This window comes from Oncorhynchus gorbuscha, linkage group LG02 (genome assembly GCF_021184085.1).
Source record: "Oncorhynchus gorbuscha isolate QuinsamMale2020 ecotype Even-year linkage group LG02, OgorEven_v1.0, whole genome shotgun sequence".
Taxonomy (NCBI): domain Eukaryota; kingdom Metazoa; phylum Chordata; class Actinopteri; order Salmoniformes; family Salmonidae; genus Oncorhynchus; species Oncorhynchus gorbuscha.
This window is the reverse complement of record NC_060174.1, coordinates 16626020-16740920: the sequence shown is the minus strand read 5'-3', so window position 1 is coordinate 16740920 and position 114901 is coordinate 16626020. Positions and strand designations below refer to the sequence as shown.

Here is a 114901-nt window from a genome sequence, read left to right as displayed (position 1 = left end):
TCTGCTAACCATGTGTATGTGACAAATAAAATTTGATTTGATTTGATTTCTTACAATCATATAATGTAAGGAGAGAATTATTCTCCATCTATATAGAATTCTTTATTGAATTTTCATTTCGAATATTGCGGACTTTTTGTATTTGTATTACTGTAATTAGGGATCACCATTGGCTGCTACCAAAACAACAGCTATTCTTCCTGGGGTGCAAACACATTAAGGCACTTACATCACACATAAAACAAAAGATAAAACAGTACATCATATAAAATTATTACACCACTACATATTTACAATATAAAATGTACAATATCACCATACAACAATATTGCAATGTAAGTGTATGTAGAGTGTGTGTGTTAGCGCTTGTGTGTGTATGAGTGTGTATCTGCCTTTTGTGTGTCTCTTCACTGTCCCAGCTGTTCCATAAGGTGTATTTTTACCTGTTTTTTAAAATCTGATTCTACTGCTTGCATCAGTTACCTGATGTGAAATAGAGTTCCATGTAGTCATGGCTCTATGTAGTACTGGGTGCCTCCCATAGTCTGTTCTGATTGTGAAGAGACCTCTGGTGGCATGTCTTGTGGGTTATGCATGGGTGACTGAGCTGTGTGTCAGTAGTTCAAACAGACAGCTCAGTACATTCAGCTTGTCAACACTTTTGACAAAAACAAGTAGTGATGAAGTCAATCTCTCTTCCACTTTGAGCCAGGAGAGATTGACATGCATACCATTTATATTAGCTCCCCGTGTACTTTTAAAGGCCAGCTGTGCTGCCCTGTTCTGTGCCAATTGTAATTTTCATAAGTCCCTCTTTGTGGCACCTGACCACATGACCGGACAGTAGTCCAGGTGAAACAAAGCTAGGGCCTGTAGGACCTGCCTTGTTGATAGTGTCGTTAAGAAGGCAGAGCAGTGCTTATTGTGGACAGACTTCTCCCCCATCTTAGCTACTGTTGACAGTTTACAATCCAGGGTTACTCCAAGCAGTTAAGTCACGTCAACATGCTCAATTTCCACATTATTCATTACGAGATTCAGTTGAGGTTTAGAGTTCAGTGAATGATTTTTCCCAAATACAATGCTCTTAGTTTTGGAAATATTAAGGACAAATGTATTCTTTGCCATCCATTCTGAAACGAACTGCAGCTCTTTGTTAAGTGTTGCAGTCATTTCAGTCGCTGTAGTAGCTGACATGTATTGTGTTGAGTCATCCATATACATAGACACACTGGCTTTACTCAAAGCCTGTGGTATGTCGTTAGTAAAGATTGAAATAAGTAAGGGGCCTAAGCAGCTGCCCTGGGGTATTCCTTATTCTACCTGGATTATGTTGGACTCTTCCATTTAAGAAAACCCTCTGTGTGTTAGACACGTAACTCTTTATCCACAATATAGCAGGGGCAGTAAAGCCAAAACACATATGTTCTTCCAGCAGAAGACTATGATTGATAATGTCAAAAGCTGCACTGAAGTCTGACAAAACAGCCCCCCACAATCTTTTTATCATCAATTTCTCTCAGCCAATCATCAGTCAAATGCTTGTTAAATGTCCTTCCCTATAAGCGTTGTGAGGTGTGTTCAGTGAAAGTTTGCAGTAATCGTGGCTGAAAAATATTAGCCTGCAATACAGGTTTGGGTGAAGAAACATACCAAGTGTACAAAGATATTGAAACCTTTCAATATGTAAGAAGGTCTTTAGAAATACATTTAATTTGATTTGATTTCAAGCGTGTACATTTTTGAATTGCCAAATGAAGAAATAATAAAATATTAAAGACAATAAATAACCAAAATAGGTAACCATCAGTTTCACCAAAATGTTTGTTTAATCAAGAATGTTTTATAGTTAAAACAAAAAAAGAAGGCCCTCAATCTCATCAAATGTAATGTTCTGTCTCCTCTCTCTCTCTTCTTAGAGGGCCTGAGTTGAACTTGATTGCCCCCTGCACCTAGCCTTGGATCCTGTTACATAGAGCGCTGCCGAACACATTTACCAACATGCTTTGACATACACTCTGCAGTATTATTATTTAACTCTTTGCAAACTGGAAAACATTTATCCGGAGGCTGCATTCATTGTAGCTGGGGATTTTAACAAAGCCAATCTGAAAACAAGACTCCCTAAATTTTATCAGCATATCGATTGCGCAACCAGGGGTGGTAAAGCCTTGGATCATTGTTACTCTAACTTCCGCGACGCATATAAGGCCCTGCCCCGCCCCCCTTTCGGAAAAGCTGACCACGACTCCATTTTGCTGATCCCTGCCTACAGGCAGAAATTAAAACAAGAGGCTCCCACGCTGAGGTCTGTCCAACGCTGGTCAGACCAAGCTGACTCTACACTCCAAGACTGCTTCCAGCACGTGGACTGGGACATGTTTCGTATTGCGTCAGATGGGAATATTGACGAATACGCTGATTCGGTGTGCGAGTTCATTAGAACGTGCGTCGAAGATGTCGTTCCCATAGCAAGATAAAAACATTCCCTAACCAGAAACCGTGGATTGATGGCAGCATTCGCGTGAAACTGAAAGCGCGAACCACTGCTTTTAATCAGGGCAAGGTGTCTGGCAACATGACTGAATACAAACAGTGCAGCTATTCCCTCCGTAAGGCTATCAAACAAGCTAAGCATCAGTACAGAGACAAAGTGGAATCTCAATTCAATGGCTCAGACACAAGAGGCATGTGGCAGGGTCTACAGTCAATCACGGACTACAAGATGAAATCCAGCCCAGTCACGGACCAGGATGTCTTGCTCCCAGGCAGACTAAATAACTTTTTTGCCCGCTTTGAGGACAATACAGTGCCACTGACACGGCCTGCAACGGAAACATGCGGTCTCTCCTTCACTGCAGCCGAGGTGAGTAAGACATTTAAACGTGTTAACCCTCGCAAGGCTGCAGGCCCAGACGGCATCCCCAGCCGCGCCCTCCGAGCATGCGCAGACCAGCTGGCCGGTGTGTTTACGGACATATTCAATCAATCCCTATACCAGTCTGCTGTTCCCACGCTTCAAGAGGGCCACCATTGTTCTTGTTCCCAAGAAAGCTAAGGTAACTGAGCTAAACGACTACCGCCCCGTAGCACTCACTTCCGTCATCATGAAGTGCTTTGAGAGACTAGTCAAGGACCATATCACCTCCACCCTACCTGACACCCTAGACCCACTCCAATTTGCTTACCGCCCAAATAGGTCCACAGACGATGCAATCTCAACCACACTGCACACTGCCCTAACCCACCTGGACAAGAGGAATACCTATGTGAGAATGCTGTTCATCGACTACAGCTCGGCATTCAACACCATAGTACCCTCCAAGCTCGTCATCAAGCTCGAGACCCTGGGTCTCGACCCCGCCCTGTGCAACTGTGTACTGGACTTCCTGACGGGCCGCCCCCAGGTGGTGAGGGTAGGCAACAACATCTCCTCCCCGCTGATCCTCAACACGGGGGCCCCACAAGGGTGCGTTCTGAGCCCTCTCCTGTACTCCCTGTTCACCCACGACTGCGTGGCCACGCACGCCTCCAACTCAATCATCAAGTTTGCGGACGACACAACAGTGGTAGGCTTGATTACCAACAACGACGAGACGGCCTACAGGGAGGAGGTGAGGGCCCTTGGAGTGTGGTGTCAGGAAAATAACCTCACACTCAACGTCAACAAAACTAAGGAGATGATTGTGGACTTCAGGAAACAGCAGAGGGAACACCCCTATCCACATCGATGGAACAGTAGTGGAGAGGGTAGCTAGTTTTAAGTTCCTCGGCATACACATCACAGACAAACTGAATTGGTCCACTCACACTGACAGCGTCGTGAAGAAGGCGCAGCAGCGCCTATTCAACCTCAGGAGGCTGAAGAAATTCGGCTTGTCACCAAAAGCACTCACAAACTTCTACAGATGCACAATCGAGAGCATCCTGGCGGGCTGTATCACCGCCTGGTACGGCAACTGCTCCGCCCTCAACCGTAAGGCTCTCCAGAGGGTAGTGAGGACTGCACAACGCATCACCGGGGCAAACTACCTGCCCTCCAGGACACCTACACCACCCGTTGTTACAGGAAGGCCATAAAGATCATCAAGGACATCAACCACCGAACCACTGCCTGTTCACCCCGCTATCATCCAGAAGGCGAGGTCAGTACAGGTGCATCAAAGCTGGGACCGAGAGACTGAAAAACAGCTTCTATCTCAAGGCCATCAGACTGTTAAATAGCCACCACTAACATTGAGTGGCTGCTGCCAACACACTGTCATTGACACTGACCCAACTCCAGCCATTTTAATAATGGGAATTGATGGGAAATGATGTAAATATATCACTAGCCACTTTAAACAATGCTACCTTATATAATGTTACTTACCCTACATTATTCATCTCATATGCATATGTATATACTGTACTCTACAACATCGACTGCATCCTTATGTAACACATGTATCACTAGCCACTTTAACTATGCCACTTTGTTTACTTTGTCTACACACTCATCTCATATGTATATACTGTACTCGATACCATCTACTGTATGCTGCTCTGTACCATCACTCATTCATATATCCTTATGTACATGTTCCTTATCCCCTTACACTGTGTATAAGACAGTAGTTTTGGAATTGTTAGTTAGATTACTTGTTGGTTATCACTGCATTGTCGCAACTAGAAGCACAAGCATTTCGCTACACTCACATTAACATCTGCTAACCATGTGTATGTGACAAATAAAATTTGATTTGATTTTGATTTGATTTGATTTTCAAGTACACCCCTCCTTGGCAGGTGCTGTGTAGCAGCATGGAGCATGAGACCAAGGTAAGACAACCCTTACCACAAACACAAAAGACAAAATGACCGTTGTGGTTGAAACAAAAGAAAATCCTGATTGTAGGCTACCAATTTGTTTTGCCTTGACATCATTCTAGATGTTGCCTCTTTTACCAACAAGTAAACAGTTTTAGATCTTCATTGTTTGAGTTTTTTGCACCACCACCATTACAGCCTAGAATATTCTCATGTTGTCCATGCTTTTGTGCAAAAACTACGCCGATCATCATTGACTTAAAAGCAATTTTGGACAAATACATCTCAATAGTGCCCACTTTAATATCTGTCACATGTTACATCTGTCACGCATTTGATTCCCAGAAGTTCAGTCATAGGAATATAAAGTAGATATGCCTCTACAATCACAAACATTTATTTTCATTAGTAAGCTAAAATGAGATCCATATTATATTATATTAAAGGTCTTCATTCAGAGTGATAAAGTTGATTGAAATACTGTAATGATTAGTGTACATTCACATGCCAGCCACTAGAGAGCAGTAAACATATTCTCAGTCTGAACTTCTCCAAACTGCTCTGAATCTGATTCTAAATGGAAAGTCCTCTACTACCTACTTTGGCTTGGGCCCAAAAATGTTATCTTATTTTGGCCGTGTCTTAAAACTTTGAAGTAGTTTAATTTCCTCAATAAACACTGATTTATCAATGATTTATCTGAACTGGTCAGGTGAATTCCTTATTTAGGGGATGCCTCCCACCTCTCTGGTTGTTCATATCAATGGCTGAATGAAGGTGGTTATAAGAAACAATTGATCAGCATCTATTGTACTACCTGGGTTTAATCACATAAACAATAAAATACATGTTCTTTAAGTGGCGAAAAAAGTATAGCAATCAGAAGTGGCATGGAGGTATAGAAAGTACATTTGAAAAGGTGTATGGTTTTTTTGTCTTACAAGTCAATCACAAGTTTCTTTCCCTGAAGCTTTCTGAACTACTGCAGACCTGGCCCTGCCTGATGTCATGTCCAGCCCCTGTTGAAGTGTTAGTGTCTCTTGACAAGATTTCGTGGCAAGACTGATAATGGGTTAGGGTTGCTTCTCCTAAAGAGGTTGTCTGAGGTGGGAGGAAGGACTCTGAGACCTTACCAGAATATTCTGTTTTCTCTCACAACAAAACCACTCTAGGGGCTCTATTCCATCCTTATGCGTTAGTGGAGACTGCAGTTATGGTAAATGCTGCAGATGCCTGATCAATAGGAAATGACCTTTACATATCTAGCGTGTTATCTGTAACACTTCAGCGATAGAGATTGAATGGAGCCTCTACTTTACTTTATTTCAGGACACAAGTGTTTATAATAAGAGGGATCTCGGTTATCTTGATTGATGATTGGCCTTGGAGAGGTTTAAAGGTTTCTCTCCTACCTCCAGTTATTGATGTAGCGGTCTGTCAGTCTCATGTAATTTTCCCTCTTCTGTGAGAGGGTGGGACTCCAGTAGTTTACATGACATTGGCTGAACTTTGCCTGTGCTGTAAGGTGCTCAAGAGACCGTAATATATATATATAGAGTGAGAGCAATAGATAGAAAGTGGGAGACATCAGACAGAGAAGAAAAACTGTTTGTCTTGGTCGCTGTATACCGCTTAAGGTAGGATTCATTACTTATTTTTTCTAAAATGATGTACTGTACAGTTTTCAGGTCAAATTCAATGTATTTCAACAGCATTATCGCTACTTACAATACAGATGTAGAATGTTAATTTGATCACCCTGTTGCATAACTTGCCTTCAATACAGGACATTTTACATTTAGTGTATCTGAGGTTTTCAAAGGTTTCTGAAGTTTTCAGACTTGATTTTCCCTTATGAAAAATGTATCAACCCCTAGTAAAAATGTCCATTAATTATAATCCACATGATTATTTACATTTCCTGTTGTTGCAGGATTCTTTTCCTGCTGTAGCAAACTGGCTCAAATGAAGATCCTATATTTGTATTTTTCTATACACTTTTATTGTGGTGGCACCTTGTATGCCCCTGTCTCTGTAGCGACACAACCTATACACACTCCAGTACATTGTTCCTTTACTAAATGTGTTTTGAATACTAGAGCTTTAATGAGAAGTTAGCATGGATGTCCTTCCAAGACATATTCACTGGTTTGACATCTGCATGGTCAATAGACATAAGCTGCAGTAGCAGTAAGTGGGTAAAATGACCTATGCGCTGTGATAATTGTGTTGTTTGCTCTGTGACCTGAAAATTCATATGCCTTCCGACCGTGATATATAGGCCTAAAGGCCGAGACAACAAGAAGACACAGTGGCAGAATAAATTCAACTACACCTTCCTTTTATCACAAAACCTGTCCAGAAAGCATATTGTATGTACAGTAACAGACAGTTACATTAGCCTTCTACATCTAGCTACATTTTTAACTTCCATCCTCTCAGGCCAGGGGAACAAAAATGTATAAATTAATGGTTGGATCAGAGAATTAAGTAAAAGCACAAGTGCAAATCGCTATCTCCATCCACAAGTAATTTAGGAAAGGGCCTATTTTAGCTAACTGGCTAGCCAGCCAGCGGAGGCCAACAACACAACGAGATGCAAAAATTCAAGTTTTTCTGTCAATGATGTATGCTCCCAATGGAATTTGATAGGAGTGATGCCAAATCTAAGTTGGCTTCCCTTCAATGGTGTAAAGTACTTAAGTATTTGTTTTTTGGTATATGTACTTTACTATTTATATTTTTGACAACTTTCACTTTGACTTCACTACATTTCTAAAAAGAATAATGTACTTTTTACTCCATACAGTTTCCCAGTTTAGTTTCACGCACTTATCAAGAAAACATCCCTACAGTACTACCTGATCTGGCGGATTCACTAAACAAAAACGCTTAGTTCATAAATTATGTCTGAATGTTGGTGTGTCCCTGGCTATCTGTAAATTTAAAAAACAAGAAAATGGTGCCATCTGGTTTGCTTAATATAAGTAATGTGAAATGATTTATACTTTTACTTTTGATACTTAAGTATATTTTAGAAATTACATTTACTTTTGATACTTAAGTATATTTAAAACCAGATACCTTTAGACTTTTACTCAAATAGCATTTTACTGGGTGACTTTCACTTTTACTTTTCATCAATGGCAGCGTAGCCTAGTGGTTAGAGCGTTGGACTAGAAACCGAAATCTGTCGTTCTGCCCCTGAACAGGCAGTTAACCCAGGCCGTCATTGAAAATAAGAATATGTTCTTAACTGACTTGCCTGGTTAAATAAAGGTAAAATTACAAATTTTGTATTAAGGTATCTTTACATTTATTCAAGTATGACAATTGAATACTTTTTCCATCACTGCGTTCCCTTGACAATTTTTTTTTTTGGTGAGCCAGGACCATTCACAGTTGAGCTTGCTCAGTTTAGCTCAACGCTGGTTGGCACATTTGTATACTTTTTTGTTTAAGGGAGACCAGATGCTTGCGTGCTTCCCTTGCCTGTCATACTCGTTTGGACCAGACAGCATCAGATAGATGGCCAACACATAGAGAGACAGAGGGGCGCTGTTTCGCTCGCTCTGATGCTTTCTCCTGTGAGATACATTCAGCCTCTTGCGAATTGAAGGAAAATGATAAAACATATATACATTTTTTTGTCCGTTTTTTGGGGAAGCCTGACTTCCCTTGGCATCCATGAATACACACCACTGCTGCAGGATATGACAACATTTCTTTTAGTATTTCTTTTGGACAGTCATTGAGTAAATGTATCAGAATTGAATAAGTCTAAAGGTTATAATAGGGACGAATCTGTGGCGAAATCGTCATTGCCCTTTTATACTTTTATACTTGTATTATCTTGAGTCTTTACAACTTTACAACTTGACTTTGGCCTTCGCTAATCCATGTCACAATGGGGTAATTTGTTGACAGGGTAATGGGGTAATTTGTTGACAGGTACTAATGTAAGTTACACACGCGCACACACACACGGACTCACACAATTTGCTGTGCCTTCAGAAAGTATTCATACCCCTTGACTTATTCCACATTTTGTTGTGTTACAGTCTGAATTCAAAATTGATTAAATATATTTTCTGACCCATCTACAAACAATACCCCATAATGACTAAATGAAAACATGTAAACAATTTATTGAAAATGAAATACAGAAATATCTAATTGACATAAGTATTCACACCCCTGAGTCAATACATTAGAATCACCTTTGGCAGCGATTACAGCTGTAAGTCTTTCTGTGTAAGTCTCTAAGAGTTTTGCACACCTGGATTGTACAATATTTTCACATTATTCTATTAACAATTCTTCAAGCTCTGTCAGATTGGTTAATGCAAGACAACTATTTTCATGTCTTGCCATAGATTTTCAAGCCGATTTAAGAGAACACTGTAACTAGACCACTTGGGTCATTTTGGTAGCAACTTCCGTGCATATTTGGCCTTGTGATTTAGGTTATTGTCCTGCTGAAAGGTGAATTAATCTCCCAGTATTTGGTGGAAAGCAGCCTAAACCAGGTCTTCATGTAGGGTTTTGCCTGTGCTTAGCTCCATTCGGTTTATTTTTTATCCAAAAAAACTCCTCTGTCCTTAACGATTACAAGAATACCCATAACCAATGTTCACTCTAAGCTGCGAACATGCCCTGGCCTGCAGCTCCCCTCAGACTGCTGTGCAGAAGAAATATCAGCCCGCGCAGAGAAGCAAGAGATTGAACTTCACTCAACTTTCTAGAGTTTCCCCCTTTAATTAACACTATCAATGTTTTGCTCTACTGTGCTCGAATCAACGCAATATTAGCCAATGTGACATACCGAACAAAATTATCTATGCAAGAGACTTAGTATGCAAAACTAACTGTGCAAGAGTTGCATTGGAGTAGGATTCTAATTGCATTGACAGGCATGACTCAATTCCATACTCTACACAGACCGATGAAAAATAACCAATCAGAGATGCAGTAGGCCTATATGCAAATAGCCATGGCCATATTTGGATCTGTTCCATTCACTTTGAAATGTTTTGTGTTAATAGCATGAGTGGTCACATGTAGATGTACTTGTTTTGGTGTCAAAATTAGAAATGCATGTAGCCACCTTTGATCATATTCTTTGCTAGTTAGTGAGTTATTAGCCATGTTTTAGCTAATTTCTAGTCAACAATGAGGGTGGTTGCTTCCTCCAAGGGCACAAGTGTTGTATTTTGACATGTATTGAATAAGCTAAGTAGCCAATAGGCAGAGGGTAACATACAGTGGGGCAAAAAAGTATTTAGTCAGCCACCAATTGTGCAAGTTCTCCCAATTAAAAAGATGAGAGAGGCCTGTAATTTTCATCATAGGTACACTTCAACTATGACAGACAAAATGAGGAAAAACATATCCAGAAAATCACATTGTAGGATTTGTAGCCGCACCCTCATTCTACTCCTCCTCTGTTCCGCGGGTGATGTGGAGGTAAACCCTGCATGTCCCCAGGTACCCACATTTGTTGACTTCTGTGATCGAAAAAGCCTTGGTTTCATGCATGTCTACATCAGAAGCCTCCTCCCTAAGTTTGTTTTACTCACTGTTGTAGCACACTCTGCTAACTCTGCTAACTCTGCTGATGTCCTTGCCGTGTCTGAATCCTGGCTCAGGAAGGCCACCAAAAATTCTGAGATTTCCATACCCAACTATAACATTTTCCGTCAAGATAGAACTGCCAAAGGGGGAGGAGTTGCAGTAGTCTACTGCAGAGATAGCCTGCAAAGTAATGTCATACATTCCAGGTCTTTACCCAAACAGTTCGAACTACTAATTTTGAAAAGTACTCTCTCCAGAAATAAGTCTCTCACTGTTGCCGCCTGCTACTGACCCCCTCAGCTCCCAGCTGTGCCCTGGACACCATTTGTGAATTGATTGCCCCCATCTAGCTTCGGAGTTTGTTCTGTTAGGTGACCTAAACTGGGATATGCTTAACACCCCAGCAGTCCTACAATCTAAGCTAGATGCCCTCAATCTCACACAAATCATCAAGGAACCCACCAGGTACAACCCTAAATCTGTAAACAAGGGCACCCTCATAGACGTCATCCTGACCAACTGGCCCTCCAAATACACCTCCGCTGTCTTTAACCAGGATCTCAGCGATCACTGCCTCATTGCCTGTATCCGCTACGGAGCCGCAGTCAAACGACCACCCCTCATCACTGTCAAACGCTCCCTAAAACACTTCTGTGAGCAGGCCTTTCTAATCAACCTGGCCCGGGTATCCTGGAAGGACATTGACCTCATCCCGTCAGTTGAGGATGCCTGGTCATTCTTTAAAAGTAACTTCCTCACCATTTTAGATAAGCATGCTCCGTTCAGAAAATGCAGAACAAAGGACAGATATAGCCCTTGGTTCACTCCAGACCTGACTGCCCTCAACCAGCATAAAAACATCCTGTGGCGGACTGCAATAGCATCGAATAGTCCCCGCGATATGCAACTGTTCAGGGAAGTCAGGAACCAATACACGAAGTCAGTCAGGAAAGCTAAGGCCAGCTCCTTCAGGCAGGAATTTGCATCCTGTAGCTCCAACTCCAAAAGGTTCTGGGACACTGTGAAGTCCATGGAGAACAAGAGCACCTCCTCCCAGCTGCCCACTGCACTGAGGCTAGGTAACACGGTCACCACCGATAAATCCATGATTATCGAAAACTTCAACAAGCATTTCTCAACGTCTGGCCATGCCTTCCGCCTGGCTACTCCAACCTCGGCCCAAGCCTCTCCAGGTTCTCCTTTACCCAAATCCAGATAGCAGATGTTCTGAAAGAGCTGCAAAACCTGGACCCGTACAAATCAGCTGGGCTTGACAATCTGGACCCTCTACTTCTGAAAATATCCGCCGCCATTGTCGCAACCCCTATTACCAGCCTGTTCAACCTCTCTTTCATATCATCTGAGATCCCCAAGGATTGGAAAGCTGCCACAGTCATCTCCCTCTTCAAAGGGGGAGACACCCTGGACCCAAACTGTTACAGACCTATATCCATCCTGCCCTGCCTATCTAAGGTCTTCGAAAGCCAAGTCAACAAACAGGTCACTGACCATCTCGAATCCCACTGTACTTTCTCCGCTGTGCAATCTGGTTTCCGAGCTGGTCACGGGTGCACCTCAGCCACGCTCAAGGTACTAAACGATATCGTAACCGCCATCGATAAAAGACAGTACTGTGCAGCCGTCTTCATCGACCTTGCCAAGGCTTTCGACTCTGTCAATCACCATATTCTTATCGGCAGACTCAGTAGCCTCGGTTTTTCGGATGACTGCCTTGCCTGGTTCACCAACTACTTTGCAGACAGAGTTCAGTGTGTCAAATCGGAGGGCATGCTGTCCGGTCCTCTGGCAGTCTCTATGGGGGTGCCACAGGGTTCAATCCTCGGGCCGACTCTTTTCTCTGTATATATCAATAATGTTTGTCATGTTTTGTCTTATATTGTCTTGTCATTATGCTTTCCCTTCTGTTCGTTTCTCCCTGCTGGTCTTATTAGGTTCGTTCCCTTTTTCTATCCCTCTCTCTCCCCCTCCCTCTCTCTCCTCTCTCTATCGTTCCGTTCCTGCTCCCAGCTGTTCCTCATTCTCCTAACTCACTCATTTAGTCTTTTCACAACTGTCCCCTATTTTGTCGTCTGATTAGAGTCCCTATTTCTCCCCTTGTTTTCCGCTTCTGTCCTTGTCGGATCCTTATATGATGTTCGCTGTGCTGTGTCATTGTCTCGCCCTGTCGTGTCTTGTCTCCTTCAGATGCTGCGTGTGAGCAGGTGTCTAAGTCTGCTACGGTCGGTGCCTTCCCGAGGCAACCTGCAGTCAATGGTCGAGTCTCCAGTCTGTCCTCGTCACTACGAGTGGATTTTAGTTTTTTCATGTTTTGTTTTCTTCTTATATTGTCCAGGAGTATACTTTTGCCAGTTACTGGAATAAAGACTCTGTTTTCGCTAAGTCGCTTTTGGGTCCTCATTCACCTGCATAACAGAAGGATCCGACCAAGAATGGACCCAGCGACTACGGATTCTCGTAACACTGCCGTCGAGATCCAGGGAGCTATGCTCGGCAGACACGAGCAGGAATTGTCTGCTGCTCGTCATGCCGTTGAGACCCTGGCCGCTCAGGTTTCCGACCTCTCTGGACAGTTCCAGAGTCTTCGTCTCGTGCCACCAGCTACTTCCTGGTCTGCCGAGTCTCCGGAACCTAGGGTTAATAACCCACCTTGTTACTCCGGGCAGCCCACTGAGTGCCGCTCCTTTCTCACCCAGTGTGATATTGTGTTCTCTCTCCAACCCAACACATACTCAAGAGAGAGCTCGGGTTGCTTACGTCATATCACTCCTTACTGGCCGGGCTCGAGAGTGGGGCACAGCTATCTGGGAGGCAAGGGCTGATTGTTCTAACAATTACCTGAACTTTAAAGAGGAGATGATACGGGTTTTTGATCGTTCAGTTTTTGGTAGGGAGGCTTCTAGGGCCCTGGCTTCCCTATGTCAAGGTGATCGATCCATAACGGATTACTCTATAGAGTTTCGCACTCTTGCTGCCTCTAGTGACTGGAACGAGCCGGCGCTGCTCGCTCGTTTTCTGGAGGGACTCCACGCAGAGGTTAAGGATGAGATTCTCTCCCGGGAGGTTCCTTCCAGTGTGGACTCTTTGATTTGATTGCACTCGCCATCCGCATAGAACGACGGGTAGATCTTCGTCACCGAGCTCGTGGAAGAGAGCTCGCGTTAACGGTGTTTCCCCTCTCCGCATCGCACCCATCTCCTTCCTCCGGCTCAGAGACTGAGCCCATGCAGCTGGGAGGTATTCGCATCTCGACTAAGGAGAGGGAACGGAGGATCACCAACCGCCTGTGCCTCTATTGCGGTATTGCTGGACATTTTGTCAATTCATGTCCAGTAAAAGAGAGCTCATCAGTAAGCGGAGGGCTACTGGTGAGCGCTACTACTCAGGTCTCTCCATCAAGATCCTGTACTACTATGTCGGTCCATCTACGCTGGACCGGTTCGGCTGCTTCATGCAGTGCCTTGATAGACTCTAGGGCTGAGGGTTGTTTTATGGACGAAGCATGGGCTCGGAAACATGACATTCCTCTCAGACAGTTAGGGAAGCCCACGCCCATGTTCGCCTTAGATGGTAGTCTTCTCCCCAGTATCAGATATGAGACACTACCTTTAACCCTCACAGTATCTGGTAACCACAGTGAGACCATTTCCTTTTTGATTTTTCGTTCACCTTTTACACCTGTTGTTTTGGGTCATCCCTGGCTAGTATGTCATAATCCTTCTATTAATTGGTCTAGTAATTCTATCCTATCCTGGAACGTTTCTTGTCATGTGAAGTGTTTAATGTCTGCTATCCCTCCTGTTTCTTCTGTCCCCTCTTCTCAGGAGGAACCTGGTGATTTGACAGGAGTGCCGGAGGAATATCATGATCTGCGCACGGTCTTCAGTCGGTCCAGAGCCAACTCCCTTCCTCCTCACCGGTCGTATGATTGTAGTATTGATCTCCTTCCGGGGACCACTCCCCCTCGGGGTAGACTATACTCTCTGTCGGCTCCCGAACGTAAGGCTCTCGAGGATTATTTGTCTGTTTCTCTTGACGCCGGCACCGTAGTGCCTTCTTCCTCTCCTGCCGGGGCGGGGTTTTTTTTTGTTAAGAAGAAAGACGGTACTCTGCGCCCCTGCGTGGATTATCGAGGGCTGAATGACATAACGGTTAAGAATCGTTATCCGCTTCCCCTTATGTCATCAGCCTTTGAGATTCTGCAGGGAGCCAGGTTCTTTACTAAGTTGGACCTTCGTAATGCTTACCATCTCGTGCGCATCAGAGAGGGGGACGAGTGGAAAACGGCGTTTAACACTCCGTTAGGGCATTTTGAGTACCGGGTTCTGCCGTTTGGTCTCGCTAATGCTCCAACTGTTTTTCAGGCATTAGTTAATGATGTACTGAGAGACATGCTGAACATCTTTGTTTTTGTCTACCTTGACGATATCCTGATTTTTTCACCGTCACTCGAGATTCATGTTCAGCACGTTCGACGTGTACTCCAGCGCCTTTTAGAGAATTGTCTCTACGTGAAGGCTGAGAAGTGCGCCTTTCATGTCTCCTCCGTCACTTTTCTCGGTTCTGTTATTTCCGCTGAAGGCATTCAGATGGATCCCGCTAAGGTCCAGGCTGTCAGTGATTGGCCCGTTCCAAGGTCACGTGTCGAGTTGCAGCGCTTTCTAGGTTTCGCTAATTTCTATCGGCGTTTCATTCGTAATTTCGGTCAAGTTGCTGCCCCTCTCACAGCTCTTACTTCTGTCAAGACGTGCTTTAAGTGGTCCAGTTCCGCCCAGGGAGCTTTTGATCTCCTCAAGAAGCGTTTTACGTCCGCTCCTATCCTCGTTACTCCTGACGTCACTAAACAATTCATTGTCGAGGTTGACGCTTCAGAGGTGGGCGTGGGAGCCATTCTATCCCAGCGCTTCCAGTCTGACGATAAGGTTCATCCTTGCGCTTATTTTTCTCATCGCCTGTCGCCATCGGAACGCAACTATGATGTGGGTAACCGCGAACTGCTCGCCATCCGCTTAGCCCTAGGCGAATGGCGACAATGGTTGAAGGGGGCGACCGTTCCTTTTGTCGTTTGGACTGACCATAAGAACCTTGAGTACATCCGTTCTGCCAAACGACTTAATGCACGTCAAGCTCGTTGGGCGTTGTTTTTCGCTCGTTTCGAGTTTGTGATTTCTTATCGCCCGGGTAATAAGAACACCAAGCCTGATGCCTTATCCCGTCTCTTTAGTTCTTCTGTGGCTTCTACTGATCCCGAGGGGATTCTTCCTTATGGGCGTGTTGTCGGGTTGACAGTCTGGGGAATTGAGAGACAGGTTAAGCAAGCATTCACTCACACTGCGTCGCCGCGCGCTTGTCCTAGTAACCTTCTTTTCGTTCCTGTTTCTACTCGTCTGGCTGTTCTTCAGTGGGCTCACTCTGCCAAGTTAGCTGGCCATCCCGGCGTTCGAGGTACTCTTGCTTCTATTCGCCAGCGCTTTTGGTGGCCTACTCAGGAGCGTGACACGCGCCGTTTCGTGGCTGCTTGTTCGGACTGCGCGCAGACTAAGTCAGGTAACTCTCCTCCTGCCGGTCGTCTCAGACCGCTTCCCATTCCTTCTCGACCATGGTCTCACATCGCCTTAGACTTCATTACCGGTCTGCCTTCGTCTGCGGGGAAGACTGTGATTCTTACGGTTGTCGATAGGTTCTCTAAGGCGGCACATTTCATTCCCCTCGCTAAGCTTCCTTCCGCTAAGGAGACGGCACAAATCATCATCGAGAATGTGTTCAGAATTCATGGCCTCCCGTTAGACGCCGTTTCAGACAGAGGTCCGCAATTCACGTCACAGTTTTGGAGGGAGTTCTGTCGTTTGATTGGTGCTTCCGTCAGTCTCTCTTCCGGTTTTCATCCCCAGTCTAACGGTCAAGCAGAAAGGGCCAATCAGACGATTGGTCGCATACTACGCAGCCTTTCTTTTAGAAACCCTGCGTCTTGGGCAAAACAGCTCCCCTGGGCAGAATACGCTCACAACTCGCTTCCTTCGTCTGCTACCGGGCTATCTCCGTTTCAGAGTAGTCTGGGTTACCAGCCTCCTCTGTTCTCGTCCCAGCTCGCCGAGTCCAGCGTTCCCTCCGCTCAGGCGTTTGTCCAACGTTGTGAGCGCACCTGGAGGAGGGTGAGGTCTGCACTTTGCCGTTACAGGGCGCAGACTGTGAGAGCCGCCAATAAACGTAGGATTAAGAGTCCTAGGTATTGTCGCGGCCAGAGAGTGTGGCTTTCCACTCGTAACCTTCCCCTTACGACAGCTTCTCGTAAGTTGACTCCGCGGTTCATTGGTCCGTTCCGTGTCTCCCAGGTCGTCAATCCTGTCGCTGTGCGACTGCTTCTTCCGCGACATCTTCGTCGTGTCCATCCTGTCTTCCATGTCTCCTGTGTCAAGCCCTTTCTTCGCACCCCCGTTCGTCTTCCCTCCCCCCCCCCCGTCCTTGTCGAGGGCGCACCTATTTACAAGGTACGTAGGATCATGGACATGCGTTCTCGGGGACGTGGTCACCAGTACTTAGTGGATTGGGAGGGTTACGGTCCTGAGGAGAGGAGTTGGGTTCCATCTCGGGACGTGCTGGACCGTTCGCTGATTGATGATTTCCTCCGTTGCCGCCAGGATTCCTCCTCGAATGCGCCAGGAGGCGCTTGGTGAGTGGGGGGGTACTGTCATGTTTTGTCTTATATTGTCTTGTCATTATGCTTTCCCTTCTGTTCGTTTCTCCCTGCTGGTCTTATTAGGTTCGTTCCCTTTTTCTATCCCTCTCTCTCCCCCTCCCTCTCTCTCCTCTCTCTATCGTTCCGTTCCTGCTCCCAGCTGTTCCTCATTCTCCTAACTCACTCATTTAGTCTTTTCACACCTGTCCCCTATTTTGTCGTCTGATTAGAGTCCCTATTTCTCCCCTTGTTTTCCGCTTCTGTCCTTGTCGGATCCTTATATGATGTTCGCTGTGCTGTGTCATTGTCTCGCCCTGTCGTGTCTTGTCTCCTTCAGATGCTGCGTGTGAGCAGGTGTCTAAGTCTGCTACGGTCGGTGCCTTCCCGAGGCAACCTGCAGTCAATGGTCGAGTCTCCAGTCTGTCCTCGTCACTACGAGTGGATTTTAGTTTTTTCATGTTTTGTTTTCTTCTTATATTGTCCAGGAGTATACTTTTGCCAGTTACTGGAATAAAGACTCTGTTTTCGCTAAGTCGCTTTTGGGTCCTCATTCACCTGCATAACAATGTTGCTCTTGCTGCGGGCGATTCCCTGATCCACCTCTACGCAGACGAAACCATTCTATATACTTCCGGCCTGTCCTTGGACACTGTGCTATCTAACCTCCAAACGAGCTTCAATGCCATACAACACTCCTTCCGTGGCCTCCAACTGCTCTTAAACGCTAGTAAAACCAAATGCATGCTTTTCAACCGTTCGCTGCCTGCACCCGCACGCCTGACCAGCATCACCACCCTGGATGGTTCCGACCTTGAATATGTGGACATCTATAAGTACCTAGGTGTCTGGCTAGACTGTAAACTCTCCTTCCAGACTCATATCAAACATCTCCAATCTAAAATCAAATCTAGAGTCGGCTTTCTATTCCGCAACAAAGCCTCCTTCACTCACGCCGCCAAACTTACCCTAGTAAAACTGACTATCCTACCGATCCTCGACTTTGGCGATGTCATCTAGAAAATTGCTTCCTACACACTACTCAGCAAACTGGATGCAATTTATCACAGTGCCATCCGTTTTGTCACTAAAGCACCTTATACCACCCACCACTGCAACCTGTATGCTCTAGTCGGCTGGCCCTCGCTACATATTCGTTGCCAGCCCCACTGGCTCCAGGTCATATACAAGTCCATGCTAGGTAAAGCTCCGCCTTATCTCAGTTCACTGGTCACGATGGCAACACCCATCTGTAGCACGGGCTCCAGCAGGTGTATCTCACTGATCATCCCTAAAGCCAACACCTCATTTGGCCGCCTTTCGTTCCAGTTCTCTGCTGCCTGTGACTGTAACGAATTGCAAAAATCGCTGAAGTTGGAGACTTTTATCTCCCTCACCAACTTCAAACATCTGCTATCTGAGCAGCTAACCGATCGCTGCAGCTGTACATAGTCTATCGGTAAATAGCCCACCCATTTTTACCTACCTCATCCCTATACTGTTTTTATTTATTTACTTTTCTGCTCTTTTGCACACCAATATCTCTACCTGTACATGACCATCTGATCATTTATCACTCCAGTGTTAATCTGCAAAATTGTAATTATTCGCCTACCTCCTCATGCCTTTTGCACACAATGTATATAGACTCCCCTTTTTTTCTACTGTGTTATTGACTTGTTAATTGTTTACTCCATGTGTAACTCTGTGTTGTCTGTTCACACTGCTATGCTTAAATACTGAAGGCTGCCTTAGAGCTCTTGGGACAGTACATAATGCACTGACAAGCAGTTACATATTTAGGTTATCTTAGTAGTTACCATCACTCACAAAACTTTATCGCTCTACTTTTCAGACGGTCTAATGTACCCATAAAGTTATGTTAAAATTCAAAATGGCCGTATATTTGCTGAAGAGCATATTCTGGATTGAGCCAAAAGTCTTGGAATCTCAGTGAAGGTTTGGACTTGGTTTACTCCTGAAAGGCCAATTTGTCTAGTATTGTGCACCTGACATGATTGGTTACAGTAAATGCTTATGTGTGCATATCGGTGTCAGCAGGGTTGCAATGATGAGAATCAGGGGTGGACTGGGACCAAAAATCGTCCCTGGGATTTCTAATGCATCAGCCCATTTTTTCCTTGACTCCCCCACACTGGCCTATTTTTTACCTCGAGGACCCCACACCGGACCATATTTTCCCTTGAGGCCCCAATTATTAGCCGGATAATTATCATTTTGCAAAGAAAAAAATAAGACAGATAGGCCACTAGGTTACAATTGGACCAGCCCATCAGGCATTTTAACATAAGTCATGATCACATAATCACATAATAAGTATTTGCTAGGTAAAGCTCCACCTTCTCAGCTCACTGGTCACCATAGCAACACCCAACCGTAGCATGCGCTCCAGCAGGTATATTTCACTAGTCATCCCCAAAGCCAACAGCTCCTTTGGCCGCCTTTCCTTCTAGTTCTCTGCTGCCTATGACTGGAACGAATTGCAAAAATCACTGAAGTTGGAAACTTATCTCCCTCACTAACTTTAAGTGTCAGCTGTCAGAGCAGCTTACCAATCACAGCCCATCTGTAAATAGCCCATCCAACCAACTACCTATCTCATCCCCATATTTGTTTTTCTTCTCTTCTGCACACCAGTATTTCTACTTGCACATCCTCATCTGCACATATCACTCCAGTGTAAATTGCAATTACTTCGCCACTATTGGCCTATTTATTGCCTTACCTACAGATTTTTCTATTGTGTTAATGACTGTACGTTTGTTTATGTGTAACTCTGTTGTTGTTTTTGTCACACTGCTTTGCTTTATCTTGGCCAGGTCTCAGTTGTAAATGAAAACTTGTTCTCAACTGGCCTACCTGGTTAGATAAAGGTGAAATGTAAAAAAAAATAATAATAATAATGCCAGAAGACCAGTCTGCCCCTGATGAGAATGGTGAAATGTCTATTTAAATGACAGAATTTTGAACGGAGTGGAAGTTTCCAGGGGTTATAGAGTTGACTCATTAGCCAACATGCTTGAATAGCAGTCAGCATGGTATGCTATCCCATTGTGCCAAAAGTGTGTGACATTAAAATGATTGACAATTCAACCCGCCATTGCGTCCAGCAAGTATATTGAGTATTTTTATACAGCTGTTAAATGAAGACGGTATCTGTTTTCATTCCCAGGGAGTATCTAATATCCTGCTCTAGTACCAGTACTCCCACCTCCAGATGAGTTGTGTGAGAAATGGGTGAACACATCCCTCATCATGTTTCTACACATATCCTCTGACTAACTAGGCAATTTGAAAGAGAATTGGAGCCTCACAGTCTAGGTACATCGTATAGATGGCTGTAAATTCAGATTAAACCATTGCTTGAGGAAATTAAAAACTGCTTTTTGAGAAAGCCTTTTTTAGTTGAACTTTAACCACAATGTGCATCACCATTGACTTGACTGTGGTTTCCTGAAACTCTCCATAAGTAAAAGGTCATATAAAATCTCAACTGTAACATCAAAAGTATAAATATCTGATTAAGTTTAGGCACAGACTGTAGCAGAATGGTTTTATAGATCTTCACAGCAATGGACCTGGTAATCTTCCATACAGAAACTGGATGACGTCACATGTTTTGCAGGTATGCTGTAAAATGCATGGGAAATTGAGACATTGACTTCTCGATTCACGCTGAAAACCCCTGAGGTTAATACAGATTCATTACCTGACTCTGGTTTCATTGATGAATTAAATCTGACCTGGCTGCAGTCTTTTGTTACCAACTTAATATTTCTTACCTTCTTGACAAATACAAAAATCTGTATATTTGCAACCATCTCACACATTGGATTGCTCTACATTGTACCAGTTTGAACATAAGGAGTTCTCATTTCATGACCTCTCTCCTTATCAGCTAGGTTTACTGTAAGGGTGGTGTCTCACTATCATGAGGTAGTAGGCATTGCATTTAAGCTATAAATGTTGACAATGATAGTGGCATTCCACAGCAAATCTCACACCATCCTCTCTTACACAAGTTTTTATTTCCCCTTTAAACAAATTCCTGTGAACCATAAAATGTTGAAAAGTGCTATGCAAGTCATTTCATTTTGGTGCACAATCTGTATTCTGTAGATATCTGGGAAGTGGGAATGACAGCCTTTGTCGTTGTATGCAAAAACGTAACAATTCAGAAAATGTCTATGTTTAATTGTTAGAACTATCAGGACAGAGGTAGCCTTATTTAATTGGTTAATACTGACAGGATACAGTTTCCTGTTGACTATTCAACTGTTTTGATCCATTTCCTTATTTCTTCTTTTGGTTTCAGAGACTCTCAGTTGCTGCATCTGATGAATAACAGGATGTGTTGACCCAGAATGAGGGAGACCTGATAGGGTGCCACTCTCTCCTGCTTAGTGCCTCAGAAATCTCACTGTCTACACAGGAAGACACGACAACCCAAGGAACCACGGACAGCATACCCAGAAAGTGGCTGCTGCAGCCCATGTCACCTAAATTGGAGCAGGCAACAGATCTTCGCACCATGCTCAGCCCCACCACGGACGAGCCCTTCAGCCTGGACCGGAGCTGGACCTACAACAGGAATGGCAACTCTTCTGCTTTCAGTTTCGACAGCATCTCCGTAAACCACACCCGGTCCACAGTTGTCGTATCTTCCCAGCAAAAAGAGGTGCAGGCCAGGCAGGTGGTGGTGTCGGAGGAAAACTGCGGCATCACCAGCGAAGACTGGCAAGCCAGCAGCTCTAACAGTCCCAGCAGCACGGGCTCCTACTGCGGGTTCTACCCGTTCGTGGACAATCCTGCAAGCCCCGAGGCAGAGCTGAATGAAGCCTGGACGGTGTCCCCGGAAAGGCAAGCCACCCTGAAAGAGGAGCGCAGCTTCAAACTGCAGACATATGTTGGTGGGAAGAAGCCAGGGAGTCTGTTCAAGGAGGACAAGGACTGCCGCTACCAGTTGGAAACAGACAACGGTGCCCAATTGAAGGCAGAGGAGGAGGAGAAGAAACTTAGGAAGGAGATCATGCATGGTCATGCTCCCCCCAAAACTGCCACCTACAGGGAACAGTGGAGTGCACTGAGCTTGTCACCCAACAAGCTGCTGGAAGGGTTCAGCTTGTGCTATGGTCCAACCAGTAGTACATCTGAGCCCACACCAGCAGCCGAGGCTGGTACCATCGACAATGAGCAGATAAACTTCAGCGCAGCACGTGGGCAGTTCATAAAGATGGAACAGTCCAGGCTAAACCCCTTTCTGCAGAGTCCCAGCTCTCTAAAACCACAAGGAAGACGGTGGCAGTCAGAAGACAGCTTGTTATCACCAAAGAGTGCAAAAAAACAAGACCACTCTACAGTATGGTTGAACCAAAGTCCGACCCCAGTGAAACAGCAGGATGAAGGGGAAGTCGTCACTGCCGGAAAGGTGACAGTGTACCGCACAGAGGAGAAGGTAACCAAGAGCCAGGGTAGTCTGCTTTATGACCTTGACTCTGGACTGGAGGATCTATCGGGGGACCCCAGTGTTGGCTACACAAGCGATGTAAGCATATCCAATGACAACTCTCAACCAGAAAGCAAGGCCACCCAATCGGTAAGTGGTCACAGAGAGACGCCCATTGAGAGGGAGATTCGTATCACTCAGGAGAGAGAGGAGAGCCTTCGAAAATTGCGGGGAATTAAGCACACCGATGTCCAGGAAATGGTAGAGATCAAGACCAAGTATCTGCTCTCCCAGCCTGCACCACCACGGACACCTGTCAGGTCCAAAGAGAATAATCGGGTGAGCTTCTTCATCCAGCGCGAGATTGAAAAGGACAGCCAGAGGGAAGTGGACCTGATGCACCAGGGGAGAGTCCCAAGTCTGTATGACAGGGGAACTCTGCAGGAACTGGAGGATAGGAAGAAGATCTTTGAGCTGCCAGACCAACCTGGAGCCAAGGAGAAGAGGAAAAGTGCTTGGTCTTCACCCAGGGTCAATGTGAGGAGTAGCAGCTCAGATAGGGAAGGCTTCCCTTCCACTTGCTTCCCTAACCGGCACTCAGAAGAGACAGAGTTGTACATCAGCCACATGAACACCGCTCCAAGAGTCAATACCACCAGCAAAGGCTGGGGTTCAGATTCCCAAGACATCACCAGAATACTGCCAAGTAGCCTCCCAGAGGAGAGTGTTACATTGAAAGGCCATGAGACCACAAAGGCGGCAAGCTCTAAAGTCACAATAGTGGTGAAGATGACAAGTACTAGCGAAATAGTAAATGACCCATCGTGGTTAGAGCGAAGAAAGGAGCCAGTTCCAGCCAAAAGCTCCTCAGCTAAAGAAGCCTCCTTTTCGTACTCTCCGTCCTCCCCTACACCCACTGCTTCTGCAGTTCAGGGGTCTGAGCCGAATGATAAGCTTTCTCAAACCTGGAGGGCGCACCTGAATTCTGGTATCCCAAAACCTCAAAGACCAAATGCTCCAGATGTTATCCAGAAGGAGATTGAGCAGGCTCTAAAACGCGAGCAGGAGCACCGGGAACTCCGGGAATCCTGTGGCCTGTCCACCTCTATGGAAGGAAACCTGGACTGTGTAGGACGAGACGCTAAAGACACACATCAATCGCAAAGCCTGCAAAGGGTCATCGTGGAACAGGAAGACTCTGTCTTCTATGAGAGCCCTTCACTTCTTGTAGAGCAGACAAGCTTGACCAGACGGCCCTCTTCCTTTATCACTCCAGTATCAATGCTAGGTAGGTTGGTACATTAATCCATAGACAAATCTATACAATTACATAAAGTTACAAGACAATATAACACAGGAACAATTCATGATGGCAATATCTTATACATGTTTTTGGCTTGATTTAAGTAACTCTCTGCATGCATCATCTGTGACGTTGATGCATGCAGAGTGGATGTTGCATTAAAGTCTTGTTTACTGATGGTTTTCTTAGACTGGAGGAAATGACAAGCTTAATTAGAACCTGAACTTCGGTCATATATGGGGAGAGGAAGCAAAGGTGTGTTACCAGCCCGGATTAACCATTAACACGGAGCAAAACAGATCGCTGTGAGGGTGTTGAATAGTTTCTCCAGTTGGGTTTTTGGTGCTTTTCTTTAGAGTTAATGCACTGACATTTAGTGGTTAAGATCACTGTACAGTCACTCACATTATGGCAAGATAATATAAAATGTTTAGCCTACCAGTGTCCATTTTCATAGGGAGTCAGACAGGTGTACAATGTTAAAAATACAATTATCATTATGTAGTTTCATCAGGGGAGCAACTTTCTATGGGGACCAAAGTTGCACCCCTGAGTTTCATGTTACATTCAATTTACATTTCAAATGTAGTCTACTACTAAAATGCAATTACAAACGTGTTAACTCTGTTTCTTTCATTATCCCCTCCTTTCCAGATAAAACAGACAGCGCAGCTCCCTTTTCCCCTTCCATTCGTCCCACTGCCCGACTTCCCTCCTTTTCCATAGTGACCGCCCAGCCATGGGGCTGTCCAAGGCCCACCTCCCCCATGGATAGCAGGGTTTCCCCCATGCTGCCTGCCAGCCCATGGGCAGAGACAGGTGGCTCCCCTGGGACACCCACACAAAAGGGCCTGGCCGAGACATTGCTAGAGGATTTTGAGGAGAGGAGAGTCAAACTGAAGCTGGAAGAGAACGCTGTAAGTGAGAAAAGACTAGTTGGACACAGAGGGTGTTGTTGATATCTTTGGACACATTGAACATTCATTATAGACACACATAAGACAAAACCATTTAGGCACGCAGTTTAGAAAAAATACAGCAATGCAATACGCCTACAAAAAAAAGCATACAGATAGTGATGGAGAAACCGAGTACATCTTATGAGTTGAGTCATCTCACAGGTTTTATATACCACAATGATAGCTGGTTGCTAATTTGGAAAATGCCTTTTGTGTTTCCTGCAGTATGCAGGAATTCAGTGCATTGATGATGTGAATAATGAGGTAAGTGGTTGATCCTCTCTCTGTTGATGTGCGTTTAATCATTGGTCATTTGTCTCAGAGAAGGACCTTTAGCACAGGTCCACTATGACATTGCTGCTATTTCCTCAATTTCAGGTCTTGGAGGCCACCCGGATCACCAGGCACAAAAACAAACGGGCACTGCGCTGGGAGGCTGGTGACTACACCAACGAGTACCAGTCCTCTCCCCTGGAGGGCATGGTGAGAGAGGGCAGAAAGGAGAAGAGATGAAAAACAGTCATCTTAGGGTTGTCCCATCTCAGCACATATGAATATACTCTCTGACTACACACTACCAAACCTGCTGGACATATTGATTGGTCCCCTTTGTGATAAACTCCTCATCCATCAACATCAGCCACCTACTAGAACAGGTGACCTTCCACGATTTAAAAGAAAAAAGACAAGTGAACTGAAAAAAACAATTCAATAAAGACAGGACAAGTTTTAAATGTCATCGGAGGTGGATTGCAAAGGAAGGGAATTTAAGAGGATTTCTGTGCCTGCTAAGAATGCACATCAGCGTATGAGTTCTTTTTAAGTCTGGCAGTCACTGGCTGCTAGGTAACTTTGATTAGGCCTATCCGCCTTCAAATGACTGCATAGAAAATAAATGACAGAGCTATTTTTGTCTTGTCAGCTGTGCTTTGCAAAGCAAAAACAAGCAAGAAACCATCATCAGATATCCATGATGTATGGTTATATGGTTCAAATTTCCAAACCAATATCCAATCCAATGAAGCACTTGCAGTACCGTCTTCTAGAAATGTTGACATTTGTCTGATTATTATATTAATTAAGAGCTACAGCAGATAGCAGTATGTTTGTGTTCTTAATTTGACTTGAATGTGCTTTGACAGCAGAAATGAGTATAAAACTTCTGACCTAAACCGGTCAGGTCATTATTGCCTTTCTTCGGGCTCGATTCAATCCGTATCACATAAAATCTGCAGTGTAGCGTGATTGAAATTGAAAAGGCAATGTTAACGCAGTCAACTGCATTCACAGTAAATGCTGCACATGTCGGCTCAATCGGAAATGACGGTACCTTTACATTTTAATTGTGCCATCTTCTGTGACAGATTGAATCGAGCCCTTGTGAGATATGTACAGTTAGAAAGATTTCTTGCTTACCAGTTGGCTACTGTAAATGACAAACAAGTTTGATCACACTCTAATCCTGACTGTTTGCAACATGACAAGACATGCTTTTTATATAGACTATTGTAAGAGATACTGCTGAAAATAGGCCAGGTAATGTAGATCTTATAAGAGATTCAACTCTGCTACATTTGGTGGCAATGGTGGGATCCACTACTTATACAAGCGGTGACGTCAAATCGGATGCAATGTGGAAGTTGATGAAATGATAGTGAATCTCAAACTATCAAATGGGGTAAAACGTCGCCATCTGCTGGGTAGACAATTGAACTGCTTGTAGGGGATTTGAGAGTGTCGCTGTAAAGTTAAAACATATTTAATCCCCATTTACACCTTGCATTAACATGATAGTCCAATTGTAGGAATACATCTCGTCTGAAAAAAGTAGAGATGAGTTGTACTTCATGGGATTGAAGGACAATGAAGTATCCCAATTTCATCCGCATTCATACATCAGTGTGCCAGTACCCTTAAACTGTTGCAGTATAGGGAACTGCTAGGCCCCACACAAACCAAATCCCCCCCCATGACCTTCCCCTCTAATTTTTTTGAGAAAGAGAGATGACACAAGGAATTGAGGAGAGATTGCAGTCAATTTTATAAGCGAGTCAAGTCTAACGGATCTACAAGTCACCTTGCATCATAAATAACTTAATTGTTAACTAAATAACTAAATTGTTTTTTCAGTAGGTCATAATTTAGCTATGAAAAATCACAGTTTTGATATTCTTGAACACAGCCAATAATTTAGTTTCTCATTCCAGCCGGGATTCAATCCGACCGTATATGGTCGATCGACAATGCAGCTTTAAAAGGTAGATGCCGATTGAGTCATTGCATAATAATATAATATATGCCATTTAGCAGACGCTTTTATCCAAAGCGACTTACAGTCATGTGTGCATACATTCTACGTATGGGTGGTCCCGGGGATTGAACCCACTACCCTGGCGTTACAAGCACCATGCTCTACCAACTGAGCTACAGGCTCATTGATCTCCCGCCTCTGCACGTTAAACTCCGCCTTCAGACGCTCGATGTCATCCACCCGCAACGAACGAGCTAGCAGCTGCTCCTTCAACTCTGGAGAGAGAGGAGAGGGAAAAACAGAGGTGGAAAAAGACAAGGTATCTGAAATTATGTTGGTTGACCAATCAAACCAATTTGCTACAGGACCACAGCTTTGCCTGTGAATATTATCTCCACTAATGCAGGAACATTGCCTTTAAAAGCTGCAATGCCTCGAACCCACGATTGGATAGAATCCCAACCTCAAATGTTTGACAGCACTGGCAGAACGAATGCGATTGGTTGGATGAAAGCTCAGTGCGCAGAGCTAAGAGTGACAGGTTAGTAGATGGTTTAAAGGTAAGAGTCAAATAAAGAAAAGGCTCTCGGGGAGGTTGGAGGGCGCAAGGTCGCCAGTTTAAATACCATTGTGGCTTTTGTTTCCCAACCTTAAAAATACTTAACTAATCACATTTCTAATCTACTGACATTCTAAATGACTTGACAGCTTCATATGTGAAAAGAAAGAGGCACCCATCCTCATGCTGGCGCAGTGGACTAGGCACTGGGAAAGGGACCAGAAGGTCACAGGTCCTAATCTTGCCTCACTTTCATAGATCAAATAAATTTGTTCTAAACTATTGTCTCTCTCTTTGTCAACAACTTGCCACATTTCATTCACTGCAGTGCTAGCTAGCTGTAGCTTATGCTTTCAGTCCTAGATTCATTCTCGGATACTTTGATTGGGTGGACACCATGTCAGTTCATGTTGCAAGAGTCCTGATAGGTTGGAGGATGTCCCCTGGAAGTTGTCATAATTACTGTGCAAGTCTATGGAAGGGGGTGAGAACCATGAGCCTCCTAGGTTAGGAATTGAAATCAATTTACCCAGAGGAGGATGGAAGCTAGCGGTCCTCTGGCTACACCATGACACTACCCTAGTAAGTGCTGTTGAGGCTACTGTAGACCTTCATTGCAAGTGTTTTAATCAATAATTTGGTGACAAGACTATATTTAGTACAGTTATCTAAAAAGGTTAACTTTTTACATGTTTCCCAATTTGTATGAAATTCACTGAGGATGGTACTCCCCTTCCTCCTCTGAGGAGGCCCCACTGGTTGAAAGTCAGGGAAATAACACCAGTTACAAAGAGCACAGATTTATAAAAAGGGGTATATTTATTGAAAAAGCAAAAACTAAAATTAGTGTTTCTATACTGAATTATATATCCACTGTCATTATGCAACTAACCACCCCACCCACTTGACACTGGGGAAACCAGCAGTCTTTGGAAAATTTGACCAACATTCATAGCATTTACTGGGTGAAGTCCAGAAACTTGCAAGTGTGATGTGTGAACCACCAACAGGGTATGGACATAGACAAACATACATTTATGAGTGCAGGGGAAAAGAGGTGTATATAACTATGAAAGATATAGCACAAAAAAAAATAGCATTAAAGAAATGTACCAACTCAAAATGTCCAAAGAGAAAGAGCATATTAACTTAAAATGTGTTTATTTATTTTGGGGCCTGATTTAGATTGAACATTCGTTATGTGCTACTGTCACTTGTATTATGACAGAGGTATCTCAATCAAATACTTTTATTATAATGGCGCAGGGATGGAAACAGAGGCACAGAAATACAGGGCCAATGTTTAGAACTATTCCAATGAGCCAAACATACCACTGAACATTGCTTTCAAAATACACACATCTACAGAGATGGAGTACTCATCTTTGTATCTGTGCCATTATAGAGTCTGACAATTTTCTTCTTCAAAATTGGCAGATCCCTCCTGATGACCCAATTGGACAGAACTTCAACAGGGTCACCAAGAGCCAATGAAGATGGAAATCCCATCCAGTTGACTACATTAAAATGGTGGAATCCCTCAATGGCCCTGCCCATGCTATCCTTTTGGCCACAACTGTAATTATCGATGAATACAGCTTTCAGAACAGCCAAGAAATGTTATGGCCAGCAGAGGGCGTAAGAGCCACACAATATCCAATGCATTGAGTCCAAAACCTGTGACAAAGGGCACACGTTAAATGGACATATCTTTACATGGACATGATGGGACATTACATTTAAGTCATTTAGCAGACGCTCTTATCCAGAGCGACTTACAAATTGGGACTGATTTGTTATAGTCAAAGTTGAGTTAACGATGAGATAATTCTTAACTCCATTAGTGTGAAATATCTATCCAAATAAGTGACCAATGAAATGCAATCCATTTTCAATCATTTTTGCTCAGACTTATTATGGCTAGTACCAAAAAACATGCTTTTCTTTCAGAACAACAATGAGATCGGTTCTGCTTGCTCTGTCCTGCCATTGGCTTATGATATCATGTGAGCAGCCGGTTGCTAACCAAAGGTTTGCAAATGAAAGTAGCTATGCCACATTATTGATATATAAAGAGAACTCAATAATTTAGGAAAAATGAATAAAATATCATTGTTAATGAATTGATAAAGGATGTGACATTCTTCTGTATGAAATAATTGGAAATCCATGATCTGCCTAAATGTGGCTGGCTGCATACACCCTTTCACATGAAGACGTGATGCTCTGGATGAGCCATGGCATTAGTTTGCTTTAATACCAGATCTGATATTACATTAAACTGATATTCATTTCAAACTTACAAACTAACAAAAGAAAACGTGAGGTCTGCATGCTTGTATAACTCTGCATGCAACAAAAACGATCACTTCAACTGTAGTAAAATGGAAAATAATTGTTCTAAGAGTAAGAGTTATGTAACTTGAGTAATAATAAATGTTAAAATCCTTTCATAATCCTTCTTCTTGAATAAAATGAAAATATCCTTCGCAATAAAGAGCATTATAACCCAGTGAGGGCTTGGTCCACATGTAATATGGTGGGCATGGTTGTGCAAGCCTTGGTGGCATGCATTTGGACCCAATCTGTTTTGATATAGGCTAAGTGTCCTTTATTCACAGATAAAGCCGTCTACTGTACATTCTACTGCTATTAACTGAATACACAAACGATTGCTGATATAACAGATTTGTCTTTCTAGTTAAACATCTGTTTTAGCATATATTCACTTCTGCACAATAATAAACCACTGAGATAAATGTAATGTATTTCTCATGACTTCCCTATTAGCATATCTAAGAATCCCTCTTCAGTGAAGCTTACCCTCTATTGCACATGTGACATACATTTACAATTACAAGAACATCTGGTCTTGGAGAGGGACTCAAATATGGGTTTGGATACAGTTGATATCCTGGGCACCAATGCAAAATATCATCGAATACAAACAAGATTGAGGGTCTTCTTGACCTGACTTTTGACATAATCAGAAATGCTAGACCTGCCGGCAGTAGACATCGTGTTTCACAAAAAACTGATTTATTAGTGTGGAAATATACTGTAGCGTTTACACTTAATTCAGTGTCCTTCCTAATGAAATAACTACCAAGTAGTAAAACTGTAATTCAGTCATGAGTTTGTACATAAAATACTGCATTTCTTATTGCCTTCCATCAACCAATATGTATTAGTATTTCATTTTCGTACAAATCATTACCTAGAATGTACTGAGTTATTTAATTTAAAAAGACAATGTCAAAATTGTATCCCCATAGTGTGTACTCTACATGAAGGGTTAAAGTGACTGATATAAATGTTCTACAAAAAATGTTTTATTGAAACTTGGACACTTTTGTCAATGTTGGGGTAATTCTTCTATTCACATGCATATCATTACCTGCAAAGACACTGTCCATCTCCTCAATGTTCATAGACAGTCTATGAAACTAAAATGAGATGTAGAAACATGTCCTTCAGTAAGTGCTGAGGTCTCATGTTTTACCAGCGCACCAGGAGACATCTGTCCCATATTCACCTCCTCACACACAACCTCTGCCTTTTAACATCATATTATATTGTGACACTCCTTCACTCACTGTGGTTCCCTTGTCTTTGGAAATTGATAACTGTGCAAATGGGTGTAAATATACCTATGAAATGTTTTACGGATGAAATAATCGTTGAAGGAAGAACTCATGAGTCCCATTGAGGCAGAGGGTTTCCCACAGCTGTCAACTAGTCTCCTTTGAGCTGTCATGGATTTGGATCACAACTACCTGGCTAAATGGTAAGAAATAGGAGGACCTTCGGTTACTATAGACAGTCTTTAAGCTCCACCTTACCTAGCATTCATAATGAACAACCTTTCTTCATGTTGGTAGACCAAAGACTCTTGGACATATTCATGTTCTGCCTTCATTTCCATGGCATAGACATACCCAAGACAAAGATGGGTCAGAGTGTTTGCTGGGGTCTTATGTATATTGATAAGATTGAAAGGATGAGTAAGGCCTGCTAATCCACCAGGCTATACTTGAAGCATGCTGGGGTGGGAAATCATCAGTTGTAGATGGGGGAAATTAGTCCATCCCAATTTAAGAGTGGGTGAGAGGGCAGGGATTTGTAGCTTCATCTCGTTTCACCACTCTCAGAATTCCACTTTGCAGGCAGGGAAGGTCTCCTCCTGCATGGCCACAGTGCTGTTGCTGCCCAACACGGTAACACCCAGCTCTCTCTGCCTCTCATGGGTTTCCTGGTACCACTCGTGCATCGTCAGTGAGTCAAAGGTGGGGATCAGGGTCACCTGAGAGTGGAAAGGTAGAAGGGCAAATTCAAATGAGAACATAGTAGACAGACTTAAAGGTAGACTCCGCGATATGACGTAGATGCAGAAAGTAAACAGCATAGTAGGTCAATTTCCACAACAACTAAGAGCATTGAAGTGTGAAGCTCAACTTATCCACTGTTTTGGTACCCTGGCTAACACACCGTAAACAGCAGGAAGCAAACCTGTACACATGCGCAAATACTGCATCTCTCTCATCTCAATATCTCTGGTGCTGCTCATGGCAACGTCATTTCACGGAGTCTACGTTGGTTGACATTCTACAAATGTACATAGAAAAGGAGAAATGAGAAGATTGGGGGCTGACCTGCACATCGGGCCAGGCAGTCTTTCCCTCCAGTAGAGCGTCGAGAATGGGTCTCATGACTGACTCCTTCAGGGGCTCGTCGCCACTGACGATGTAGCAGGAGGAGCGCAGGCGTCGGAAGAAGTCCACGTCAATGGTGGCAGAGGCACAACCAGAGGGGAGATAAGCCATGTCCAAATAAACTGGTGCACTTCCAGCTGCACTGACCTTACTGCCCAGAGAACCTGCAGGACAGATAGCAAAGTTAGATAGAAGAAGACTAAATGAATTGCAGTAACTTGCAAGTACAAACAATTATTTTAGAAAGCAAGTAATGAACCATGCTAATATGCCATCATTCAAAGTGTAAAACCCTGTCTGTGCCTACCTGAAGAAACTGACTTTGAAGTTCCAGGTCTGGAGCCACTAGTGGTAGTGCGGGATGAAGGCCTTGTGTCAAGGCTTGAGGTGGTCTTCAATGTACCAGTTGTGCTGCCAGCCTTGGTCTTACTGTTCAGAGCTGTACTGGTGGCTGACGTTGACCTCTGTGTGACCCCAGCTGGTTTCTTGGTTTTTATGGCGGCACTCTTTGAGGTCTTGCTTGGTGCATCAGCCTCAGGGTCAGTCATGCAGGTACCGGACTGGGGCGGCAAGGGGGGCAGATCCTTCATTGGTGCTGGGGGAGGGTCCTGAGAGGAATATTGTGCTCCCCTGTTAGAGGAGTAAGAGCTGGGATGGTCATGTGGATGGTGGGGCGGGAAACTTCCAGAGTCCTCGTCTGAGTCCATGTCTGCAGTGATGGAAGGGCAGTCCTCAGTCCCTGGGGGTATGTCTGAATCTGTGGCTGTGTTGAGGGATTCACTAGCAGACGTGGGAGGGGTCTCCTGACCTTGAGGTGAATGTCGATCACTATTAATTCCGCTTTGTGGCTTAGCTAGCTCCTGGGAGTGGTTGCTGTCTTCAGAGAGTTCTCGCGGGCTACCCGTGGCTAGCCCTAGAGACCGATGCTGCTGTTGGTTCTCTGGGGACTTTGAGTGCTTGAATTCACAGGGTGAGACCAGGCAGAGGTCGACATCATGGGGAATGTCAGGGAGAAGACCATGTAGTCCAGGAAGGCGTTCCTCTGAGCCATCCCCTGGAGGACGCGTGTTATGAGATGTACTCATGGGTAAGGGCATCCCCATTTTGGAGTCAGAATCTGCTAAATGCCCATTTGAGTAGGACCTGTCCATATAGTCTCCCTTGGGTGACTCATCAATAGATGGGAGCACCTGTTCAAAAGACACAGAAAGAGACTCGTCAACTTCTGTCGAGTGTGGGGAACCGATTTCAGCAGGCATGGAGGTAATATTGGGTGAGACAGAGTCAGGCAGCATGAAGGGACTCAGTGTCAAAAGACTTGATTGTTTGTCCTGGGACGACATGGAGTTTCCTAGGTTCCCCCTCAAGGAGCCTACCTCGGAGTTCCTGCAAGAACCCATGATGTGGCAGTCTTCAAACCCAATGCTAGGCACCCTTCCCCCGAGACTACTGTCCTCACCAGAGCCCTGAGCATCCTCTTCGGGTGATTGGTGGAAAGGGGTATGCCCAGCGCTATTAGGGGCTGAGTCAGCAGGGGAGACCAACTCTAAAGTCTTCTCATCTGAGCTAGTGCAAACATCTTCTTGCCCATTTCTCAGGGCCCCATCAAGTAGCCTGTATTCAGTTGGTGTGAGATCAAAGTTCACGCTGTGGTCACTTTTCGGAGTTTTGTCAAGAGGCGAAGTGGTTCCCAGGGCTCTCTCTGGATTTGGCAGTTTCTCCATGCAGGTGAACTTTTGTGGACTTTCCAAGATGTCCCCCATCTCTGCATTTGCTCTTGATCCATTCTCTGCCGCAGGTTGCTCTATTCCTTCAATGTCCGCTATAGTGTCCACTACAACAGCAGTCCTTTCCTCTGACTTTGCATTTTCTGCTCTGAGGTTCTCGAATTCCGCTGTCATGTCTTCAGGCGTTGACATTTTGGAACGATCAGCATCCCCCTCAGAGGCAGAAACTTTATGATTCTCCGGCTCCTTTTTATCAGTCTTTAGCTTTGCCGCCTTGTTCAATGAGTCTTTCTTGGGGATTGCATCCTTCTTCAATGTTCCATTCTTGACTAAAGGCTTTTTTGCCTCTGCGTTTCCTAATGAAGGTCCAGTGGTCGCTTTTTTGACATCCTTGTTGAGGGGTTTTGTTGGTTTCTTCTCCTCTGGCTTTACCTCCTTCTTGATATCTTTCTTTTGATCATGTTTGAGGTCTTTCTTTGGTCTTGGACCAAGAGTTTCTTTCTTAACTGGTTCTTTCTTTTTCTCCAAATTCTCTTCCTTTTTGACAACACCTATGGAGGCTTTCTCATCCTTTTTTACTTCTTTTTTCTCATCCTTTAAAGGTTCTTTCTTTGGCATAAGCTTTTCAGCCTTTGGAGGCCTTTGTTTAGCATCCCCATCCTTCAATTTGGACTTATCTTCCCCTTCCTTCCATTCTTTATTAGCAATGTCACTTGGAGCCTTGGGTTTGGACTTCATGTCTTGCTTTTTAACATCCCCACGTCCAACTTTGTCCTTCAGCAAGGCACTGCTAGGTCTTGAATCCTTGGGCAGGGACTTAAGGCTCTCCCGACTCTCTGCACGTTTTGGTTGTTTATCTGATTTGGATGCTTCAAGGTCCCTGAGGCTCACGGCTGGATGTTTCAGGAATTCTAGATGCTTTACTTTCTCAAGTCCTTCAAGAATCTTGGCCTGCGGAGTACACCCAGGGAAGAGAACTCGAATGATCTTCTCATGAGGACTGGCAGGATGCCACACCAGTAGAGCACAGATGGAGACAAGGCAAGACAGGGGCATCTCTGAGCCTTTTATGTTAGATCCATTGCCGGGCCAGGTCTTCATGAAAGCCTCAAGGTCTTTACTGCCTTTGACTGGGTTAAGAATATACAGCTCTAGTCTACCGACTCCCATCTTCTGGAAAAGAATAAGAGGATCAATGCTGGGTCCATTTGAGCGACTAAGAGGTTCTGGATTGATCGTTAGCCTTTCAAGGTGTTGCAAAGTGAGTGCCGCTTGGTCACAGCTCCGCAGTTCTTTGGGATCACTCCGGAATGACTTCAATCTCTCTGGAGCATTAAGGAAAATGACCCCAATCTCAGGGGAAATAAGATTTTTCATCCAGTCCTCATTGATCTGAGAGTCAGTAGAATGTTCCTCCTCCAGTTCTAATGCTTTCCTTTGGAGAAGACTGTTCACCCCTGGCAGATTGTCAGCCCCAATGTGAGTGAGGAGCAGGGAGTCAACTCTGTCCAAATGTCTAACCAGTTTCCAGAAACAGGAGCGAGGATCTGACCCACCATTGACCAGAACGTTGAAACCATTAACAGCAAAGAAGGCCGAGTCTCCTCTCCCACCTGGAAATACATAGCAGCAGGGGCGGGAGAGTTTGAGGAAGCCCACAGTACTGGGGGGCTCTAGCAGCTCAAACGGAGACTGTGGCTCCAAGGACTCTGAGAGGTATTCTGTGAACTCTTGCAGACCTTCCATTTCAGGTAGCACTGATGGTGGGTTTGTTTTGATGTTGATGAAGTCTTGTAGGTTGTGTTTCTCCAACACAGAGTTCTTCCACACCCCAGAGTTGGGACAACTCAGCGTGAGGTTAGCTTTTTGTGTGGGATCTGCAGAGCTCAACAACTCTCCAATCTGTTCAAGGAGATAGAATGGTTTGATGTAAATCTCTTCACCAGCTTAGATTTAGTTTAGATTGATCTGTAACTTGAATGAATATTACAGTAAAATATGAATTCACCTCCTCATCAGCAAATATGTGAATGAAGTCACTCAGAGAGAAACATCCTGTTTGTAAGACAAGATCTCCTGCATCTTCAACACATTGTCCAGCAAGAACCAACAACTTGTGGCGAGACACATCAGATATAAGCCGGAGCACCTAGTGAAATGGAAAGAAAGTCATGAAAATTAAACTCCATTTAGTAGCCTTTACTACTCCAAATAGGTCAATAGTATAGACCGTGTTGGTGTTACAGAACACACAGATAAACAAGGCCTCTCATTGAAGCCTACAGTCTACAATATGATAAAAAGGCTAAATGGCATTATGTTATGGCCAGATAAGACCTTCATTTTGATCCAAATTAAATGCATACCAAAGGCCACAAACAACCCACATTTAAAAGGTATACAATGTAATCAAGATATCAAAACACAAGGACACACTCATAGATGTTTCCACAAATAATCTCAAGCTGTGAAAAGCAGCACTTCAATGTGGAAAAATCCTCACCTCACCCATCCTTTCCCCAAGAAAATATTTAGAGAATTCCTGTTTACATATCCAGTACTAAGCCTACTGCAAACTTTGTTCAAGCTTAACATTGAAAAACAAATACCTGAAACTACCAGCAGATACGCTTGCAGAGAACAAAGATAAAGCCAGAGACCAACTTTATATTTCTCTATTTAATGCATTCTAAAATATCACAAGTGCATTAAGCATCAGGCACCGGCTAAAGGAGATTATGTTGGTGTGAGGAGGGTTTTGTGAATCATTACAGCAGCATAACAATTTGATTTCCAGTATGAAATGAGAGCCAGATGGCAGGGAAAAGAAGCATGTTATGCAATGGCAGTGTGTAGTGCAGATGGCATATGAGAAATTGGATTCTTTCCATCTCAGAACAAAGCAATAGCTATGCAAAGCAGAGCAAACCTTAGTAAAATTGCTATTGACATATCAGTGTGGATGACGGATCACCACCTCAAGCTGAACCTCGTCAAGACGGAGCTGCTCTTCCTCTCGGGAAAGGACTGCCCGTTCCATGATCTCGCCATCACGGTTGACAACTCCATTGTGTCCTCCTCCCAGAGCGCTAAGAACCTTGGCGTGATCCTGGACAACACCCTGTCGTTCTCAACTAACATCAAGGCGGTGGCCCGTTCCTGTAGGTTCATGCTCTACAACATCCGCAGAGTACGACCCTGCCTCACACAGGAAGCGGCACAGGTCCTAATCCAGGCACTTGTCATCTCCCGTCTGGATTACTGCAACTCGCTGTTGGCTGGGCTCCCTGCCTGTGCCATTAAACCCCTACAACTCATCCAGAACGCCGCAGCCCGTCTAGTGTTCAACCTTCCCAAGTTCTCTCACGTCACCCCGCTCCTCCGCTCTCTCCACTGGCTTCCAGTTGAAGCTCGCATCCGCTACAAGACCATGGTGCTTGCCTACGGAGCTGTGAGGGGAACGGCACCTCAGTACCTCCAGGCTCTGATCAGGCCCTACACCCAAATAAGGGCACTGCGTTCATCCACCTCTGGCCTGCTCGCTTCCCTACCACTGAGGAAGTACAGTTCCCGCTCAGCCCAGTCAAAACTGTTCACTGCTCTGGCTCCCCAATGGTGGAACAAACTCCCTCACGACGCCAGGACAGCGGAGTCAATCACCACCTTCCGGAGACACCTGAAACCCCACCTCTTTAAGGAATACCTAGGATAGGATAAAGTAATCCTTCTCACCCCCCTTAAAATATTTAGATGCACTATTGTAAAGTGGCTGTTCCACTGGATGTCATAAGGTAAATGCACCAATTTGTAAGTCGCTCTGGATAAGAGCGTCTGCTAAATGACTTAAATGTAAATGTAAATTGAACAATAATCAAAGATTACTTCAAGGCGAGGTTAAAAAAATGTTGATATTTTGTTTAATTACAGAGAAAATTTGTAGACATTTTGCTCTGAGTCATCACTTGCCATCGACTACAATGAAAATGTCAACCAATTCTCTCATTAACTTCTTATGGCTGCAGGGGCAGTATTGAGTAGCTTGGATGAAAGGTGCCCAGAGGTGTCCAGAGTCAACAGCCTGCTCCTCAGTCCCAGAAGCTAATATATGCATATTATTAGTACATTTGGATAGAAACCCCTCTGAAGTTTCTAAAACTGTTTGAATGATGTCTGTGAGTATAACAGAACTCATATGGCAGGCAAAAACCTGAGAAGAAATCCAAACAGGGAGTGGGAAATCTGAGGTTGGTCGATATTCAACCCAGCCCCTATTGAATACACAGTGGGATATGGATAAAGTTGCACTTCCTAGGGCTTCCACTAGATGTCAACCGTCTTTAGAAACTTGAATGAGGCTTCTGTGTTGTGGAGCCAGATGGGAGCTCTTTGAGTCAGTGGTCTGGCAGAGAGCCAGGTTCTGGTCACGCGCATTTCACATGATTGCGACCTGCGTTCCATGGCTTTTCTACAGACATAGGAATTCTCCAGTTGGAACTTTAATGAAGATTTATGATTACAACATCCTAAAGATATATTACAGGTCGAAACTTGTCAAACTAACTTTTTGAAGTTTTCGTCCGACGTTCGGATGGACCTGCACGAGCGTTTGGATTTGTGTACTAAAACGCACTAACAAAAGTAGCTACTTGGACATAAATAATGTACATTATATCAAACAAATCAAGGATTTATTGTGGAACTAGGATTCCTGGGAGTGCATTCTGATGAAGATCGTCAAAGGTAAAGGAATATTTATAATGTGATTTCTGATTTCTGTTGACTCCAACATGGCGGATAATTTGATTTATTTTCTGAGCGCAGTCTCAGATTATTGCATGGTTTGCTTTTTACGTAAAGTTTTTTTTGAAATCTGACACAGCGGTTGCATTAACCACTTGCTCCTACCTGGCACGCAGGCGTCCCATCTAGAGCTCTAGAAATGCAAGCTAATAGTATTAGTTAAAACTCAAACGTTCATTAAAATACACATGCAGGGTATTGAATTAAAGCTACACTCGTTGTGAATCCAGGCAACAGGTCAGATTTTTTTTAATGCTTTTCGGCGAAAGCATGAGAAGCTATTATCTGATAGCATGTAACACCACAAAAGACCCGCAGGGGACGTAAACAAAATAATTACCATATTCGGCGCTACACAAACCGCACAATAAAATATAAAACATTCATTACCTTTGACCATCTTCTTTGTTGGCACTCCTAGATGTCCCATAATCACTATTGGGTCTTTTTTTCCGATTAAATCGGTCCATATATAGCCTAGATATCGTTCTATGTAGACTGTGTGATAAATGAAAAAAAAGAGCGTTTCATAACGTAACGTCATTTTTTTAAATTCAAAAAGTCGACGATAAACTTTCACAAAACATTTCGAAATCCTTTTGTAATGCAACTTTAGGTATTAGTACACGTTAATAAGCGATACAATTCATCAGGAGGCGATGTAACTTCTATAGGTGTCGTTTGGAAAAAAAACATGGCCGAGAGAGCTCGACCAAAACATCCGGTCGGAGAACGTAGGGAAGGAGTTCCCTTGAACCGGTTAGACCAAGAATCAATTGCGAATCAAATGACAAGACTCTAGACAGCGTGTGGTAGCTGTAGGCACTGAAACCTCGGTCTCATGTAATTCGGTTCACTTTGAACAATTCCTGGAAGTAAGCGCAAGGATATTTATTTCCACTTTCAGTGATCAGGTTTTCCTACGCTATTCGATGAAACTCACGCTCTGTTAAAGTCACAGCCGTGATTTAACCAGTTTTAGAAACATCAGAGTGTTTGCTATCCACACATACTAATAATATGCATATACTATATTCCTGGCATGAGTAGCAGGGCGCTGAAATGTTGCGCGATTTTTAACAGAATGTTCGAAAAAGTAGAGGGTCGACTTAACAGGTTAAGGAGAGGTATATCTGTATTTCCATGGCTAACAATTGTATTTATCGACATTTATAATGAGTATTTCTGTAAAATGATGTGCTCTCTGTAATATCACCGGATGTTTTTGGAACTGGTGAACATAACGCGCCAATGTATACTGAGATTTTTATATATAAATATGAACTTTATCAAACAGAACATACATGTATTGTGTAACATGAAGTCCTATGAGTGTCATCTGATGAAGATCAAAGGTTAGTGATTAATTTGATCTCTATTTGTGCTTTTTGTGACTCCTCTCTTTGGCTGGAAAAAAGGCTGAATTTTTCTGTGAGTAGGTGGTCACCTAACATAATCGTTTGTGGTGCTTTCGCTGTAAAGCCTATTTGAAATCGGACACTGTGGTGGGATTAACAACAAGATTACCTTTAAAACGGTATAAAATACATGTATGTTTGAGGAATTTTATCTATGAGATTTCTGTTGTTTTGAATTTGGTGCCCTGCACTGTTGTCATATCATCCCGTTAACGGGATTGCAGCCCTAAAAACAAAATATAAATATGTTATTTTTTGGGGGGGGTCAACTACACAGAAGGAGTGTAAATAAAAGTGTAAAAATACTTTAATACTATGTAATACTGACTTTCATAAAGATGTGATTTTATCATTCTGAACATATTCATTTTAAAATACTGGGAAATTAACTATAGACTACCCACAGCATACCTTTAAACTGAATAAAGACTTCAACAACAAGGTCTGATGCTAACAGTGAGAGATTTAGACTAATTAGGACTCACCTCTGAGCAGACCAACTCATGGGATGGGTTAACCATCACCTGGGTATCCAGAACATCTCCACCATGCTGCAGTGTCCTCTGACCTAGAAGGAAGGAGGGAAATGGTCAGAAATCTGAGAGTAAGGAGAAGCGAAAAGGCGGCCTCCAGGAGATGAGGGGTTAAAAAAGGAACATAGCCTGTTCCTTTAGACCGGCAGGCAATTAGTCTCATTTACAGACTACACTAAAAGAGACAGATGGTCTGAATGAAACTGCCCATGCAGGCTAATGACAGTAGGCTATATGTGAAGAGTTTGTGAATAACAGACTATGCATCCACTAAAATGGTTGAACAGGTTGTGCAAATCAGAAGTCAAAATCCAATCTGAAAGATCTTACAGTAAACCGTTTAGCAAATGTAGAGGCCTTCAGTGTACACTTAAGTCTTGAGCATAGCCAGAATCAACCAGTCTATAGACACTTCCCTGGGTGGAATGACTCTAAAGAGAAGGCAACAACGGCGATTACATTAAGGCACAGAGCTTTGCATAGCCTAAAGATAAACCCTGGGCCAGCAGTCTGACTGTAGCTTTCAGTGCAGGTCTGAAGAGAGAATAGGACAAACACCAGGCAAGGTACTGAAATGAGACAAGAACAAAATACCCCAAATGACGGTCTCAACAAAACATGACTTACCAGTAGTTCGAATGGTATTGATTCAACGGTCTTGAATAAGACAAAACAAAAACAAATTGGTTACCAAAAAAAGCCAACATCTACACAATAATGCTATACAACTCAAAAGAAACGAAGGCAAAGCTTTTGAAATATCATATGTTTTTGTTTTAGGCTATATTTGTTAATAATTCTAGTTATTCCCATGCTCCAACAGCTGCAATGACATACTGAGGCTATTCAGGCTGAAAAAACAACCTGTGATCCACACTCCTACTGCATCACATGCCAGAATACAAGGGACATTCACTCATGCACTGCACCAAACATCTCCATTTAGCCAACAATTTGCCACAACAACTCACAAGACGAAATGGGAGGGGTGGTGAAACGGTTTCACAACTGGGGCTACATGCTCTAAAAGGTCAAATAATCATGGAAGTCCTGGCAGAAAGCAGGGACAATGTTTTTTATGGGTTATATAGACACATTATAAGGCTGTGGGAGGGGAAGAAAGGACTTCCAGCGAGATAGAGGAATAACTCAAAAAGTAACTGCACAAGCAATTTATGACTAGCCAAGCCTATAGTTGAAGAGAAGCCGACAAAAGACCAAAGTCTCTGGAGTGTATCCATTATCACTATTGAAGCTGTCACTTAACGCACCATGTCTTAACCGCTTGAACCTCTGGGGGCAGTATTTCATTTTTGGATGAAAAACGTTCCCGTTTTAAACAAGGTATTTTGTCACAAAAAGATGCTCGACTATGCATATAAATTACAGCTTTGGAAAGAAAACACTGACGTTTCCAAAACTGCAAAGATATTGTCTGTGAGTGCTACGGAACTAATGCTACAGGCGAAACCAAGATGAAATTTCATACAGGAAGTGAGCCAGATTTGAGGCGCTGTGTTCCAATGGCTCTGTATATGGCTGTGAATGCGCAAGGAGAGAGCCTACACTTTCTGTCGTTTCCCCAAGGTGGTTGCAGCATTGTGACGTATTTGTAGGCATATCATTGGAAAATTGACCATAAGAGACTACATTTACCAGGCGTCCGCTCGGTGTCCTCCGTCGAAACTATTGCGTAATCTCCAGGTGCGTGCATTTTTCCATTTTGAACAGAGGAGAAACCAAACTGCCACGAGTGACTTATCGAATAGATATGTGAAAAACACCTTGAGGATTGATTCTAAACAACGTTTGCCATGTTTCTGTCGATATTATGGAGTTAATTTTGAAAAAAGTTTGCGTTGTAATGACTGAATTTTCTTTTTTTAGCCAAACGTGATGAACAAAACGGAGTGATTTCTCCTACACAAATATTATTTTTGGAAAAACTGAACATTTGCTATCTAACTGAGAGTCTCCTCATTGAAAACATCCGAAGTTCTTCAAAGGTAAATGATTTTATTTGAATGCTTTTGTTTGTGAAAATGTTGCCTGCTGAATGCTAGGCTTAATGCTATGCTAGCTATCAATACTCTTACACAAATGCTTGTGTAGCTATGGCTGAAAAGCATTTTTTTTTTAAATCTGAGATGACAGTGTTGTTAACAAAAGGCTAAGCGTGTGAGCCAATATATTTATTTCATTTCATTTGCGATTTTCATGAATAGTTAACGTTGCGTTATGGTAATGAGCTTGAGGCTATAATTACGCTCCCGGATACGGGATTGCTCGTCGTAACAGGTTAACATATGAACAACAGCGCAAATGCACATTAACCAAAAGCTCAGTAGATCCAAAACAGAGTGGACAGTTACCCAAAGGCCCAGTCAAAGTCAGGTGGTTGGTGTAGATGGTCCAGCCAGTCAAGAAGAATGTGATTGTTGCTTGCGGTAGTCATATGTGCTAACAGGTATTGAGCATTGAAATTGATTACCACCCCATTAGGAAAGTAACTAAAGCGTTACCACCCCCATTAGGGTAGTAGCTAAGGCGTTTACCACCCCCATTAGGGTAGTAGCTAAGGTGTTACCATCCCCATTAGGGAAAACATCGAAGCAACATGGAAGCATGCACGAGAGCACCGGCTGTTCTGGATGACTGTGATAACGCTCTTGGTAGTCCATGTGAGCAAGACCTTTAAACATGTCAACATTCAAAGCAGAGGGGCAGACGGATTACCATGACGTGTACTGCAAGCATGCGCTGACGAAATGGCAAGTGTCTTCACTGACATTTTCAACCTCTCCCTGACCGAGTCTGTAATAACTACATGTTTCAGACCACCCTAGTCAAAGGAAGCGAAGTTAACCTGCCTAAATGATTACCACCCCATAGCACTCACATTGGTTGCCATGAAGTGCTTTGAAAGGCTGTTTCAAGCAGACCACCATAGTCCCTGTGCCCATGAACACAATGGCAACCTGACGAAAATGACTACAGACCCGTAGCACTCACGTCCATGGCCATGAAGTGCTCTGAAAGGCTGGTAAATGGCTCATATCAACACACTTATCCCAGAAACCCTAGACCCACTCCAATTTCCATAAGGCCCAAACAGATCCACAGGTGATGCAATGTCTATTGCACTCCACACTGCCCTTTCCCACCTGGACAAAGGGAACACCTATGTGAGAATGCTATTCATTCACTCCGCGACGCATATAAGGCCCTGCCCCGCCCTCCTTTCGGAAAAGCTGACCACGACTCCATTTTGTTGATCCCTGCCTACAGACAGTTCTGTTCAACGCTGGTCCGACCAATCTGATTCCACACTCCAAGACTGCTTCCATCACGTGGACTGGGATATGTTCCGTATTGCGTCAGACGACAACATTGGCAAATACGCTGATTCTGTGTGCGAGTTCATTAGAACGTGCGTTGAAGAATGTCGTTCCCATAGCAACGATTAAAACATTCTCAAACCAGAAACCGTGGATTGGTGGCAGCATTTGCGTGAAACTGAAAGCGCGAACCACTGCTTTTAATCAGGGCAAGGTGACTGGAAACATGACGGAATACAAACAGTGTAACTATTCCCTCCGCAAGGCAATCAAACAAGCTAAGCGTCAGTATAGAGACAAAGTAGAATCTCAATTCAACAGCTCAGACACAAGAGGTATGTGGCAGGATCTACAGTCAATCACTGATTACAAAAAGAAAACCAGCACTGTCACGGACCGGGATGTCTTGCTCCCAGGCAGACTAAATAACTTTTTTGCCCGCTTTGAGGACAATACAGTGCCACTGACACTGCCCGCAACTAAAACATGCGGACTCTCCTTCACTGCAGCCAACGTGAGGAAAACATTTAAACGTGTCAACCCTCGCAAGGCTGCAGGCCCAGACGGCATCCCCAGCCGCACCCTCAGAGCATGCGCAGACCAGCTGGCTGGTGTGTTTACGAACATATTCAATCAATCGCTATCCCAGTCTGTTGTTCCCACATGCTTCAAGAGGGCCCAAGAAAACTAAGGTAACTGAGCTAAACGACTACCGCCGCATAGCACTCACACTTCAGTCATCATGAAGTGCTTTGAGAGACTAGTCAAGGACCATATCACCTCCACCCTACCTGACACCCTACCCCCACTCCAATTTGCTTACCGCCCAAATAGGTCCACAGACGATGCAATCTCAACCACACTGCCCTAAACCATCTGGACAAGAGGAATACCGATGTGAGAATGCTGTTCATCGACTAGAGCTCGGCATTTAACACCATAGTGCCCTCCAAGCTCATCATCAAGCTCGAGACCCTGGGTCGCGACCCCGCCCTGTGCAACTGGGTACTGGACTTCCCGACGGGCCGCCCCCAGGTGGTGAGGGTAGGCAACAACATCTCCACCCCGCTGATCCTCAACACTGGTGCCCCACAAGGGTGCGTTCTGAGCCCTCTCCGGTACTCCCTGTTCACCCACGACTGCGTGGCCACGCACGCCTCCAACTCAATCATCAAGCTTGCGGACGACACAACAGTGGTAGGCTTGATTACCAACAACGACGAGACGGCCTACAGGGAGGAGGTGAGGGCCCTCGGAGTGTGGTGTAAGGAAAATAACCTCACACTCAACGTCAACAAAACTAAGGAGATGATTGTGGACTTCAGGAAACAGCAGAGGGAACACCCCCCTATCCATATCGATGGAACAGTAGTGGAGAGGGTAGTAAGTTTTAAGTTCCTCGGCGTACACATCACAGACAAACTGAATAGGTCCACCCACATAGACAGCATCGTGAAGAAGGCGCAGCAGCGCCTCTTCAACTTCAGAAGGCTGAAGAAATTCGGCTTGTCACCAAAAGCACTTACAAACTTCTACAGATGCACAATCGAGAGCATCCTGTCGGGCTGTATCACCGCCTGGTACGGCAACTGCTCCGCCCACAACCGTAAGGCTCTCCAGAGGGTAGTGAGGTCTGCACAACGCATCACCGGGGGCAAACTTCCTGCCCTCCAGGACACCTACACCACCCGATGTCACAGGAAGGCCATAAAGATAATCAAGGACAGTAACCACCCGAGCCACTGCCTGTTCACCCCGCTATCATCCAGAAGGCGAGGTCAGTACAGGTGCATCAAAGCTGGGACCGAGAGACTGAAAAACAGCTATCTCAAGGCCATCAGACTGTTAAACAGCCACCACTAACATTGAGTGGCTGCTGCCAACACACTGACTCAACTCCAGCCTCTTTAATAATGGGAAATGATGTAAAATATATCACTAGCCACTTTAAACAATGCTACCTAATATAATGTTTACATACCCTACATTATTAATCTCATATGTATACGTATATACTGTACTCTATATCATCTACTGCATCCTTATGTAATACATGTATCACTAGCCACTTAAACTATGCCACTTTGTTTACATACTCATCTCATATGTATATACTGCACTCAATACCATCTACTGTATCTTGCCTATGCCGCTCTGTACCATCACTCATTCATATGTCTTTATGTACATATTCTTTATCCCCTTACACTTTGTGTCTATAAGGTAGTAGTTTTGGAATTGTTAACTAGATTACTTGGTTATTATAGCATTGTCGGAACTAGAAGTACAAGCATTTCGCTACACTCGCACTAACATCTGCTAACCATGTGTATGTGACAAATACAATTTGATTTGATTTGAATTGACTACAGCTCAGCGTTCAACACCATAGTACCCTCAAAGCTCATCACACGACTCCAACACCATCAACAAGTTTGCAGACGACACGACAGTGGTAGGCCTGATCACTGACAATGATGAGAAAGCCTATAGGGAGGTCAGAGAACTGGCAGTGTGGTGCCAGGACCACAACCTCTCCCCTCAACGTGATCAAGACAAAGGAGCTGATCGTGGACAACAGGAAAAGGCGAACAGGTACCCATTAACATCGGCGGGGCTGTAGGAGAAGGTTGAGAGCTTCAAGTTCATTGGTGTCCACATAACCAACAAACTAGAATTGTCCCAACACACCAAGACAGTCGTGAGGAGGACACAACAAAACCTTCTCACATGAGGAGACTGCAAAGATTAATCATGGGTCCACAGACGCTCAAAAAGTTCTACAGCCACACCATCGAGAACATTCTGATAGGTTGCATCACCGCCTGGTATGGCAACTGCTCGGTAAGGCGCTACAGAGGGTAGTGCGTACTGCCCAGGAAATCACTGGGGCCAAGATTCCTACCATCCAGGACCTATAACAGGCGGTGTCAAGAGTAAAGCCCATAAAATTGTCAGACTCACCATTCACCCAAGTCAGATTGTTCTCTGCTTTCGAATGGCAAGCGATTCTGGAGCACCAAGTCTAGGACAAAAAGGCTCCTAAACAGCTTCTATCCCCAAGCCATAAGACTGCTGAACAATTAATCAAATGGCCACTGTACTATTTACATTTGACCCCCCCCCCCAATGTCATTAGCGTACCAACCTCCAACCCCTCCTCTCATTACAACAGCCCACCCTATTTCCTGTGCTGCGAGAAGAGGAACCATTTTTTTACAGTCACCAGCATGTGTAAAAGAGACATGATCAAAGAGAGGGCCCCACCTCCAACCTTGACCCTTGTGTAGAGACGAAACCGAAAACATGAGGAAGCACTTTCTTCCTTCCTGTCAAGCTAGTTGTGCTAGCATGGTGCCATTGTAACAGCTGCATGGCCTAGGCTTTTCCCCAGAGAACACAATAGCACAAGGAAGCAAATAATTATCTTAATTCTATTTTGAACAATTTATCAAGGCCCCTGACCAGATATTGTATTTATTGGTTTATTAGTGTGAATCCAACTCAGAATGAATTTATTTACCAAAAGTGTTGAGACTACCTGGCTACCAAGGCTCTCAAGACCACCTCCGCCTTTTCCACATGCTGTGTGTCTGGTTGAGCCCTGTCCTATCAGGGATCTGTGCCCCCTGCAGGGACAAAGTTGAGGGGCACCCAGGGCAACATCCGACTCACCACCACGTTGGACGGAGGCAAATTAAAACCACCACAGCATGACTTTTAAGCAAAGGATTACCCTACAACAAAATCCACGCTTTCTTCCCCAGATGACCCTGCCTTCATGATATGTGCAATTCCACAATAATGGAGTGATGCACAAGGAACATTTTAAAATTATGCACAAGGATGACTTAATTTTCTACAGTTTGTTTTACAAAAACACATTTCCTTGAAGAACAGTGCAGATGCAAAGTTTGGTAACAGAATGACAGATTGTGCTGTTGGCGCCTTCATTCTGTTACCAAACTTTGCATCTGCATTGCTCTTCAAGTAAATGTGTTTTTATAAAACTTTGTGGAAATTGTTCAAAGTAGTCTTTGCGCATGGAGCTGTATGGTTTATTTAACTTTGTAATTAGTGTTTTTACTTGACATACATTTTAAAGTGAAAAATCGCAATCTCAGCATCACTCTGTTACTGTGGAATTGCCCATCTCTCATCTTTGATGGCTCTCTGGGCTTTGGCACCATTCGTCCCTTGGAGCAGATCCTTTCTTCCACGGTCAGGTTCTCATTGTACATATACACACTGCAATGTATAATTCTACTCTGCTTGAAAACAAGGCTGAAAGTGGCCCGAAATATTCACAGCAATATGGCTGAAAGGAAAAAGCTGCACAGTTCCATTTTCTGCCTTTACTCTTCAACTCTGGATGAGTCACAATATGTAGCAATTGTGTAAAATAATTGAATTAGGGTTTTGGTAAAGGAATATGCTTAAGATGCTGCCATATTTCAGATGTGATGAGTCTCCTCTGTAACCATTACTTCTGAGGTGAATTGTAATTCCTTAAGGTTTGCCATTTGCAGGTGTATCCAAACACTCTACCCCCCCCCCCCCCTCCCCAGCCACCAAATCCAACCCTGCAAAAGCACTGCTTCAATATTTCACAGGAATGCATAATTACACACAGGGACACTGACAGCCACCCCCCCCCCCCACCATCCCATGTGTCTGCAGTGCACTATGCTGGGATAGAGGCAGGTTTTTAAAAATCTACGCTGTAAATCACATGAGGAGCTACATGACATGTTGCTGGGAGTGGACCAGCTGCTCACGTAACCAAGGCAGCCAGTAAACCACCCCAGTCCCCCTACATTTTTGTCACACAACACCACAGATGTCTCAAGTTGAGGGAGGGAGCATGCAATTGGCATGCTGACTGCATTACTGTCCACTAGAGCTGTTGCTGGAGAAGTTAAATGTTTTTCGATCATATGGAGTGAAAAGCAGAAAGGATGCTTTCAAAATGCAGTGTCAAAGTCCTTTTAGTGCTGCTGAGAATGGTCACTGAACGAAAGGTACCGCAAACAAGATTGAAAATGGGGAGAATGCCACATGTGTGCGCACACACACACACCACTCCAGAACTGATGAAGAGTCAAATGGGACCAAGGGGTAGTCTTCGTCAAAGGGTTCTGCAATCCACTTGGAATGTTATGCAAACGTTAGTTTCATATTCTTCTTGAATGCTCTCATTTTCCAACAGAAGAGTATTTGTTTGGTTGTGTTTTGCATTAACAGAAATACACAAGCAGTATTCAGTCAGCTGAGTTAAGTTTCTCAGTGTTACGAGAACAACAGCCGGTGGCGAAAACGTTGATGAATGGTAATGCAGTGTCCACAACATAATAAGAGGGCACACGCTTTCTGCCATAACCTCCAACCAAGGCTGGCGACTAAGGAGAAGTAAAGGCAATCAAAGCTTTTTCTCAACATCATTTGTATAATTTTCCCAGATTGTATTGTCGATTACCTGGATGATAGATAAATGTACATGCTACATGTAAAGTGTTGGTCCCATGAACTGGAATAAAAGAGCACAGAAATGTTCCATATGCACAGAAATCTTATTTCTCAAAATGTTGTGCACAAATGTGTTTACATTCCAGTTAAAAGGATTTCTCCTTTGCCAAGAATCTATCCACCTGGCAGGTGTGGCATATCAAGAAGCTAAATAAACAGGTGCACCTTGTGCTGGGCATTTTTGTCACACAACACCACAGATGTCTCAAGTTGAGGGAGGGAGCATGCAATTGGCATGCTGACTGCATTACTGTCCACTAGAGCTGTTGCTGGAGAAGTTAAATGTTTATTTCTCTACCATAAGCCTCTTCCAATGTTATTTTAGAGAATTTGGCAGCACGTCCAACTGGCCTCACAACGGCAGACCATGTGTGACCACGCCAGCCCATGACCTCCATATTTGGCTTATATAACTGCGAGATTGTCTGAGACCAGTCACCCGGACAGGTGATGAAACTGCGCAAAACCAAATAATGTCTGCACAAACTGTCAGAAAACATCTCAGGGAAGCTCGTCGTCCTCACCGGGGTCTTGATCTGACTGCAGTTCTGCGTCTTAACGGACTTCAGTGGGCAAAGTCTCACCTTCAAAGGCCACTGGCATGCTGGAGAAGTGTACTCTTCATGGATGAATCCCGGTTGCAACTGTACCGGGCAGATGACAGACAGCGTATATAGCATTGTGTGGACGTGCAGTTTGCTGATGTCAACATTGAACAGAGTGCCCCATGGTGGCGATTGGGGTTACGGTATGGGCAGGTATAAGCTATGGACAACAAACACAATTGCATTTTATCGATGGCAATTTGGCAATTGCATTTTATCGATGGCAATGCACAGAGATACCGTAACGAGATCTGTGCCATTCATCTGCAGTCATCACCTTGTGTTTCAGCATGAGAGTCCAAGGACCCATGTTGCAAGGTTCTGTACAATTCCTGGAGACTGAAAATGTCCCAGTTCGTCCATGGACTGCATACTCACCAGGCGTCACCCATAGAGCAAGTTTGGTATGCTCCAGATCAACATGTACGACAGCGTGTTCCAGTTCCCCCAATAACCAGCAACTTCGCACAACCATTGAAGAGGAGTGGTAAAACGTTCCACAGGCCACAATCAACAGCCTGACCAACTTGCAGTAAATAGTGTTCGCCCCTACCTTTTTGTTTAGGGTATCTGTATTCCTAGTCATTTTAAATCCATAGATTAGGTCCTAATTTATTTATTTTAATTGACTAACTTCCTTATATGAAATATAACTCACTAAAATATTTGACATTATTGGATGTTGCATTTATATTTTTGTTCAGTGTAGATATCAGATGAATATGCTAAGTTCAATGAGTCTTTACAGCAATTAGATGGAGTTATCATGAGATAGAAACCTCTGGTGGGGAAGGAAGCAGGCTCCATCTCCACTGGAGTGTGAAGACGCTGAGCGAATGTAATATCTGGTGTTTGCCAGGCTGAGCAGCACCTGACCTGCCGAGCAAGACAGACTTTCTAATCCGCCAACGGTCAGTCCATCTAAGTGCTGCTACTGCTGATCTGCTAGATATAGCCTCTCCACACGCAAACGTCTAGTCCCAGGGCACCACCGTGTTGCTAACCACTGTGGCCTAGCATGCCAACAGCAGGGAGGAAGCCCAGGGACGGACACACACCTAACAGTGAATAACATGAGAATGGGAACTGGAAGTTATAGGTGGTTCCAATGGCTCAGTTGGTTGGAGCATGGTATGTGTGGGTTTGTGTGGATGAATGACCATATAATTATATTAATGAATTGCAAAGCATAGAATTCTTTGGAATGGATATTCTCATTTAAAGCAACCTACTCCTACCATTTAGAATGTTTTACTAATTTATGCTTATTATGGCTTCTCTGAGAATTGTGATCGTCATGGGATGTAACAGTGTGTTGCACAGAAAATGTGTAATGTTTTTTTTTCTTTTCCATATTGTGTTCTCAATTTCACAGCTGTCAAGTTTGAAAAGTGGGTCATGAACAGCATTCACACAGATATTCAATGGGACTCATTTAATAGACTGACAGAAGAAACATTCAAAAAGGAGTTGGAGAACATTACTAAAAGAACAGCAGGCATTCACGTGTGAGTCATAAGTTTGAAAGAAACAGAATGGCATGGTAGTTTAGGGGTGATGAGGATTTCAGCTGTTCACTCAGCTGCCTAACACACCCAATTCCATCTTGGAAAAGCACCCCATAAAGTTGCTGGTACCAGTCTGTTCAACCAAGGCAGACTGACTTGAGATTATGGATCCAAGCAATGATGCAAGAGCAGTTGACAATAAAAACGAACAGTGTATGAAGCATCTAATCTTCAATAGGCTTGAATTTTTATTTAACAAGGCAAGTCAGTAAGAACAAATTCTTATTTACAATGACTGCCAACCAAAAGGTAAAAGACCTCCTGCAGGGGCAGGGATTTAAAAAAAACATCACAAGAGACAAAACTACATAAAGAGAGACAACCATTAACATCATCCCTTCAACCACTTTTACATGCTTTGTTAACATACAGTGCAGTCAGAAAGTATTCACACACTGACTTTTTCCACATTTTGTTGTGTCACAAAGTGGGATTACATTGATTTAATTGTCATCGATCTACACAAAATACTAAAGTCAAAGTGTAAAAACATTTGTAAAAAAAAAATATATATATATATATATTAGATAAGTAGTCTATACATGTAACACCTGGATTTTGCAACATTATTATTTTCAAAATTCTTCAAGCTCTGTCAAATTGGTCATTGATCATTGCTAGACAAATTTCAGGTCTTGCCATAGATTTTCAAGTAGACTGAAGTCGAAACTAAGTCGGCCATTCAGGAATATTCTCTGTCTTCTTGATAAGCAGCGTAGATTTCGCTTTGTGTTTTAAATGGTCCTGCTGAAATGTGAACTCATCTCCCAGTGTCTGATGGAAAGCAGACAACCAGGTTTTCCTCTAGGATTTTGACTGTGCTTAGCTCCATTGTGTATTTTAATACTGAAAAACTCTCCAGTCCTTAACAATTACAAGCATACCCATAACATGATGCAGCCACCCCTACGTTGTATGGGATTTGCCTAAAAACATAAACTTTATTTAACTAGCATGTCAGTTAAGAACAAATTCTTACTTACAATGTCGGCGTACCGGGGAATAGTGGGTTAAATGCCTTATTCAGGGGGAGAAGGACAGATTTTTACCTTGTCAGCTCAGGGATTCGATCCAGCAACCTTTCGGTTACTGGTCCAACGCTCTAACCACTAGTGGTTACATTTTTATAACACTTTCTATCATTAAGGACAAAAAGTTAAGTGCTCTGCCACATTTGCAGTATTACTTCAGTGCCTTGGTTCAAACAGGATGAATGTTTTGGAATATTTCTATTCTGTACATGCTTCTTTGTTCCAACGTTGTCTCCTATCAAAGCCATTAAACTAACTCTTTTAAAGTCACCATTGGCCTCATGGTAAAATCCCTGAGCAGTTTCTTTCCTTTCCGGCAAAAATTAGGAAGGACGCCTGTACGTTTGTAGTGACTGGGTGTACTGACACACTATCAAAATTATAATTGATAACTTCAACAAGCTCAAAGGGATATTCGATGTCTGCTTTTTATGTTTTTTATAAAAATATTGATACATATATTTTTGCACATCTACCAGAGTGGCCCTTCTTGCGAAACATTGGAAAACATCCCTGGTCTTTGTGGTTGAATCTGTGTTTGAAATCCACTGCTCGACTTAGGGAGCTTACAGAATTGTATTTGTGGGGTACAGAGATGAGATAATGTTTAATATGATTTTTTGAATGACTATCATTGCACACAGAGCGAGTCCATGCAACTTATTATCAGACTTGTTCTAAAAACATAATTCCACTAAGATTATGGGGTATTGTGTGTAGGCCAGTGACAAAACATCTCAATTTAACCATTTTAAATTCAGGCTGTAACAACAAAATGTGAATCAGTCAAGGGGTGTGAATACTTTCTGAAGGCTCTGTACATGGGCCAAAGCAATGTGGTCTTAACCTGCAGAGACTACAGGCACTTTTAATACATCATACATAAATTGGTAAAATATGACCACACAGAGAGAGGTTAAATAAAAGGTTAAAAAAATATGACAGATGAATGTACATGTTTCATTTCAGAGGTCAGTGGTGGGGAAAGTCCCCAAATTCTCCTTACCTTTTATTTCCTCTGAGAAGAAGGCAGAGTGTCGCGACACAAATAGCTTGAGTTGCTCATCCAGGTTACAGGCTGTCAGGTCCACATCCCATGAGCGGATGCCTGTTGAAACACACACACACACGATTAGGAGCACACTCGATACTCAACAGCATTTTCAATTAATCAAACCAAATATTCACTTCTTAATATGGATCACTGTCCCATCAACGGGACAGTTGTTGCTCAATATGAATAATGTGATGTTGTTTTATACAAACAAAAACACACAATTGGCCCAGCATTGTCCGGTTTTGTCATCAATGTAAATAAGATTTTTATTTTTTATTTTTTTATTTCACCTTTATTTAACCAGGTAGGCAAGTTGAGAACAAGTTCTCATTTACAATTGCGACCAGGCCAAGATAAAGCAAAGCAGTTCGACAGATACAACGACACAGAGTTACACATGGGGTAAAACAAACATACAGTCAATAATACAGTATTATCAAGTCTATATACAATGTGAGCAAATGAGGTGAGAAGGGAGGTAAAGGCAAAAAAGGCCATGGTGGCAAATTAAATACAATATAGCAAGTAACACTGGAATGGTAGTTTTGCAATGGAAGAATGTGCAAAGTAGAAATAACAATAATGGGGTACAAAGGAGCAAAATAAATAAATAAATTAAATAGAGTTGGGAAAGAGGTAGTTGTTTGGGCTAAATTATAGGTGGGCTATGTACAGGTGCAGTAATCTGTGAGCTGCTCTGACAGTTGGTGCTTAAAGCTAGTGAGGGAGATAAGTGTTTCCAGTTTCAGAGATTTTTGTAGTTCGTTCCAGTCATTGGCAGCAGAGAACTGGAAGGAGAGGCGGCTAAAGAAATAATTGTTTTGGGGGTGACTAGAGAGATATACCTGCTGGAGTGTGTGCTACAGGTGGGTGATGCTATGGTGACCAGCGAGCTGAGATAAGGGGGGACTTTACCTAGCAGGGTCTTGTAGATGAAATGGAGCCAGTGGGTTTGGCGACGAGTATGAAGCGAGGGCAAGCCAACGAGAGCGTACAGGTCGCAATGATGGGTAGTATATGGGGCTTTGGTGACAAAACGGATTGCACTGTGATAGACTGCATCCAATTTGTTGAGTAGGGTATTGGAGGCTATTTTGTAATTGACATCGCCAAAGTCGAGGATTGGTAGGATGGTCAGTTTTACAAGGGTATGTTTGGCAGCATGAGTGAAGGATGCTTTGTTTCGAAATAGGAAGCCAATTCTAGATTTAACTTTGGATTGGAGATGTTTGATATGGGTCTGGAAGGAGAGTTTACAGTCTAACCAGACACCTAAGTATTTGTAGTTGTCCACGTATTCTAAGTCAGAGCCGTCCAGAGTAGTGATGTTGGACAGGCAGGTAGGTGCAGGTAGCGATCGGTTGAAGAGCATGCATTTAGTTTTACTTGTATTTAAGAGCAATTGGAGGCCACGGAAGGAGAGTTGTATGGCATTGAAGCTTGCCTGGAGGGTTGTTAACACAGTGTCCAAAGAAGGGCCGGAAGTATACAGAATGGTGTCGTCTGCGTAGAGGTGGATCAGGGACTCACCAGCAGCAAGAGCGACCTCATTGATGTATACAGAGAAGAGAGTCGGTCCAAGAATTGAACCCTGTGGCACCCCCATAGAGACTGCCAGAGGTCCGGACAGCAGACCCTCCAATTTGACACACTGAACTCTATCAGAGAAGTAGTTGGTGAACCAGGCGAGGCAATCATTTGAGAAACCAAGGCTGTCGAGTCTGCCGATGAGGATGTGGTGATTGACAGAGTCGAAAGCCTTGGCCAGATCAATGAATACGGCTGCACAGTAATGTTTCTTATCGATGGCGGTTAAGATATCGTTTAGGACCTTGAGCGTGGCTGAGGTGCACCCATGACCAGCTCTGAAACTAGATTGCATGTCAGAGAAGGTATGGTGAGATTCGAAATGGTCGGTAATCTGTTTGATGACTTGGCTTTCGAAGACCTTAGAAAGGCATGGTAGGATAGATATAGGTCTGTAGCAGTTTGGGTCAAGAGTGTCCCCCCCTTTGAAGAGGGGGATGACCGCAGCTGCTTTTCAATCTTTGGGAATCTCAAACGACACGAAAGAGAGGTTGAACAGGCTAGTAATAGGGGTGGCAACAATTTAGGCAGATAATTTTAGAAAGGGTCCAGATTTTCTAGCCCGGCTGATTTGTAGGGGTCCAGATTTTGCAACTCTTTCAGAACATCAGCTGAACAGATTTGGGAGAAGGAGAAATGGGGAAGGCTTGGGCGAGTTGCTGTTGGGCGTGCAGTGCTGTTAACCGGGGTAGGAGTAGCCAGGTGGAAAGCATGGCCAGCCGTAGAAAAATGCTTATTGAAATTCTCAATTATGGTGGATTTATCAGTGGTGACAGTGTTTCCTATTTTCAGTGCAGTGGGCAGCTGGGAGGAGGTGTTCTTATTCTCCATGGACTTTACAGTGTCCCAGAACTGTTTTGAGTTAGTGTTGCAGGAAGCAAATTTCTGCTTGAAAAAGCTAGCCTTGGCTTTTCTAACTGCCTGTGTATAATGGTTTCTAGCTTCCCTGAACAGCTGCATATCACGGGGGCTGTTCGATGCTAATGCAGAACACCATAGGATGTTTTTGTGTTGGTTAAGGGCAGTCAGGTCTGGGGAGAACCAAGGGCTATATCTGTTCCTGGTTCTAAATTTATTGAATGGGCATGTTTACTTAAGATGGTTAGGAAGGCATTTAAAAAAAAATCCAGGCATCCTCTACTGACGGGATGAGATCAACATCCTTCCAGGATACCCCGGCCAGGTCGATTAGAAAGGCCTGCTCGCTGAAGTGTTTCAGGGAGCGTTTTACAGTGATGAGTGGAGGTCGTTTGACCGCTGACCCATTACGGATGCAGGCAATGAGGCAGTGATCGCTGAGATCTTGGTTAAAGTCAGCAGAGGTGTATTTAGAGGGGAAGTTGGTTAGGATGATATCTATGAGGGTGCCCGTGTTTAAGGCTTTGGGGAGGTACCTGGTAGGTTCATTGATCATTTGTGTGAGATTGAGGGCATCAAGTTTAGATTGTAGGATGGCTGGGGTGTTAAGCATGTTCCAGTTTAGGTCGCCTAGCAGCACGAGCCCTGAAGATAGATGGGGGGCAATCAGTTCACATATGGTGTCCAGAGCACAGCTGGGGGCAGAGGGTGGTCCTATAGCAGGCGGCAACGGTGAGAGACTTGTTTTTAGAGAGGTGGATTTTTAAAAGTAGAAGTTCAAATTGTTTGGGTACAGACCTGGACAGTAGGACAGAACTCTGCAGGCTATCTTTGCAGTGGATTGCAACACCGCCCCCTTTGGCAGTTCTATCGTGTCTGAAAATGTTATAGTTTGGAATTAAAATTTCTGAATTTTTGGTGGTCTTCCTAAGCCAGGATTCAGACACTGCTAGAACATCCGGGTTGGCAGAGTGTGCTAAAGCAGTGAATAGAACAAACTTAGGGAGGAGGCTTCTAATGTTAACATGCTTGAAACCAAGGCTATTACGGTTACAGAAGTCGTCAAAAGAGAGTGCCTGGGGAATAGGAGTGGAGCTAGGCACTGCAGGGCCTGGATTCACCTCTACGTCGCCAGAGGAACATAGGAGGAGTAGAATAAGGGTGCGGCTAAAAGCAATAAGAATTGGTCGTCTAGAACGTTTGGAACAGAGAGTAGAAGGAGGTTTCTGGGGGCGATAAAATAGCGTCAAGGTATAATGTACAGACAAAGGTATGGTAGGATGTGAATACAGTGGAGGTAAACCTAGGTATTGAGTGATGAAGAGAGAGATATTGTCTCTAGAAACATCATTGAAACCAGGAGATGTTATTGCATGTGTGGGTGGTGGAACTAATAGGTTGGATAAGGTATAGTGAGCAGGACTAGAGGCTCTACAGTGAAATAAGCCAATAAACACTAACCAGAACAGCAATGGACAAGACATATTGACATTAAGGAGAGGCATGCTTAGTCGAGTGATCAAAAGGGTCCAGTGAGTGGAGAGGTTGGTTGGGGGCCACGGCGATTTAGACAGCTAGCCAGGCCATTGGTAGCAAGCTAGCATAGGATGGAGGTCTGTTGTTAGCCACCTCTTGCGTTCCGTCAGTAGATTAGTGGAGTTCCGTGTGGTAGAGGGGATTAATCCAAATCACACAACAAAAATAAAAAACAATAGATATAGTTAGAGGCCCAAGAAGAAAACATAATAATAAAAATAAATAAATTGTCCGATTGTCTATTCAGATAGCAGCCCGTAAGACAGCTAACGGTTAGCAGGCCGCAGGTGGGCGTTCAGGTAATATCGCGATGGAGAAGCCAGCCGGATCGCGGGTAGATAACGTTGGCAGTCCAGTTGTGAAGGCCCGGTGGAGCTCCGCGTAGGCAGTAAAACGGGTCCGGATAGGTGACTGCAGCCCAGGGGTGATTGACGGAGCTGGCCAGCTCCGGAATAATTGATGTTTGCTCCGGAATCGACGAAAGCCGATAGTCACATGGATAGCAGCTAGCTAGCTGTGAGATCTGGGTATGAATGTCCAGAGAGCAGTTGAGAAAACTTGGTCCGGTATGTTCCGTTCCGAGCCGCGCTGCGCCGTACAAAACTGCCAATAGATTTTCAAGCTAAAGGATAGCTGATGACCACAAACCGTGGTTAGCTGAATACTAACGATTTGCCAGTAAAGAAGCTAACTAGCTTCTGAACTAGCTTCTGATTAGCTTCTGGATTAGCTTCTGGGCTAGCTCCTGGCTAGCTTCTTGGAGTTTCTGGCTAGCTTCTTGGAGGATTACAGATTTGAGGTAAATAATACTTTTTTATAAATATAAATTGGTGAGGCAGGTTGCAGGAGAGTGTTTTGAAGATGAGTTGATGAAAAATAAAAAATATGTGAAAAAATTTGTAAATATATATATACACATGACACGACGAGGACAAAAGACATCTGAACTGCTATGCCATCTTGGTTAAAATTTGTACTGACTTGCCTAGTTAAATAAAGGTTAAATAAGTTATTTTTTAAGTTCTTACTGATTTTTATTTATTTGTGGTAGACTGACTTCAAAGAGACCACATTCAAGTCCTCCATTTTATTATTATTTTCTTTTAAACCTTTATTTTACTAGGCAAGTCAGTTAAGAACAAATTCTTATTTTCAATGACTGCCTAGGAACAGTGGGTTAACTGCCTGTTCAGGGACAGAACGACAGATTCCCTTGTCAGCTCAGGGATTTGAACTTGCAACCTTTTGGTTACTAGTCCAACGCTCTAACCACTAGGCTACCCTGCCGCTCCATCCCCCACTTAGTCTGACTGCTGCTCTATGGCTCCACAACAAATCCCCTCCCAGCCATCTAGAGGTGTGAATACCCAGCCAGCCTACAAGTAGAGGATGCTATGTGCTTTACAGCAAAAAGACTTGGGACCAGCAGCACAATATTGTGTAGAGGGTGTTCCAAAAACTGTAATTGTAAATAGTGTGTACATTTTAAATATATATTTTTTACTGTGTGTGTGGTTGGTTCACTTATAACATTAGTTCAGTGTTGGCTGCTAACTTGGTCCTTAAATATTTCACTTTGTGTTTGGAGGCATTGGATAAGCATTCTTGTCGTGTCTCCTGTTAGTACATTTTATGTATGGAAGCTAATAATCCATAATGTATGACAATCCTGGGAGTGTGTAAACTTGTATTTTTTATTAGCATAGCATTTTTGTATGTTTTCTATAGTTAGGTTCTAGAAAATGTACCAGAAAATGTACCAATTCGGCCACTTGGGGAAATCGTGAAGGACACCTGGGTGACTTCACACTAAATGTCATGTAGCTTGCTCATTCTTGAAGTTATAAGTCTGAAACTTTGCAGACACTGTTGCCTTATTGTGGACACCATCTAAATGACAGCTTCCCAACTGAATGTGTGGATTGTCTCTTGCATTTCAAAAAAATATATATATTTTCTTTAACCAGATCTAGTGTGTTATATTCTCCTACATTCATTTCACATTTCCACAAACTTCAAAGTGTTTCCTTTCAAATGATATCAAGAATATGCACATACTTGCTTCATTGCCTGAGCTACAGGCAGTTAGATTTGGGTATGTCAATTTAGGCAAAAATTAAACATTTTCCATAGGAAGTTAAGCCCTGGAATTTGGGGAATTTTGATGAAATCCATCAAAAAAAATGTTCGCCTATAACAGTGCACCTTTTTTTGTGGGATACACAAGGCATATTTTGGTTAAACCATCCCCAATTCAATGGAATTACAACCCTCATGCATGCACAGTGCATTCTTCCATCACATGCACAGCTGATTCTCAAGATTTTGCACACTAATGAGATGCTATTGAGCCCACACTACTGTCTGAGCCAAGGACATGTTTTCTGGTAAATTTTGATTACAATACTGGGTGGAGTTTATATATTTTATATATGACATACATTATTTTTGTTAACAAGTAAATAGTAGCCTACAGCAAAGTGTGTTTAAATCATTTCTAAACTTGTTAACAATTTCTACTAGTTTTTAGCTTGCTTGATCCTGCTGAGTGTTCTCATCTGTTTCCATACATGTTTCATTTTAAAACATTTCTTACAAAAGGAGTTGTTTAATCTAACTGCTTAACTATTTATCTGTACATGGAAATGTATTCATTTTATTTCCCCCTCTCATTCATTTTTTTTCTAATTTTAACAGGAACATGCTACGGACACCATCTGATGTGTGGACATTTCACTGCAGCTAATGTAGAAGGAAAAACAGTGTACATTTGCAAATACTGTGCCAGATCATATATGAAGAATGCGATAAAGATTGTTACGGATACAGTTATCCTGTGTGTGTGTATCCTGTGTGTGTGTTTCTTTTCTCTCCTTCTCCCCTCACAGGTGAAAATCATCACTCCCCAATCAGTCAACAATCAATCATCAATCAGAAGACACACCTCCTCCTATTTCCTGACCTATCACAGTTCCTTCCCCATGATTTAAAAACTCCATCATTTGTTTGTTCTAGAGCTCAGCTCAATCTCTAGCTCAATCTCTAGCTCAATCTCTAGCTCAATCTCTAGCTCAATCTCTAGCTCAATCTCTAGCTCAATCTCTAGCTCAATCTCTAGCTCAATCTCTAGCTCAATCTCTAGCTCAATCTCTAGCTCAATCTCTAGCTCAATCTCTAGCTCAATCTCTCTGTAAATGCCATGTCTGTAGGTCTCTGTGTTTCACTCTCGCTTTGTGTCTTAACCTCTCTTTTGTTTAAAGCACCTCCATAGCACTTTGTCATCACCTGTGAGTATTGTTTTTGGTTATGGTGTTTGTTTGTTTGCTGGTGGGAAAAGGGGGAAACCAAGACAAATCGCCCATGGGCATACACTACCCGTAGGTGAACTTTGTTAAATACACTAGTTAGAACTGGGCGGACCACCCACTGTATTTTTGGTTAGTTAGTTAGCTGTTGTTAAAGTAGGCTAGTCTAGCTTAGGGGTGTGTTATTGTATATTTATTGTTTCTTTCCTTGGGTCCAGCTCAGCCCCTTTTCCTGCTCCCCCCATTACCGTGTGTTTATAAATAAACCTAGAGTTTGACGGTAGATTTCTGTTGTCGTGGTTATTTCGTGCACACTTTTACTTTGTCACAATAATAATTTGCATGAGTTATGTTACGGGTCTCATTACCATCCCCCCTAGACTGTCGGGCCAAAAGGGATTCGTAACGAAGATGCAGAATCATCTGTCCAAGTGCATAAAGTTCCCTCAGCAATCACAACAACCAACTTCTGACAAAAGTCCCTCTACTTCTATTCGTGGTGATAATTATGAATCAGACACCTTATCGATAGCAAAAGCTCATGCTCTTCCTGGAATCAGAAGTGTTTTTGACTCAATGGAGGAACGTAGTCAGAGAAATGCTGATGAATGTCTTGCTCGAGCTGTGTATGCAACTGGTTCACCTCTGATGCGCACAGGCAATGTGTATTGGAAGAGATTTCTGAATGTTCTTCGCCCAGCATAAACCCCCCCAACCAGACATGTTTCATCTACTAATTTGCTGGATGCAGAGTTCAACAGAGTTCAGGTGAAGGTCAAGCAAATCATAGAGAACGCAGACAACTGCAATCATCTCTGATGGGTGGTCGAATGCTATTGGGCAAGGAATAATTAACTACATCATCTCCACCCCTCAACCAGTATTCTACAAGAGCACAGACAAGGGACTCATGTGCAACACACCTGTCTCTACACTGCAGATGATCTGAATACAGTCATCAATGACCTTGGACCACAGAAGGTATTTGCACTGGTGACAGACAATGCTGCGAACATGAAGGCTGCTTGGTCTAAAGTGGAGGAGTCCTACCCTCACATCACACCCATTGGCTGTGCTAATCATGCATTGAATCTGCTCCTCATGGACATCATGGCGCTGAAAACAATGGATACACTACAAGAGAGCCAAGGAAATGATTATGTATGTGAAGGGTCATCAAGTTACAGCAGCAATCTACCTCACCAAGCAAAGTGAGAAGAATAAGAGCACCACATTGAAGCTGCCCAAAAACACAGGTGGTGGTGTCATGTTTAACAGTCTCCTGGAGGGGAAGGAGTCTCCATGAAATGGCCATATCACAGTGTGCCGATATGGACAGCCCCATCAACAGGATCCTCCTGGATGATGTATTTTGGGAGAGAGTGGTAAGCAGCCTGAAACTCCTGAAACCTATAGCAGTAGCCATTGCACAGATTGAGGTTGACGATGCCATCCTGTCTAATCTTCAGACTCTGGTTGCAGATGTAAGAGAAGAAATCCGTACTGCCCTACCCACTTCACTATTGCTCCAAGCAGAGGAAACTGCAGTTCTAAAATACATCAAAAAGCGTGAAGACTTTTGCCTGAAGCACATTTTACGCCGCAGCTCACATGTTGGACCCCAAGTATGCTGGTAAGAGCATCCTGTTTGGTGCAGAGATTAACAAGGCCTATGGTGTCATCACTACCGTGTCTCGCCACCTTGGCCTGGGTGAGGGCAAGGTTCTTGGCAGTCATGCGAAGTACACTTCCAAGTACACTTAGTTTCTAGACAATCAATTTACAGATGTTAAACATGTTTTTGGGAGATGCGATTTGATCTTCGAGGATCAATCAATATTCCCTTTTGATGTTCAGTGAAATCATACCATGTGAAGAGTCAACTCATTTAATTAAAGTTCAATTCATAACTAAATTGTTTTTTAAAATTTATATTGGAAGGATTTAATCATTTGCAATTAAGTCCACTTATGATAAGGTAAATGTTCTGTTTCTGTCTCCATATGATATGGTAAATATATCCAAAACAAAAAACAGCTAAATTTACAATGGTATTAATAATAATAATAATAATAATAATAATTAGCATTTATTCACATATTCCCACTGAAAGTTTCCACCTCTGAATATTCCCCAAATGTGCAAACTAGCCTGACAGAAGCCTGTACAGGGACCAAAATCAGCGGAAATTTCAGAGCGCCAACTGTAGTACTGGATAAAACTCAAAACTTTCATTAACACACACGTGCAAGGTACTCAATTAAAGCTACACTCGTTGTGAGTGTAGCCAACATAGCCAACATGTCAGATTTGTAAAATGCTTTTCGGCGAAAGCATGAGAAGCTATTATCTGATAGCATGCACCCCCCGAAATACCTGAACGAGACCTAAACAAAATAATTAGCGGTAGCCGGCTCTACACAAAACGCAGAAATAAAATATGAAACATTCATTACCTTTGACGAGCTTCTTTGTTGGCACTCATATATGTCCCATAAACATCACAATTGGGTCTTTTTCCCGATTAAATCAGTCATTGTATACCCAAAATGTCCATTTATGAAGGCCGCCTGATCCAGGAAAATTCACCTTTACAAGACGCAACGTCACTTTTTAAAATAAAAAAATTGCCTATAAACTTTTACAAATCACTTCAAACTACTTTTGTAAACCAACTTCAGGTATTAATAAACGTTAATAACCGATAAAATTGATCACGGGGCGATCTGTATTCAATAGCAGCAAGTCTTGAAATCATCGTCCATTTTTTCACTTTCATAACTTCCTCGGTGGACACCAAGACAGGAAGTGCCTAGACATCATCCCACCAAGGATAAACAAGCAATGAAATGCCAGTACTGGCGACATCGTGTGGAAGCTGTAGGCATTGTAAACGGGACCTCATCTATTTTCTATCGCCATAGACAATACATTGACTGGCGGATGAATATTTTTTTTGTGTTTTTGGTGAACAGTTTTCCTTGGGATTTTTACTCCTAAACACGTTCTGTTATAGCCAGACATGATTTAACCAGTTTTAGAGACTTCCGAGTGTTTTCTATACACACATACTTATCATATGCATATACTATATTCCTGGCATGAGTAGCAGGACGTTGAAATGTTGCGTGATTTTTTACAAAAAGCTGCGAAAATTCGCATCATCCCTAACAGGTTTCAATTTACGCTCAAATAAATAATGAAACATGTTCAATTTGGTTTACATAATGCAAAAACACCATGTTGGAGAAGAAAGTATAAGTGCAATATGTGCCATGTAAACGTTTTTTAAAGTCTGCTCGGAAGATATGAAAGCTGGTCCAATATTCCCAGTTAAGTTTTATATTGTAGTTATTATAGGCATTATGACGCTTCGACTATTTCTCTCTATACCATTTGTACTTCATATACATTTGACTATTTGATGTTCTTATAGGCACTTTGAATTGCCAGCCTAATCTCGGGAGTCGGTAGGCTTGAAGCCATAAACAGCTGTGCATCAGGCATTGCTAAGAGCTGCTTATGACTTCAAGCCTATCAACTCCCGAGATGAGGCTGGTGTAACTGAAGTGAAATGGCTAGCTAGTTAGCGCACGCTAATAGCGTTTCAAACGTCACTCGCTCTGAGCCTTCTAGTAGTTGTTCCCCTTGCTCTGCATGGGTAACGCTGCTTCGATGGTGGCTGTTGTCGTTGTGTTGCTGGTTCGAGCCCAGGGAGGAGCGAGGAGAAGGACGGAAGCTATACTGTTACACTGGCAATACTAAAGTGCCTATAAGAACATCCAATAGTCAAAAGGTTGATGAAATACAAATGGTATAGAGGGAAATAGTCCTATAATAACTACAACCTAAAACTTCTTACCTGGGAATATTGAAGACTCATGTTAAAAGGAACCACCAGCTTTCATATGTTCTCATGTTCTGAGCAAGGAACTGAAACGTTAGCACATATTGCACTTTTACTTTCTTCTCCAACACTGTTTTTGCATTACCAAATTGAACATCTTTCATTATTTACTTAAGGCTAAATTGATTTTATTGATGTATATTAAATTAAAATAAGTGTTCATTCAGTATTGTTGTAATTGTCATTTTTACAAATAAAAAATAATTACAAAAACCGTCCGATTAATCGGTATCGGCTTTTTTGGTCCTCCAATAATCGGTATCGGCGTTGAAAAATCATAATCGGTCGACCTCTAATTAAAACAGCACTTTATTCACTTTTCGCACCAAAGTACGTTCATCTCTAGGAGACAGAACTCGTCTCCTTCCTGAGTGGTATGAAGGCTGCGTGGTCCCATGGTGTTTATACCTGCGTACTATTGTTTGTACAGATGAACGTGGACCTTCAGGCGTTTGGAAATTGATCCCAAGGATGAACCAGACTTGTGGAGTTGTACAATTATTTTTCTGACGTCTTGGCTGATATCTTTTGATTTTCCCATGATGTCAAGCAGAGAGGCACTGGGTTTGAAGGTAGACTTTGAAATACATCCATAGGTACACCTCCAATTGACTGAAATGATGTCAATTAGCCTATCAGAAGCTTCTAAAGCCATGCCATCATTTTCAGTAATTTTCCAAGCTGTTTAAAGGCACAGTCAACTGAGTGTACAGTGCCTTGCGAAAGTATTCGGCCCCCTTGAACTTTGCGACCTTTTGCCACATTTCAGGCTTCAAACAAAGATATAAAACTGTATTGTTTTGTGAAGAATCAACAACAAGTCGGACACAATCATGAAGTGGAACGACATTTATTGGATATTTCAAACTTTTTTAACAAATCAAAAACTGAAAAATTGGGCGTGCAAAATTATTCAGCCCCTTTACTTTCAGTGCAGCAAACTCTCTCCAGAAGTTCAGTGAGGATCTCTGAATGATCCAATGTTGACCTAAATGACTAATGATGATAAATACAATCCACCTGTGTGTAATCAAGTCTCCGTATAAATGCACCTGCACTGTGATAGTCTCAGAGGTCCGTTAAAAGCGCAGAGAGCATCATGAAGAACAAGGAACACACCAGGCAGGTCCGAGATACTGTTGTGAAGAAGTTTAAAGCCGGATTTGGATACAAAAAGATTTCCCAAGCTTTAAACATCCCAAGGAGCACTGTGCAAGCGATAATATTGAAATGGAAGGAGTATCAGACCACTGCAAATCTACCACCTGGCCGTCCCTCTAAACTTTCAGCTCATACAAGGAGAAGACTGATCAGAGATGCAGCCAAGAGGCCCATGATCACCCTGGATGAACTGCAGAGATCTACAGCTGAGGTGGGAGACTCTGTCCATAGGACAACAATCTGTCGTATATTGCACAAATCTGGCCTTTATGGAAGAGTGGCAAGAAGAAAGCCATTTCTTAAAGATATCCATAAAAAGTGCTGTTTAAAGTTTGCCACAAGCCACCTAAGAGACACCAAACATATGGAAGAAGGTGCTCTGGTCAGATGAAACCAAAATTGAACTTTTCGGCAACAATGCAAAACGTTATGTTTGGCGTAAAAGCTACACGAGCTCATCACCCTGAACACACCATCCCCACTGTCAAACATGGTGGTGGCAGCATCTAGGTTTGGGCCTGCTTTTCTTCAGCAGGGACAGGGAAGATGGTTAAAATTGCTGGGAAGATGGATGGAGCCAAATACAGGACCATTCTGGAAGAAAACCTGATGGAGTCTGCAAAAGACCTGAGACTAGGACGGAGATTTGTCTTCCAAGACAATGATCCAAAACATAAAGCAAAATCTACAATGGAATGGTTCAAAAATAAACATATCCAGGTGTTAGTATATATAATATAATAATGACCAAGTCAAAGTCCAGACCTGAATCCAATCGAGAATCTGTGGAAAGAACTGAAAACTGCTGTTCACAAATGCTCTCCATCCAACCTCACTGAGCTCGAGCTGTTTTGCAAGGAGGAATGGGAAAAAATTTCAGTCTCTCGATGTGCAAAACTGATAGACATACCCCAAGCGACTTACAGCTGTAATCACAGCAAAAAGTGGCGCTACAAAGTATTAACTTTAGGGGGAATTCTGAATAATTTTGCATGCCCAATTTCTCAGTTTTTGATTTGTTAAAAAAGTTTGAAATATCCAATAAATGTCGTTCCACTTGATGATTGTGTCCCACTTGTTGTTGATTCTTCACAAAAATATAAAATTGTATCTTTATGTTTGAAGCCTGAAATGTGGCAAAAAGTCGCAGGGGGCCGAATACTTTCGCAAGGCACTGTATGTAAACTTCTGACCCACAGGAATTATATGTGAAATAATCTGTAAACAATTGTTAGAAAAATTACGTGTCATGCACAAAGTATATGTCCTAACAGACTTGCCAAAACTATAGTTTATCAAGAAATTTGTGGAGTGGTTGAAAAACGAGTTTTAATGACTCCAACCTAAGTGTATGTAAACTTCCGACTTCAACTGTATATAGCCTGTAGTTTATTGGAGATTAATTAATTGGAGATTAAACATATAAATTCTATTTTATCAAATTGTGATACTCTTAGTTCACTGATACTTTTTTGTATTTCTTTTTGTACTTTATGGCATTTTATTGTAACTCTTTATGTCACTGATGCTAGTAATTTGAGGCTTCTGTTCACACATCAGCTGCATAGCATGTTGACATTACAAAAAGTACCTCCAACAGTGACCGATCCATAATGGAACCTGTCAATTATTTACCTGCAAGTTACTTATTAACTGAAAATAGATTTCTTTCATTACGAGTACACAAGTAATATTGTCTAGTTGTGGGAGTGAGTTTTTCAGCCCATCCCTTTAATCTGTGCTTTCCAGTTTCAGTTTGAATCCTTCTCTTAAAACAACCTCTTAGCCTGACCAGCATTAACACAGCTACAACCATGTAATTAAACTAGTCTTAGTCGCCCGATACTCAGGTTGTAGAATGGCAGGGAGTGTCTGTATATGCTATTATGAAACCACTGAGCCCAGCCTGGTCTCATAAACTAGACGTAACATAGTAAAGTTAAATCCGGGACACTCAAATGAGTATGATACTATGTTACGTTTGGTATGGTTACAGAAAGGAGAGGTGGATGTGTGGGCGTATAATGCGAACGTCTAGCGACACAAAGGTTGCGTGTTCGAATCTGATCAAGGACAACTTTAACATTTGCACTAATTAGCACTTGGCTACAACTTTTTCGCTACTTTGCAACTATGCAGCATGTTGGGTAACACTTCTCCAAACTCAGTGGTCACCAACCGGTTAATCGCGATCGACTTGTCGATTTCCAAGGCATTTCTTTTTGAATGCCAAACAATTCTGTAAAAACCTAACGATTAAACCTTGTGTTCCTATTTTATTTTGTTAGTCTCGGGCTGTTGGTGGTAGGTGCAGCCAATTCCGCTGCCCTGCATGCCAGGTAGGCAAACTGTTGCCATTTCACGAGTGTGAAAGTACCAATTCTGCCTTCCCGGTGGGCCTGGTGAAGAAATCAAGTGCACTATGCTACCGCTGGTCAATCAGATTGCTCAGATGACCGAGTCTGCATTAAAGTAGCAGGCAATTTTTTTTTAAAGGCAACAGCAAAATTAATACTGTGAGATTTCAAAATGTTTAAAACCATGACTAGAGAGAGAATGTCAATGAATACAGCAAAGAGCTGCTGTTTTTACGAGTGAGTTTGTTTAATTTCTTACTCAGCACTGTCAACACTTTGTATTCAACACTTTTATAAGCCATAAAATGTGTGTTCTTCCTATTTCCTCTCAGGGCTACAACAAGCAGTGCAGCAGTAATGAATGAGTAGGAAAGTGTATCTATAGGCTTGTGCTGTTATTATTAGCCCAGCTAACATTAGCGGTAACAAGTCAGAATTTGTAACATTTTATACGTATTGCAAATTCATAACACATTGTACAAATGGCTATTTGTAACATATCATATGAAATGGATGGACATACATTATGAAACGTAATATATGTATTAATTTGTGTATCATACTAAATGGAGAGGGACAGATTTACTATGTTACATTTACACAAGGTAGTCAAGGTCGCTGAGCCTGGGTAGGTTCCACTTTCAGAACTGACTAATTACATATAAGCTTAACCTGTTAGGTTTCAATGTAATTTGCTGCATCCAGCAACACCTGAACGTTTTTCATAAAAGTGTCGATTTGCTCCATTGCGGAACATTCGGAGTATTCAAAATAAGTGGTAATTGTTCAATCAGTATTGTTGTAATTGTCATTATTACAAATATATTTATATATATTTTTTTTAAATTGGCCGATTAAAATCGGTATCGACTTTTTTTTGGTCCTCCAATAAATCGGTATCGGTGTTGAAAAATCATTATCGGTCGACCTCTACCCTGGAGAGCAAATTCATTGAGATTAATAATTTTATAGCCAAAATATCTTCAGACATACTATAGGCCTATTTGAACACAAAAGGCTAAATACAAAAACCTCACTCCCTGCTTATACTGTTTGTATGATGAATCTTCACAGAGTTTTTTTTTCCATAAAGAAGATCTGCTAATTTCTCCCGAGAGACCAAGAGGGACGTTGACAAACCAAGAGGCAGCAGCCTTCTGTCTGTCTGGGAGAAATGTAGCCCTGACCTCATCATCATGATGTTTTTTACTGAGACTTCTCCAAAAAAACAGAGAGAAAAAAAGGGCTGAAATAGCAGAAGCAAAAAGTGCTTTGTCCGAGGCAGGTTACTCGTCTCCCAGTCTTCAGAGAGTATCTCCTATCACAGCCAATCGTATTAATCGGTCAGATCATGACACAGGCCTATAGGCTATGGTGGTTAACTCACTTCCTGTTTTATGTAACAAAAAGGTGAGCAAACACTGTCCTGGGGTCATTTCATCTTGTTCTTCAACTACTAAAGTAAGTTGGGCTGATTTCTATAAAATAATTAACACTGTGGCACACTAGTTAGGCTACTGTGTGTTACCAGTGTTAAAACATTTGCACAATATACAGAACGGAGCTATCAGGTACTTTATTATTTGAAATATTTGAGATATAAAATAAACATCTGAATTCCTCTGTGTGTTCCGATCTCCAGGGTCGGCATTCCATTCTGAACGGTTTGGAATTAAGATCAGCCATTCTATTCTGAGTTTCTAGACTAAACTGCCACTACAGACATTGTGATATGATTTTTCATTCAAGTTAAATTCAGTTGAAATATTGCTGATGCAATGCTACAGTAGCCTACGGTTATCTTTGTTGAGGATTTTGGCATGCTCATTCAAATCCCCCAGAGAGCACAAATATTCTGTAAGTGCTACAATGATTTAGCCAAGCTGAGAGCACTGTTTCAGTATGCAGCCTATCTAAAAATAAAGAAAAGTTTTCTAACACTGAATGATTCAGGCAGCACAAAATATATTATTGCCTTTTGGCAGGAAAGGGCAATCCAATCCTTGAATACGAAGCCCATATATGTAACAATTACTATGACTGTCTTCTCAGTCTAGAGATACTCTGAGGCAAATGTCTCAGACTGGCACCCGGGCTAGAGAAAAACAAGGGTCTGGGGCCTGGGCATTACGTTACTTCCTCAACCGCATAACCTCAACCTCTTTGTCTGGTAGTGGTTTAGAACTTCCATTGAAAAGATGTAGCCATTTGTACTGATTCGCATGAACACATTCTGAGTGGAATGACTCAATTCAAAAGGAGTAATTAAAAGTAACTTATTTCTCTCTCTCAGTACATTGTCAAAAACACAAAACCAACGTTTAAAAACAGGGATTGTATTTGGCCGGGGCTCAAAATAGGCCTAATCTTTGAGTTAGACAGTACAGCACATGAAGAGTACAGTTACAATCATACTATGAAATGCAATCTTCAAGACCTAATAGCATGTTTCATCTGGGATGCAAGATGTAACTACAAAAAGGTCCACATTTCTTCCATAATTAATTTCATTGCTATTTCAAATTTCTATTTAAAATATAACTTCCCGTAGGCAGTGGAAATTCTCCTTTATGCGATATTGGCTTTACCACGTGGGCCGGTCCTCAATCAACACAAAATTTCCCATAATGACGAAGCAAAAACACGCAAATATTATAAGACAAAAAAAACTGAAATATCACATTAACATAACTATTCAGACCCTTTACTCAGTACTTTGTTGAAGCACCTTTGGCAGCGATTACAGACTAGACTATTCGTGGGTATGATGCTAAAAGCTGGGCACATCTGTCTTTGGGGAGTTTCTCACATTCTTCTCTGCAGATCCTCTCAAGCGGTGTCAGGTTGGCTGGGGAGCGTCGCAGCACAGATGTTCAGGTCTCTCCAGATATGTTAGATCAGGTTCAAGTCCGGGCTCTGGCTGGGCCACTCAGGGACATTTAGAGACCTATCGCGAAGTCACTCCTGCGTTGTCTTGGTTGTGTACTTAAGGCCGTTGTCCTGTTGGAAGGTGAACCTTCACACCAGTCTGAGGTCCTAAGCGCTCTGGAGCAGGTTTTCATCAAAGATCTCTGTACTTTGCTCCGTTCATCTTTCTCTCGGTCCTGACTAGTCTCCCAGTTCCTGCCGCTAAATAACATCCCCACAGCATGATACTGCCACCACCATGCGTCACTGTAGGGATGGTGCCAGATTTCTCCAGATGTGACACTTGGCATTCAAGCCATAGTGTTCAATCTTGGTTTCATCAGAACAGAGAATGTTTATCATGGTCTGAGAGTCCTTTAGGCAAATTCCAAGCAGGCTGTCATGTGCCTTTTACTGGGGAGTGGCTTCTGTCTGGCCACTCCCCCATAAAGGCCTGATTGGTGGAGTGCTAACAAGATGGTTGTCCTTTTGGAAGGTTCTCCCATCTTCACAGAGGAACTCTGGAGCTCTGTCAGAGTGACCATCGGGTTCTTGGTCACCTCTCTGACCAAGGACCTTCTCCCCTGATTGCTCAGTTTGGCTGGGCGGCTAGCTCTAGAAAAAGTCTCAGTTTGGAACCACCTCTTCCATTTAAGAATAATGGTTGCCAATGTGTTCTTGGGGACCTTCAAATGCTGCAGAAATGTTTTGGTACTTTTCTCCAGATCTGTGCCTTAACACAATCCTGTCTCAGAGGCCAATGGAGAATTCCTTTGACCTCATGGCATGGTTTTTGCGCTGAAATACACTGTAAACTGTGGGACCTTATACAGACAGGTGTGTGCCTTTCCAAATTATGTCCAATCAATTTAACTTACCACAGATGGACTCCAATCAAGTTGCAGAAACATCTCAATGATGATCAATGGAAAGAGGATGTACCTGAGCTCAACTTAAAGTCTCATTGCAAAGGGTCTGAATACTTATTTACATACCTTTTTTTATTATTTTTTATTCCTAAAAACCTGTTTTCACTTTTTCATTATGGGGTATTGTGTAGATTGAGGAGGAAAAAGTTAGTGCCTTCAGAAAGTATTCACACCACTTTACTTTTTACATATTTTGTTGCATTACAAAGTGGGATTAAAACTGATTGCATTGTACATTTAGTTAACAATCTACACAAAATGCTCTAATGTCAAAGTGGAAGAAAAATGTGAATATGACTGTTATTATTGGAAATATGTATTGCTTAGATAAGTATTCAACACCCTGAATCAATACATGTTAGAACAACCTTTGGGATCGATACCAGATGTGAGTCTGTCTGGGTAAATCTTAAAGATTATTGCACAATAGAGGACGGCCGATTAATTATGGGCCGATTTCAAATTGTCATAACAATCGGTAATCTGCCGTTTTGGATGCCGATTACATTGCAATACACGAGGAGACCACCTGTTACGCAAGTGCAGCAAGGAGCCACGGTAAGTTGCTAGTTACCATTAAACTTATCTTATAAAATAAAATCAACCTTAACATAATCACTAGTTAACTACACATGGTTGATGATACTACTGCTTCAAGGAGGGCCACCATTGTTCCTGTTCCCAAGAAAGCTAAGGTAACTGAGCTAAACGAACGACCCGTAGCACTCACTTCCGTCATCATGAAGTGCTTTGAGAGACTAGTCAAGGACCATATCACCTCCACCCTACCTGACACCCTAGACCCACTCCAATTTGCTTACCGCCCAAATAGGTCCACAGACGATGCAATCTCAACCACACTGCCCTAACCCATCTGGACAAGAGGAATACCGATGTGAGAAAACGGTTCATCGACTACAGCTCGGCATTTAACACCATAGTGCCCTCCAAGCTCATCATCAAGCTCGAGACCCTGGTTCTCGACCCCGCCCTGTGCAACTGGGTACTGGACTTCCTGACGGGCCGCCCCCAGGTGGTGAGGGTAGGTAACAACATCTCCACCCCGCTGATCCTCAACACTCGGGCCCCACAAGGGTGCGTTCTGTGCCCTCTCCTGTACTCCCTGTTCACCCAAGACTGCGTGGCCACACACGCCTCCAAATCAATCAAGTTTGTGGAGGACACAACAGTGGTAGGCTTGATTACCAACAACGACGAGACAGCCTACAGGGAGGTGAGGGCCCTCGGAGTGTGGTGTCAGGAAAATAACCTCACACTCAACGTCAACAAAACTAAGGAGATGATTGTGGACTTCAGGAAACACCCCCAATCCACATCGATGGAACAGTAGTGGAGAGGGTAGTAGGTTTTAAGTTCCTCGGCGTACACATCACAGACAAACTGAATTGGTCCACTAACACAGACAGCATCGTGAAGAAAGCGCAGCAGCGCCTTTTCAACCTCAGGAGGCTGAAGAAATTTGGCTCGTCACTAAAAGCACTCAAACTTCTACAGATGCACAATCGAGAGCATCCTGTCGGGCTGTATCACCGTCTGGTACGGCAACTGCTCCGGCCACAACCGTAAGGCTCTCCAGAGGGTAGTGAGGTCTGCACAACGCATCACCGGGGGCAAACTACCTGCCTTCCAGGACACCTACACCACCCGTTGTCACAGGAAGGCCATAAAGTTCATCAAGGACAACAACCACCCGAGCCACTGCCTGTTCACCCCGCTATCATCCAGAAGGCGAGGTCAGTACAGGTGCATCAAAGCTGGGACCGAGAGACTGAAAAACAGCTTCTATCTCAAGGCCAACAGACTGTTAAACAGCCACCACTAACATTGAGTGGCTGCTGCAAACACACTGACTCAACTCCAGCCACTTTAATAATGGGAATGGATGGAAATTGATGGAAAATATATCACTAGCCACTTTAAACAATGCTACTTAATATAATGTTTACATACGCTACATTATTCATCTCATATGTAAACCTATATACTGTACTCTATATCTACTGCATCTTTATGTAATACATGTATCACTAGCCACTTTAAACTATGCCACTTTGTTTACATACTCATCTCATATGTATATACTGTACCCGATACCATCTACTGCATCTTGATTATGTTGCTCTGTATCATCACTCATTCATATATCTTTATGTACGTATTCTTTATCCCTTTACACTTGTGTGTGTATAAGGTAGTAGTTTTGGAATTGTTAGCTAGATTACTCGTTGGTTATTACTGCATTGCCGGAACGAGAAGCACAAGCATTTCGCTACACTTGCATTAACATCTGCTAACCATGTGTATGTGACAAATAAAATTTGATTTGATTTTACTAGTTTAACTAGCTTGTCCTGCTTTGCATATAATCAATGCGGTGCCTGTTAACCTGTTACTCCTACCCCCTACTTTTTCGAACATTCTGTTAAAAATCGCGCAACATTTCAGCACCCTGCTACTCATGCCAGGAATATAGTATATGCATATGATTAGTATGTGTGGATAGAAAACACTCAGACGTTTATAAAACTGGTTAAATCACGGCTGTGACTATAACAGAACGTGCGTTTTATCAAAAAGTGCAGGAAAATCTGATCACTGAAAATGGAAAAATATATCCATGCGCCACTTCAACCGAATGATAAAGGTGAACCACATTAAATGGGGCCGAGGTTGCAATACCTACAGCTTCCACACGATGTCAACAGTCTTGTCAGTTGCCTAGGCTTTGTTTCTTGGTCAAACGAACAAGAGACAGCCCATTTCTTCAGGTCCTCGACCGGATATTTTGGTTGAGATTTACCCGGACATTATTTCCAGACGTACAGCTATAGAATATACATCGCCTCGTGATCAATTTGATCGCTTATTAACGTTTACTAATACCTAAAGTTGCATTACAAAAGTATTGCGAAGTGTTTTGTGAAAGTTTATCGTCGACTTCTTTAATTTAAAAAAATGACGTTACATTATAAAACGCTATTTTTTCCGTTGATCACACAGTCTTCATAGATCGATATCTAGGCTATATATGGACCGATTTAATCGGAAAAAAAGACCCAATAGTGTTTATGGGACATCTAGGAGTGCCAACAAAGAAGATGGTCAAAGGTAATGAATGTTTTATATTTTATTTGTGCGTTTTGTGTAGCCCCGACTATGCTAATTATTTTGTTTACGTCCCCTGCGGGTCTTTTGGGGTGTTACATGCTATCAGATAATAGCTTCTCATGCTTTCGCCGAAAAGCATTTTAAAAATCTGACTTGTTGCCTGGATTCACAACGAGTGTAGCTTTAATTCAATACCCTGCATGTGTATTTTAATGAACGTTTGAGTTTTAACGAGTGCTATTAGCATTTAGCGTAGCGCATTTGCATTTCCAGATGTCTAGATGGGACGCCTGCGTGTCAGGTAGGAGCAAGAGTTTAATTTATCATCGAATCAGAACCTACTTTGCCAAAGGGGTGATGAATTAACAAAAGCACATTCACGGAAAAAAAGCACAATGGTTGCACAGATGTACCTAACCATAAACATCAATGACTTTCTTAAAATCAATACACAGAAGTATATACACTGCTCAAAAAATAAAGGGAACACTAAAATAACACATCCTAGATCTGAATGAAATATTCTTATTAAATACTTTTTTCTTTACATAGTTGAATGTGCTGACAACAAAATCAAAAATTATCAATGGAAATCAAATGTATCAACCCATGGAGGTCTGGATGTGGAGTCACACTCAAAATTAAAGTGGAAAACCACATTACAGGCTGATCCAACTTTGATGTAATGTCCTTAAAACAAGTCAAAATTAGGCTCAGTAGTGTGTGTGGCCTCCACGTGCCTGTATAACCTCCCTACAACGCCTGGGCATGCTCCTGATGAGGTGGCGGATAGTCTCCTGAGGGATCTCCTTCCAGACCTGGACTAAAGCATCCGCCAACTCCTGGACAGTCTGTGGTGCAACGTGGCGTTGGTGGATGGGGCGAGACATGATGTCCCAGATGTGCTCAATTGGATTCAGGTCTGGGGAACGGGCGGGCCATTCCATAGCATCAATGCCTTCCTCTTGCAGAAACTGCTGACACACTCCAGCCACATGAGGTCTAGCATTGACTTGCATTAGGAGGAACCCAGGCCCAACCGCACCAGCACATGGTCTCACAAGGGGTCTGAGGATCTCATCTCGGTACCTAATGGCAGTCAGGCTACCCTCTGGCGAGCACATGGAGGGATGTGCGGCCCCCCAAAGAAATGCCACCCCACACCATGATTGACCCACCACCAAACCGGTCATGCTGGAGGATGTTGCAGGCAGCAGAACGTTCTCCACGGCGTCTCCAGACTGTCACGTCTGTCACGTGCTCAGTGTGAACCTGCTTTCATATATGAAGAGCACAGGGCGCCAGTGGCGAATTTGCCAATGTTGGTGTTCTCTGGCAAATGCCAAATGTCCTCCATGGTGTTGGGCTGTAAGCACAACTCCCACCTGTGGACGTCGGGCCCTCATATCACCCTCATGGAGTCTGTTTCTGACCGTTTGAGCAGACACATGCACATTTGTGACCTGCTGGAGGTCATTTTGCAGAGCTCTGGCAGTGCTCCTCCTTGCACAAAGGCGGAGGTAGCGGTCCTGCTGCTGGGTTGTCGCCCTCCTACAGCCTCCTCCACGTCTCCTGATGTACTGGCCTGTCTCCTGGTAGCGCCTCCATGCTCTGGACACTACGCTGACAGACACAGCAAACCTTCTTTCCACAGCTCGCATTGATGTGCCACCCTGGATGAGCTGCACAACCTGAGCCACTTGTGTGGGTTGTAGACTCAGTCTCATGCTACCACTAGAGTGAAAGCACCGCCAGCATTCAAAAGTGACAAACATCGGCCAGGAAGCATAGGAACTGAGAAGTGGTCTGTGGTTATCACCTGCAGAACCACTCCTTTATTGGGGGTGTCTTGCTAATTGCCTATAATTTCCACCTGTTGTCTATTCCTTTTGCACAACAGCATGTGAAATGTATTGTCAATCAGTGTTGCTTTCTAAGTGGACAGTTTGATTTCACAGAAGTGTGATTGACTTGGAGTTACATTGTGTGTTCCCTTAATTTTTTTGAGCAGTGTATTTTTTTTAAACCTGCATATTTAGTTCAGACATTCATGTTAACAGGCAATATTAACTAGGGAAAGTGTGTCACTTCTCTTGCGTTCAGTGCAAGCAGAGTCCGGGTATATGCAGCAGTTTGGGCCGCCTGCCTCGCTGCGAACTGTGTGAAGAGCATTTCTTCCTAACAAAGACCATCATTAATTTGCCAGAATTGTACATAATTATGACTTAACATTGCACAACCTTCAATGTAACAGCAATATTTAGACTTAGTGTTGCCACCGGTTCGATAAAATACAGAACGGTTTCCATATTTCACTGAAAGAATAAACCTTTTGTTTTCGAAATGCTAGTTTCCAGATTTGCCCATATAAATGACCAAAGCCTTGTATTTCTGTGTGTTTATTATATTTTAACTAAGTAACTAAGTCCATGATTTGATAGAGCAGTCGACAGCAGCATGCTCGTAAGCATTCATTCAAACAGCACTTTCCTGCGTTTGCCAGCAGCTTTTCGCAATGCTTGAAGCACAGTGCTGTTTATGACTTCAAGCCTATCAACTCCCAAGATTAGGCTGGCAATACAAAGTGCCTGCAAGAACATCCAACAGTCAAAAGGTATATGAAATACAAAAGGTCCTATAATTCCTACAACCCCAAACTTCTTAACTGGGAATATTGACGACTCATGTTAAAAGGAACCACCAGCTTTCAAATATTCTCTCATGTTCTGAGCAAGGAACTTAAACGTTAGCTTTTTTACATGGCACATTTTGCACTTTTACTTTCTTCTCCAACACTGTTTTTGCATCATTTACACCAAAATGAACATGTTTGATTATTTATTTGAGACCAAATATGTATTATATTAAGTTAACATAAGTGTTAAATCAGTATTGTTGTAATTGTCATTATTACAAATATGTGAAAATTAAATTTTTTAAAAATGGGCCAATTAATAGGTATCGGCTTTTTTGGGGTTCTCCAATAATCTGTATCTGTGTTGAAAAATAAAATCGGTCAACCTCTATTGTACAATATTCGCCCTTATTTTTTTCAAATTTCTTAATGCTCTGTCAAGTTGGTTGTTGATCATTGTTAGTCTATTGCAAGACTTATATGGCTAAGCTAATTGAGGTCAAAATTGTAACTAGGCAACCAATGTAAACTAACTCAGCAGGACCCGGTCTTTCAAAGATAATTAGTAAAAATCCAAATAACTTCACAGATCTTCATTGCAAAGGGTTTAAACACTGTCTTCCATGGTTGTTCAATGAACCATAAACAATTAATGAAAATGCACCTGTGGAACGGTAGTTAAGACACTAACAGCTTACAGACAGTAGGCAATTAAGGTCACAGTTCTGAAAACTTAGGACACTAAAAGAAGCCTTTCTACTGACTCTGAAAAACACCAAAGACGCCCAGGGTCCCTGCTCATCTGCGTGAACGTGCATGAGGACTGCAGATGTGGCCAGGGCAAAAAATTGCAATGTCCGTACTGTGAGAAGCCCAAGACAGCGCTACAGGGAGACAGGACGGACAGCTAATCGTCCTCGCAGTGGCAGACCACATGTAACACCTGCACAGGATCGGTACATTTGAACACCTGCAGGACAGGTACAGGATGGCAACAATAACTGCCCAAGTTACACCAGGAACGCACAATCCCTCCATCAGTGCTCAGACTGTCCGCAATAGGCTGAGAGAGGCTGGACTGAGGGCTTGTAGGCCTGTTGTAAGGCAGGTCCTCACTAGACATCACAGGCAACAACGTCTGCTATGGGCACAAATAGGCCTGGCTAAAAGTGCTCTTCACCGACGAGTCGCAGTGGGGTGAGGGTCGGATTTTCATTTATCGTCGAAGGAATGAGTGTTACACCTAGGCCTGTACTCTGGAGCGGGATCGATTTGGAGGTGAAGGGTTCGTCATGTTCTTGGGCGTTGTGTCACAGCATCATCAGACTGCCTGCAATGACAACACGCTCAGTCTCAACGCTGTGCGTTACAGGGAAGACATCCTCCTCCCTCATGTGGTACCCTTCCTGCATGCTCATCCTGGCATGACCCTCCAGCATGACAATGCCACCAGCCATACTGCTCATTCTGTGCGTGATTTCCTGCAAGACAGGAATGTCAGTGTTCTGCCATGGCCAGAGAAGAGCCCGGATCTCAATCCAATCGAGCACGTCTGTGACCTATTCGATCGGAGGGTGAGGGCTAGAGCCATTCCCCCCAGAAATATCCGTCAACTTGCAGGTGCCTTGGTGGAAGAGTGGGGTAACATCTCACAGCACGAACTGACAAATCTGGTGCAGTCCGTGAGGAGATGCACTGCAGTACTTAATGCAGCTTTCTGTTAGTCGCATGTCTATGAAACTTGTTCAGTTTATGTCTCAGTTGTTGTATCTTATGTTCATACAAATATTTGCGCATGTTAAAGTTAGCTGAAAATAAATGCAGTTGACAGTGAGGTTATTTCTTTTTTTTGCTGAGTTTTATATTTGGCCTATGAATTTGTCTCCCAGTGTGTCTGTTGGAAAGTAGATTGAACCAAGTTATCCTCTAGGATTTTGCCTGTGCTTAGCTATATTTTGTTTCTTTTTTATCCTAAAAAAACAAAAGTCCCAGGCTCTTGCAGATGACAAGCATACCAGTAACATGACGCAGCCACCACAATACTTGAAAATATGAAGTGGTACGCAGTGATGTGTTGGATTTACCCCAAACATAACACTGTGTTCAGGACAAAAACATTATTTCTTGGACACATTTTTTGCAATATTACTTTTGTAAACAAGATGCAGGTTTTAGAATATTTGTATTCTGTACAGGCTTCCTTTTCACTCTGTAATTTAGGTTAGTATTGTGAAATAACTACAATGTTGTTGATTCATACTCAGTTCTCCTATCACAGCCATTAAAGTTGAACTATTTTAAAATCACCATTGCCCTCATGGTGAAATCCCTTAATGGTTTTCTTCCTTTCCGGCAAATGAGTTATGAAGGGCGCCTATATCTTTTTAATGACTGAGTGTATTGACACACCATCCAAAGTGTAATTAATAACCGCACCATGCTGAAAGGGATATTCGATGTCGTGTTTTTTTATTTATTATTTATTTTAATCTACCAATAGGTTCCCTTCTTCGAACAATTGGAAAACCTCCCTGGTATTTGTGCATCAATATGTGCTTAAAATTCACTGCTTGACAAAGGGACCTTACATATGATGCAACTTATCTAACTTAACCTTTTGCGTGTAGGGGGCAGTATTTTAGTTTTGGGCTAAAAAACGTACCCATTTGAAACGGCCTATTTCTCAGCCCCAGAAACTAGAATATGCATATAATTGTGAGATTAGGGTAGAAAACGCTCTAAAGTTTCCAAACTGTCAAAATATTGTCTGCGAGTATAACAGAACTGATATTGCAGGCGAAAACCTGTGGAAAATCCAATCCGGAAGTGCCTCTTATTTTGAAACCTCTCTGTTCCTATGCATGCCTATCCTCCATTTAAAGGGATATCAACCAGATTAATTTTTCTATGGCTTCCCTAAGGTGTCAGTCCTTAGACAGTTTCAGGCTTTTATTTTGAAAAATGAGTGAAAAAGATCACATTGCGTAAGTGGATAGGTGGGGGCACTCAGAGTCAGTTTTGCGTAACAGAGTAAAGAGGCCATTGTTTCTCCCGGTCCTATTGAAAAACTTACACTCACTGTTGATATATTATCAAATATATATTTTAAAAACAACCTGAGGATTGATTCTAAAAAACGTTGTACATGTTTCTGTGGACATTATGGATATTATTTGGAATTTTTGCCTGCGTTGTCATGACCGCTCTTTCCTGTGGATTTCTCAACATAACGCGACAAACAAACAGATGTATTTGAATATAAAAATAACCTTTATGGAACAAAAGGAACATTTGTTGTGTAACTGGGAGTCTCGTGAGTGAAAACATCCGAAGATCAAAAGGTATACGATTAATTTGATTGCTTTTCTGATTTGTGACCTAGCTACTTAATGCTTAGTGTACATAATGTTTTATCGATAAACTTACAAACGCTTAGATTGCTTTCGCTGTAAAGCATAATTTCAAAATCTGAGACGACGGGTGGATTAAAAAAAAGGCTAAACTGTGTTTTGCAATATTGCACTTGTGATTTCATGAATACGAATATTTTTTTGTAATGTTATTTGACTGTGGCGCTATGCTATTCAGTGGTTGCTGATGACAATTATGCCGCTTAAGGGATGGGTAGCGTCAAGAAGTTAAGCACGTTAACTTATTTAGGCAATAACAAAAAAGGGTTAAATACTTTAAGACATTTCAGGTTTTCATTTTTTATTGATTTGTAAAAATGTCTATAAACATAACTCCACTTTGAAATTATGGGGTATTGTGTGTACATCAGTGACACAGTCAATTTAATCCATTTTAAATGCAGGCTGCAACAACAAAATATGAAAAAGGCAAGGGGTGTGAATACTTTCTGAAGGCACTGTAAATGACCGACTGCCAAAACTCACTTCAGCCGTTACCATGAACAAACATTCAAAAGGACTGAACTTCACACAGCCAGTCTCCTTATGGTGGTACAAGCTCAACAAGTCGCAGCCTAAGTCTAGCGTTTGGACAATCACACACACAGCATTCATTGTCCCCAATACCCTACGCCAGCCCAAGCTGAACCAGATTTGACCGACCACCTTGATTCGATCTTATGAAGCAACATTTTAAGTTGTGTTTTTTACATTGGATAAAAGCAGACACACAGAGCTACAAAATGGTATATCATACACTGCATTTGAAGAACAATGGGAAATAATTCTGCTTTGAAAGTTGATCAACTTGTAACCTCACTTTTGAGAAAATGGCCTTTGAATATTTTGGTAGCTACTGGAGAGCTCTTCGTCTACACCATTTCAGCATTGTTCACACCCTCTTAAGTTTTAGCCCCACCCATCTCTTTTAGGGTTGATCTGAGAGTTCTGTCCTAACAACAACAACAACAGTCAAGCACCCAAGCTAACGTGCTAATGTTGGCTAGCTTACCTAACTACTTCCAGACAAATGAGAGAACAGCTCAGACCATTTTACTCGCCTTAGCAAAGCTGTTAAGTTATCCAAAGTGTTGGTGACTGCAAATGTGCTGCTGGCAACAATTTACACTTTTTTTGCCAATGTTTACTGACAGACATTGGCCATATTCAACGGGTGTTGAGTTTCGGGAATTCGTCAGTTATTCTGTGCTCTGGCACACAGACGAGAGTGCTCTGAAATCGGAGTAGATAGACTTAGCTGGTAAATTCGCTCTGGCTATCAGTTGTCGCAGTGACATTCTATTGAAATTGATACTTGAAGATGTGTTGCTAGCTAAACAATTAACCATAATCCCAACTCATGACGTTACTACCCTGCATGAATCTGCAGGTAGCTAACCAACCAGGTTTAACGTTAGCTAGCTAACATTAGGCTATAACTAGCAAAGCAAATGGCTCCAACATACAAATAATATGATACACGTAACTTTAGCTAGCTAGCCAGACAGCTAATGTTAGCTAGCTAGCTAACAGTACCCTTTAACTTTAAATGAAAATGATTACCTACACATACTGATGAGCTCAAATAAACAGAAGCATGCAATTTGGAAGACCAATCCAAACTCAACTTTCAGCATGTCCAGCCCAAAAATGATCTCAGCTATTCATGGCTAGCGGGAAGGTTGCTGCTTTTTTCTGCGGCTAAACCAACTAGGCTCGTAATTTAACAATTGTATTCATATTTATAGATGGCATACAGGTCTGTTATTAAGACACATTAAAGTTCACATCTTCCAGAAGGAATTTCTGCCAAAAAACGCATTTTGATATAATAAAAGTGTCTCTTCTGTGAAGTAGTGACCTAGTACACCTAGTTTCCTGAAACTAGTCACAAATGGCTGACAACATTGAATGTGACTGACAACTTACCTAACGCCTGCATTTAAGAACCACACTCTCCTAGCAAGCAATCCAGGGTATTCTGGGTAGCACTTTCTCACCTCTGGACTGTAGGGTTGATGGAGTCTGTCTGGACGGTGATAACTAACTCTGAATAGCCCAACACTAAAAGTGTGGCGGAGGAAACAACATGTACATCCTGCCGAAGAAGACACTTCCACTCTGGTGAATCCAAGCTGAAGTAAATGGGCTGCATTATTTATGCTCTGCAGTGTGGGCTGGGCTCTCAGGCCTTCTGGCTTCTACAAGCCTAGAGCTGTGAGTCAGAGAGACTTCACCATTCCATCACATGGAACGACAAGACAATTATAGCACAAAACTATTCATTGACATTTGTAATCAATTCCTGTAATGGTACACAAGTCACCAACTTGCATGAATTGATGGGAATCAAGTAATGTTGGTGAGCATGGGGAAACTATTAGAACGAGAACATGCTAAATGTAGCAGCAGAGTGTTAAAGCCTAAGCAAAAAGCATGGAAATCAAATCCCCATTTGATTTGTTACTTATTTTCCAAGTAGCCCAATGCGATGGAAAACTCATATGCTTCCATTAACTCTAACGCTACACAGGGGTGACACACAAATCAGGATGTTGACATTTGGGAATATAATTTCCTGCTATTCACTGAAGCATGAGTGCAAAAGATCCTAAACTACAAGCAAGAGGCTTGTAGTGATGTGTTAGTGATACAAGCTAGCATTGGAGTGGTTAAAGCTTACTACAAACTGTGTCTACTAGTCAGAGCTAATAATGCAACACTATGACAAATGCTAACAGGCTGACCGCATGCGTCACATGTGCGAGCATTGCAAAATAAAATGTAGAAATCTGTGTTATTCAATTATTGCACCCACACTGCTCGCACTGCCAACGAGCGTCTGCGTTGCCAAGGGATAAAATAGAAATCAGTTCTATTTCTGACGCAGATCGCGCTGCAAGTCCTGCCTCTCCTATCTCATTGGTTTATAGAAGCAGGTACCCAAGTGCCATCTCCTCATTGGTTATACCCACGTGGGTGACTGAAAGAAACGAGGTCAATGGCGGTAATGTACCTAATCAATGAAACTTTCCTATCGCAAAAGAAAAAGTCTGTAAGGAAGATGGATGACTAGAAACGATTCAGTTGACCGTTTGCTGTATGGATTAATTGGCGGCGTAGAGGACCTTGCGTGCCGTGATCGCTTTTGGTGTGGGGGGACAAAATATATGTATGCACAATGGCACTCGCGCGCAGCCATTTTGGGTTCCGTGTAAGGTTGCATGTTCGTAAATAAACTAAAACAAACAGCAAGAAGACCCCCTTTGGAGAAAAAAAATAAAAAACACTTGGAAGCTCGAGAAAAAAAGCACTCCATTTCTGTGTTGCTTGGTGCATTCACCTGACGATGACCCTGATGATTTTGTGTTAGACCAGAGGATCCTGAGTGGTCTCGAAAGGCAAAACCTTTACAATGATGTGTTGACCCTGAAGCAGTCAGTGCACAGTGGAGTTCTTCCCAGTGAGAACCCTCCAGAAGTCCAGCACAGTGGCATCTTTGAACCGGACAGACGTCATTAAAAACACAGTGCATCTTAGGGATGCAAGCCAAGATAAACCTCTCTAAAAACAAGTAGTCTTAAAGGTATGAGGAAGATACAACATCCAAGCAAGATAAACACTGCGCAATGGTAAAAGATAGACTAATGTAATCTAAAAAGTATCTTCCCCTGCTCAATATGTTAAGTCTAGTTAATAAACATCACACCATTTTGCAATGTCCTTAGAAACTGAGGCAAAAGCTGTTATTCTCCTTAGATAGGGCTCAACATATGTATCCTCCACTCTTCGTTGAGATTGCTGCCATGGGTTAAGAGTGATCTGCAGTGTGGCTGGTAAGGCTAGTCTGTACAAGACGATGACCTCAGCACAACTAGCTAGATGTGTATGCTAATAGCCTAATATTTACATATCGTTAATATGATTCATTCAGCTATACCATGGTGTTAAGTCAATTTTGTTTTGTGATCTTACACTAACACACAATGCAGGGGCCCACTGCTAACCATCTAGTAGATCCAAAATCTGTTGTTATCCCTTACTGGCATCCATCTCCCTCATCTTTCCATTTTCTGTCTGCTGAAAACAGGGTTCCATGTGGCATGATATTTGATTATGTACTTGGTCACAGAGGTGTAGCACCCATAGAGGGCAAGTGTCCCTTCAAATTTGTCCCGTTTAAAAAATATGTATATCTGTAACACTACAAGCCACCTAGCAATTTTATGAAGTTGCCTTTACCTAGCCCAGATAGATTCCCAACATTCCAACCATTCCAACCTCAACCTAGCTACCAAGAAGCAATTTCAAGCTATCAATCAAGTTAAAGTAGCTAACTCGTCTAACTATCTTAGTTGGCATGCCTTCTGGCAAATTTAGTAGACTTTAGAAAAGCAAGCAATAATAGAATTTTAAAAATACTGAATAAGGATGAGTTTATAAATTCATTCTGGAGTGCCATTGTGTGCTCAGAGTGCACTCTGGGCATTCGTAAATTCTGAGTGTTGTTGGATTGTCTGTTCGTAAATTTAGAGTGTTACACTCTCAGAGCGCACACTGGACGATCTGGCCGAGAAGTAGGTTTGATCTGAGTGTTCTGATCTCACAATGACAGTCAAGCACCCAAGCCAAATGGCTAAAGTTGGCTAGCTTGCTAGCTATTTCCAGAAACAAATGAGAGAACACCTCACTCCGACCATTTTACTTTCCCTAGCAGAGCAGAGCAGGTTAGGCTGTTTCGTTATCTGGAGCATTAGTAACTAACTGTGCTGCTGGCAACAATTTAATAGTAAAACAATTTAAGAATGCACCCTAAGGCTCACATTCCTTTTAATATCTGACCCAGATTTTAGCAGACACAGAGAGAAGCATTTTTAGTTTCTCAAAAAAAAAAGAAACACCTGTCAAGAGGATACAGACTGCTCGGGAGATGCTTTGACTTGTAGGAAAATATACCTTTTTGACATAAAATAAACACAATCATAATGCTTAATTCTATTTACAGTTACAGTGCACATTAATAATCAACGTTTCAGTAAAAGTGCTAGTCATTTTCAACCGCAGTCCCTGGGCAGGTTATTAAAAACAATTACAATACAGACAATCAATGAGCAGTGAGTACACACAGAGCAACATAGGACAAGCAAGACATAGCATGCAGACAAAGCAACAAGACTAAATCTATAAAAGCAACAAGACTAAATCTATAAAAGCAACAAAGTGTTTCCACACCTCATGGATTATGGCTGTAAATTGCAGGAAAAAGCCATTTCAGGTGTTGGAGAATTTTGCATTTTTCCAAACTTTCGGAGGCCTAGCTCTCCTTCAGACATAACCTGACCCTCAACCCAACCATCCTCACACTTTGTGCCCCCTCAGATTTTGGGAATGCATGACGCCCCTGCTTTGTCGAGGAAATGTTGAATACATTCACGAGACTAGTGTGATATTTCAAAGTCAATTACCAATTCCCCGATTTGTGCGTTGATTTGCAATCAGTTAAAACCATTGGTTTACGACATATACTTAAAGGTTGAGTAGTACAGTACAATATGCGCCTAGACAATGTCACCTGTGCTAACCGAGCTATAGCTCGAGTCAAGTCAGGACAGAAGAAACCGCGGGCAGGCGCTAATTCATAATTCGACAGACATAAAACGGGCCACATTACCTCTCTCTATCTCTGCAACCACGTAGTCCACAAGTCCAGGCCGACTATGTTCACCGACAATGACAAGCAGAGAATACTTGTCGTTGCTGAAGCCAGGATGCAAAGTTCGGTTCACATTTTCCATTGCTTCCACCTCTTCAGTTTGTTGTGTCGCCATGTTGAAAAGTGTGGCAAATAATGCCATACAGAGACGCCCCTACTTTATGTATAGGGCGGAAACTCTGTAGATTGACACTTTCCAGACCAATCGGATCCCTGTGGTCAGGGATAAAGGTACCGTAACTACAGTAAATAAACTCATATTCAAGTATATTCTCCAAACATAAATCGTCAATAAAGTCTCAAATAGTTTGCCAAAAACCTCATATTAAGGCCTATTACGATTATTATGGTAACCTAATTATTATATAATAATACGCTGTTATACGATATAATTAATATCATTATTCATTATTATTGACAACCTGGACCAAGATGTTATACTCGCTTTGAGATCATCTGTTGCAATTATCATATTCATTATTATCAGTTGTTACTTAGGTGGTTTCCCTTTCTCCAATGAAAATATGTTGCTTCTCGAAATGTCTGTTGCCCCTGTGGAGCCAGTTACTTCTCATGTCTCCAATTTCAATGCAGAGATGTGACATATCATTGTAGCATTACTCCCTACAAAAAAATCCGTTCAAGCAGGAAGTCTTCAAAAAAGTTGTTTATTCCATTCTTACACATTTACATATCTAAAACAGCAAGATTTGAGAATACACTATTTGTCCTCATACAACATTGAGTCATCCCAATGGTAGCTGTCGTCCTCGATTCCCTAAAAGCATTTGAGGATGGAGAAGTTGCAAGATGTTCCCCGTGGACACTCGCACAACTTCCCAATTCTTGCACCTTTGCGAACTGCACATTGCTGACCCGCATCAGCATCACACTGTCAACACAGAGAACATACAGCTTACATTTATTTTTGCTGTAGATTGGACGACTGGAGCCTACTTTAAAATAACACACAGAATAATGGTCCCGCAAAATATAAAAATGTCCATGTTCAGACATATGTCTTACCAAGTTTCTACAAAACAATTCAGTTTCAATTAAGTAAATCCTAAAACTATTCCTTACCATGGGAACCCAACCCAACTTCTTCTCATAGGCCGGCATCTGCTTACTCTGTAGTTTTTCAAGAACCTCTTGTAAAGCTTCAAACTATAGAGTAGAAGAAACATGTTTAGTTTGACATGATCATATCTATTCTGTCTGCAATGGCAGACTATAAACATATCGCCAATCTAAGTTTCACCATTATGAGGTGTGTATTATAGCGTCCATTTGAGCAATCAATGTGCGCATGATGTGTGAATTGATATACCTCAAAACCATCCGTCCAAGTTATGGAGCAATGTACCTTTTAGAATCCTATTGGTGGGCCTATATAAAACCCTTAAAATTATTTCATTTTTTTGCGAATAACGAGTATGTTTTTATCTCACCAATTCTTGTTCTTCTTGTGTCTTTATGGGGTCTTCAGGGGAGCGTGTTTCCAGAAAGTCGTGGGAGCTAGCCAGCACCACCAACACCGAGCAAGTAGCGCAGAGGATGAGGAGAAGGCTGCCGACCATGGTGCTGAAACGCGCGGAACCTGATTGGAAGTTGATAGCAAAGCAGGCGAATCAGTAGGTCTATGCTAGTATTCTGGCTGGCAGACAACCTGGACCAAGGTTTTATACGTTGCTTTGACATCATCTGCTGCAATATTCATAACACTGAAATTATCGAATTATTTGGCATGTAACATTTCCGGGTAAATGTGTTCAAATAGCAAAAGTATAAGCACGTGTACACGCTATTTTTAAAGGGGAACATAACGAACTTAACTCTGGCATTTTGTCTGGCAAAATGGCATTTCCATAAAGGTATTCCCTCCAGGGAATGAAGAAATAGTTTGAGTTGAAGCCCCAAAATAAGGATTAAGGAGGCTTCAATGTACTTTATTAAGAACACATAGGCTGTGAAAATCACAACAGCACATTTTGAGTTGTTGGCAATATTAGCAGCTATTGTGCATCCTAGACCAAATCCATAGAAATCTCACAGATTTACTGATAAGGACCCTTTACAAAAAAAACTGCCTGTATCTTAACTTCAGTATTTAAATTCCCAATAGATTCTAAATCACTGCTATTTTGAGGGTCCTACGTGTCATCTGATCTTTTGACCATCTACGTCAAACCAGGTCTGCTTCCCATCTCCTCTTGTGCACATAACCTCATCCTTGACCCAAGGTTTGTTCCAATTGACCCAGTGTCATACCCAGAACACTGCGTCACCCACAGAGATAGACAATACAAAATATACATTTTATGGTGACTGGTGAGGGTTTGTTTGATTTCAGATTCAAATCATTTTAACCACACTTTCTGCATTTAGGCTGCACATATATACTTGATGCAACTGAAAAACGTCATGCTAAACCTGTGTGTGTTATAAAGTATAAACATTTTACTACTCCCTACTCAATAGACATTTCCGAGAAACATGGTTTAATTATTTGGTCTAATATTGACACTATAGTTCTTATGTGCTGAAGAAAACCATGTGGCGAAGCTCAGGGTTAAAGGTGAGGAGATGAAACCATGCGGGGGTGGTTTGAGACATCCAAAAACCTACAGTCCGATATTACATTTGAAATCATTTTCAACCATTACATTTTATCTACATAAAACATGTATAAGAAATGCCAAGGCATGCGATTTGGTTGAATAAATGTTTTCTTGAAAAATATACATATTTGAAATGTACAGTAATAAAATAAACTCCCAAAATGAACTTAAACTGACATAAAAAAAAGCAGGATTAACAATTCATTCATTTTTTTCTCCACTTGACCATAAACTAGCTGTCCCGTTATTTTAACCCCCCCCCCCAAAAAAAAAAAGCTTTGGAAAAACATTTTCCAACAGTAAAAGAAAATAATAATAAAGTGCCAAAAAACGTCAAAGTAAAAATATCCTCCCAAAAAGCCTCTTGGAAGTGCTGAGTTAACAGCTTGATGAGCTAGGGTCACCGTACCCTTAACACCATACCCCTATCCACAATCATCTTCTGGTCACGACACCCATCTTCAGTAAGAAAAAACCTGACAACTGCAATGCATCAGACACAGAGCCCCAACTGGACTACCTCTGTGTAGTACAAGAACATTCAGTCATTGGAACTCGTCCTGTTTCAAGAGAACAGCTCTTTTTGTCTTCTTCCCCATTCTAGGGTCTTAAGCCAACCTGAAAGGGAAATGGCAGGAAGACAGTTATGAATAGTACATAGCCTACCTGTAGAATCCTCAGTCTTGTCTCGTATGTACTAATATGCATCATCATAAGATATTTATTCAGTGTACAATCTTCAGTGACTGCAAAATGTAGGCCTTTACTTCTGTAAGTTCCAAAATAGACCTACAGTTATAATCAATGGGCTATAGATCAATATACGTTAGAGCTATCCCGCTTTCTCCAATTAAAATATTACATTTATTCTTTGATAAAGCAGTTGAGTTACAATGAGTTGGAATTGAAACCATATGAAAGATCACTTTACCTTATTCCTCTGCCCGTTTCTCTTTATGAGCCCTCTTGTGACTTGCTGCTGTCTGCTGCATTGCCTAAGTACCAAAAAAACAGTTTCCTAGTAGTAATTAAATCATGATCTGATAAGAGAGATTTTAAGGTAGACGTCTTATCCCATATGAGACTCTGAAATGTTAAATGGGGAGTATTGACATTGACAGTTGCCGCGTTCAAAACAACTGGAAAAATATGAGGTCAAATCACGTCATCAGTGATATTCCGGTCGGAGCTCAAGAAAGAGGCCCAGGTTCCCAAGTTGGAATTCCGGGTTGGATGACCGTTAAAATAGATTTTTCCCCAGTCGGAGCTCATTTATTTATTTTATTTTTCATAGTTCCTCTGAAGTCCGAGATTTCAGAGTTGTTTTGAATGCGGCAATAGAACCTATGAACATAGCAGCGTTTCCATCAATAGGAACAAATAGTCTAGAAATGGAAGAGGCTCTTGCTAACCATGTAGCAGCCAGTGTGGTAGCCACACAGGTACCAGGAGAGCAGCATGCTGGATAAGTCTGTAACGGACGTGCCTAGCCCATCGCCAGCATCCACCAGCCCTGCTCGGGGGGGCCATACACACGGTGGAGGTGGAGGAGGAGGCAGGAGTGACAGGAAGTCCTGGAGGAGAATATACCATTATACATTATTACACCAGTATTAAAAATACTCATACAAACTTTGAAGATCTCTTATTTTTAAAACACAACCACAACATATCACAGACATTAAATAATATTACTCTTACTGGATGTACAGGCTTGAGGTAGCCAGTCTCACACAGGTTGAAGATAGACATGTAGGTAAGAAACACACACACAGCAAACAGCCTCACCAAAGACCCATTGGGCGGTGGCACTGGAGGAAAAAAAGGAAACGGGTGATCATTTGGTTCCCGACTCCGGCCATTTGGTTCCTCTTTCCGATTACTTGGCTTCTTCTTATTCCCCTGCTCATTGCCAAGGTTAAAGCCTTTTCCCTGAAACAACACGGAGAGAAACATACAAATATCACAATGTGTAGTTTGGGACATGCCATAGTGGACAAGTCTGACATATTTCAATGCAAACGTCCTTATCTGTAAACATCAGTAAAGCATAACCATGTGTCAACAATGTATTCCAGACGTCCTCAAAGAGAGAATAGCACCCAGACTCACTGGAGGAAACTCAGGTGGTCGAGGTGAGGAAGGCTCCTCGTGTCCCTCTTGTTGAGGTGTCCTCCACTCTCTATCCTTCTTCCAGTCTGCGCTGTTGTTACTAGTGGACCTGAACCCTTCCACTGCCTAGGAGTGAGAAACTTGCCTTACTGGGCTGACCCACACAGTGCTTCAATATGGAAGTTTTCAGGTCACCCGACAAAATGTACATAGAAATGTGCCATAGATATGTCATTGTCATTGAAAGCAATTCTAAGAAGCCGTAGATCTGTTCCATATCCACTATTTCAATGCTTCACGTTCTTGTATTTTTTTGTTGTTGCATATTTTACTTTAGTTTATGTACGCCAGCTTCAGAGAGCTGAAAATACTTTATTTTTGGTTATTGGAAAATATATTTCACGATGGTTTAGATGGTACAATGATTCGCTACACTATACTTGCTTGTCTTGTCACAAACTGAAACAAGGCAAACTATTTGTCTTTTAGCAACCAGGAAATGGCGGAATGATTTCTGCATACTGCATCTTTAAAGTTTGAAACATCTTACCATCAAACTTTACTTGAACCGTCTGGAGTCTGTCATAAAGGCCACATAAATGAGGGTTCAAGTGAAGTTTGACCCCTTGTTGCACCTTGGCAGTAGCTCTTCCACAGTGCCGTCCCAGGTCATCTGGCGATAGCAGGGTGCTCAGCTCCAGCTCCTCCTCGTTCCCGTAGCCTTCAAACTTCACCCGGCAGCGTTCCCCTCTCATCCACACCAGCACCGCTGGGTAGACCAGGCCATCCTCTGAGTACACAGCACGGCACCGGGAACCCAGCATCCACACCTGGTACAAAATGCCATACATACACACCATAAGGGGAAAACACATTTAATAGACCAGGTAGTAGACCAGTGGTTTTAAGATATTCCTCCCTTCATCAATTCACAAGAGTGAATCTCATGACTTGGAAGAGGCCATCCGCTGACCACATCCCAAAAATATTTCTCCCGTATAGTCTAACTGATTACTTTTGAGTTTTCCTTTGGGTCAACCGGTCCCTTATTTGGAACATCAGTTTCTGAGAGTTTCAACTCTTAAATAATTATAGGCCAATCTCAAAGCTGTCACCCCTGGTGAAAATACTTGAAACCCTTGTAAGTGAACAGCTAACAGTTTTTATTTACTAACTCTATTTTATCAATGTACCAATCCGGCTTCAGGAAGAAGCATAGCACAATTACAGCAGCCATGAAGGTTTTAAATGATATCACTGAAGCCATTGACAAAAATCAGCACTGTGTCTCACTTTTTATTGATCTCTCTAAGGCTTTTGATACAGTTGATCATGCTATACTAAGGCAGAGATTGTCGAGTGTAGGTCTTTCGGAGCATGCAGTTGCATGGTTTGCTAACTCATAGGCAGAAATCCCAGGGGGGACGGGGGGACACGACCCACCCATCCTGGGAAAAATATTATTTGTCCCCCCCAATATCACTGTAAACATAACTATGTAATTTCAATAATATTAATAATACGCAATGAAAGTACTTGTGCTGATTATAGACACTTAATAGCGCGTTTTTACGTTTCAAAAGATTGCGACCCCCCCGTCCTTTGCCTCACAATGGTTTGATCCACTGCCAGTTCTTTAGCTGGCAAGGTAATAGAGGGTTCCTATCTACTGTCCGAAAGGCACTCAATGCACGTAACTGACATGAGGTTAATCCAGTCAATCGCGCCATATCAATGTTGTTGTTTTTTTTATGTTGGCAGGGTTCACACACTAGCTGAATCCTCCAGAGCTAGCGCGCAAAGTAAAGCAAACATTGACTATCAAGCTAGCTAGTACCTATTCAATTTGTGGCGTCGTCAAAGATGGAATCTTTGCTATCGTCAGTTTATTCCAAGATCAGCATGCAGCTGTAGTGCTTCAAAGTCCCTGTGATAAGGTTCGCGATAAACTGAACAGAACTACACCCTCTTCTACCATTGTCTAAAATATATTTAATGGTCTCGTTGCAAAAGCTAAATTGTTGCCAGGGATCTTTTTATTTTTATTTTATTTCACCAGGTACATACTGGACTGATGAGGAACAGTGCTATAACTATTATTATTATTAGTAGTAGTAGTATAATGATTTAAACATTTGAACAAGTTGGAACAACCATTCAGTTAACTACTGTACTTATCAATTATCCAGTAGTAGTGATTATGGTTCTTTCAAAGAGCGCGTCCTCGCGCTAGCTTGCGACTCTACGTCTTACAGGATCGCGCTCACCGGCCAAGCACACGCACTGTCGTGGATGCAAGGTCCGATCCCACTTCTGACACCAATGTAATGAAACAACAGGGAGCAGGTCTCGAACCCTTGACCTTCTAGCCCGAGGTCCGGCGCGCTATCGACTGTGCCGCAAAAGCATGCTCGTGCGGCAGGGTCGATTTCCGTACTTATAAACCCATGCTCTTGAGAAAATGTCATGTAATTGTCCCCTCCAAAGTTGATATCAGATTTTCACGCCTGTCTGATAGAACTCAGTGCACTCAATTTGATGGGCTTATGTCTGTTAAATTGTCTGTCTTGAATGGTGTGCCCCAAGGCTCTGTACTTGGTCCTCTCTTATTCATATAAATGATTTAGACAAAAATGGCCAAAATGCACAACTTCATTTTTATGCTGATGATACTGTTATTTACTGTTGTGCCTCGTCTCTTACAAAAGCTTTCCAGAACATGCAAACTGCTTTTTATACTGTTCAACATACCTTGTGTCAATTGAAGCTTATCCTCAATACTGACAAAACTAAACTAATGATGTTTTCTAATGCAAGAAATATACCTCTAAACATTTCACCTATTACTACCTGTCAGGGCAAGGGGATTGAGGTTGTAACCTCATAAATATCTTGGAATTTTAATTAATGACAGCCTCTTTTAAATTGCATATACTACAACTTTTTTTTAAACTAAGCTGAAATTGGGATTTATTTTAGGAATAAGGCCTGTTTTTCTTTTGAAGCCAGAAGGAGGCTAGTATCAGCTACATTTATGCCTTTACTAGACTATGGGGATATTTTATATATGAATGCTTCCACTCTGTGTTTGAGATCAATTGACACTCTTTACCATGGCACTTTGAGATTTATTTTAAACTGCAAAACCCTTACGTGCCACTGCACTTTGTATACCAGGTTGGCTGGCCTTCTCTAGGTTTACTACCTTTTTATTTGTGCATTTTTATTTTTCAGAAATGTGGTGGGTACTCTCTTCATTCGCTGGACTTTATCCGGCTAACTGTTCCAAATGTCCCAACTGAATTTGGTAAAAGGGCTTTTATGTACTCTTTGCCATCGTCTTGGAACACCCTACAAAATACTTTTAAACTGGAAGAACTTGTCCCGATTGGGGTTTTTAAATCACAGATGAAGGATTTTGAGGCTGATTCCCTGACCTGTCAATGTTTTTAATTTGCTGTTTTATACTCTTGTCAATTCAATGGTTTTTACTAGATTACTAGTCGTTTTTTATGTTGTCTGTCTGTAATTCTTTTGTAATGACTTGGTGCTGCCTATCTTAGCCAGGGCGCTCTTGAAAAATAGATTTTAATCTCAATGAGCCCTTCCTGGTTAAATAAAGGTTAAATAAATAAAAATGTTTCTGAGGATTGTCTGCAAGCTTCTCATCGCTCTCCTTTTCATCGCTCTGAAAGATAAAGATGAAACAAAGGAGATTACTCAGGATTCAATGTTGGAAAATTGTTCTTCGGATTAAGACATTCATGTTATTTGTTTTTGGTTTGAGGACATCTCTCCCCTCAATTCACAAGGGGTACATTTCTTGATATGGAAGGGACCATATCCCACAAATCGTATTCTTCCAAATAGCCTAACAGTTTTGATTCAGACAGTTTCGGTGGGTTGTCTCCATGCTTCTCATCCCTCTCTTTTTCATCATTACAGCTCTAAAGAATGAAACAAAGACAAAGGAAATAATTCAGGATTTCTTATTGGACCATTGTTCTTCTGATGTAAACATGGAGACATTCATGCTAGGGCTATTTGGTTTTTTACTTTGGAATGTATCCATTTATCAATTAAACTTTTTTTTTACTCATCAAACTACATAATGGTAATAATTTATTATAATGGTAAATCTCTGTTGTTATACTAGGTAAATTAAGATGTAGCCTAGGCCTATTCACAATACAGGCGAATGCATACTCAATGAGTGTGTGCATGCATCGAGTTATCAATCTTGTTTTTGCTGATTTTATGAGGCTACAGATGAAATATAATATGTTTACCTTCCATTTGGGACTTTTGTTATTGTTCTGATCAACAACATTTGTATAGAAGAAGCAATCACTTATTTGATAAAAGTGTGCACTGTCTCTTTAAGACCCATGATGTCATTCACACACCAAGTCAGTTTGAGGCTAGGGCAAAGAAGTTCTTGACTGGGAGAGACAAAGTGAATGAATACAGTTTTTGGTGACAATCAGCAATATTTTGCATTGTGGTTTGCATATTATCCCAAACAAGGGACTAGGGTAGTGAATTGATGTTGGCTTCAGTGTAAGCTAGCAAGGAAAGGTAGCCTACAAAGCTGGATGCTACCGGTATCTTCTTGCACTGTAGTGTTCTAGCCTGTAATGGACATTGTTTTGGGAACAGTAATTAGTGGTTTCAAAATGTCTACGTGCCATGTTTTATTATTAAAATGTGTTAACTTGTGTGCAGCATAAGTGATTGCGCATGTCAGGCTAGAACTAGCCATGAGTAAGTGGAGCAGGCACGGTGCTCTCGAGCTATAAGGGAACAGACCTGATCCTCTCTCAATCAGTAGACCAGGTGACACACATTTGACAGAAGTACCGAAAGTAATACAAATTCTAGTGACAAACTGTTTATCATGTTCTAGTTTCAGTATACCGCGCAACACCATTGCCTATGGCTCACCCGTTTCTCCTTCCGGGGTTGGTCAGCAGCTTCAGGTAGCATGGCGCTCAGGTCCATCTCTTCCTCGTTTCCATAGTTGTCAAACTTCACCTTGCAGCGCTCCCCCTCCAACCAGACCAGGGTGGCAGGATAAACCCGCCCATCCTCTGACCACACAGCCTTGCAGTGGGACCCTATCTCCCACTGCTCAAAGAATCACAGAGAAAGCGCATTAAGGAAAAGATTCAAGCTTTATACACCACAAAAATGTCAGTCTTCCATCTATAGACTAACTGATTACCTTTAAGTTTGCCTTTGGGTCAAACGGTCCCTTACTTGGCACACAAGATTCTGAGAGTTTCTGTGGATTGTCTGCAAGCTTCTCATCGCTCTGAAGGATAAAGATGAAAGGAGATTATTCAGGATTCAGTATTGGAGAATTGTTCTTCTGATAAAGACATTCATGTTAATTGTTTTTGGTTTGAGGACATTTCTCTCATCATCAGTTCATAAGGGGTCAATTTCATGACATGGAAGGGACCATCCTCTGACCACATGACACAAATCTTATTCTTCCATATAGCCTAACAGTTATGATTCAGACAGTTTATTGTTCATCATTACAGCTCTAAAGGATGAAACAAAGACAAAGGAAATGAGTCCGGATTTCTTATTGGATCATTGTTCTACTGATGAAAATATGGAGACATTCACACAAGGCCTAGTTGTTTTCGGTTTTAACACATGCCCACCAATGTCCCCATCATCAGTTCACAAGGAGTATATCTTGTGACTTAGAAGGGGCCAATCTGACCACATAGCATTAAGAGAATCAGAGACCAAAAAATCATGAGGAAAAGCTTCAAGCCTACACACACTAGAAACATTTGTGTTCCATCTATTGACTACCTTTGAGTTTGCCCTTGGGTCAACTGTTTCCAGACTTGGCACACAAGATTCAGACAGTTCTGACTCAAACAGTTTCTGTAGATTGTCACGAAGCTTCTCCCCACTCTCTTTTTCGATGTTTGAGCTCTGAAGGATGAATGAAACAAATGAGAGTCATTAGGTTGATATGCATGTATTGTTTTGGGTTTCAAGCCATTCCAACCACCATCGATTCACAAGGGAGAAAATCTCATGGTGTTTCCCTTTATTCTCCTGAATAACATGTTTTAGCTAAGTAACAAACTACACCAGAGCCATGTATTTAGATTTTTTTTTTTTAATACATGGATCTGCAGTCTGCACTACACGAACTCTATCTTAACCACATATAGGGGAAGGAGCTTATCCACCCACTAATATACTTGTCAAACTTTACCCGAAATGTTTGAAAGGCTTCGTTAAAAGACTTTACCAGGGCCGAGTTGTCAGTAACCACATACCCTTAATTCTACATCAAAACAGAAACTAAAAGCAATGCTAATTTAATAAGAAAGTACCTAGCTAGCTAGCCGTTGGCGGTGGCACAGCCAGCCGTCAACTTTATCAGTGGCTAACGTTAGCTAGCCTCATCATCATCTTGGTGAAGGGAGATAGCTTGCTAGCTATGCTATAAAACCCTTACCTCGACTCCTTCACTTCGCAATTCAATACTTGCTGGACATTCAGCCATAACTGTTAAGTTGAATGAAACACACGTATTGACTTATTGTAGGTTGTTTCAAATGTAGAAACAAAAGCATTGATTACATTAAATTCCCGCGAGTGTGTCAAAAGCTGCAGCGCACCATGTGTATGATACAGTGCATTCTAGGAATTGTAGTTCTTAAATGGCTGTGTATTAATGGTTGCAATAGGCTACCATATGGTAGAATCAGAATGAGCAAGTTCTAAAACCTTTATATAGCAGCAATATATCGTATAACCCAAATGCTATAACATATTGCTTTTGGTTATGGCTTTCTTGGCTATTAACTGGAGTAGGCCTACTCAAAGTCATGCAAGTAACACATCGGGCCACTATGCTAGATAGCCTATAGGCTACAGCCAAAATGTGACCATGCATGTTCCTACCCTCCTCCATCCATATCCTCTAGCCGCATCCACCCATTCAATTCAAAGCATTCCATTAGACCAAGGTATTTCATTCTGTCTTAGTATGCGCCGCTCACAATTACCATCTTAAACCGGGGAAAGTGTCAAGGCGAACTATATCGTGTCTGTGAGCTGTCCTAATTAATTTACTGGACAGCGGGGGTCCACCGATGAGACAGGAGACATGCCAATAGGCTAGTCAACAGCATTTAGCCCTAATATACGAATTACCGTAGGTTCGAAAAACCCCAGTGAGCTCCCAATGGCGTCTTTCCATGCATTCCAATAAGGTGAAGAATGTGGGACGTGTGTATTGCCTGCTGCAGGCCTACACTCTAAAAAAATAAATGTTAATCGAGTATCCTTTAGGGGTTATTCAAATTGAAACAATGGGAGAACCCCTATAAATTATTCGAAAATCAATTTAAAATTATTATTCAAGGAACCCCTTTTATTGGATCCTCGAATAACCTTTTTGGGGTACATTTTTTAACTACCCTGCTGTCATTTCAAATTCAAAACAAAATATTTCAGTTGGGCAGTTAGGTTCCTGCAAGAACCCCCACCAATTAAGAAGGTTCCTCGATTAACCCCACCTATTGTGTTCTTGGAATAACCTTTTGGGGACAATGTTCAGTGCCTGGTATCGATTTGGGAATCTAGCATTTCACACTAAATTAATATAATCATTACTATAATCAAATAGACCATGGGGACAATGATCAACCGCAACTTGATAACAGCAGTAGGCCTGGTGCAGTTCAGGTTTGATAGGCCTATCGTAAATTGGAAAGCGATTGGAAAGGCTAATCTTGAACTGTGAAATGCGCAGTTTTAATTAAATCAAATTATAGCCCACTAGTCCCCAAAGGCTACAATAGACTATCGATACTACCTCTAATCATTATAATAGATTGCATAAAACAGATTATCTTCTCATGATCAACATATCATGTATTGACCACTTTGTAACAGTTTTATTGATTCGTTTTTCGGCTGATTATGTTTTTGACAAATAGGCCTAGGGGTTATTGCTAAGACTACTTGATCGTTAGTAGTATTTCTGGGTCTGGGACTCGTAGGGCATCTGTGTGAAACACTAGTAACAGATGAAAGGGGAAAGTTTATATTTGCTCGAATCCTTATGCAGCCATTCCGACCGGGCTCTTTTTATTAGGGGGTAATTGCATCGTTTTTTGTCTCAATTTATCGTGGTACACTCAAAAACATTGGGGTTCAACAATGGTTCTTCTAAGATCCTCAACGTTTCTCGAAGAACCTTGGGGTTCTTGTCTCCAAGGAACAAGTCAATCTTCACACTTGATATAAACTCCAGCTCGAGTAAGCTGCTTTTTCAATATCATTCTTCGAGAGTGTAGCTATTCAGTTGACGACTAAGTGGCGCTCCACGCTAAGAAGAATTACGTTTTAGTATAGCCTCAATGTACAAAAGGCTTTCTGATAGAGCAATGTTATTGCGCTCTCATTGTAAGTTTTGAGCAGTACAATTAAAATATGTATTCCTTGAAGTTGAACAATAACATGGGTTAGTCTTGAAAAGTGATACATTTATACAAATTTATACAAGTTCACTGTCTAAAATGGGTTTAATCTCCAGAGTATCTACATAATCTGCACTAATGAGGTTTTTGTAGTAAAACGTGAGAGCTTGGTTTGGATCTCATGAAACAATTCAGCAAGGGGCATAAGGGAGAACAATAAGATTTGCAAAGTGTGACAAGGTTCGTTCCACAAAATGAGTGCCTTTTATGTCCCTTTGATATTTTAGGTAGAAATTGTGCACAAATACTGAATTACAAAGCCTATTGTATTAAATGATGTGCCCTTTAATATAGACCACATAGAATATTCAATAAATATGATTTTTAATATGAATAAAGACTTGCGAAAGTGCCCAAATTCAGCATTTTGATTTGTACCTCTGTGCATCCTCTGTGACTTCTAGGAATATTTTAACCCCCTTAACCCCAACATTTTCCATTTTGGGGGGGCTTTGACAAAGTAATTTCTGAAGATGATAATTTATTTCATGTGATTAGTGACTCATTTTCTGGGGTTTGTGGTTAAACCCGCTAGGGTTGAGCATAACACATCAACCCTGTTACCCAAAGATAGACAGGCTAGAATAACACATCAACCCTGTTACCCATAGATAGACAGGCTAGAATAACACATCAACCCTGTTATCCATAGATAGACAGGCTAGAATAACACATCAACCCTGTTACCCATAGATAGACAGGCTAGAATAACACATCAACCCTGTTACCTATAGATAGACAGGCTAGAATAACACATCAACCCTGTTACCCATAGATAGACAGGCTAGAATAACACATCAACCCTGTTACCCATAGATAGACAGGCTAGAATAACACATCAACCCTGTTACCCAAAGATAGACAGGCTAGAATAACACATCAACCCTGTTATCCATAGATAGACAGGCTAGAATAACACATCAACCCTGTTACCCAAAGATAGACAGGCTAGAATAACACATCAACCCTGTTATCCATAGATAGACAGGCTAGAATAACACATCAACCCTGTTACCCAAAGATAGACAGGCTAGAATAACACATCAACCCTGTTACCCAAAGATAGACAGGCTAGAATAACACATCAACCCTGTTACCCAAAGATAGACAGGCTAGAAATGTTTTAACAATAAATCAATAAAACATGTACGTTTGCATTCAATTGCCCCTCTGTTGCACATAACAAAATTCAATTCCCCCTGTCACAAGGGGATTTGTGGCTGATTTAAGATTAAGTTGTCAACTCTGTTATTAAGTCAACCCGGTTACTTTATTTTTCACTTAATAGGCACTTACTATAGTCATTTGTTTACTTAACCTCTTGATATGGGAATACGTTTCATTCATCAAGTTCAACATGTGCTCTTTATGACAGAATATAACATTTTGGTGAAATAAACGTTTTTTTTCTCACCAAGTTACAATACTCAAAAGGCACCTAATTAGTGGAACGACCCACGTGTTCCAACTTGCAGTTTCGGTGCGATGCAGCACAGAGCAGCACTTGCAGTTTCGGTGCGATGCAGCACTGAGTCCACTGAGGGGCGACTAATGGTTAACGTTCTGAATGTCAGAAACCACTATTATTATTTCTTACCATCATCATAGAATAGGAACTATAAATATATAATTACAATCTATTCAAGATTATAGGATACATAGATTTGTACACGTTGGCATATGCTATAAACCAATGCACATATAGCAACAATATAGTAATCCTTCATCATCGATAGGCATGTAGTCTACAGTAAACTTTCATGCAATGTAGATGGATGGAATAAATTATAATTGAGACGAATGGAGTAACCCTAGTTAACCTTTATTCCGTCTGTGAGGTGAGATTTCGTAATAGATTGATTGGATAAGATCCACTAAGAGCGTCTGCTAAATGACTTAAATGTAAATGTAAATGTAAACACTGATCCTGTGACGACGATAAAATTAGACACGGTGATACTAGGATTGTTTGGTACAGGTGATGAAAGTTCCAGATATTATGAGTTCACTACAGAAATCCGGGCACATTCTAGAAGATAGATGACTTGTCTTTCAGAAACAAATGTAATTTACACTGGTTTAACTGGATGTGGACGCATCTTGATATAAGCATTTCGCTGCACCTGTAATAACATCTGCAAAATGTGGTGGTCGCGACAAGTACAATTTTATTTGATGTATTGTATACTCAAGATGCGTCCACACATTGTTACATTTGATTTACCACGAGGGAGGTCAGGTGCAATGGTAACAAAGATGGACGTTAACAATTTACCCCTCTGCAAGCTCCTCTGACTACAACAATTGTATTTTTGCCATAAAAAAAAGTTGTGTAAAAAAAAAATGTAACAATGTATATAAAATCAAACACACTTTCATAGAGATGCTCACAGTGATCTTGCATATAGGCCTACTATATTCTGATAGGCTCAGACAACCCCAGTATGAAGAAATACGCAGCAATAGAAAAACTAAGGAAATTCCATGGCACTCGTAAACAAACTGATACTTAGCGAGGGAGGTGGGGGATTCTCTGAAAGAGCCCACGTGGCTCCCGAATTACGTTGGCGTAAACAGCCAATTATTGAAAAGAGTGGGGATTCTAGTACACCAATGAACCAATCAGGGAAGTAGTAGCTGAGTAACGCCACGCCTAGCATGAGCGTGGATATAACCCTTGAGTTTTGCACTGTTGTATCAGAAACAACTGAGCCACAGTCCGAGCTATTAGAAAGATTTTGCAATTCAACAGCGAGCGAGTTTACACTGAAACACTGCAAGGGAACGTATACCGTATTGGATTACTGATTTGCCAAGGACGCTCTGTAAACCTTGATTCGGGAATATACTCATTGGAGATTATCCTTGTGGATTAATTATACAATCAACGAATTTCAATATGACTCTGGAAGAACTGGGATGCAATATCACTGAGAAAAAGTAAGTTATTGCACATTTGTTGCGCAGACTAGCCCACAGCTTGCTGTGTGAATAGTGTGTGCATTGACAATCGGCTGGATGGTTTGGCAGTGGAACGTGAAATATAGCCTCAGCACTGAATAGTGCCCAGTTCATCAGTTTAAAGTAGCCTATTCGCAATTGTGGTGCATGACTAACAGAATGTATTTTTCTTGAAGGATGGAGACCGTGAGTCAAGCACTAGAAGAGCTGCTGTTGGCAGCGCAGCAACAAGACTGTCTGACTTTGGGAGTCTACGAGTCTGCAAAACTGATGAATGTGTAAGTGTTATTGTAAATTCTATCATATAATTGCCCATTTCGTAATATGGGTCAATGCAACATAGCTGCAACCATGATGCGCTATTTATCTATATTTTCTAAATGGAAAATATAATTCATGTGCTATTCTTTCTTTCTGCAGAGATCCTGATAGTGTAGTCTTGTGTGTTCTGGCGACGGATGAGGAAGACGAGGATGACATCGCACTGCAGATTCACTTCACGCTCATCCAAGCCTTCTGCTGCGACAACGACATCAACATACTGAGAGTCTCGGGCATCAGGCGCCTCGCTCAGGTTCTTGGCGAGCCAAGCACCGTTGACAGCAACGGCAACGAGCCCAAAGATCTGCACTGCATCCTTGTCACTGTAAGTACAGCCTGCTGTCTTCTTACTTTGATTACATTGAATGCGCAATAGGCCTCGAGCATAGTTATTAATCTTGTGCATATTGTTAATATTGAATACATCAAAATAATCGAAATTCCCCGATGTCATCATGATTTTCTAATTGAAGACATACCTACGTTTTGTCTACAGAACACCCAGTGCCAATCTCTGAAATGCCAAGCGTTACAGGACGTGGGCAACTACTGCGAGGAGAGCCGCTGCAAGAACCAGTGGGTGCCTTATCTGGCCCTGCAGGAGCGCTGAACTAACGACCCTCGCTGAGAAACGTGAAGGTAAACAAGTCGTGTAACTAAACAAGTCGTCATTCTTCAAGAATGAGAAAGGCATTCAAGGGGCATTATCGACAGGCCTGTGTCTGCCTACCCCTTGCCGCTACCCAGTGACGGGGCTGGGAATGCGCATGTTCCAAGGGACAATGCACATGCATCCATAACGCATCGGACCCCAGTTCTCATCCTCTGCGGAAAGGAAAAGTATCCGCTGGAGCGGGGCGTAAAGACGAACTGTAGAGAAGACTCACTGCTGTTTGCCCAGCCATTTTGGAGCAACCGTGGGCGGCAGCATAGCGTGGGAACTGATTTGCAGTTTCGTTTATGCAGAGGAGGGACCAAGCAACATAATCACTGAGAATACAGACTTGAAACTGGGTTTAACCCTATGCTATCCGACGTGGAAGTCGGGGTATTTATGATGAAATGCAATGTGAATGACTTCAGTGCTCTACTGTTGGATGTTATGAGCATTGAAGTAGTGTCTTCGGAGCAACAATGCCTATGGATTGTTATTGTGTGAAATATATCGATCAGGTATTCTGGCTACACTCATAGCCCAATGTCTGTCAGTTAAGAGGGTCAAAACTTTGCCACAATGTATTTGACATTGACACATCAAACTAATGTATTGTTATTATTTAAGTTGAACTGAGTAATATATGACAGTGAACTAACTGCATTGCTGAATTTAATGTTAAACCTATTTGAATAAATTATTGAACTGAACGTTTTAATTCTCTGAGTGCTTTATCTTGTGGGAAAGGGGGGTGCAATACTGTAATACTGTACAGTAGGACCTAACCTAGGACTACTGTACAGTATTGTACATTCTGGACTTCACTTCAGACAGTAATTAGTAGGCCTATACATAATACCTGCTTGATTAGGCAATACATTATTTTATATTCACCTGTGTCCTGTCTGAAATTCAGACTTGGAAACAACACCACTTCTTAAAACAGTTTAAATGCTGTACTTAGATGTTATACCATTTAATCTAGGCCACAAATAAATAATATGTAATCTATATACTGTTTCTACAAGGATGGAGTTTGAATTGACACCCATCCTAATGTATATGAACTATGTAATAACTAATGTTATAACTAACTAATGTCTTGCTATTGCTCACCAAAATGTTTGCTTCACAACACCAGTATTACATGAAATCTTACACTTCCATGCACATTGTTGAGATTTACTGTTTTATTTCAGGCCAGACAGTAGCTTTCTGATGCTGTGATGCGTCCACAGTAGCCTACAGTTTGATATCCAGAAAGCATGCATCACTCAAATGCCATGCACAAATGGCTGAAAGCATCTGATGTCTAAGTCGCTCTGGATAAGAGCGTCTGCTAAATGACTTAAATGTAAATGTAAGTCCCTAATCGGCCTAAATGTAAAGAATGGGTCCCTTCAACTGAACCATAGTTGAATAGTTTCTTGTGCAGTTCATATAAAAAGTCAGGTCAAATTCCAGTTAGGGGTTTTTGTTGTGTAAAAAGATAAATATGGACTAACCAAATGGTTTGAGACAAGGCAGTACTGTAGTTTCAACCGGATTTTCTCTCACGATAAGCCCTCAAGGAGGAACTAACTGATGAAAGCCAGGATTGTGGCATAGCTCATGGCATATCCTCCTTCCTTATATTGTTGGCTGAATTTAACCTCTTTCAAAACCACTTGTGCCAACCAACAGTGTGTATCTGCGTGTGGGTTTACAGGTAGTTGAGGGTGCAGTCCTGGCTTACTGGTAACTACGTCACATCCTGGATGTGACATCCTTAACGTGGTGACCAGTACTGTTGTGACACCCTGCCCCGGAGGGAACTGTGACTCCCTATAGGGCCAGTGACGTGGGACACTTGTTTGACTTGGCAGCTGTCCTGAACCATTCGTGTGCCTCAGAGTACAGAGAGAAATGATCACAGACGGCAGTTAACTTAAAGTCTTTGAAAGCACAGGATCTGCCATAAAGCGGGCCTGGCTAGGACACCGGGAACAGACAGTTGGTTGATGTAGATAAGGCTTAGGGTTTGTGCCATCGCATGTTGGGACATCAGAGACACAAGGATGCCACTGGGTTAAGCACTCACTGGTTTGACTTGTATTGAGCTGTAGCCTAGTAATAATGTTGTAGTAGACAATTAGCGCCAAATATTCTCGCCAAATAATTGGACAGAGAGCTGCAATATAGACTAAGAAAAGCTGCAGAATGCAGAGGGGATTCATGGTCATAAGCAAATGCCTCTGGGGAGGGAGGGGAACAAGCTAAACTGTACATCTGCAGTCCAAAACTACATCTTGAAGGCTATACTACGTGCCTTTACAATATACAAATGCCTATGTCCAAACAGTGAGCACAACCTAATGTCACTGCCACTGTAACACTACACCTGCAAGTTTCTATCAAGAGGAGTGAGGCAGGGATGTCCTCTGCAGAGGAAAATAGACAGGGGGCAGGCAGGGAGAGAAAGTGAACCGTGAAAGTAGCCCTAGTAGTAGGTGTCCTGGATCATTGGTCACACACACTATAATTAGGTCACTATGGTAACCACAGGTCAGTGTCCAAGACTAAATAGGCCGTAAGCTGGTATGATAAGGCTTTAGAATAGCCTGTGTCATTCATCCCTGCAGCACGTTGCACATGTTGGGAGGCGTTACATGTAAGCAATGATACCATGACAAGGAGCCCTGGGTAGCACTGGGCTGGCTTTTGCCATAAACATTTACTCTCTATCAGCAGAGCATGTGATTTAGAGTTTAAAATGTGTGTGTGTGTGTGTGTGTGTGTGTGTGTGTGTGTGTGTGTGTGTGTGTGTGTGTGTGTGTGTGTGTGTGTGTGTGTGTGTGTGTGTGTGTGTGTGTGTGTGTGTGTGTGTGTGTGTGTGTGTGTGTGTGTGTGTGCGTGTGCGTGTGTGCGTGTGTGGGAGAGAGAGAGAGAGAGCGATCTACATTTGAAATTGAATCACCCTTCTAGCTATTAAGATGTATTGGAATAAGAGAGGCAAGCACATGAGGCACCGTATAGCCGATATGCCTACTTCTGTAGACAGGTAAGACAGGGATTTTACACTACAAAGCAACCAAATTAGCTCCGATTGATCCTAAAATAGAGTTTCATGCATTCCTTAAATAGAAGGCATATTTTTAGTTGCAGAGACACAGGACGATTATAGAAGTGTTCATTCTCAGCATCATGCCCAGATCTGAGCCTATTTCTGCTCCACTTTAATGGAGGGGGATGGCCACATACACATGGCCATGTACACCTACAACGTGAATCCGTAATACCTGCGTCACATTGCTATAGAAACTGCAAAGGGTAGCCAGAAAATCGTTGCTGGCTCTCTATCGGTGTATCAAGACGTTTTCTTTTTAAAATAATAATCACAACCTGAACCAATCGCATTTGGCTACTGACGTGTATTCCACTACGTACGGGTATCCTCCGGATTCGTCATTGTCCATGTATGGGTGGATTTGAGACACTGGATGATGCGTAACAGTCACACAGAGATGATGAGTCATAGCACAATTGAGAATTCCTGCCTCTGCTGCTTATGCATGCATGATGCTGAGAAATGTGTGTGGGCTTTAAAAATAAATGTGTGTGGGCTTTAGAAAAAACTAACTAGTCAATAAATCACGACATATCCCTGAAGGAAAACATTATTACAATACTGAATATTATTAGAAGTCACTCAGGACATGGAAATTTGCCATTATTTCCTCTAATTGAACATATTTGTTATTGTTGTTTTAATTACACATCATCACCACATCATCACTTTGAGAGAACGAGAATCACCCACGGTTTCCTCCTAGGTTGTCCCGTCTTGCACCTCGTGCCTGGGATTGTCATGTCTAGATGGAATACCGCTTTTGTAAAATTGAGTCAAAAGTGTATTTGTTTTAGCATTTTAGCTAGCCCTGACTTTTTTCCTAACCTTAACCTAATTCTCATAACTTGCTACGTTTATTATCATAGCCTGCTGCGTAAAGTTTCCTAAACCTGCTACGAAAAGTCAATATTGACAAAAGCTATATCCCTTCTAGACAACACCACCTGGAAGCAGCACCGCTGGAATGTAAAGAATGTGGGTGGAGTGGCGCGAAAAGTGCTCGCGGGTTTCTTTTTCAAACGTGCATTTGCATGGCCCAATATGGCGCTCTTTTCCAGCGCGAAGCATTGTAGGCAGGCAAAAGACACACACACACACACACACACACACACACACACACACACACACACACACACACACACACACACACACACACACACACACACACACACACACACACACACACACACACACACACACACACACACACACACACACACACACACACACACACATTTACGTATGAACACACATTGGAGCTAAGTAAAAGGGAATTTAAGATAAGAGCTTGATTTATAAAATGCAATAGAACAATTCAGTGAAGCAGCAGACTATATGATTGGGGATAATCATGTGTGTGCAAATGCCAAATCATGAAGGATCCAAATTAGGCCTACAAAAGCCATAATCTAATTGAGTAAACTGCAGAAATAATACTGCCTAATAAAATAATAGAAATCAAAGTTTATTTGTTGTGTTCACAGATTTGCAGATTTTATCGCAAGTGTAGCAAAATGCTTGTGTTTCTAGCTCCTACAGAGCAGTTACACCTAACAATACAAACAATGCACACATAATCTAGATTTAAAACAAATAATAATAAGAAATTAAGAAATATCAGAATGAGCAATATCAGACACCGGAATATAAAAAAGATATATATACATATAATGGTGTGTAAAGACAGTATGGACAGTATATGAATATAACATGGGTGTACAGCAGAAGATATATAGGATGAGCTGTGATTAGAATACAGTATATACATATAAAGCGGGTTAAACAGTATGTGAACATTATTAAAGTGACAAGTGTTCAATGACTCTATGTACATAGGTCAGCAGTCTCTAAGGTGCAGGGTAGACTACCAGGTGGTAGCCGGCTAGAACAGTGGCTAAGGTTCAGGACAGGGTACTGGGCGTAGGTTAGCTAGTGGTGACTGTTTAACAGTCTGATGGCCTGGAGATAGAAGCTGTTTCTCAGTCCACGATCAGCTCCTTCGTTTTGTTGACGTTGAGGGGAGGTTATTTTCCTGGCCTTCACTCCGCCAGGGCCCTCACCTCCTCCCTGTAGGCTGTCTCATCATCACCCAGGCGTCCCATGGCTGCAACCTTGCCCAGGCATGTGAAATCCATAGATTAGGGCCTAATGAATTTCTTTCAATTGACTGATTTCCTTATATGAACAGTAACTCAGTAAAATCTTTGTCATTGTTTCATGTTGGGGTTATATTGTTGTTCAGTATGAGTCCATAAGCGTTCTATAAATACACTATTAGTTTATGTTTCTTACATCTGCAAACAGCTAGTTTGTATTTTCTTAGCAAGTTTTAGCTAAATCGTGTAATCCGCTAATGCTAATCTCCAGTTAGCTGGATAGATACCTAGCTAATAAATGTTTTGAGTTAGAGCAAACATAGCTAGCTAATACAGCCTGATACCAGTGCCGGTGTAGGCCTAATTGGGATGTTGCTTGCGCAACAGTATCTTCTAAATCAAAGAGGAATAGGCAAAGCATGAATATGTTGGCCACATGAAGAAACATTTAATGTAGCCAAAGATTATAGGGTCCCCCATGAAACACTGACCATCACTTTGGTTCCTACTCTTTCACAGTAACTCCTCCCTGGCATTTTCATTCATTGTCATGTCAAACAAAACTGTATTCAAAGTGCCCACTATTATTTATATTCTAACAATAGAATTAGAATAAACATTTTATTTTGATGATTCCAACAGTTCACCCAAAGTCAAATCGCAATTGCAACATTTGTTTAAAAATAAGGCCTTGTTTTTTTGCCCATATTGTGCAGTCCTACCTGGCAGTGTGGGAATGATCTCAAATTAGTGCAGGAAATGAAGAAGTTGATGGAAATGCATGAAATAGTTTTGGGTTGATGTTTAATTGAACAGTAGAAAACTATCAGAATGGAGAAAGACCCCTTAAATTCACTTAGAATTGATGTGTTGCCACCGTAGGGTCACGCACTACTCATAAATCAAATTTAGAACTTTTATTATTCAAAAACATAAAATACAGTCAAATATCGACATTCCATTCAAAAAAAGAAAAATACTGTGATATGATATTTTGGCCATATCGCCCAGCCCTAGTCTAGAGTGTTGGGTAAGGTGGCGGTGATATGGTCCTTAACTAACCTCTCTAACCTCTCAAAGAATATGCCTAATGGAATAACACTGCTTGTCTCTCATTACCATCTCAAACATAGACAGCTTTTTATGCAATTAATAATATAATGAGTTTAAAATAATTATAACATGCTGTTCTATTACTTTAGTTGGCATTGAGTGTACTTAATATAGCAGTCCTTCCATACAACACATGTTATGTTCCGAGTGCAGTAAAGTAGAGTCAGACTATTCTAAAGTGTGTAGAATGAGAGACTGGACTGAGACTTGCAAAGGAAAACAGCTGAAAGAGAAGTTTGGTTTTCTCTCCACATTGACAGACAGACAGACGGAGTTGGAGACATACTAGCATAGCCTACCACCCAGTTTAGCCTACTTTTTAATGCTCACACACATAAAGCCTTGATCTGTGTGTGCAGCTGTGATGGCTGCCACCCACACAGCCACTGTGTCTGTCTGCCTTCTAGTCTGTCGGGGGAGGTCGGCAGGTACAAAATGTCTGCTGTCAGTGCCACTCATAACCCCAGAGTCTCATAGCCCCACTACCACCCATAGCTAAGAGACAGCGTAGTCAAGTAACGTTCACCTAGACGAGCGCCAGACTAGAGTCTGTCACAGAAAAGCTGCTTATAAACAGAAATGAAAAGACACCAGGCGTGTTTTATGATCTCATGCCATGCTGCAATCTAGACCAAATCAAACAGGCGCTACGCAAAGAATCCCATTTGTTTTATCATCACCCCATTCAACACTTTAATCAGACTAGGATCAATGCTTTGTTTCAACATCATAAACTGTAGCGGAGTAGTGCTAAACCGGACCTCAATTACACACGGAGAAAGGAGGTTTACAGCAGATGTGAGTGAACAGAGTGTTCTCTCTGCCACTGTTGCATGGCGGTCATATGGGTACTCAGTATTGAGAGAATGGGGTCAACACTGAAGTGTCAGGAAATGAAGAAACAATGAGAGGTTATTTTGGTACAACATTCCCCCCAGGCATGTAACAAGGCACCGCGTGGTGCTGATAAAGTGGTGCATCGTTGAACTTGGTCTGACAGACTAACTGTCTCTGGAACTGTCCTTGCCCACAGGTTCCAGTTGACTCAAGACATCGAGGCTGCAAGGGAGTGGATAGTGTTTTGCTGTGTAGGGCAGGTCCCATAGCAACTACGTCAATAGCACACCAAACAGTCTAGAATCATGTTGTTTGACTTTCCCTTGTTAAACTATTGCTAATTAAGTCCCCTGTAGCCCCCCAGTGAAAAAAAGAGCTTAGCATAATGACAATGAACCATGACAAAGCAACAATGCAAGTGCGTGAGCAAAACCACAGGACGAATACACACATTATTGTCAACTGGGCAGGTGTACTTGAAGTAAAATGGCAGAGTTTGATCATCCTATAACTGTAACTGGTGAGGGCAGCAACCTTTCTATCAAGTGTCAACTTAGCACAGTTGTGGAATTAGTTTTGGACATGTGACCTCCTTCCAAAAAGGTCCTCAAATGACCGGTTGACCTGACCTTTCGACTCTCTTACATCTAGGCTTCTGGGCACTCATAAAATATCCACACTCCCTCACTGTCTGAAGCATGAGTTACAATGAAGCATGGGCCAGATACCTTTCTGACTTGGAAGAAAAAGTGCCAAAAGTGAAATGACTCCCTTCAGTGTCATTATTGTTTTGATGTTGAAGGTCAGGGATAGGGCTTTTTTAGAAGTGCTTCAACCCCCAAAGACTTGAAAGCAGCAAAGGTAACATAGCGTCAGTGGAGAGTGTGATTGTGTGAACCATGCGATAATAGGACCTATTGGTCAACCTGATCTCCTGGCACAGAGAGACAACGCCTCGCTGTGTGTTACAACAGTCCCTTTGCAAAAATGGTGGAAAATGTTTTAGGAGCTACCCTGAGGCCTCCGGCCGACACACTGAAGAGCACAATAGCTGTGTTCATGAGAGTGTCTCCGCACGCAGGCTCCACTGCAGGACAGGGCGGCTGCCGTCTGGAACCGTGTATGCTGAACCCAGCTGACGTCAAGCCAGCCGAGCTGTAAAAAAAAAAAAAAAATGGAACAGGAGACCTTTTCTTTCCAGCGTAGCCTTGCTCTGCCCCATTGAAAGTTGCTGACAGAATTAAATCAGCAAGACTCCAGCTAAAAATAGAGGGCTGAGAGGACTGGGCTATTTTTAGAAGGCTCAGGCTATATTTAAATGTAAAGGGAGTGGTCCGCGTTTTAGACTGGGCCGTCCTGAAGAAGACCAGAGAGATTTTTAAATTTCCTCTCCTTTAAATAAAAAAAAAAATCCAACCCTCAAGGTTCACTTTTTCCCCTCCACCTCAAATGGCTCTTTCTCCCTCTGAGCAAGTTGCTTGTGTGTTTGGCTGAGCTGCGGTGAAATGTGGCGACACTTCTGCCAAGTGAGGACTCGGTGTCTGTGAGGTGGCTGGGCCAGTTCAGAGCAGTAGCTCTAAATTACAGACCCATGCTAGGGGCCCCCAACCCATCTCTCCAACCCCTCCACCCTACTCCTTAACCATACCGCTCTCCACCCACCCAACCTCCCTTTCATCTAAACCAACTCATCCTCCCCCGATACTAAAGACATGGTGGCATGGCGCTGGCTGCAGCCGTAGCGTACGATACATCCAATGATCTTTTACTGCATGCAACAGGAGACACAACCACAGACGTTGCCCCGTCGTGCACTTGATGACCATTCATCCGTCTATATCAAATCAAATCCAATTTTATTGGTCACATACACATGGTTAGCAGATGTAAATGCACGTGTAGCGAAATGCTTGTGCTTCTAGTTCCGACAATGCAGTAATATCTAACAAGTAATCTAACAAATTCACAACAACTACCTTATACACACAAATGTAAAGGGATGAATAAGTACATATAAATATACGGATGAGCGATGGCTATGATGGCAAGATGCAGTAGATGGTATAGAACACAGTATATACATATATGAAATGAGTAATGTAAGATATTAAAATGGGTTATTTAAGTGACTAGTGATACCTTTCTTAAGTTAATTTATTTAAGTGGCCAGAGATTTGAGTTTGAATGTTGGCAGCAGTCTGTATGTTGGCAGCAGTCTCTCTATGTTAGTGATGGCTGTTTAATACTCTAATGGCCAGATAGAAGCTGTTTTTCAGTCTCTCGGTCCCAGCTTTAATGCACCTGTACTGACCTTGCCTTCTGGATGATAGCGGGGTGAACATATAGTGGCTCAGGTGGTTGTTGTCCTTGATGTTTTTGGTCTTCTTGTGACATCGAGTGCTGTAGGTGTCCAGGAGGGCAGATAGTTTGCCCCCGGTGATGCGTTGTGCAAACAGCACTACCCTCTGGAGAGCCTTGCGGTTGAGGGCGAGCAACACAGAGTTCAGTCCAGGTGCTCTGGTCAGACAACAAATAAGTTGATTATTGGTCAGATTCCATTGGGTAACAAGTCCAATACTGTAATAGAATGAACTGTGCTCTTTGCTGCCCTTCACATTCCTCCTGGTTTATTCTCGGACATCTTATTCGATACACATGAGAGAGGAGAGGTCACTAATTCAATGTTATTGTACCGCTACATTGTCATACCAGAACGTATCATTTTGAATTGCATTAGACATCTAATTGATCTGGCATTCAATAGAGAACAATCTGTACAATCTGACTGTGATCTCATAATACCATCATATTACCCTAATTCTCGATCGATTGCACAACAAAAGAGACATTCATTACAATTTCTCCATCTAATGATGAGATTGACTTGACTGTTCTATTTTGTGGGGTAAACTTTGCAGTCATTGTGCTAGTCCTTTCTGTGACTTGTAAAGCCGACAACCCTTTCTGATGAATCTTCATTTCCGTATAGATTATATAATACTTTAACCAAAAGATTAAAGTTTCAGTTCTCAAATGGAGAAGTCATGTTGCAGCCTATGTTGGCAATTTGCATCTCATGACCTGGTCATCGTGAATAACTTGAGTTTAGTGAAATTCCAAGTCAAGGGGAGTTTTTCAACACCTAGGGCCTTGGCCAGTCTTCACCACATGACTCAACTGGATGCCCTG

The 114901-nt window shown here is 42.3% G+C and overlaps 5 protein-coding genes across 6 annotated transcripts; 2 read left to right on the top strand and 3 right to left on the bottom strand.

Moving 5' to 3' along the window:
- The first annotated feature begins 6287 nt into the window (after positions 1-6287).
- On the top strand, positions 6288-25712 carry LOC123997909. Its single transcript, XM_046302615.1, has 5 exons — positions 6288-6446; positions 21411-23829; positions 24499-24761; positions 25029-25067; positions 25182-25712. The coding sequence occupies exons 2-5, from the start codon at positions 21588-21590 to the stop codon at positions 25314-25316; spliced, it is 2679 nt and encodes an 892-aa protein (XP_046158571.1). The 5' UTR covers positions 6288-6446; positions 21411-21587; the 3' UTR covers positions 25317-25712.
- A 2696-nt stretch (positions 25713-28408) lies between these two features.
- On the bottom strand, positions 28409-87487 carry LOC123997903 (microtubule-associated protein 1B-like). The gene is made up of 7 exons (XM_046302601.1): positions 87321-87487; positions 53878-53979; positions 40756-40838; positions 36061-36201; positions 32633-35954; positions 32266-32489; positions 28409-31916 (listed from the first exon to the last, which is right to left on the bottom strand). The coding sequence occupies exons 1-7, from the start codon at positions 87475-87477 to the stop codon at positions 31761-31763; spliced, it is 4185 nt and encodes a 1394-aa protein (XP_046158557.1). The 5' UTR covers positions 87478-87487; the 3' UTR covers positions 28409-31760.
- A 584-nt stretch (positions 87488-88071) lies between these two features.
- On the bottom strand, positions 88072-89161 carry cart1 (cocaine- and amphetamine-regulated transcript 1). The gene is made up of 3 exons (XM_046302588.1): positions 88814-89161; positions 88446-88529; positions 88072-88254 (listed from the first exon to the last, which is right to left on the bottom strand). The coding sequence occupies exons 1-3, from the start codon at positions 88940-88942 to the stop codon at positions 88141-88143; spliced, it is 327 nt and encodes a 108-aa protein (XP_046158544.1). The 5' UTR covers positions 88943-89161; the 3' UTR covers positions 88072-88140.
- A 134-nt stretch (positions 89162-89295) lies between these two features.
- Positions 89296-99269, bottom strand: LOC123997890 (survival motor neuron protein-like). 2 transcript variants are annotated; one of them, XM_046302574.1, is made up of 10 exons: positions 99142-99269; positions 97928-98053; positions 97320-97409; positions 97040-97222; positions 92731-92925; positions 92096-92221; positions 91772-91915; positions 91396-91557; positions 90915-90978; positions 89296-90601 (listed from the first exon to the last, which is right to left on the bottom strand). In XM_046302574.1, the coding sequence occupies exons 1-9, from the start codon at positions 99142-99144 to the stop codon at positions 90916-90918; spliced, it is 1092 nt and encodes a 363-aa protein (XP_046158530.1). In that variant the 5' UTR covers positions 99145-99269; the 3' UTR covers positions 89296-90601; position 90915. The 2 variants fall into 2 exon arrangements, with proteins under 2 accessions (XP_046158530.1, XP_046158519.1); XM_046302563.1 differs by lacking the exon at positions 99142-99269 and adding an exon at positions 98589-98845.
- A 4055-nt stretch (positions 99270-103324) lies between these two features.
- Positions 103325-105267, top strand: LOC123991377 (growth arrest and DNA damage-inducible protein GADD45 beta-like). Its single transcript, XM_046292914.1, has 4 exons — positions 103325-103560; positions 103758-103859; positions 104002-104227; positions 104399-105267. The coding sequence occupies exons 1-4, from the start codon at positions 103520-103522 to the stop codon at positions 104510-104512; spliced, it is 483 nt and encodes a 160-aa protein (XP_046148870.1). The 5' UTR covers positions 103325-103519; the 3' UTR covers positions 104513-105267.
- The last annotated feature ends 9634 nt before the right edge of the window (positions 105268-114901 follow it).

Excerpts from the sequence above, each read along its gene's own strand:
- LOC123997909 (XM_046302615.1), top strand. The coding sequence starts at position 21,588 with ATGTCACCTAAATTGGAGCAGGCAACAGATCTTCGCACCATGCTCAGC. Across the intron at positions 23,830-24,498 it reads CACTCCAGTATCAATGCTAG|ATAAAACAGACAGCGCAGCT; the intron begins GTAGGTTGGTAC and ends CCTCCTTTCCAG. Across the intron at positions 25,068-25,181 it reads TTGATGATGTGAATAATGAG|GTCTTGGAGGCCACCCGGAT; the intron begins GTAAGTGGTTGA and ends CCTCAATTTCAG.
- LOC123991377 (XM_046292914.1), top strand. The coding sequence starts at position 103,520 with ATGACTCTGGAAGAACTGGGATGCAATATCACTGAGAAAAA. Across the intron at positions 103,561-103,757 it reads TGCAATATCACTGAGAAAAA|GATGGAGACCGTGAGTCAAG; the intron begins GTAAGTTATTGC and ends TTTTTCTTGAAG. Across the intron at positions 103,860-104,001 it reads TCTGCAAAACTGATGAATGT|AGATCCTGATAGTGTAGTCT; the intron begins GTAAGTGTTATT and ends TTCTTTCTGCAG.
- LOC123997890 (XM_046302563.1), bottom strand. The coding sequence starts at position 98,636 with ATGGCTGAATGTCCAGCAAGTATTGAATTGCGAAGTGAAGGAGTCGAG. Across the intron at positions 92,926-97,039 it reads AACCCCGGAAGGAGAAACGG|GTGTGGATGCTGGGTTCCCG; the intron begins GTGAGCCATAGG and ends ATTTTGTACCAG. Across the intron at positions 92,222-92,730 it reads GTGGAAGAGCTACTGCCAAG|GCAGTGGAAGGGTTCAGGTC; the intron begins GTGCAACAAGGG and ends TCTCACTCCTAG.
- LOC123997903 (XM_046302601.1), bottom strand. The coding sequence starts at position 87,477 with ATGGCGACACAACAAACTGAAGAGGTGGAAGCAATGGAAAATGTGAAC. Across the intron at positions 35,955-36,060 it reads ACATATTTGCTGATGAGGAG|ATTGGAGAGTTGTTGAGCTC; the intron begins GTGAATTCATAT and ends CTCCTTGAACAG. Across the intron at positions 32,490-32,632 it reads TTCAAAGTCAGTTTCTTCAG|GTTCTCTGGGCAGTAAGGTC; the intron begins GTAGGCACAGAC and ends TCTGTCCTGCAG.
- cart1 (XM_046302588.1), bottom strand. The coding sequence starts at position 88,942 with ATGGTCGGCAGCCTTCTCCTCATCCTCTGCGCTACTTGCTCGGTGTTG. Across the intron at positions 88,530-88,813 it reads CACAAGAAGAACAAGAATTG|TTTGAAGCTTTACAAGAGGT; the intron begins GTGAGATAAAAA and ends TCTACTCTATAG. Across the intron at positions 88,255-88,445 it reads AGTTGGGTTGGGTTCCCATG|TGTGATGCTGATGCGGGTCA; the intron begins GTAAGGAATAGT and ends CTGTGTTGACAG.